The 109860-nt window shown below is 49.0% G+C and overlaps 2 protein-coding genes across 8 annotated transcripts; one reads left to right on the forward strand and one right to left on the reverse strand.

Moving 5' to 3' along the window:
• Window positions 1-10915: 10915 nt before the first annotated feature.
• On the reverse strand, window positions 10916-47447 carry MATN4 (matrilin 4). 7 transcript variants are annotated; one of them, XM_044986601.1, is made up of 12 exons: window positions 41677-41805; window positions 40829-40887; window positions 27217-27334; window positions 23596-24165; window positions 20704-20826; window positions 19742-19864; window positions 18939-19061; window positions 17989-18111; window positions 16194-16607; window positions 15500-15652; window positions 13806-13910; window positions 10916-13051 (listed from the first exon to the last, which is right to left on the reverse strand). In XM_044986601.1, exons 3-12 carry the CDS (start codon window positions 27290-27292, stop codon window positions 12993-12995), a joined length of 1869 nt encoding a protein of 622 aa, XP_044842536.1. In that variant the 5' UTR covers window positions 27293-27334; window positions 40829-40887; window positions 41677-41805; the 3' UTR covers window positions 10916-12992. The 7 variants fall into 7 exon arrangements, with proteins under 7 accessions (XP_044842536.1, XP_044842539.1, XP_044842534.1 ...); XM_044986604.1 differs by lacking the exons at window positions 40829-40887; window positions 41677-41805 and adding an exon at window positions 47167-47447; XM_044986599.1 differs by lacking the exons at window positions 40829-40887; window positions 41677-41805 and adding an exon at window positions 46800-47447.
• RBPJL (recombination signal binding protein for immunoglobulin kappa J region like) lies at window positions 31685-72988 on the forward strand. Its single transcript, XM_044986606.1, has 12 exons — window positions 31685-31947; window positions 41645-41759; window positions 52748-52873; window positions 55244-55314; window positions 57091-57206; window positions 64783-64957; window positions 66179-66316; window positions 67817-67926; window positions 69113-69253; window positions 69948-70103; window positions 70943-71046; window positions 71783-72988. The coding sequence occupies exons 1-12, from the start codon at window positions 31926-31928 to the stop codon at window positions 72054-72056; spliced, it is 1548 nt and encodes a 515-aa protein (XP_044842541.1). The 5' UTR covers window positions 31685-31925; the 3' UTR covers window positions 72057-72988.
• The last annotated feature ends 36872 nt before the right edge of the window (window positions 72989-109860 follow it).

The following is a 109860-nucleotide window of genomic DNA, read 5'->3' on the forward strand; positions in this document are numbered from 1 at the left end:
ATTCGTCTGAACCAACAGCAAATTTTCTTAGCATCCTTGTCGCGTGACACCTGTTATGCTGCCGCTGCCCCATTGCTCTCCCTGCACGTCAGCGGGGCTGACCTGGCTGAAGTGCCAGCCCTGCTGTGTAATGCTGCCTCCAGGCTCATTTCACTTAGCAGCATCCTAAAGGTTTCAAAACATCTTGGGAAGGCCAATCCCTGAAACTTGTTCTGGCCAGATCCTTCCCTCTGGCCTACACTCCACTCCGCTTGTCTGTCTAGGAGGCCAGGGGCTACATGGGCTGGGGAGATTAAGCCCTTCTTGCATCTGGAGGTGGCTCTTCGAGGTCGGGGCAAGGCATGTTGGCAGAGAAGTGTGGAGAAGCCTGCCAGGCCACTGCCCGTGCCTTGGAGAGAGGGCTGTGCTCTCCAGCACTGCAATGGCACATCCGCCCCTTGCTCACTGGCCTCGTGTTATTCTTTAAGGCAGCTCAGAGTCAGGCTCTCTGTTCTCATCTGGTATTTTTCTGGGCTATGGTCCAAATTGGCTTTAATTTACCTAATTTCTCTTCCTGCATAGAGGTGATGTGGCCATCCCCCTACTATCAGGGTACCAGCCCAGCGGGTCATGGATGGCTCTGAATTCCCCCTGAACAGCTGCATAAAGGGAAATTCCCAGGCAGACCTGGCTGAGGTAAATGATGTACCTCAGTTCACCCCCTGCCATCCTCCCTACCACATACACACCTCTGGCAGAGCCTCCCGCCCAGCAAGCCAAGCCCACATTCCCTTTGTGGCTAGCTCCATCTCTGAATAACCACCCCTTAGCAGCTCAACAAGCCGTCTGTACCCTCTCTCAAAGCCGCTCTCTCTGGGACAGGCCGCTTGCCCGGCACTTCAGAGATGCAGCATTTTCTAACCAACTCAGAGGAACATGAACACAGACTGTCTTTTTTGTTTGTTTGTATTCAACAGGGCACCTTTTGATTCTGCCTATAGAGGGGACAGGCCTGGGTGGAGGGTGTGTGGATGAAATCAGGGAGGTCTGGAGTCCTTGCCTTAATCCTGACCCATCAGGGGAGCAGTTGTCATAACCTGGGGAATGAATGGCCTATTTGGGATTGAGATACCTATGGGAGTTGGACTCTTCTATGCACCACCAAAGAGGAAAAATTAATGTTTGAATTTGGTGTCAGCTCAGAGATACACAGAGCTACTAATCTGCACAACTTTGCCTGTGGATTCCTGCTGTGCTGAGCAGTGTCCCCCTGCCCTGAGCCAGGCGGGCAGCTCAGTGTGTGGTAGGAGTCAGGCCCTTAATGGATTAACAGGGACTGTCTGCCTGAATGGGAGTCTTGCGTTTAATGCTCCATTCAGTGTTTGGCCTGTGAAAACAAGGATTGTTCTTAGGAGTGGGTAAAAGGTCGATACCTGGACTTCCTTGCAGAGGGCTGTCGCCTTTCACAGGCCCCCCATTCATCCGCACAGTCAAACAGCCCAATTGTTTAGTTCTTCTGTGCACTCAAGGAAGAAAAACTGGTTTTCTTTCCCCTTAGAAATTCCCTGGAGAAAATAGCAGGATGAATTTTGTGGCTGGTTTCTAGTTGCTGTCTGAGTGGCTTTGCTCACAGAGTTAGCTCTGTGTGCGTTTGCATGCGCAACACACACTTGCAGATCTGTTTGGAAGGTGCTGTTCGTTTTATCTGCTTAGCGTCAGCTGGCTCCCTGATTTCAGTGGTGGTCTTGGCTGTTGTTGGCATTAATCGTTTTAAGCATTTGAGCTGGGCAGATGCACTGGCCCTGATTCTTGGGTACAGCTGAGCTCTGTTCAGTGTGGAAGCAAAAGTGCCTATATGCCATCCTTCCTCTTCCTTGATCCCAGGGATGCTGGGGACTGGTTCAGCCCCTGACACAAGTGAGAGCCGCCTCAGAGCTGCCCTAATGAATGCTGGCTACAGCAACCCCCAAAGATCTGTTATGCCAGCCAGGGAGTCATCTGCACAGTCCTCTTTCCAGCTCCTTTGTGACACCCCGTAGGTGCCAAGGGGCCACAATGGGCCCAATTTGTCTTCCTTTCTAGTTTCTGTGCTTCAAGACACTAAGCAGATCTTAGCATTGCAAAACCACATTTAAACGCTTCAAGAGTAAATTACAAGGAGCTGTGTGTGTGTCAGATTTCCCAGCTGGCACGGAAGTGTCGGCAGGGTTCCTTCATCCATCATCAGGATCTTTATTGTTTTAGTTTTCTCCATCTCTAGTCTTATGTGAAAAGCTGCACCCTGAAATTCAGGTTACTCCCGCAACAAATGATCCCAAGAGTTCCACACCAGGAAAGACCACAATCCGTTCCTGTCATTAACACCTTCCTGGGCAAGTCCAAGGAGGGAGGGAAACTTTTCCGGTACATAAAATTTGTCTCCGAAAAGCCTGCCAGAGTTGCTTAAATCTGTGCAAGATTCCACAGTAACAAATCCTTCTTTTGTGCCCTGAGCAATCAGAAAGTCATCCATTGCCCTTGCTACCATAGCAGGGAAACCCAAACAGGGCTCCAAATGAAAAAGCCCTTCACTGTCTCACCACACAAATAAGTTTCATCTTTGGATTGATGTCTTTTAATTATCCTATTTTAGTTATCAAGTCTTCAGGGTACTGGGCAAGATTTTGAAAAATAGGTCCCTAAAGTTAGGCTCCCTGTAAATCCAGAGTTCGACACCTTAGTCAGTGGTCTGATTTTCAGAAGGGGCAGACAACGGGAGCTGCTGTGTACTCAGCATTTTTTAAAACCAGATCACTTACTTAGGTACCTGACTATAGGCTTATGATTCTAAGCAGACAAAGGATGGTCCAGTGATTAGAATATACACCTGTCTATGAGACCTGGTCTGCTACACAATTCCTGTGTGACCTTAGACACGTCACTTTGGACCGGATTTTTAAATGTATTTAGGTGCCTATCTTCCATAGACTTTAAAAAACTGGCTCTTTAGCTGGGCTGGATTAAGGTTATGAGGTGCCTAAAGCTAATGGGAGGAAAGGGCCTAAGTATGAATTACATGTTGCAAAAACAATTATGAAGTCATCAAACATTTCTCTGCATACATATTTACATAGCATTTATTTATGTAAAATTAACGTTTATTCTACTCTCACGACACTCCATTCTTCAAATAGATACTTCTGAGTAAGAAAGAGGTAGCACGAGGGATGCTATGCTGTCCTTCTCTTAGGCTTCCTTCCTCCTAGGTAGTGGGGGGCTCATCTGTATGAGGATGAACACTGCAACATTCCCCACCCTGCTCACCTCTTCCAACCTTGTCCTTCTACCCTCAGCTCTCCACATGGCACAGTGCAAAGCCAAGCCCTGCAGGTGTTTCCCCCACACTATGGACTCTACACCACATACCCTATCTCACTCTGACTGCAGTCTCGGAGGCAGCCAGCTTTTATTATGTAAAAGAAAACCACTCAGGTGTAAAATTCACTGAAGTAGAGGAAGTAGTAGTGGGGAAATTACATTGGGTGGCATTGTATTTTAGATTGTCTTGCTCTGAAAGCTGCCTCCCAGTGTTGCACTGTAATTATTTGTGGGATGATACCAAGATCGTGTAGTTAATCTCCATTGATTCACCACATCAGGCCATTCTGTCACCACGTTCTTCCACAAATAGAATAATAGAATAGAATCATAGGACCGGAAGGGACCTCAAGAAGTCATCTAGTCTGGTCCCCTGCACTCATGGCAGGACTAAGTATTATCTATTCTAGAATGTGTGATCAGCAGCTCTGACCTGAGGTTTTTTAAGCATGAGTTCTGTGTGTACCAGCCCCCTACGGTTTGCATTTGTTTGTTTGAAGGTTTCTGTAAGAAAAAGGTAACAGCTAGAAGCGACACAGATCTTTAGATGGTTGCCCAGCCAGTCATGATATTCTTACTATGTTAGCTCTTCAAAATCACTGTACAAACATTAAACAAACGTAATCTAAAGCTTTTCAGCTTTTGAATGACTAGGAGTTGACAAACCAGAGCTATTCCCTGTCAGGGCCGGCTCTGGCTTTTTTGCTACCCCAAGCAAAAAAAAAGGGGGGGGGGGCGGAGCGGCAAAGCAGGATGGGAAAAACCCAAAACAAAACCAAAAAACCTGCAGTGTAGCCAGAGCGGCAAAGAAAACAAAACAAAAAAACTTGTGGCGCGGCCGGAGCGGCAAAGCAGGAGGGGAAAAAAAACAAAACAAAAGAAAAATCTGTGGCGCGGCTGGAGCAGCAAAAATGTGGGGAGGGACCTGCAGCATGGCCGGAGTGGCAAAGCAGGGGAAAAAAAACCAAAAAGCGGCGCTGCCGGAGCGGCAAAGCAGGGGGAAAAAAACAACAAAAACCCCTGCCGGGCAGCCGGAGCCAGGGTGCAGGGGGACTCCCTATGCTGCAGACATGCAGTGGAGTGCGCACCCAGTCTAGCGGGGAGGAAGGGGAGGGAGCGGGAGAGAGAGAGAGCAGGGGGGCGGCCAGGGCCTCAGCGGGGCGCTTGTCCCGCGGTCCCGACCACTGTGCCGCCTGCCGGGAGGGCTCCGCGCCGCTCCAGTCAGCGGAGAGGGAAGAACAGGGGCTGCCCTGCCCAGTTTGCTGCAGGGTGCTCCCCTCCTCTGCACTGCCGCCCCCTACAGGGCGGCCGGAGCGGCAAACCAAAAAAACCCAAAACCAGCCGTGCTGCCCTAGGATTGGGCGGAATGCCGCCCCATAGAATATGCCGCCCCAAGCACCAGCTTGCTCAGCTGGTGCCTGGAGCCGGCCCTGTTCCCTGTTGTGTTCTCTGCCCCCCTGAACAAAAGACTTAATTGAAAATCAGCATCTTAAAAGAACCGTTAAGGGTCTTTCAAAAGTTCAGTCCAACCAAGGTTGCTGTAATGACACACTTGTTACATCAGGTCTGGTGTTGGTTTAAGGCTGGTGTAGAAAGAAGGGAGAGCTTCTTGTTTCATTTGCATGTGCAAATCAAGCAGACCTTGCTTATTTTTTTCCCTTAAAGTGCTCTGGGTTTAGGGGAGGAAAGTGAATGAGATTCTGCTTTTACTGAGGTGTGAAAAAGCAGAAGGGACCAAAAGCTATTCTTGCGCAAAAATCTGTTCTCCCTGAAGTCAATAAGGCGTCACAGGTGTAACTGTCAGCAGGAACTGGCCAGTGTTCTCATTCCCTTCTCAAATCACACTCATTCCAGGCTTGTCCAATATTTTCCACTTGGGAAAGAAGTTAGCTTGAGTTGGGGCAGAAAAATGAGGACTAACTCCAGGTTTATTTAGCTCCAAGTTTTTGGAATGAAACTCAAAGAAATCAAATGTGAGGTACTTTTATGATGGATTGAACGGCTAGAGAACCAGCAAATGGACAGAACCTGCCTTTAGCCTATTCAGCCAGTCTTTCTATCACAGCCTGCTAAGGAGTGGATTTAAAATCCTTGAGGGAGAAATCTACAACATTGTGTATTGACCTTCCTCCAGTGCTTTTGCAACCCCTTAAAAGCACAGAGATGTGTTGGCCTTTGGAACTGGGCTGAGTATAAGGAAAGAACTTGGTGGCCTGTGCATCCCAGTACAGAAAAATACATCAAAGAAAAAAAATTGATTTCTTTGATTTTTAATAGAGTTCAATAGAGTATTGAACACAGTGCATCAGACATCTGAAGCCCCTCAATGAAGGTTCTGTAAAAGTTCAAGTACTGGTATCCAGAATGGGATGTTTTGTTTTGTTTTTCCTAAAAATGTGTGGGAATTCGTTCCTTATACACGGGAGGGGCAGTCGTTCTGGCTGGAGCTGGATCGCGTGTGTGCAGGTTCTGTGCAAGTTTCCAACCCTACTGCTCTGGTACTGCCTCTTCCCCCCACTACCCCCTTGCCCTGCCCCCACTAGGCACTCACCAGTTGTCCAGAAATGGGAGCCAGCGCACATAGAAGATGATGGTGATGGGCACTAAGACCCAGGAGGCAGTATCCGGGAGCTGCCTGCCAGCCTCAGTGGAGGAGAGGGACAGAGGGAGCCTCTTCCCTCCCTGACAGCTAAGCAGAGCTCTGGAGCAATCGGTTTGGTAGCATTTGCTTCAGAGTATGCATATTTTGTAAGATTTCGCTTTGTCGCCTGCAAGGCGTCTTTGGTTTGGCTGATAGAATATCCGTGGTTTTCTTCTGAAAACCAAAGCCCTGTGCGGGTTTAAGCAGGGAACAGAATGGATGTGTCTCCTGAACTCAGAAACTCTTACTTACGGTGACAAGAGCCAGCTGCAGGAGTTCATGCTTCCCACAGATGACTCAGGAGCTAGGTGAGGTGCAAGGGGAAAGTGCAAAATGCATTTGGCTGGATTCTGAGTTGGAGCACAGTCTAGTGGGTAAAGCAGATCCTTGTTCTATTTTTGACACCTCCAGTGACCCACTGCATGACATTGAGAAGTCGTTTCCGCTCTCTGTGCCTCAGTTTTCTCATCTGTAAAATGGGGTAATGATACTGACCGCCTAGACAGTGGGCTTGTGAGAACAGATTCAATAATGACTGCAAAGTGCTTTGAGAGCCTAGGCAGCACGTTCCCATTTTGGGCAAAATAAAGATTTGAAAACTTTTCAATTCATCTCAAATTGGAGAAGTCTCCGCCTGGAAAAAAAATCTAAACTGCAGCCCATTAACAATGCTTGGAGCTCTGCCTCCTCCTCTAGATCTTGGCTGAGCAAAAAATAATTGCCCCCACCCCTTGTTTTGGGCCAGACTTGGCCACCCTTTCTCTCTAAGGGTATGTTGTCTGCACTGCAGTGGGAGGTGTGATTGCAGCTTGGGGAGGCATACCTGTGCTAGCTTTTGTTGCCAGTTGGCGGTGTCGGTGTGTGTTCTCTGCGTGTGCTGCATCAGCTCTGTGCAGGTAGCTGGCCCAGCAGACCTGGATAGAACTACCCAGGAAGACTACAGCCTCGGTTCAGGGCGAAGGCGCTCGGCCAGGTTTGTTGTCAGTGAAGGATGGATCCATGTCTACTGGTACACTCACACATGTATGCTCATTACAATGGACTCAGCTCAGTCAGCCGCGGGACTCTCTGCTGCCCCCTTGGCTGGACAAAGCTGCCCCTCCTATGCTTTGTCTTTTATACATTGATATGAACAAGTTACATAGGATACTTCTGCTCTGGTTAGTGACCGACCCTACCCCTTGTACCTGCTGGTTCGAACAAAACATCTCCCTGTCCTTCCATCCTTGTCCTGATTCAGGGTCGGCATGTTCCTGTACCATCTCCCAGAAATATGTTTACACGAACAGCCAGTACCTAGGACTTAGGAGTGCCTGTGGTTTACCAATGCTAGTGGTGTTTTTTGCCAAGTTCCTCTACCAGTCAGTGAACTTGTAAGCAAGCATCTGCTTTATGACAGGGCCTGCCTTTGGTTCATAGCATGGCTCTTGCTGACTTTGGTTCAGGCCTTGCACCAGGCCCAATGCTCCAGGCTCCCGCTCTACTACAGCTTTAATCTAGTAGCATGGCTAAAAAGAGCAGGGAAGACACAGTGACATAGATGTCAGCATAGGCTAGCAATATAAGGCCACACTAAGGGTCCTAAGCGGGTTTGTGAGGCCTGTGCCGAAGCCCGGGCTGCCATGTCTTCACTGCGCTTTTTAACCACACTCACTAGATGAACGCTAGCGCGGGTCTGCCTGCCCATGCTGCAATCACCCCGCGAATGGCAGTGTATCTTACACTGCTTCTGGAGTAAGGTACTGCTCGGCGTCAGCATATCCCAATCAGGCCCTTTACCAGTTACAGGCCATCACTGCTGATGAGCGGGGGCTAGATGCTGCCAGTCTTGCTCACTCAGACTTACTCCACAAGTTGTCCCTTTGATCTCGCTGCAGTAAGGAGCCACTAGCTCAGTCTGAGTCAGGGCAGCAGTGACACTCACCATTTATTTCTCCTGAGGAGCTCAAACTGCTGCAAGTCGCATTTATGGCCAAGGAAAGCTCCGTCTTCCCCTGTGCCCACGGGGGTGAGTCGATCAGCAGCGTTGTTATTGCTGGGGGAGAGGACCCCTGCCATGTACACATGTGCTTAACCGGAGTCACTGGCATTGCTGAGTCGAGTTCTCCCTCCCTGTTGTTTGTTACTCCACTGAGCTTGGCCTGGGTAAGATCTTCAGGGCAGGGTCTGTGTCCTTCAACTTGTTCCATAAAGTCACTAGCACAGTGCTGGGTGCAGCAGAAACATCCCCCATGAGTGCAGAGCACTGGTTATTATTTTAATACTAAGTAAGGCGACTTTGCACAGCTACAGCCTTCCTTCTGAGGCCTGGCTAGCGTCTGCACTAGGGACCCAGCTTTGATTCTTGTGTCCACTTCGTCCAGTGATGAGCTGCCAAAATCTTAACAACGGGTTCCCTATAAAAAGTTCTGATTTAAGGGATGTGCGACAGCATGTATTTTTGGTACCAATAGGGTTACCATACGTCCATATTTTCCCAGGAGGTGATTAAGAACCGAAAAGCCTGACATGTCCAGGAAAATACAGATGTATTTTAACCCTACCTAAAGTTCTTTTTTAAAAAGATGGGGCTGAACTAGAAATGAGCTCCGTTTCACATGTGTGGGTGGTGATCAGGGACAGTCTCAATTTTTGGGTCTTTTTCTTATATAGGCTCCTATTACCCCTCACCCCCATCCCGATTTTTCACACTTGCTGTCTGGTCACTCTAGGGTGTGCACATGTGTGGGTCCCAGCTGCTCCCTGCCCCCCCCCCCCTCATTAAAGCAGGTGTGCAGGGTTACTGCCCTGGGAACTGCAGGGCACCAGTGGATGTGGGGCTGGCTGCAGATAGGGGCGTGGGGCAGGGCTAGCTGGAGGCAGGGAGTGACACGGGCTGGCTGTGGGCAGGTGATGCAGACGGGCGGGCTGCGGGTGGCTGTGGGCAGGGGGTGGCTGTGGGTGGCTGTGGGCAGAGGCTGGCTGCAGGCAGGGGGTGGCTGTGGCAGGGGCTGCAGACAGAGGCTGGCTGCGGGCAGAGGGTGGCTGTGGCAAGGGCTGGCTGCGGGCAGAGGGCGGCTGTGGGCAGGGGTTGGCTGTGGGCAGGGGCTGGCTGCGGGTGGCTGTGGGCAGGGGGTGGGGCAGAGGGCAGCTGTGGGCAGGGGCTGGCTGCGGGTGGCTGTGGGCAGGGGGTGGGGCAGAGGGCAGCTGTGGGCAGGGGCTGGCTGCGGGTGGCTGTGGGCAGGGGGTGGGGCAGAGGGCAGCTGTGGGCAGGGGCTGGCTGCGGGTGGCTGTGGGCAGGGGGTGGCTGTGGCAGGGGCTGCAGGCAGAGGCTGGCTGGGGGCAGGGGCTGGCTGCGGGCAGGGAAGGCGGGGGAGGGGCGCAGATACTCACACAGGGGGGAGGAGCAGCTGGGAGCAGCAGGACGTAGCCAGGGACTCACCAGGCAGCAGCCCCAGGGACAGAGGTCCAAAGAGCAGGAGCAGCAACAGGGCCAGGATTCAGCTCACATGGCTCTCGCAGCACAGCGCAGCGCCCCCCGGCGGCCGGGAGGAGGAATTACAGGCTTCCCAGGCAGAGCCCATCAAAGCTTCCCTCGCAGGGAAGCTAGTTAACAAGCGGTTCTAAAACCGCTTCTAAATTTAACAACGGGTTCGTGCGAACCCGTGCGAACCGGCTCCAGCTCACCCCTGACTTCGTCCAGCTGGGGGGTCCCTGCAGGACTGGCTGGGAGGCAGGGCAGCATGTGGGCAGCTCACCCCATCACTGCCAGGGCTGTACCCTTCTGTAGGGAAACTCCCTGCCTGTTCGGCACATGAACTCCAGTCCCCTGGAAGTGCATATACTGCTGTGTCATGCACACCCTCTTCCCGAGCCAGTGCAGGGGCAGGCAAACTTTTTGGCCTGAGGGCTGCAGCCGGTTTCCAAAATTGTATGGAGGGGCAGTTAGGGGAGGCTGTGCCTCCCTAAACATCCAGGAGTGGCCCGGCCCCCCACCCCTATCTGACCCTCCCCCACTTCTTGCCCCCTGATGGCACCCCCGAGACTCCTGCCCCTTCCAACCTCCCCTGTTCCCTATCCCCTGACAGCCCTCAGACCCCCCTCGCCACCCCATCCAACCCCCCCTCCTTCCTGACTGCCCCCCCGGACCTCTGCCCGATCCAACCACCCCTTCTTCCTGTCCCCTGACCGCCTCTGGAACCCCTGCCCCCCACCGCCCCATCCAACCCCTTCTCTCCTTCCTGACTGCCCCCATTTAACCCCCATTCCCCACCCTCTCTCCACCCCAACCCCTATCCACACCCCTGCCCCTTGACCACCACCCTGAACAACCCTGCCCTCTATCCAACCCGCCCCACTTCCTGCCCCTTACCGCGCTGCCTGGAGCACCGGTGGCTGGCAGCACTACAGCTGCACTGCCCAGAGCAGCAGGACAGGCAGCCGCAACGTCCAGCTGGAGCCAGCCACGCCACCGTGCAGCACAGCGCACCGGGTCAGGCCGGGCTCTGCAGCTGCGCTGCCCCAGGAGCTCACAACCCCACTGCCCAGAGCATTGTGCCGGCAGTGGGGTGAGCTAAGGCTGCGGGGGAGGGGGGACAGCAGGAGAGGGGCCAAGGGGGAGCCTCACGGGGCAGGAGCTCAGGGGCCAGCAAGGAGGGTCCTGTGCTGTAGTTTGCCCACCTCTGCCCTAGTGAGTCAGCAGCACTGAGGGATGCTGCTAGCACAGCAGAACGCTCTCTCCCACGCACCGTGTCTGGAGCTGAGTACACATCAGGACAAAGTCTGCCATCTGGGGAGAAAGTGGCTGAAGGTTGGTGTCACGCTTTGTGCTGAGATTTGCACCCTGTGTTGCTCCACCTGTGCATTTAGTGTCAGATCATGGGGCCGACACTTGTAATAAAAGGATCATGAGACTAAGACAACATTCCCAAAGCCAGATGGTGTCTGGAAAATGTCTCTTTATTGATGGGATTCAATGCCAGGTAACAGTAGCCTCCGTAACAGATTCAGATCCTCTGAGGAAGAGGAGGCTTTGATGCACAACTTTGCACTCACTCTACAGAACAGATAACAGCACAGGTGCTCTGGGACCATAAGTGCCTTGGTATGTGGCAGTCATTTAAAAAAGGCTCAAATGGGAATGGGAGGGCTCAGGCCCATTTTCATGCATGGCACTCCACTGACAATACCCCACTGTTCGACTGGCAGAGCACACTCCCCAGATTATAGGGAAATACCCACCCCCCAGCAGTGCTGCTGTGCTGAAAGTGTGTGATAGGGCTAGGATTTGGGAGATCAGGGTCACACCCCTCGTCACACATAAATGTGGCTTTCATTGCATCACAATGGAGAGGGACTTATGAGGGACAGATTCTCCTCTCTGACCCCCATATAAAATTCAGCCTTCATTATACCACACTTCAAGCACAACAATCCCCAGCTGTCCCGGCAGTTGGAGATGGAAAAGACCTACTAGATCACCCATCTCATCACAAGGAGCCACTACAGGACAATCTAATAAGGAAGAAAACCTTTAATGCTGTTACATTTGTGGTGCATTCCTGCACACACTTTGCAGCAGCACTTTTCCACTGGGTCAGCTTGCAAGGCTGCACCCCAATTATTATTCATTGGGCCCAGAGTTAAGAGCCCATGGCCAAGGTTTGAGTGGGGGGATCAACTGGCATAGCTCCATTGACTTGGCTGATTTATACTAGCTAATTCCAGTGACATATAACACGGGTGATGAGCTGTCCTTGAGGGCCTGGATCCATTATGCAATATTAACGGACAGAGGAGTCCATTTCAAGGAGGGGACAGGCAGCAAAAAGAAAGAAGTCAGGGATAATGGCACTGTCACAATCCCATAGTGATTTCCCATCAAATAGAGCTGCCATCACTTGAGGTACTTTCTGCAACACATCACGTGTAACCTTTAAAGCAGAGATTTTACACCTGCCAGGTCTTTCTCCTGGGACAGGAGTAATAATGGCCCAATGACTGGTTGGCTAGAAGCCGGTTGTCCTGGCTTTGTGAAAGCTGGAGTCACATGAACTGAATGTGACTTGATGCAGAGATGCCTGTGTAGACTTCATTTTCCAAGGTTCCCAGTGAAGAGGAGAGAGAAATGTCATAAAAATCTTCAGCGTGTTTATTGTCAGGATATATATGTATAAAGGTGTTTAAAAATAGTACTATCCTGCTTTCAGAATTAAAGATATATACACATATATTTATAGATTTTTTTTCCTATTTGGTAAAAAAAACATTATGACAAATTCTGCAACAATTCTGCCAAAATCAGGGTGAAAGGGGGTTTGATGAGGAATGTCCCAGTTGTGTTTGATCCTCTTTTCTGTTTGATGATTTATTCTGGCCTTTTTTCCCCTCCCCCTCTATGTGAAATCAAATATTACATTTAAATTCTTGTGCAATTAAAGCAAAAAACTTCAGAGACAAAGAGGTTGCTGCAGGTGCTCTCATTTCACAGTCAGGATTAGCAGGGCAGCCGAGGGAGTTTCTCACATGGGGTCCGGGGTAGAAAGTATATTGGAAGTTGCCATAGTTCCTTCCCCAACCTACACAGAGTCTAGTTACAGCTGAGCAAGAGCTGAGCTACTTGTAGCATTCAGGATGGACTCGCCTGCTCCGCAAAGCATCTTGCTGCCTAATGGAAGCTCTCAGCTGTGCACATGGGCCTCATTGGAGAAACCGGTGGCCAGCTACTGTCAATTAATGGCAGGTGGGTTAGAAGATGCTGATTGTCCCAATGCCTATCTCCTTTCTGAAGGTCCAAACTGACCCCATTCGTCACACCTCGGCACGACCCCGTTAGTCCAGAGGAATGGAACAGCCTCGAAGGCTGACTCCACTCATTTTTGGAACAGGGCTTTTTTTACCCTCTGAGTCCCCGTCAGAATTTTGCAATATAAGAACAAACAACGACCCTTTACAATACTCTAGGAATAACAATGACGTGTAGCTATGGTACGTTTCCACCCCCCGAGTCCAAGTGCCACCTGGCCATCTGCAGGGATCATTTCTTGTTGGCGATCTGGTTTTCCAAGTCTTCGAGTCGGGCCGTCATCTGAGCGAGTGGTCGTGTTAAGGAAGCGGACGCAGAAACGAGACAGGGTGGCCTGCTGGTGAGAAGAGGGCTGGGGGGCTTAACATCAGGTTAAGAGGGCGTCAGCCCAACAACATACGGCTAATAACTAATTGCACAAACATTTCACCCACACTAAATGAGGAGAGTCCCCTTTGGGTCTGCTGGAGACACCGCTTTCTTGGGAGGCCTGCAGGCCGACACAGAGAGCTGTGATAGTCTTCCCCAGAACGGCTTTTGGACATCCACAGACATGAGCCTGCCCCCACTTGGCACTCTTTTCCCCCCTTCCTGTAGGCACCAAACAGACCCAAAGATCCCCTTTACTCTTCCGCTCACCCCATGTTGCAGTAACCTGTCCCTCCAGCAGGAGAAAGCTGGATACAGCTCTGGTAATCCCATTGACACACACAACTGCCATTTAGGGCAAGCATTTTGCACTTGTTACTATTCAATTGCTAAGGCACTTGGGAGCCCCTTGGTCTTCCAAAAGGTTACCAGGGAGCATAAATGAACTGGAACTCAGCTCTGCTAGCCGTCACTGCCTGGTCAACATCATAAACACCATGAGTCAACTCTTCCATGGCAGGCAGTGCAGCCCATGAAACCACACTGGCTGAATTACACAGAGGAAAAATCAAGGCAGACACTGTCCTTAGAGGAGCTGGAACAAACCCAGCTCCATTTGGATCCTGCACCGACTGTCGCTAAATGCAGGCCCCTGCTGGTGACCCAAAAGGATATGTTTCTCTGTCAGGTTTTCCAGGATGCCCACGGTGTTTGACTGGAACTGCACAAGGGCCTCACACTCACACGGGCTCCGGATCTCAATCTCCCCTTTGCCCTCCTCTGAAAAACAAGAGTTTAAACAGCATCAGGAACCCTCTATCTTTCTATGGCACCTTCTGAAAGTCCTTGATGAGCATTGCCCCCAGCTCTTCCGGGAGGCAGGCAGCTACTCTCCCCGTGTTATAGATCGGGGAGTTTGGGAGTGACTTGCCCAAAGATATGCAGGCGCTCAGCAACAGGGCCAGGAATAGGAGAGAAAATGTAGCAGAACCCAGGAGTCCTGGCTCTCAGCCGTATGCTTTACCCACTAAGCCAGGCTCAGACCAATCAGTTTGGATGGAATAGTCCATATCGGGAGAAAACACTAACCCCTGTGGGGGTGTTATTCTCGCGGATCCCCACGCACACCTCCCATACACGTTGATGGGGGCTACGCTGGCTCAGGGAAGGGAACAGGGCATGTTAACAATGGCTATGCACGTGCGGTGATGAGGGAATAGATCCCTTTGGTTTTGACATCACAGTTCACTCTTCTTTTAAAATGACCAGCAGAGCCCCTCACTGCCTTTTTGCCATGTGATTTTATCAGGTCACTCTCTTCAGTAAGCTCTGGAGCCAGGCATTTCTAAGTCCCAGGCTTTGGCTACACTTGCATTTCAAAGCGCTGCCGCGGCAGCGCTTTGAAGCGCTAAGTGTAATCAAAGCACCAGCGCTGGGAGAAAACTCTCCCAGCGCTGTCCGTACTCCACTTCCCTGTGGGGAATAACGGACAGCGCTGGGAGCGCGGCTCCCAGCGCTGGGGCTTTGACTACACTGGCGCTTTGTAGCGCCGCAATTTGCAGCGCTGCAGAGGGTGTGTTTTCACACCCTGCTGCAGCGCTGCAAATTTGTAAGTGTAGCCAAGCCCCCAGATTATTCTCCTAACACTGTATCTCTGCTTATCTAATAAAAACCCAACAGGCTTATCATGGGGAACATGTAACGTCAAACAGTCCTGGACAACACACTCCTATTTTCAGATTCCCCATATTTGCCAAGCAAGCTTCCGGGCAGAGCATCCACCGCAGATTAACATAAAAACGCACCGGCCGGGGCACATTGCTCTGTTGCTAACTAGGGAAGCCTTGGATCCTGAATGTCACAGACGCCATTGTTCTGCCTCTGAATTCCTGCCTGTAAGTGCTTTGCAATAAGGAGGACACCATATGCTACAGGCACCTTCATGCAGCCTCCCTAACTCAATCATCCACATATTTCGTTGCTTGGCTACAGAAAGGTCTGTACAGAATAAACTTAGTTGTTTCTCTTTATCCCGACTAGCCGTGGCAGAGGAGGAGTGTCTGAGCTCTTCTGCAATATAAATATTAAGTAATAATCAAGATCACATAGGAAATCAAGCCTGAAGGGCTTTGCCCACCTAGAGTTGCCACCTGTCTGGTTTTCACCCAGACAATCCAGGTTTCAGCTTGTGTTTCCAGGCGTCATTTGACAAGTCCTGATGTCCAGTTTTTTGACCTGCAGCCGAAGAGGCAGAACAGGGGCTGGGGCTGGGTTTCGAGGGAAGAAGTGGAGAAGGGGCGAGGCCTCGGGTTCCTGTTACCAGTCATTAGAAAGGTGACAACCACTACACAGGCTCTGCCAGCACCTACCTGGGCAGATGTTAACTTTGAGGTTGTCGACTATATGAGTCATGGTGCTAAAGTCCGCGGAGTACGAGAAATGCTGTTCCACCGGCGCAGAGGCAATTTCTCTCAGCTCCTCTTCAACAGCTTTTCCAACCCCAACCGCGAACATGGTGATCCCTGCACAATGGAGTGAAGGGTGGTTCTGTACAAGCTGAACATGCTCGACGGGCATCCTGGACTCGACTGCCCCAGAACATGCCCACAAGGCGGGACCCTCCTAGAATGACATCAGCTGGGCCAATGCTGCCACAATGCTAGTGACCGTAGTGCCCTGGGTGCTTCTGGGAGCATCCTTTGAATATGGCAGCCACATGGATGGGCCAGGTAGCTGGGGCTAAATGCAAGGGCTTGGTCAGGATGGCCAGCCCCTAACTTTCTCTGCCTCAGTTATAAGCTAAAATGTGTATTATCCTGTTGAGAGTCAGCAGGCTACACGTACCAGGGACTGGGAGGGTCAGTGTGCCAGACACCGAGAGGCCATGAGCGTCTCCATGCTGCAGGCACCCAGGGACCACCAGCTGTGTGCAGCGAGGGGCAAGCGTGGAAAATTTGCCTGGAATTCTGGGTGCATGAAGAGCATCCCGAGTCCCACCCACACAGAGCCCAATGAGCTGTGAAGCCGCTGGGGTTCGTCACCCCTTTCCCATTGCACCCTCACCTGATTCCTTTGCTTTCCTGGCCCATTCAGAGATATCGTCCTGCGAGCGCCCATCGGTGAAGACCAGCCCAATTCTGGGAATGTTCTGGGAGAGGGGCCTGGCACCTTCGGCCTCTGAGAAGCTGTGCTCTAGCATGTGCTTGAGGGCCAGACCGGTCATGGTGCCCTTCTCCATATACTCCACCTTCAACACCGCCTTCTTGATGTCTTCTGCCGTCTTGTACTGGTTGAGTGGGAACTCGGTGCGCACACGGCTGGAGTACTGGACCAGCCCCACCCGCGTGCCGTGGGGCGACACATCCAGGAAATCCACAATCTGGTTCACAAACTGCTTCACCAGCTCAAAGTTCTGAGGCCGGACACTCTTGGAGCCGTCAATCACCAGCACCAGGTCAACATGGCCGCTCTTGCACCCTGCACCAAAGGAAGAGGTGAAAGGTTAGACGGCACCAGCCCTGCCTCCCGCGCAGAGCTGGCTCCAGGCACCAGGGAAGGAAGCAGGTGCTTGGGGTGGCCAATGGAAAAGGGCGGCACGTCCGCGTCTTCGGCGGCAATTCAGCGGCGGGTCCCTCAACTGCGGCACAATTGAGCTGCCGTCAAAGTGCTGCCGATCAGCTTTATCTTGTTTGGGGTTTTTTCACTTCGCCGCTTGGAGTGGCAAAAAAGCTGGAGCCGGCCCTGCTCCCAAGGGCACAAAGGGAGAGCTTAGAGCGAGCAGATGCCAGGGGCGGGAGGAGCAGAGTCAATGGGCTCTGGGACTCAATAGGGATTCTTCCCCCTGGATTCACTGCTGAGCTACATATGCTGGCTGTAGCTGATGCAGGAAAGCAGGACACAGTACAACTGGAAAAAATGTGGCTACAATGTCACAGCCCCAAGAAACCACGTGAGTGAGGTGATATCTTTTATTGGACCAGCTTCTGTTGGTGAGAGAGGCAAGCTTCCGAGCTTAGAGAGAGCTCTCTTCAGGTCTGTGTTAGCTGGAAAGTTTGACTCTCTAACCAACAGAAGTTGGCCCAGTAAAAGATATCGCCTTGCCCCCCCTTGTCTCTCTAATATCCTGCGACAGCTACAACAACACTGCACACAGCCCAGAGAATTCCACTCTGACCCTCTGCCCTGACCCCAGAGATTCTTGGGCATCCTTCTCAAAGCCCCGCCAAATTCCCACCCCCAAGAACTCCCTGTGGGGGCCCTGTGCTTCCCTCTCACATCTCTTGCCAGTCTCACACACACACACACACACCTTGCACTGTTGCTTCCATCCCTCTGGCCAAGGAGGACCAGATGGTACCTTAACACTTCCACTCAGAGCCAGTCATCACCTCTCCTTAATCAGCCAGAGGCCGCTCTACCGAGTGCAGCAGGACTGCCTTCTCTCCCTCCAGGAGTCCACGTTAGCTTCCCCAGCACATTCACCCTCTTGTGCCTCACATCCCCCAGTCCTCTCCTGGTCCATGACCAATCCTGCCAGCCACAGGGCTGTGTTGTTACACAGCAGTTTACTTAGTGGTGATCCTCCTACTGTATTTTCTAACCAGAGAACCCCCTGGAATTCCTGTCTCTGTTTGGGTTTTGGATGTGTCCGTAGCCGAGATGGATCTGGAGCAAAATCCCAAGATCAGGCACTCCTGAACCTTAGGGTGGTTTGAAATTCCCACCTAGATCCAGACTTAATTTCACATCTCAAGCTGCCACCTCTCACTGGGAGCACCTTGAATCTAGGTGCCAGTTACTACAGACCAAAGTCCATAAATTAAGGGCACTATCCCTAGGCCTTGCCCCAGATACTCACTATTGCATGTCTTTCCATCCGCATGGAGCTGCTGTCCCTCTGGGCAAACGCAGTGGTAAGAGCCAGGGGTGCTGACACATTTAAACTCACAGCCGTGATCTATCCCATTGCAAATGTCACTGGCTAAAATACAAACCAAAAGGGACAAACACACCATGTTACAGGACATGGCATTTCCTTTGTGATTACCAAGGAAGTGACTTGCACAGAACATTTCTTTCTCACATGAGAACTCAGTGGAGCTGTAGAGATGAGGCTGTCATGCCGCGGGGGGTGCTCTGCTGCTCGCCGGTCCCGCGGCTCCAGCAGACCTTCCGCAGGCACGCCTGTGGGAGGTCCACTGGAGCCGCGGGACCAGAGGACCCTCCGCAGGCATGCCGCCGAAGGCACCCTGCCTGCCGCCCTCCCGGCGACCGGCAGAGCGCCCCCCGCGGCATGCCGCCCCAAGCATGCGCTTGGCGTGCTGGGGCCTGGAGCCGCCCCTGATCACCAATGGAAGATGCACGAGCAATCACTAACTTGCCGTGAGGTCTGTCCCTCTGCAGATCCTGGGCTGTTCAGCTGAATGGTCTTCACTGACAGCACTTGTTCATCTCAGTGGAACTCGGGTTTGTGCACCCCACACCTTGGGGTGTTCTGAAGTGGGACCCAAGTTTGCAGGAATAATCCCGCTTAGGGCTGTAAAGGAATCAAAAGTGCCACTAGCAACACGTCTATACCTCCTGGTGTGACCTCAGGGCACACCCTGGTAAACTCTCCCCAATTTTCCCAGTGCGCTCTGTAATGTGCTGGGTCCTGACATGCAAATGAGCACATCAACTGAAAGGACATCACTATGGTGAGACTTGCTTGGATTCTAAGGCCAGCAGCCAAACCCGGAGGCTGTGGCCTGCCTGTGCTCTCTGGAGTGATGGCGCCCTCTGCAGCAGAGACGCTGACGCAGCACTCACCCTGGCACGCCTTGCCATCAGCCTGCAGAGTGAAGCCGTCGTTACAGCGGCAATAGTATCCGTTCGGGATGCTCACGCACTTGTGCTGGCAGCTGTGGTTTCCAAAGCTGCAGTAATTAATCACTGGAAAGAGAAGGAGACACACAGGCGTGAGGGACATCAGCCATTCACAGCTCACCCATGACCCTCGCCAAGAGCTCGAGGGCTAATTGGCCAGCTGGGCCTGTTTCCGAGGTGGGCTTTTATCAGCTCTTTGCTGCCACTTGTCCTCAGGCCCTACAAGGCTCTGGAAATACGAGGCTCCCACAGATGGTTCGATGCCAAGGCCCTGCCTCAGGATGGTGAATTAGCTCAGAGCACAGTTGGGACAGGACAGGGGGTCTACTGATAGCACACAGGGGCCATGGAGCTCCCTGCTCATCACTAATGAGGCATCTGCTGGCCTTTCAATCTGGATAAAGCATATGTGGGCCACCACTCTGAGCTAAATCTCTCCTCGTGGACAGTGGCTGCTAGGAGCAGGTGGGCAATGTTGGGACTAGAGGCCTGTTCCAGGTTCCAGACTCTCTCCTGCCCATCTCCTGTCATGAAGGCGCCTAAGGGAGCAGAGTCCCGTGGGTCTGGGAGAAGTAAGAGATTGCAGATGCTGGAGAGACTGATGGCTGGGCTCTCCACAAGAGCCGAGGGCAGGGGGACACAGACAGAGGGCATGGTGAGAAGGAGGGGAATGTCTGGGGCGATGAGGGGCAAAAGACAGAGAATGAGAAACAAGAGGAGGCGGCACAGAGGAGACAGTCACGTACTGGTACAGGTCTTTTTGTCCTGGTTGAGATCGTAACCCGTCCGGCAGCGGCAGGTGTAGGACCCACGAGAGCTGACACACTGGTGCTCACAGCCATGCTTCCCATCAGCGCAAGCATCAATGGCTGCAGAGAAAAAGGAACCACTTTCTCACCCATTCCTTCACCACCTCGCTCCTCGGTGCCCCCAGAGCGGGGCCACCCTCTGCCCTCCTGGCCTCAGAAAGAAGACGCAGCACAGACCGGACATGTCTGAAATGAGGGCGGGGAAGCGTGTCGCACAAACACACTGACATAGGGACAGAAAGAGGGGACTTGATGGCCATTGTGGGCTCATGCAATTACAGCCCATTTCCAAAGCACAGAGCCTAGATATTTTGTCTTTTGCTCATTTGAAGGCACATCCCCCTGCCAGCACTCGGTCTGGTGACACTGTGAAGGAACCACGTACAGAGTTCAAGGGTATTTCTGACAAGGGCTGTGTCCCCATTTACTCTTGCTCTGCGTGGACCCCAAATGAAAAGATGCTGCAGCTGTGGGTGGTTATGTTTCAGAGGAGTCATTCCCATCTCAGCAACACAATTATCATTTCGCAATAGAACGAAGTCCGGCCTGCCGGCCGTTCCTATTGCTCTCTGCAAGGGTTCTTAACGCAGACCTAGGCCTATGGTCAAAAAGTACTAATAACTAATTAGCACTAGTACCTATGTCCAGCACAACACCAGCAAGTTAGTCAAAATGGGAGGCAGTGTGGCCTAGTGGGTAGAACATTAGACTGGGACTCAGGAGACCTGGATCCTATTCCCTGCTCTGCCCCTGGTCTGCAATGGTGAGCTTAGGCAAGTCTCTCTAACCCCGTGCCTCAGATTCCCCATTTGTAAAGCAGGGATAACGATACTAGTCTCCTTTCTAAAGCGCTTTGAGATCTAAGATATAAACGTAGATCAAATAAAATATGCTCTTACGGGAACATGTCTTTCCATCTGTGTTGAGCTTGTATCCAGGGTTACATTCACAATAGAAGGAGCCTGGGACACTGACACAGGTGTGCTGGCAGCCATGGTCCATCTCTGTGCACATATCCACACCTGAAAGACACAGTTGGCCATGTTGGGGATTCATTGACTCAGAGCATGTGTCAGGTGATCTATCTAAGTTCTTATATTGCCTCCATCACTGCAGTGTCTGCTGATGGTGTTCAAGTCACTGCTATTGGTTGTTATAACTTACATTCTCCAATGTTTGCATCCCCCAAAGCATCTCAGATTGACTTCCAACCTATGTACACACAGAGACCACTCACCCACCCAGGGGGAACATGATAGCTGCTGCTACCAGCACACTGCTGACACTCCTCTGGGTCCATAATAGCCCCACAAGTTAGTGATTATTTCTTGCCAGAGTTCTCCAGGTTACTGATGCTGCACAGTGCTAATTGTTTAGGACTTCTTCAGCTAAACATGGTCTTGGGTCTCTGGATCCTGCGACAAAGGATCTAAGAAATGTTCTAATCTCAGTTTCCATCCTGGAGCTGGGAAAACCCACAGACCTAGTATAATTCAGGGAAATTCACAGACCTAGTAAAATTCAGCTTAACTAACAGTGTGACTTTACAATGATATAGTTAAGCCAGTGCAAAAGTCTGGGTGAATGCCTTAATTTCGGTTTAAGAACATAAGAACAGCCATACTGAGTCAGACCAATGGTCCATCTAGCCCAGTATCTTGTCTTCCAACAATAGCCAATGCCAGATGCTTCAAAGGGAATGAACAAAACAGGGCAATCATCAAGTGATCCATCCCTTGTCATCCTGTCAATCGCAGCATCTGGCAGTCAGAGGCCTGGGGACACCCAGAGCTGGGGTTGCATCCCTGACTATCTTGGCTAATAGTCATCAATGGACCTATCTGCCATGAACATATCTAATTCTTTTCTGCATCCAGTAATAGTTTTGGCCTTCACAACATCCCCTGGCAATGAGTTCCACAGGTTGACTGTGCCTTGGGTCAAGAAGCACTTCCTTAAACCAGGCTTACTTTGGTTTAGGGAGGCAGTGTGGCCTAGCAGATAAAGCACCAGTGACTCAGAAGACTGGCTTCTATTCCTGACTCTGCCACTGGCCTGCTAGATGACCATGGGCAAGTCACCTTCTTTGTCAAGTGCTTTGAGATGTGCTGCTGGTAGGGCTGTGTAAGAGCTGGGTATTATTGGCAGTAGCGGTTTAAGCTGAGTAGATAATGGCTTCAGCTAACTGCAATATGCCACTCTTCATTCAAAATAAGTGTCGACATGAGCATTTGTCCTGGTTTAACTTAACCAGTGCATGGTAATGCATAGACAAGGCTTCAGATTTGGCCACGGATGAGACAGCAAGCTGTGAGCGCCAGACACTAGTTCACAGAGGCTTCAAGTTTCCCCACAAAGAAAAGCTGACTGTGTCCTTTTGTCCTTTCACTGAACAGTCACCTTAGAAGTTGCAACCAAGGTCACAGCAACTGGCTGCAACACAAGCTGCGGGGCAAAGTCCCCAAGGCTCAGTATTGTCTGTTGGCACAGGAGGGGCAACCAGGCACCAGCCTTTACAATTACTGAGTTGCCGCAGCGCAAAGCAGCTTGCGGTGGAAACAGGCCTCCCCTCTTCAGGCCAAGGCCAACAAGGTGGTTGCAAAGAAGTGATACCAGGCCAGGCTTTATTAAATACAGATGCACAGACAGTGGCATATGGCAAATGCTCAGAGTTACTGCACTGCACGTGCACACCGGGTAGCTGGACAGGAAATCTGCCCATCCAGAACAACATGAGGCAAGCAAGATTCCAAACCTTGCCAAAGGCCTCTCACATTTCTGAGTTCTATGACCCCGCCCATCCCTTCAATTTGGGGGAAGCCAGCTCCATGTTTCTGTGATCTCACGTCCATACTGTCACTTGTGCCACTTCCCCCCAGCCTCAGCAAACGCAGCTCAGAAATACTACATAGGGCAGATCTAGGTAAGCAAATGTTCTGGCTTATGAACTGTTTGGAAACAATTAGGGGAAAGGGCAAGAAAAAGGGAGGCTCCCCTTAAAGGGTCACTGTCAAGGAGTCTGGCATGAGTGTTATCTCCTCATTGTCTGTAGCAGCTTCCCAGGAGCGTCAGCATCATAACATTTCCCTTTCTGCACTACCCTTGGCAAATGTTGCTCCCCGACAGCTCAGTTCTTATACAGCAGAAGCTGACTTAGCAATGGGCTGGTTTTGTTCTCTTAGGGTATGGTTTGAAGGTCACTGAAACCAACAGAAGGAGCCCGGGATGCTGACACAGGTGTGCTAGCAGCCAGGGTCCAGCTCTGTGCACATATTCACACCTGAAAGACACGTCTTCACTCAAGCCTTTTTATGAACAGGTATCGTGCAGATGCGCTGTGAGCTTCCTGCGCACAGATCAGCCAATGCACCTCAGTCCTGACCCCGCATCAGTGCCTGCTCTTTCTGTCCTGTTCCCCTCAACTGCATGGCCAATGCACCTTAGTCCTGACACTGCAGCGCCTCCAGCTATTGCAATCCTAGGCACCAACACTCAGTTCTTTAACCCCACCCTTAGAGTTCTCTCTGCTCCTCCAGAAGTGGATTTCTCCTGAGCACAGAATAACAGCTGCTCTGAATTGTGCCCTCGTTTTGTGAGGCGGGGGAGGCACCCCAGGCTCACTGCATCCATGATCTCAGCAAGGCTCCAGAAGCAAAAGGCAGGAGCAGCTGCCACTCCCAACCACCACCCAGCTCATGTTTCATGCTGTCCCTCCACATCTGGGTGGCTAAACCCAGAGCCCGTCTGGTCCCACAGCAGGCTGTGGCTAGGGTTCTGTCCCCTTCACTCACCACACAGCTTGTCCTGGAACTGTTTGCCGAACTGCTGGATGAGATCGAAAGACTCCACCAGGAAGACGTGCTCCTCCAGGGGGTGGGAGGCCATGGCCCGCAAGGAGTTCATGTCTGCCCGCTGGACGCCCACGGCGTAGATCTCAATGCCAGCACTCCGTGCCTGTGCTGCCACCTCTGTCACGCGGTCCTGGGGCCGCCCATCCGTCACGATGACGGCCACACGGGGGATCTTCTTGTGCAGTGGGCGTGCTCCCTCCTGGACGGTGAAAGCCAGGTTCATGGTATACTGGATGGCTAGCCCCGTCATGGTGCCCTGGGCCAGTGGCACAATGCTGTTGATGGCCTTCTCCATGTCAGCCCGCTTGAAGAAGGTCTTGAGGGAGAAGATGTTCTGCACCTGGCTGGAGTACTGGATCACCCCCACCCGTGTGGCATTGGGCCCCACCTCCAGGTTCTGGATGATGTCGATCAGGAACCGCCGCATGGTCTCGAACTCGAAGGGGCGCACGCTGCGCGAGCTGTCGATCACAAACACAATGTCCAGGGGGCCAGTCTTACATTTCACCGCTGGAGGAGGAGAAAGCAAAGAGCTGGTTGAATCTCCCTGCCTTTCTGTGTTTGGGGGAGCGGGAGATAGAAAAAATCCTCTTCCCCCCACCTTTCTCCTTCAGGCAACTTTACGGTCCCCCCAACAGGGCCAAGCTGCATAGCAAGAGCCCCAGCAGATGTGATGAGGGGTGGGAGTGAAAGATCAGGCCTGGTGCAGCCCCTCTTATCTCTGGGTGGGGGTAACGGTTCCATGGAGATAGCAGGAGTCACAGAAGACCTGGATCAAAATACAGACCGAGTCTGGAGCTCCTCTGAGCTCCATTACCACAGAGCTGGGTGAGAGGGAACCTCGGCAGAGGCTGGAGATGGATGTGCCAGACTGGGAGAAAAAAAGAGGCCAAGACATGCCGTCAGTCCCATTATCTGTGGCCCTGGGAAGGTTAAAACTTGCCTTTGGCTCCCTGAGCCCCCCAGCCCAGGAATGACACAGAGTCCTCGACTGGCCCAATGCCATGGGGGGCCCTGAATGAGCTGGGAATGACGGATTCCCAGCAGCGGCTTTCTTGCTGCATTCTGAACAGAATGGACATTCAGGTGTTAACAGCTCATGACAGCATGGCGGGTGGGCGGGGACCACAATATTGGCTCATGCTTCAGAGACACCTGAAATCCTTCCGCTCAGTGTTTCACTCTCTCCTGATGCCGGGGGGTCTCCCAGTGCAGCCCTCTGAGACAGACCCTCATTTCTGAAGGACGCTCTAGGTTTTCCTGTCTGAGCTTGCAGAGAAGTTTCCGTCCTTTCGTCTGAGGCCCCAAACTCTCCTCCCAGCATTTGCAGCCAACAGCCTGAGGGCTGTGATTTGGGCTAGCGGAGGAATGTAAATGAGACAGGCCCGGCAGAGCCAACACAAGGGCGCAGGCCTGGGCAGCCCAGATGGACTGGCACCCATGGGACTCACACGTACAGAAGATGCTCACAGGCCCTCTCCTAAAACCCAAGACCTGCCTATTCCAGAGATAGCCAGAAACAGGGAGACCAATCTGCAGCCACTAGGGTCCCTGTGGGTCGCACAGAACTCGCCTCCTCCTCCCCCCAGCTGAGTCCTCTGGGCCTGCTGCTTTCCCCTTTAGGGCGGTGCTGCCAGAACAGCAATGCAGTGAGGATTAACAGTCTCTGTTTTTTTTATTATCCCTGGGCAAATGCCAATGGAGGAATGTTTGGCTGATTCAAGCCCTGTTAATGCTCCTCAGCAAATCAGCTTTAACAACATGCCTGACAGATCTCTCAGGCGGCACTGGAGCTGCACCGGGGGAGCCTCAGGCAGGCAGAGCCGCACAGCAGCTTTGGTGATGGTGATTCCGACTACATGAAAGTGGCCTTCTTAGTCCTGGCAGCCGAATTCCACCAGAACTCCTCCAATCCCCATTCTGCCACTCACACACTTTAAGCTCAACCCTCCGGTGCACCCGGGCTGCTCGAACCTACGCCTGGCTGGTACAGCCTCCAGAGACCTTCCACAGCTGGGCTTTGCTGGAGCACAGCGGGATCCAGACACACCCCTTTCTGCCCTCAGCTCCCAGTGCCTGTGGCTGTGAGGGGTGGGAGGTGTCACAGGGCAGGCTACCCTGGGCTTTATGCCACCCAGGGATTCCCCCACCACTGGGGATTCCCTACCTGACAGTTTAACCAGCTAGACAGCCCCTTGGTGCCACCAGAGTGGCACAGGGGGTCAGAGCAAGGCTCAGGATTGGGCCTTTCCTCTCCAAACTCACCAGTAAGCATTCCAAGCAAGAGCCCTTCCTCCCTGTCAACTTCAAGTAGAAGGTAGCCTGACAGCTGGGGCAGTGAGCAAAGGGTTATCAGTCATTAACCCTATTCTGTTCCAAGGAGGCTATAATTTGGCTTCAGACTCTCCTGTCTATCTATCTATCTGCTTGTGCCAAAGCATTTTATAATATTTGGGGGGGGAATCAGACCAATCCAGTCTTTCCTGACTCCCTGCTGTGAAAGGTCATATTAGGGAGAGGCCCTGAGATCTCTGCACCAGCTCCTGGAGTCATGGTATATAAAAGTATATTACGACACTTGTCTATCTGTGCTTTCGCAACGGATGAGGCATCACAACCCTCTACAAGGGCGCCGCCTCTGAGCAGTTCATGTGCGTGTATAAGATGGCCTTGCCCTTTTGCAGCTGTAGTTTACATACATAAAAGGCTCCACAAGCAGGCTTCATGGTTCCTTCTAGAGCAAACATTAAATAATAGCATTAAATAATACCACTGTGGGTAATTCTTTTATTCCCCTCTAAGTCCAACACTGCCTGGATTTTTATCATGTTTTGCAGGCTCCTGTTTTTCAGGCATAAAATGAGACAGACTTCTTAAGAAGAAGCCCACAATGGAGGAGCCATGTCAAATGGTTCCAAGTCCCCTTCTGCACCTAATTTGTGCATGCAAACATGAGCAGGGTGTTTTGCACATACAACGGCATGTGTTGTTTGATTTGCCTGTTACATGAGCCTTGGAGAATGTGACCCTAAATATTAAACAAACACATGAAGTCCCCATGTCTGCTGCCCAGAATCAACAGCGCAATCTTTAAGTGCCTGGACATCTTTGATATGTGCCCATCTGTTTTCTCCATTTGGAGTCTCTGCTGCTCCTAACACTGGAACTAATTTAGCAACCTCGGCCTACTGAGAGCTCAGGTTGGAGTTTTCGCACCTCGGGCACATGCTGCAGTGGGACTGGCAAGGAGTTCAGCACTCGCCTATGCCTTGCTCTTGGAGTTTGCTTGTCTCCTTTAAAAACTGCTACTCTAGTAGGAAATGTGGTGTCAAAGACTGAGGAATCAAAGAGTTCTTCATGGTTTTTCTCCTAGTGCTCAGCTCATTTATAGAGTCAGATTCTGTTGGCTGATGGGTTTGGAAGCAAAAGCGAACGATTTATGGCAACCGTAGACTCTAGCTCACTGTAGGGGGTATCTATTACTCTGACTTACACACTTGCACATCAGCCAGGGCTTTGGCTCCTTGCTTATAATCTGCACAGCTTTGGCCAGCTGCTCACCTGCAGGCTTTGGTCTGGCTTCTAAGGCCGTTAAGATGAGCGGGAGGAGAGGAACGGCAAGTAGCAGCTTCATCATTCAGCTCCAAGAGAATGCAGCCTCTGGAGGTTAGAAGGTTCACTGCAAGGAGAAGACAGGAAATCACAATGCTATTCTGGGATGTTTATAAGGCAAATATGAACATATCCCGGGAACCAAAAAGTCAGCAATAGTCACTGTCCTGGTCCAGGGTGAATGATCCAAAATACTAACCCACAGGAGTCTAAATAGATGCACCAGCATTTCAAAAAGATCTCTGAATGGTAATTATGAGAGAAGGTGGGAATTCAAGCCAGTGACAGGAGTAAGGAAGGGAAAGCCAGCCAAAGACCAACAACAAAAGTTAAGGATGAGATTTCCAAAGATAATATTTTTCATTGCAGTTAAATTTCATTACAGTTGGTGATGACGCATCAAACAGAAAGAGCTCAGTTTGATTTGCAAACAGTGGGCCGAGCTGGCAGTCAGACAAGCCTTATTGTATAAACAGGGCAGATCTGATTTATAGCCAAACACTCTCATAACTGGATGCATCACAGCCACCTTTAGCCCACAGAGGAGCAGGTTGTCTGTATCAGGGAAAGTCAGACAGTAGTTATCCAGTCACCTTCTCTTGCCATATATCATCAGACTGGACTGAGGGACACTGGCTGTGTACTGGGTACTCATGAATGAAATGCTAGCCCAGCCAGGACAGGGCCCCATGTGCTAGGTGCTGTACAAACACAGAGTAAATCACACTCCCTGCCTTGAAGAGCAACGGCCATTAGTTTGTGCCTGCACTCCTTCCCCACAGAATCCAGCGACCTGTCTGCAGAGAGATGTTACCTTATTGAACCTCCAGTGTTTTGCAGCTGTTTCTTCCCGGGATAATTCCTTGGTTGCATCCTCTGTGCTCCAATATTTATTTTATTTGTCTGATGCAGACAGCTGCGTGTTTGGGCTCTTAAGGGGAAAGACATTTAGTTTGTTTTTTCAAAACCTCAGGATGTCACGTCCACCTCCACTTCTCCCCTCCCCGGTTATGAGTTCTTCACTGCATTTGCCTGTCTCCTTTTGGGGATACTTATTTATTTGTTTGCTTTTATTAATGCACCAACCAATGATTAGACAACAATCATGGTGCAGTATGAGTAAAATAAATGAATACTACTAATGGCCGCCGCCAAACAATAGAGCTTTATGCTGGGTGAAAGCTAAATAGGGAACAATTATATAGATATCCTCAGAATAACTTGATTCTCCCCCTCCCCCTTTATGCATTTGCACAGTGAAACTCAAACTCTGCTCTAGCCCTGAATCTTTAAATGCACAATGGAGCTCTTTGTGCTGAGGTCTCTGCGGGCAGGACATTCCATCCAAGAGGAGGCGAGGAGACCCCACATTCCCAAAGACACAGGTCAATATGGGAGAGCAGCTCATATCCCAGACGTGTACACAGGAGTGCTGCAAATGGCCATTAAAATGCAAATTGCAGCACAACCCAAAGCAAGGAATGTAGCCAGAGAAAAGCAACGGGAGGGAGAAAGGTACCACAGCAAAGGGTCTGGACAGTGCCAGGTCTGGTGCGGTTTGTTTGCATGTTATCTGATTCGGAGCCAGGGAAAGGAAATAACAGGCACGTCTCCGGAAATATCACCTTAAGGAGATAAAATAGAGGTCTTAAGGCACCATCTCTTTGGAATACAAACAAATTGATTGTGTAAGTCACTTCAGCCCCTGAAGTTGAACGAGCGGTCTCTCTGTCTTTTGCTCAGATTTGGGATAAATCCTTATTATGCGATTGCTTTAGAGAGAGCAAGGTCGGTCAGAATAAGTTTTAAAGATCATTTAGACCTGTAATTCGTTGCCAGCAGAGGCAGATATTTCACTGGCATTGCCTGGAGCTACAGCCAGGGCACCAGAGGAGAACACTCCATGACTGGAGTCATCTGGATTCACAGAATGTTGAACTACAACATGATATTGAACTAGGGCACTTCAGAAATGACAGGTTCCCAAAGCCATGGACCATGCCAAAGGTGGTGTTGGTCTGGGTCAATCTGTAAATCAGGCAATGAAGCCGTTATCTGGAAGATGATCTCCCTGCCTTATGATTAAAGGAAAACTTCATTACGGTGTGGGTGAGATTCTATTCTCTTCATCTAATTACCAAGAAAACAAAATCACTATAAAAATATTTAGGGCCTAGATTTTCAGGAATGCCGGCATACTTTCAAGTATGCAAAACAGGTGTGTATTTGCATGCCTAATTTCTGCAGACATTTACCTGGATCATAACTGCAGTTGCAATAACTGGCCATGCAAATATTCTTAGAGTCAACCTGTGAAGAGTAGGACTGAGAGAGATCTCTTTCCCTTTAGAGCCCTCATGGTTCCTATACCAGTCCATACCTCCAGGACAAAAAACCACCACAAACTTCCTGCAGCTAAGAAGATTCTTCCTACTTATGTTACTTCATAATTCTTGTTTACGAGGACACCTTTTTACTGTTTTATACATTCCTCTGAATCATCTGGCCTCTGTTGGAAACAGGGTATCAGAATAGATGGTCCATTGATTTCATTCTGTAGGGCAGTTCCTATTCTCCTACAGCTTGGAAATCAGTCTCTTCAAATTGTTGTGGGGCAAGTTAGATTTATGGCCCCAAGCTGGAAAATATCGTTAATAAGCTATCTCCCTGTGAGAGAGGCAGCACCATTTACGGAGCTTAAAAAAGCAATTTTTTCAGTAAGTCATTTTAAGAATAATCATCTGTAAATATTTATTTAGTGCTCTACGGTTGCAGTCATAACTAATCACTTGAATGTTCGTTTAACCGCCAACTAGAAATATACAAGCCCTGAATCAATCTTTTGTAAGGAAGCAGGTCCAGTTAGTAGGTTTCAAGCTGTATCCTTAACACTGTCTCCAATGCTGGTGTCCACACTTCAGAAAGGATGTTGAAAAACTGGAAAGGACTGAAAGTCAGAAAAGAGCTACAAGAATGATTTGAGATCTGGAAAATATAGCAGGCACTTTAATCTAGCCAAAAGGTCACAATGAGATCCAATGGTTGGAAGCTGAAGCTAGACAAATTCAGACTAGAAACAAGGCCCAAGTTTTTAGCAGTGAGCATAATTAAGCGCTCAAACAACACACCTAGGGATGTAGCGGATTCTCCACCACTTGAAGTCTCTAAATCAAGATTAGATCCTTTCTAAAAGAGATGCTATAGATCAACCAGAAGTTATGGGCTTGGTGGAGGAGTTACTTGGTGAGGTTCTCTGGCTTGCTTTATGCAAGACATAAGATTAGAAGATCATAACGTTCCCTCCTGCCCTTAAAATCTATGATGTGATGAATCTTTCTGAGCAATGCAAGTTTGCTTGCAGCTTGGAATGCATATTCCTGAAATGTGCAGTATGAAGGTATTAAATTATCACATTATGCTAGTCACCCGCCTTCTTTGACACAGGCAGACACCGTTTAGTGGCACTTGCTCTGATACAGCTAAACATCTTCAAGTGAAATAGTCTGCAGGAAACACTTGGTCCCCAACGAAATCTGTTTCATTTCACTCCTTTTTAACAGATTTTTTTCCCCAGAGGTATTTTTCTGGGAAAAAGCAGTTGCTAACCAGAAAACATTTCTAGGCAGCTGTGCCATGCATAACATTTCTGTAGGTTTCTAGAGTCCACGCCTTACTCCAGTGGCAGGCTGGCATGGAGCCTAGGTTTGTCGGTATCCAGGTAACTTCAAAGCCAGCACAGACAGAAGAATGAACTGTAAGGGAGAGAAACAAACAAGAAAAAAACAGCTGGGGATTTTTTTTTATATCCTCTTAATTCTTTAATCATTCTTCAAGTTCCAGTGGGCTGGAAGAGGTTAATGTCTACCTGGGGTGGGTCTGTGTAATAATAATGCATGCCGCATCCCAGTCATGACATCAGGCATTACCGCATACTGGCCCTGCAGCACAGCTTATACTGCCTGATGCCATGATTAGGATAGCAGCATCAGCTCAGCTCTGTCCCAGCTGTTGACATGCCATGCCATGCCATGCTGCACCCATGACAGCCCACAGGGTGACCCCAGTCATTTCTTCATTCCTCCCTCCCATGGGAGAGGTGGGATTTGCCCGCTGGGCTATGCCTGTTTGACTCTCTCTCCCTTCTCTGCTTTGCCCCGTCTCCCTCTGCCACCACTGCTGTTTGCCTGGCAGAGGCGGGAGACGTGTGGGAAGCACACAGCTGGGAAACAGGTGCTGAAAGGAAGAGCAAATACTGGGCAGGACTGAAAAATTAGGAAATAATCAGGAGACCTTGGAGATAACAACCCAGCTATAAAGTGAAAGAGATACAGTCAGGGTGCGATTGCTCAAGGTAAAGGCTGCTGGGAGCTGTTCCAGCACCACTGGGTGATAGGGACCTCGGCTCAGGCTAAGGAGACAAAAATGTTTCCAAAACAAGAGGGGTGCCAAGATAGAAGTTCTTTGACTTTCAGAGCTGCACAAGGACATAAATAATCACCTGCTTTGCACTGGGCAGAAGGATGCCTAAACCTGGTGGTTGATACGTGAGCAAAAGAGGTCAGCACAGGAAAAGTACGCAACAGAAGGGTAGATGGTGGCTCCAGACTCCTCTCAACTCACAGAGCGATCACTGGCTGGGAAGCCTCCCCCACTTCACGATGGATCCCCCAGGGCAAACAGGTATGTCAGCTCAACACCCTGTGCGTGCTGCTGCTTCCACACACGCTGGCACATCTGAGCACAGTGCCAACTCTCTTGCATTGCTCTCTGCTCAGATTGCCTCTGTCTGTCTGGATTATCTGCCAAATCCTGACTCTCAGGGAAAACAGCAGCTTCAGATTTCAGTGTGGCTCCTTGGCGATTTGTTTCCTAGCTACAGGTTAATAGAAACATTTGGAATATTCCACTTCTGACCCATAATCACAGGTCAGGGATCTGAAAGCCCTGGGGATGCAGATCAGCTCTGTATTCCAGTGGCTATCATAGGCTGGGAGGGTTTTGCCTATTGGATTCTATGTGAGAGTGAGTGGGTGGATGAGAGAGGGGATGAAAGTCGCAGGGGGCTGAAGCACTTTCGCAGACAGAAAAATCTCTGACCCCAGTGTTTTAGGCAGAGAAATGGATTCTGGATTAGACCCCAGAAATCACAGCCATTTCACTTGGACTTGCCATGGTGTTCCTGTGACTCACACAGTTTGTCTGCATTTCTGGGATTTCTGCTGCTTTACTCAACAACCCCAGGAGCAAACAAGTCTCAGACTCAGAACGGCATGTTCCACCTGCTAAAATGGCAATAGCAAAAATGGCCAGATTGAGATCAAGGACCAGAGGAGAGTGGGGCATTTCCCCAAGAGTCTGTGATTGGGTGCCAGTCATTCTTAAAGTACACATGAGAAAGACTTTTGGAAAAGTTGGTGGAGGACAAGCAAGGACAATAGCCAGAAAGTTTCATGAGCTGCTCCAGTACCACCTGGTATGTACACAGGGGACAAGAATAATAATTAGAGCTGATTGGAAAAATTCTAACTAAACATTGTTTTGTCAGAATTTGCCCATTTGGAGAAACAGAAATGTGCTGCAGAGACAGTCGGAGTTTGCCGAAGTTCTGATGGAACCCAGACAGGGTTCCAATGGAGGCCTGGCTGCCAGGCAGGTTTTGAAGGCAGGTTTTGCTGGAGAGCTCAAGCTTCTAAGGGCCGCAGCTCTGGGGCAGCCAGCTTTGTGGACTGTCCCAGACTGTTTACTGGGGAGGGTCTCCTGGGGTCCATAGCAATCCACCAAGTGGACTGCCCCAGAGCTGGGACTCCATTCCCTTCGTGAAGAATTTTGAAATATTTGGCTTTCGTTCCTAATCAGAACAAAATCAACTTGTGGCCTATCTAAATCCTGCGTGCGAGGGAACTGCCTGTCTGCACTCAGCTCTAGTAGACATAATAATACTGTGGTCTTTTACAAAGCATTGTATCCACAGATCTGAAAGCAGGGTGGGTCGGTATCATTCCCCCCATTGCACAGAGAGGGAAGCTACGCCACAGAGGTGATTTGCCAAGGTCACACAGCAGGTCCTCGGCAAAGCCTGGAAGCCAGGTCTCCTGGTTCCCACAAAGCAACCTCTAGCTGAGCCATCATTAGATCAGTCAGGCTGCAGAGCCGGGGTGGGCAGACTACTCGGCTGATTTTTGACTCATGCCAGGCTGGGCTTTGTATCCATACTCCTCCCTGGTTGGCTACATTATGCCCACACTTAGCAACACTAACAGCACACTGAGCACAGAAGCTGGCGTAGGGACCAACCAAAACAAGTCACAAGCATCTTCATTCTCCAGTGGCTCTCAGGTGTGTTCATTGCACAAAGGAAATGGAAAACCAAACAGTCACACAGCACCTTTCCCACATGGAAAACCCTGTACTCCCTGGGTGCAGGCACCTGGCCTTTCTCAAGCAGTTTCTCCTTCTGCTTTGCAAGAAGCTGTTCTTATAGAGTTCCCTGCCTCTCCCCCTCTACCCCCAAGTCTGATGGAGCCATTTCTCCCCAGCCCTACTTCATCACTTCCCCGAGCCCCTGTGTGAGTGTGAGCAAAGGGTTAATCCCTCTCTTACTGGAAATTAGGGCTCTGGCCCCCAAAACACACACTATTATTCAGCTATTTCCTTCCCACTCTGGCCTAATAACCCTATACACAAATACGTGCCATGTGCGAAACTAAAAAGAGGCAGCTCCTCCGTACCTGAGGATCCTGGGAGAAGGCAGGGGAGAGGCAATTTAAGCAGCTGGCTGAGAGGTGAACAGTCTCATGACAAGAGATCAGTTACGCAATGGGTAGAGCTGCTGGGCAGGATGAGCACAGCACCATTGTACTGTGCCTTTGGCAATGCTAACTCCCCACGAATGCGCTGGGATTGTAGACTCCTCGGGGCAGTGACTTTTTTGTTCTGTGTTTGTACAGCACCTAGCATAATGGGACCCTGGTCTGTGACTCGGGCCGCTAGATGCTACCATAATACAATAATAATGGGCCAGTCCTGGTTTAATGGAGGGGTGATGCTTTTCTATGTTGCATTAAATTCCAGTTCTTTTCACTAGTGGGGAAGCAAATCCCAGTTCTTTCTAATGTTTTGGGAGTCATTTTTATCCTCCAAGACCCAAATTCTACACACACACGCATCTTATGTGTAACAGTAACACACAGCTTTGCAGGACTCCTTTTCAGTAGCATGGTAAAAGAGGCGGGGGTTTAACGCTGCCTTCCCCACCAGCTGTGCTTAGTTCACACAACTGGAGACTTATGTAAACCAAGAGAAGGAAAAAGACAGAATAGTAGCTACAGCAGGTGTCTGCTCTCAGATACCCATAGCACAACAGAGAGAAGCAAAGATGAGATCAGCAAATGGTTCTCATTAGGTCGGTGATTATTCTTCCATATCCTCTGGCTGGACACCCCATCCCAAACCAGACAAGTCTCTCCAAAGAACTCTTTATAGTAAGAAGTGCTGCCAGGCATTCCAGGTATAGCTATAGAGATGCATTTGCCCTGTTGCCAGACATTCCAGGTACTTCCTGACATTCTACTGGCATGTAAAGAGGACGACCAGCCACCAGAGGGTTGGACGCTTCCTGTTTGTACACACAGAAGCGCCTGCCCTGCAGTGCAACATTCGCAGCTTCCCCTGGTACCTTCAGACAAGGAAGAAACTGAACACTAGAGCTGGCTGGAGAAGGGAATTTCTGTCCTGCAGGAAATTCCAACATTTCAAAAGCTGTTTTCATTCCGAATTAGGAACAAAATGGCAAAATTCTGAATTTAGCACAGAACTGAAATTCTGAAACATATCAGTCTGGAAACATCAAAATGTTTCATTTCAATCATGTTAAATCATTTCATTCTGATGATGTCAAAATAGTGTAATATAATATTAAATATAATGTTAAATGTAATATATCATATTAACATTCAAATAATCTGCTTCTGTTTTGCTGGGTTATTAATTTCCATTTTTTGGGTTTATTTTTTAGCAATTTTTGCATTTTATGTAGATATCCAAAAATTGGGAGTTTCAAGGCTCTCTTTGTAAATACTGTAATGAATAATGTATATAACATACATTACTCAGTATGGTAGTATATAACGTAATGCATAATCTCTTTGCAATGCTCCCTAGAGCGCTTCAATGTAGTACTCTTTCAAACAACACACTTGGGAACCTTTAGTGCACACCAGCAGGACCTATATGGACCAATTTATGTGCAACACCTTAGTGCACTTTAGAAACCACACTCCTGTAGCCTGCATTACTGCTCCATCTAACTAGAACGTGTTTGTCTACTCAAGCTGTGAAGCATACTCCCAGCTGTAGGGTAGATGTGCCCACAGAAGCACATAATGGAAACACTCAGCAGATGTCTCTACAATTCCACAAAGCAGGATTTAGATCCCTGCTGAGAAGCATTTGACTTGAACCTCAGACGAATCTGAAATCAGCCCTGGTTTGACTCTGATCTGCATGTGTGAACCAGCTGTAATTTGTGCTAACTCGGCTTGTGTTCACAAAGTTCTCATCAGAGCTGCATGCAAACTTTTCTGCTGCATCTGGGGATCCAGGAATATTCTGAGGCTGCTCCTCATGTTCTCCAGAGAGTTTTGACACAAAACTGGGTTCTCCAGGAAAAAATCACATAGTAATTCCAATATAGCCACACGTCCTCTATCTGGTTTGTGCAAACTTGAACCTCTCCTCTTACCGTACAATTGGGAAAAGGGTTCTCTTGAGCCAAAGCCTTTCCAAATAACAGGACTTGCAAATCTACGTGAAATGCTTCTGCCATACAAAATGGCATCTTGACTTGTGCTAAAGAGCTCATTGGAAAATGACCAAGGTTCCTAACATGTCCAGGTGTGAGACCCAGCAGAACTGAACAAAACAGTTCACATGAGCATCTAGGGAAGTATGTGAAGTTTGGGTCTGAAAGATGCAGTTACCTCCCACCTGAGACACCAGTTTCTCTGCAACTCAGTGGGACAATCTTGGAGCTCCACCACATCCCACCTTTAGGAACAGCAACCCTTCCATGAACTGTAGCTCCTGTATCACCAGTCAACCACTTACACCTCACCCTGCCTTCAGTCTCCTGAAGGTACAAACTAGTCTTCTCCTCCAAGTCCTTATTTCTAAATGCAAAAACATGAAAAATGGCCTCATGCTTTTAAATAGTGAATTTGAAGTATATACGCACTTGGATGTTTTATACTGATCATGTACAGTGTTTAAGAGACTATCCTCTTGAAAAGATAGGTCACTATGGTCAAAAAAAGAGAAAGAAGCTTAGATATTAAGATTTTAGGCGCCTTACGATATGATAGATAGATTCTACAAATTTATTCTGCATGGGGAAGAAAGCCCAACATACTGCACTAATGGATTTAGACAGTTCATCAAGCACACCAAAATCCCACCACTGAAGAGGGGAAAGATAGTCCTATGGTAGTCCAGTGATAGTCCAGTAGTAGCCGGAGTCTTGGAAGACCAGCATTCAATTCCCTGCTCTGTCACAGACTTCCCATGTGAGCTTGGGCAAGTGACTTAGCATCTCCATGCCTCAGTTTACCATCTGTAATTTGGCGTAATAGCACTTCTCCATTTTGCGAGAGGTATTACAAGGTTAAAAGCATTCAAGATTATAAGCTGCTTAAATTTATTGTGGAAAGAGTGGTCCATGTAAGTATCTACATATAGGGGCATTTTAGCAATTTTCTCCCATCACACACACACACCTCTGCTTGACAGAAGAGGCTCACCAGACCCCAGCGAAATAGAAACCCAAGAACAGAAGCATGATTTTTGCCTGCTCCTACAATATTGCATTTAGAGATGCAATACAATATTTTGTCATTTTACTGTGAGCTTATTGAAGTTCAAACTGAAACAAGACGCTCTACAATTTTATCCTGACCAAAAAACCTCCAAAAATCCTGAACATGTAGCCTGTGTAGCATATTCTATGCACATTTCTATACCATTCCCTGTTTTAACTGGGCTATTTTTAGAACCTTATCTTGCCAAGACTGGAAAGGGAAAAGAACCCTTCTAACCGCTAAAAACGTTACATGACACTGAAAGCTATGTCTGTGTTGCAAATATCTACAGAGGACCAATTCTTCCAGCCCCAGCAGCAGGTAACAAAGAAGTGTGCATGCTGGGTTTCAGTGACTGACCTCTGAATGAAATCCTTATGCCAGCTCTGATTAAAATCTGGGGGAGTTCACATTAAGTGGATTGATCCCAGATGTTCCAGCTGCTACCATATGGCCAGAGGTGGAGATAAAGTTATTACATTAGATAATTACTACTGCCAACAAGTCAAATGGGCAGCTCAGCCCTGTACCATTCCCAGGTGATGCTTGTGTTTGACTTTTGGTATAAAGAGGTTAGTCAGTTTCTTTGGAAACAGCAGATTTCCAAGAAGTTTCTCTAAAAACACAAGTGAATTATTTTCACAAACATTTTTTCCCCTCTTAATTACTCAGACTAGCATCTGGCCATCATTCACTCACACACGCACTACATTGCACCCCATCCTTCATATGCTTCAGCCCTGTTCATTCAAACATTTGTAAATTTCATTTTATGATTTTTCCGGGTTTTAACAAGGGAGAGGCATTGTTCAGAAATCTAACAAAGGGGCCCCTATTGGAAACTTTTAAACGATTTAAGCAAAGATTTCCCTTGAAAACCTTCAACCCCTGCTGGAAACCTCCAGGGAAATACTGTATTAAGAGCAATCACAGCACTAGGCCCCTCAAGGACCACAAACTGCCTGCAAGTGTACCCTAGTTAGCACCAACGAAAGCATCTTTAAAGGCAACTCCCAAGCTCCAGCCTGTCTAATCTAATTAAATGTATTTTAATTCTTCCTTTTCGTGGAATTTATGAAAGTGTTTGAATAACATTTCCAGCTGAATGCAGTAATGGCCTGTCTGCTTAGACACAAAGTGTCATTTTACCAAAATTACCAAACTCTTCTGCATGCCTTCCAGATACAGAAGATCCATTCACTTCACTGAGCCATGCTCTGAGAGAAGAAAATCAAAGTTGAGAGTTACCAGGTAGATCTGAGAGCAGGATTTTGCTCTGGGTTTTTGCACAAATCAAAAGGCAAATCTAATGACATCCCAGAATGGACCTGCTTCTGAAACTCAATTTGTAATGGTAGTTCTGAACTACATGTTCAGTGCCTATTATTAATTCTTATTATTATTACAAAATCTGCTGTTCATTATCAAAGGCTCCTCTATAAGGTAAGGAGAAGCTTCTGCAGGGATAGGGTGACCAGATGTCCTGAATTTATAGGGACAGTCCCGATTTTTGGGTCTTTTTCTTATATAGGTTCCTATTACCCCCACTCCCATCCCCTGTCCCGATTTTTCACATTTGCTGTCTGGTCACCTATGCAGGGAACTTTAATGTAACAACTTTAGCCCACATGCAATTGGGGCTCAAATGAGGCAGAAGTCCCACTGGCTTTCTTAGTGCGTGAATAGATCCTACATTCTCAATCTTAAACTGATACATTTCCTGGCAGCTGTGGTCCAAGTAAACCTGTATTAGTCCCAGGAGCTCGTCCCCCATGTCACTTTATATATGTGGTAGGCTCCTTTCAAATTACAGTGTTCCTTTGCACGCTAGCCTCCTGATGACTCCCCAATGATTCTCTGCACCATCACAAATGCTGCCCTGGCTCCATGCTGCACAATGGGAAAAAGCAAATAACTTCATGTTCTACGTCTGCTTAATTTGGTTTAGTTCAGATTATTGCATATTAGCACAGATACTACGAATGTATAACAGTCTAATTTTCCAAACGAATTAGCTGCATAATTGCTCTTGTGAAATGTACACATAACTGAATACCTAATTCTCCTGCATAATTATCATGATTCCATGCTTATGCAAATATATATAATTACCATCTGCCTATGCAATTATCCTGTTTGCATGTATGAGTGCAGTAACAGTGTGAACAAATTAAGAGCACAGTTATGTGCATATCTTGTTAGACAATCCAGACATTCTAATGCTTGGTATGCTACATCACGACATGTATATGAGTTTGTATACCTCATTGTCAAATCAGATTCTGGATAGTATCTGCAGGAACCTTCCTAATACAGGCAGATGGTGAACATGCAGTGTAAAATCAGTTACCCACACAATTGGGAACATCTTACTGAAGCATAATCGCCAATGTGAATATAAAGAGAGCTGAAAAGTATTCCAGAGACAGAGTAGGTCCCCCGCATTATTCCTAAATTGCAACATACAGATTTTTGAGCATGCTCAGTTATTCCCAGCACCACATCGCCCGCGAAGAGCACTCCACATGGGAAGGAAAGAGTGGGGAGCCCTGGATTGCTGCAGTTTAGATCTGAACCTGGGTGGAGAGCATAGGGTGGGAAGGCAGAGAAGAAAGTTGATTCTTGGCATACCAAGGTCTCAGGGGAAACGGGCAAAAGCTGTGCAGGGCATGTCCCTTCCTTCCTTCCTTCTCTCTGGTTTTCCTTCACACTGTATTCCCACTGACCAGGTACTTCATTCTTCAGATCTTTGCATCCTTTCTTTCTTCTCACTCAGGCAGTTTTTAATGCAGGAGAGATGCTGAGACTCTGCTCCTTCTGAGCTCTGGGCCCAGGACTTTGCTCCTGGGAACTCACCTCTCACCTCTTCTCAGTGATGCCTCCAGACCTGGCCCTTGGGAGCGCCTGCTCCCTTTGACCATGGTGTTAGATCTCAGATCCCATGAGCTCCTGCTACCTCTGAACACCATGTCAGGTCTTTGCTCCTGGGAGCACCAGCTTCCTATGAGCCTCTCCTTGAGCTTGGCTCCCAGGGGCTCCTGCACCCTCCAAGTGACATGCCAGGTCTCAGCCCCTGTGAGCTCCCACTCTCTCTGAGCACCATGCCCAGTCTCAGCTGTCTGCGAGCACCATTCCATGTCTTAGCTCCTGAGAGCGTCTGCTCCTCCAAGCGTCATTCTGGGGCTCAGCTCCCCTGAGAATTAAGTTGGACTAACTCTTTATAAACTTCCCAGCTTTCCTGGATGTCAGACTGAGCAGAGAGGTTGCAATGGCTAGGTTCTCTGATCAGGCAGACAGCAGCTCCTACATTTTGCAGGCACGTGGGGGAATGGAGAGGACTGAGCTAAAAGGGAATTTTCTTCCTAAGACATACACCTCTATCACCTCCCCCATACCATTCCCCTGACACCATGAACACTATGCACAAGTGCCCACTATGCTGCTGGTGCTATACAAACAACTCATCATCACACCATCCTCTCTGTGTCCGGCCTGATTCTTAGCCCAGTTCATTATATCCAACACCTACCAACAAGACAAAGACATGGACAGCTCCTGTACCCTGACAAGCAGGGAGCTGGGAAGTGGGGTAGTAGGGAACATGCTGGATGGTAGCGCCTACGAGTCCCTGACATGGAACAGGACCCCCTTTGTGCTAGGTGCTGTACCAACACAGAACAAAAAGACAGTTGCTGCCCCAAAGAACTCACAGTCTAGTTGTTCCCTTCTGGCTGCAGCAGGAGGCAGGGCCACTTGGAGTGGGCAGCTCCTAGGGGGCAAGAAGGGTTTTGCACTGGAAGGGGCCAAAGGCGTGGGGACCTTTGGGCGCAGGGAGCCCCTAGCAGGATTGCTCCCCTCTGGCTGGCAAGGGGCATTGGGGTGGGGAGCTCCTAGGGGTTCAGGATCATTCAGGGGACACTGTGTTGGAGAGATGCAGGGGTTGGGGCATCATTCCCCTGTCTGGTATGGGGCACTGGGATGGGAACCCCCAGGGGGTTCGCTCCCCTCTGGCTGGCGGGGGTCACTGGGGTGGGGAGCCCCGAGGGGGTTCGCTCCCCTCTGGCTGGCGGGGGTCACTGGGATGGGGAGCCCCCAGGGGGTTCGCTCCCCTCTGGCTGGCGGGGGTCACTGGGATGGGGAGCCCCCAGGGGGTTCGCTCCCCTCTGACAGGCGGGGGGCACTGGGGTGGGGAGCCCCCAGGGGGTTCGCTCCCCTCTGACAGGCGGGGGGCACTGGGGTGGGGAGCCTCCAGGGGGTTCGCTCCCCTCTGGCTGGCGGGGGGCACTGGGGTGGGGAGCCCCCAGGGGGTTCGCTCCCCTCTGGCTGGCGGGGGGCACTGGGGTGGGGAGCCCCCAGGGGGAACCGGGGATCGCCCCCTACTCTCCGCTGGGGCACAGAGCAAACGACACGGGGGTGCCCCTCCGGTCGGTTACGGGGGGTGTCACCGCCCCGCGGGGATGGGGTTCGCGGGTCTGGCGAGGGGCAGCCCCGCGCCCCTGCGCCCACCGCTGCGCATTGCCCTGCAGGTGCCCTGCTGCCCCCGGAGCCCCTCACTCACCTCGGCCGGCTGGAGAGCGCGGAGGGGCGGCTGCGGAGCCGAGCGGAAGGCGGGCGGAGGACACCCCCGTGCTGCTGGTACAGGTGGGTGCTGCGCCCGGGGACCCCGCTCCAGCCACTGGCCTGTCCTGGACTGAGTGGGGCTGGGGCAGCGGCCGCTGCATTTAACCCGGCATCGCGGGCGCGGGGCCCGCGGGAAGGAGCCGACCCCTCCCCCTTTGACACTGCAGCGAGCGGGGCTGCGGCGGGGAGAGGGGCCGGGCGGCGCCCCACCCACCCCCAGGGGCCGGCGCAGGGCGGGGGGCAGCTCACACCCCCACGGGCATCGGGCTCCTCAGCGGCTTTCTAGGGGGCCGGGCGCTGTCTGAGACAGAGCGTGACTCGAAAGAGATGCCCAGATCCACCCGCGCACCTGCCAGAGTCCACATGAACGAGAGCGTCAGAGGCTGCAGAGAAGCGGGAACTGCCCTGGGTGCCCATCGAGCACTGACTGAAAACACTCTCACCCCTGCTGCCTAGACAAACGGGGGTTTGCTTCCCCTGGTCTCCTACACAGCGCTCCAGAGTGCAGCGTCTAACTCTGCCACACGCCGGGATTTGGAGCTAACACTCACAGAACACACACCCAGCGCACGTGCAGGTCTAAACACAGAGACACCAATGCACATCTCTGCTTGCACCCACATGTGGGGAACCTACTGTTATGTATTATTAGCCCATGGATAGTTCAGATTTAGAATTATTTCTTGTCTTCGGAGCATTGATTTATTTCTGTGGGAAATGTACAAAATATTAATAAGATTTCTTTGGATTTTAATTGTAGTTGTAATTTCAAAGATAAAATATATTGCATACAATTAACCATCCAGTAGTGTGACACATATTTATATTCTCTGTATTTGTAAATAGACACCAAGCCTCAGCCGGTATAAATACCACAACTCTAATGTGCTGAGTGTGCCTGTTTAAATTTGTGGCATTCAGGTCCATATCAACAGGCCCTCTGGCCCCCACTCTCATTTACATCAGTTATACAGTAACTGAATGGCATTACTCCTCATCTACACTAGCATGGATGAGAGGAGAATCAGGTCCAAATCTGGCCCACCAACTGTAAATGGCTATAACTCCATTGGTTTAAAGAGTTACTCCTGATTTACAACAGCATAGCTACATTGAATTAATTTAGACTATCACAGGATCTGGCCCAGATTTGAGTCTGACTTCCTTCTTACACATGCTGAGGTAAACCAGGAGTGACTCCACTGAAGTTAATGACGTTACATGAGTATAAACAAGACGGGATTCAGGCCCAGAGCATGTTGAAGTACAAATGATTCCTACAAATCTAAACAGGAATAAACTTGGCACAAGTTAAAGTGTAAGGTTCTGAGAGTACTTTGTTGCCCGGTACGTGAACTGGACTTTAATAGCTATAGAGTTTCACTACTTTATGTAGTGATGTGGTTAATTGTATGGAATTTCCTTGACAGATCATAATATATCCATTTGATTTGTCTTGAGTTTTTCATGTTCATGCATGTACAGAATAGGGTGGCAAGCAAAGGTGTGTGCTAGTGGAAATTTCAATCATAAAAAATGTCCATCATATTCAAACTTTATATAAATGAAAAATTATTCACACCTGTTCAGCCTCTATCTGGACTCAGCTTAAACAGTGTGGGAGTGGTTTTGTTTTTCTTCCGTATTCCATCATTGGCATGTGTTTGGAAAACCTTGTAATAGTGAAGGTCCCAAAGGAGAATGAGTGAGTGTGCCTGTCCAAATATACAAATTGCATTGATGTGGCGATTTGGGGAATCCTTGTAGGCAATGTTTGTGGATTAGAGAGTGTTTTGGAGGTCATAGATTCATAGATTTTAAGGACAGAATTGATCATTACAAACATCTGGCCTGACCTTCTGCATAACACAGCCCAGGTCAATTCACATACAATATTGTGACATCTGGCTATGGAGAAATTCGGCATTGACCAGTAAAACAGATTGGGCCAGATTCTCCATTGCGTTGCACCTTATGCAGTTATTTACACCAGTGCAAAGGCGGTGTGAACCATTACCATTCCGATTTAGCTGCATTTTATACACACTTTGAACTGCTATAAATAACTGCCTGAGGTGCAGGACGGAGGAGAATCTAGCCTAATTCACTAGATCAGTTCCTCCCTCCACTGCTCAGGGAAACAGGTTAATAATGTATTACAGTAGATTTTCATGAGCCCCTCAGCACTGGGCAGGTGATATATGACTTAAATAACTGGCTACATTCTATGTTGGGTAATTAACCTCCTGGGTGACCTAAGTTCCCTGGTGAATTTCAAGCGGCCACATTTTTTTCACTCCCTATTCTTAACTGCTGTGTAATGTTGGTGCTGCTGTACCTGGGCAGCACGTTCCTCAACCTCAGAAAAGGCTGTAATTTTATCTGTGGGTGAAGCAACCAAAATATATCATTTATAAATACACATGCACACAAAACACATCAAGGTCTGGTTCTTCTGGATTAAAAGAGGTATTGAAAAGTTAGGGCTCCCAGTTACTGTAGGTTTCCCATCGACGTGATTTCTAATAACTTTTCCGTTCACACAAAATATAGCATTGATGCCATACAAAGGAGCAATGCAGTCAGCAGCTATTGCAAACACTCAGTAAAAGGCGTAACACAGACATGTAAAATGGGTTTCTTTTTACTGAGTCGTTCAGTTTCCATAACTGTATGAAACTATAATAACTCACTGTAACAGTGACTCCCAGGCAAGCTGCAATGCAGCTGGATTCAGAAGGCAGAGAGGCAAAACAATCAATTCCTTCAACTGGGAGAAAGTGAAAATATAATATAAGGACCCAGTCCTGCAAATCTTTCTCACAAGTAGTTCTTGTTCATGAGAGGTGTATTCACATGAGTAAAGTATTACATGACTAAAGATTTGAAGGATCATGCCCTAAACGTGTGGAACATTTTTTGATCTTCATAGACTTCTACTTTAGTTACAGAGAGACCAGAATAGCTGGATCATTACCTTTGCAGAAATGAGTGAATGTTAAATCTGCTAATGTGCATAGACAGCACATATAAACATTACTGCTATGGTTACAGACATAGAATAGCAATTTCTAAGACCCAGAAAGTACAATTTGTGCCTGTAAAACTGCACCCATATTTTTCTGCACCTGCCATCAATTGTGGGCACAAATATGAGTTGTAGGACAGATACCTGATTTGCCCCCACAAATGGAAGGGTAGGCTGGGGTACAGCTGAAACGCATTCCTGACGGGAATGCTTATTAAACAATAAATTGCAATTCTTGCTGAATCACTAGGGAGCATGTGATTAAATGGCAGGGAAGGCTTGGCACCAGGAGTGACATCTGAGCTGAATGTGCACCTTTGTTTTGTTTAATTAAAAAAACAGCCACCTTTATTTGCACAATATAAACCGAGGAGTCATGTCTGTGATAGGAGCAGCCAGCACAAGAATCCGCTTGCGTGTAAGAATAAAATGGAAGGTGAGCTTCAAGGCAGCATGTGCATGGCAAACATATGGTGTGTCACCTTATCTAGTGGGGAGAGGTGGGAGAAGGAAAGGAAGAAAAGGCCATTTGAACTGTGGAACGAATATAAAGTATTGAATGATGATACGGTCTCATGGAGCAGATCGTTAGTTACCCGATAGTTTATTGCTACCTATAAACTTCAGTTCCTAGTAGGGTTGCCAACCGTCCCTTATTTTTCATCTCTGTACAAGAAGATCAGGAGTTGCTGAGTGCTGCAAAAAGCAGCAAGAAATACCTCTAGTGAATGTAGGTGAGTGCTGTGTATTATTAATTATTATTAATAATGATATCAGGAGATGGGGTAAGGCAGGGATTCTAAGAAAACAGACCCTTATTTTTGAAATACAGTGTTGACAACTCTAGTTCCTTGTCACAGCTCAAACCACACTATAATTTAACCCTTTCCTGAGTCATTTTGAAAAAGATGGTATCTATTTCAAGAGGCAAGCAGTGCTAGCCTGAGTACAGTACATGCTATATTTGGGAGGAGGGGGTTACAAAAATCAGCCAACCAGAAAAAGGTCTTTGGGAGAGAAATCCTCAACATTATTTTGCTTCCAAACAATACTTCACTCTGTGCAAAGACATTTGATTCCCAGCTAGAAATTCAGGCACCGAAAAGGGGATTTTAGAAAGAGCTCCAAGAACCCAGTTCTTGCAGCACTGCAAATATGATGCTGTAATAACACAATACTGTAACCAAGGCATTTTAAGAAGTCCATATAATACATGTCATACAGTGTGAATAATTCCCTATAACCCATAACAGTTAGTAGGTGCCAGAAAACTGCAGAGCAGGTCAGTTAAGCTCCTCTAGCAAAGGCCCTTTAGCTTTCACGAGGTAAATTTAAACCAGATGATGAACTCTGGGTGGTCGCCTCACCATTCAGAATGGTGAACACTATTTAAAAGTGCATCACTGAAACAATTTAGTTCAAATATTTAGACAGCAATGGCTGCAGAGAAAGGGCAGGGGGACAGCACCTCAATTTCCCAAGTGCTCATTGTAGCTGATTCTCAGACTCCATTGTCAGATATCACAGCTGCACAGTTGGAAAAAGTCTGCTTGTCTGTATCTGGGATGTAACTGCTTTGCCAGTCCTACGCAGTAAATAACCACACATGGACAGTTATCCCACTATGCACTTCAATAAGCCCTGTGCAATCACCCGCATACCCGTGGTTCTATTTGCAAAATGTTAAATAACATCACATTCAATAGCCCACTGAATGCACATTAATATCCCTATGCAAAAATATCCTCACATGAAAACCTGTGCAGCACGAGTCATTCAATGATGATCCGCTCAACAGGTCTAACTGCAAACCTTGTGGTTAATTCCACCTAAACAGTACTCCCTGCTGCTGCCTCCTACTCATCTTGTAGCTGTTCCCTATTCTGTAATTGCCTTGGTTATTTTTACAGTTAGCAGTTGGCCTTGGTCACAGACTTCCTTTCTGCCTCCACCTGCCATTGGCATTTCAGGAACTCTCCCAAAGCAGAATCCACCTTTACAAAGGGTTTACAGACATCACCCCAGTTCCTTACCTCCCAACAAGCTCTGGCAATGATTCAGTTTCACAGTGCTGGGGAATCTCAAATCTGGAGGTATCTGATCCCCATGCAGGTGAATGAGAACTGTATGAAAATAGAATCCAGCAGCTCTGGAGGGGAGGGGATGGCTGATGGGAGCTTTGCCTCTTCTGCGGCTTAAGTGTTTTGAGACAGAAGAGTAAAAAGGGCTAAGCAGAAATCAGAGCAGCATGTTTTTCCCCACTGATTTATGCTGCACAAATCTAGCCTTTGTCTCTGAAGCAGCTCCTTCCTCTTAAATCAAGATAGCTCCAGAAAATAATACTCCTCTTTGTTGTTGTTTCTTCAGCATTTGACTCCATGTCCAGATAATCCTTTTTACCTTCATCAAGGAGGAATGTGTATCTCTGAAGTTGGTCTCTGATCAAAGCTTATTAGGCAGACACAGAACCACGTGGCTAGAAAACTTGAAGAGCTTCAATGCTGGTGGCCCAACACTAGAGCTGGCTGAACCCATCAGCAGAGTCCTTCATCTGGGGCTAGACTGTCTGTGAATGAACCATGCACGTTGTCAGTCACAGCTGAGAGTTGAACTGGGATTCGCAATTTTGCACCTACAGTACTGAAGGCCAGGCTGAGACTCTAAAAAAAAAAAGATCAGAGCCTTCGGGCCTAATTCTCCTTGTGTTTTTATTTGCACCAGTGTAAATTGAGCATATAATGCTCTCAAATGGAAATAGCAATGATTTCACTCATTTGCACTGGCCTAAATGAATATACAAGGTGCAGGGCAATGGGGAATCAGTCATGCTTGTACCATAATTAATTAGGTGCTTCCCAGCCTGAGGTGGTGGAACTAAGAAGGATCAGGTGATAGCTTCATGGACGCCTGTACCTTATAGAAAGTCAGTGAGAGATCAGTCTGAATGGAATTGCAGAGAATGGTCAGACTCCTCTGGAAGGCCCTGAGTGTTATGTCCTAGGGGCAGCCGGTGTAGGAAGCAATCACTTGAGGCCAGAGAGCAGACAGCTAACCAAAACCTCCATTTTATTTACAGAAACAGAGAGCTCACTCAGCCGGTTGAAACCGGCTGAGCTATCCCTTAATAGTCTAACTCAGTTGCCATAGTAACAAAACCCATGACAACCAAATACACAACACTGAGCCAGGGTTTGTAGGAGACTGGGGGCTCCAGGGGAACCAGCCTGGGAGCCAAGTGCTTATCCCAGAGCCAGAAAGATTCTGAAAGGTAGCCAAAAAAGGGGTGGGAACAAGGCCCACAGGGTGGGCCAGAGAGAAGCCCATGAAAAGTAGAAGAACCTTTTTAGTTTGTGTTTGTGCCACTCAAGGAGGGTAGAAGTTTTGTTTTCAACTTAGCCAGAGAGCTAAGATGCATCTCCAGCACAGTGTATGGAGAGCTGAGGAGACCCACCTTGAGAAAAGAAACAGAGTCAGGAAGTGCTGTCAGCACCATGTTTGGCCAGCAAGAGGCACTACAGGGTGGTCATGCCCTATGACAGTGGTTCTGAACTAGGGATACACGTACCCTTGGAGGTACGCAGAGGTCTTCCAAGGGGTACATCAACTCATCTAGATATTTGCCTAGTTTTACATAAAAAGCACTAGAGCAGTCAGTGCAAACTAAACTTTCATACAGACAATGACATCTTTATACTGCTCTATATACTATACATGAAATGTAAGTACGATATTTGTATTCCAATTGATTTATTTTATAATTTATGATTTTATGATTTATTTTATTATATATGTGAAAGTCAGCAATTTTTCAACACTTTTGTATTTTTATGTCTGATTCTGTAAACGAGTAGTTTTTAAGTGAGGTGAAACTTGGGGGTATGCAAGAGAAATCAGACTCCTGAAAGGGTACAGTAGTCCAGAAAGGTGGCGAGCCACTGCCCTATGATACAGACCCTCGGCGTGCAGGACATTTCAAGATGTTTCCTATCCATAACTGGGTGCAGTTCTCTCCCAGGGCAAAGATAGGCCTGCCCCCGGTGCAGGGTTAAATGAGGACAAAACTTGCAAAGGCAAATTGAAGCTCAAACTGCACATTGCAGTATGGTTTTTCAGCATTACATATGAGGCATATGATGACATGGAATGGATGCCAATGTTATGTCAATCGCTAGCTCACTTCCATATTAGTTAGCTTTGGCCAGGCCTGGGTATAAACCATTAAATAGATATAGAAGATTGAATTAAGTCATGTGCCAGGATTAAATAGCTAATATTAGTGTAATGGAGTGTGTTGATTGGTAGCCAGGGACAAAGTTGTGGACAAAGTTCTACAACTGGATCAGAAGCAAACATCTGTAAAAGTTTTGAAGAACATCTGATGAGTAGTACTGGCACTGGGCTCTGGCAAAAAAGCTAATAGGCAACTGACAGTAAATAATGAAGTGAAGTTGTCTGCAGAGAACTGTCACTGTGATTACAAAATAAAGCCTCTGCGCTAACAACTGCAGCCCATGTATCGGTCTCATCAGTAAAAACAACACATCTGGTTGCCAGTGAATATCAGTTACAGTTCGTGCTCGGCAGTTATGAATAAACTCAGCAGACATAACCCCCTCACTTCTCAGATACAAAGCAGCAGCTAATGTTATCAGGTGACCCAAGGCCAGATCATCAGCTCTATAAATCAGCATCGCCATATTGACTTCAATGGAGCTGTGCCAATTTACACCAGCTGAGGATGTGAGTCACACATTGGAGAGCTTAGTGTCTGTACGGAAGACACTGGAAACAAGGAGAGCAGGGGATCAAGAGCATCCATCTGAAAACCAGGGAAAACAGTGGTGGAAAAGATTGTGCAGTGAAAATGCAGCCAGAGATTTTGGGAGGACAGCTGCAGATAAAGAAGATTCCAGATTGTTACGTTCTTGTGCTGGACACGTCTGCTATGTCAACGCCATTGCCTGTTCTGGTCTCCAGGATACTCTGAAGACGGAGCCATCAGCAACGTAGTACCAGACAATGAATCTTTGTACGAGGGGCCCCAAGCTTGAGGAGCTGTCGCGTAGGATTGTTACTAGAAGCTGTAAAGGATTCTACTCTTTTCCAGCAGGTTTTCACTGTACTGGAAAGTGAAGCGTTAGCCAGTGAAACATCTTAAAGGGTTCCTCAGGTTGTAACTGAGGTAAAGATTATTTGCTGCTGTTTCTCTTTCAGCTTTTCTAAGAAGTCCAGGTGCCACGTTATTTTGAGTCCATCAGGAGATCAGTATAAGCTGGCTGGGAATCCTGGGACGGTATCAGATTTGTAGTTGCTCTCAAACCTTTGGTATTTTATGTTCTTTGCTACTTGTAGTTTCTGGCTAGTGTGATGTGTATTTGAAAGCTGGGATGATTATTTTTTCAATTAAAACTCAGTTGAGTCTATGGGTAGGTCTATACTACCCGCCGGATCAGCGGGTAGCGATCCATCTATCCAGGATCTATTTATCGCGTGTAGTTTAGACGTGATAAATCGATCCCCGATCGCTCTCCTGTCGACTGCTGAATTCTAGCAGTGCGAGAGGCGGAAGCAAAGTCGATGGGAGAGCCACGGCCGTCGATCCAGCGCCATGAAGATGCAAAGTAAATGATTCTAAGTCGATCTAAGATACATCGACTTCAGCTACGCTATTCTCGTAGCTGAAGTTGCGTGTCTTAGATCGATTCCCCCCACACACTCGCCGCAGTGTAAACCAGGCCTATGTTGCAGGATTCTCCCTGTGCTGTAGCAGATGCAGCCCTGTCTCCAATAGCCAGCTTGTCCTTTGAGCAATCACCAAGGGCTGCCCATGTCCTGGCATTGGCTTACCAGTGGTACAGCACTGTGTATGCAGCTGCGATTTGGGACTTCTAGCTTCCGCTTATCCTTTTTACATCTAAGGTTCTTTTGGGTTTTTAAATGCAAACTTCCCCATTTTTCACAGCTGTGCGGCTTGAAAGTTTGAGCAGTGAGAAGAAGCTCTTTGCGCTAGGAAGCCACTGGGGATATGTATCTGAAACCAATGTTTTTAATCACAGCTGGTAGTTCTGAGCCTCCATCATGAGGCCACCATTTCTCTGAGGGAACTAACATCATGCATGACCCCAGCAGTGAAGGGGGGAGCCCCATGCCAGAGGCTGGAAACCAATTTCCATCCAGTTTTCATATGGGTTTATCAATCATGAGCAAGCCAAAGATGTCCAGGTTGTGCCTGGCCCTGTGTGTATGAACACCCTCCATGTGTGTGTGTCACTGGACATGGAACCAAGAAACAAGTGAGCTCGGTTTAAGTGAAGTCCTTGCCGTATTTGGCTAGTGTGGCCCTAAGCTGATGAGTACATTTTCATTGGCTTCACTGAACTGCCCTACACCAAGGAAGTGTCTTCCCTAAGTGTGGGAATGAGCAGAGGCCTGTCCAAACAGCTCCTACTTCCTCCCTCTCAGGTTTCCCTCCATTAAGGAAGTAGCACATTGCCCTATTGAAGCACAAGGCCCATGCACCCACATACACCACACTTTGATGGTTTTGTGGAACGTTTTGCAGGCGCTGTGCTAGTGCTCTGCACAGGGTGAATTTCACTTCCTGTAAAGGTGAGACAGCAGTACAGTACATCTCCACCATTCCAGCTTCTCTATGCCCGACTTCTCTTTAAAACAAGCATCTTGAGTTCAAAGACCCTGTGTGATTTAGACTGGGCTTATCTGCCTACAATCAGTGGAAAAATAACCTACCACGTTAACAAAGTCTAAGGGCCAGATCCTCAGCTTGGGTAATTCCACTGAAATCAATGGAGCTATGCCAATTTCCACCAGCTCAGAATCTGGCCCTTGTTTTTTTAGTTCGCAGTGAAGCAAAATGGGGACATTTCCACGGAACAATCACCGGCAGTAACAAAATAACAGCTCCCGATCCCAAGAATAATAGCTCCCCAGCCACGCTCATTATTACCTTCCATAAACATTCATAATGTACCAAGGGGAGATATAAAAATGAATCCATGTTAAACAGAACACATGTAAAGCTATCCCATTAGATGGTGGAAAACTCCAGTACAGTATAAATGAGACTGTAATTATTATCGTCAGTTACAAGGAGGAGGGGCTCAGTAATGATAACATTACCTGATTTCCCATTTTCCAGCACCATGTGCATTCATTCACACCAGTGCACGGAGAATGAAGACTGGGTGTAAAATGCCATCACTCCAATTTGGTAGCATGTGGCTGCATAAGATGCAGGGCACCTGAGAAGCTGGCCCAGGTGTTTTTAAGGGCCATGTATACTAGAAAAGAACATCATGAACAATCCGAATGTCACTATCTTCATAACCTGGGTCTGAGCGGAGGAGTGGAAGGATGCACTTTCCCATTAGGAAGCAATGGGAATGTTTCCAAGCTAAGCTTTCCCTACCTGTCTTTTACCGAAGGCTGGAGAAAGTAGCGGGTAAACTAACCAAACAATTTTAATGGTAGCACTTGTCTTACAGCAGCTTTGAAACGTTCCCATTCCCAATGCGTTCCAACAGGATTCCTCTTGTCCTAGTTTGCATCATTAAACTGGGCCCCTTGCTGGGAAGTATTATTAAAACAGTAGCTCTTACGGAGAGAGACACCGGATGCCTCGATTGCAGATACTGATGCAGGGAAGAGGAGTATCTCAAAACGATGACTGTTCCCGGTGTTGTTATATGCAATATCATACCAGTGCACTGAGCAGAGTGGGGTTTGCAGCACCTGGCTATAATTAGTTCTATTGTCAAGGTCTAGTGCATAGCAGGCACATTAGAGTGCAGGGGAATGAGGGACAGAAGGATATCACCTACAGGTAAGGTGCCTGTGCTGGCTATCTCCATGTTAAATATCCCTCAGGGTGGCTCCGGGGCAGTATCAAGCAGTAGGGGGATGGTAGGAAGCTAAGCGTTGTGTCCCCTTTGCTAGGGTACTACTCAGGACTCTCTTTTAGATCCAATCCAGATCAACTTGACCATCTCCGGGATGGAGTGCGTAGATATCTGCAGCTCCCAGCTGACCAGACTGTGCTTATACTGCATGCAAAAGTCGCACAGAAATCATACGGCAGTGAAAAAAGGTAGGAGATTTGCCTGGCTTCTTATACAGCCCTGCCTTTAGATATCATCTTCCAAAAACCAGACTCTTACAACTCCCTTTCAAACTCCCCAGGGTTTTGTTATCTTGTCTGATGAAGCAGATGAGCTAACATAACCCCATTGTATTCACCTTTCAGCCTTCACACAGCCTTAGAATAATACAGTCATTCATGATTATTATGATAGTAGTACCTAAGTGTCCCGATCAGGGCCCCCTGTGCAGTCCCTGCCCCAAACACTCTATCCTGGGTTAATTAAATGGTGGGAAGGGCTGAACACTGACCCCTATGGGACACCACTGGCCATTTCACCTCCCCCACGCAGATGGCTGGAGTGCCCTCGGCAATCAGTCTTTGCTGCAGCCCGTCCTCACTCTGTTTAACAGTCATTGTCCTTAGATTTCTTCCTTCTTCCCCCTTTGCCATTCTCTCCTTTCCTCTGCTCTTCTCTCTCATGCTTTTCTCTCTCTCTAGTCATCTCTTTCTCCATTGGAGGTTGAGAGAGGCCCTATTGTACTGAGGGTGGGGTTTGGGTTTTTTACTTCCTATGCCTTCACTGGATCAATGGAAGATACTTTTCACAGAGTTGGGCCCTGGCTGTAGAGTTGAGATCCAACCTTCCCCAGAGGACGGCTGTGAGCTCTGAGTTTGATCCACTGTAGAGATTGCGGCCAGCTGCAAAATGCAGATCCAGATCCAGCCTTCGCTAGAGTTTACCAGTGTTTGGATCTAGGATTTTGGTTCAGGCCCATTTCAAACAGCCCTGAGATTGTTCTCCTCTTGGGGTGCTGAGCCAGCGAGTGGAGCTGCTGCGTCACTGGGGCTGACCAAAGACATAGCCCTGGCGCACCCTGGTTGAGGCGTGGTGCAAAGGATGCTGGGAAGCAGATTTTGTGGGTTTGGCAAGAAAAACAGAAGTGAAATCTAAAAAGTGATTACGAGCTGGCACAGCGCTTCTAGGTTAAAGTTTAAATAAGCTAGTGCTATTTTTCCTGGATATGGGGATTCAGGGTCCTACACTGTTGCTAACTTGTTTAAATAAACACACATCGAAGGAGATTAGGACCCAGAAATATGGAACCAGCCCAGACTGGTGTTTTCACTGCTAACATTTTACACAGTATCAATATGGGATGAATCCGCACCATTCACATGAATGCAAAGACAGTGGAAACCCAAATAAAACACAGGAAAATGTGTTTCCAAAACTTTGGCTATAGATTTGTTTGCACTGGTCTCAGGAGCTGGCTGTGAATACAAACTGTGTTCTCAACCTGCTGAAACTTCCACATTCCAAGCTGAAAAAGTCTCTGTGACAAATTCTCCCTTGACTCAAGGAGGGAAGATCTGAAGTAAGCTTTCCCTATACACCCTCTCAGCCATCTGCCCTTGGGTAGGGGTGGCATGTTCCACTAACAGAGCATCTGATAGATGTGGCTGCGCACGCGGGCATCTGGGGTAGGGGGATGGACATTGCGGCAAGAGGCAGTCTCATCTCTCCAGTGCTGCAGAGGGCACTGGATGTGGTTGGTTTGTCATGCAAGGGGGAGAAGGTAAAAGAGCTGCCTCAGCATGACCTACTCATGCTGACCCCTTGCTAATGGCACTCTACATGGTTGAACAGCTGCTGCCTTTGCATCCTCCTCAGGTGCTTCAAGTTAGGGACATGCTTTGGGTCATCACACACAGAGACATGTAAAGCCATTACAGCCTGATAGGTCTGCATGTCACCAGAGTCTTAAAGCCAGAAACAGGTTAAATTGTGCAACCACATCCATCCCCTGCTGGAGGAACCCAGGGGAGGCTCGCACAAGAACAGATGGGGAGATGTTCACAACATAGCAGACTGTTTAGGCCAAAGAGAGATGGGAACAATGAGTGCACTGAGCTCCCTCCCATCGTGGCCTCAACACTTGTCCAGGATGTTCTAGGTATATGTCATCCTGCTTTGGTGCTGGGAAATGGACAGGGGACCTCTTGAGGCACCTTCCAGCCCTACATTTTTATGATTCTGTGCCTGCAAAGACCCACCATTGGTCATGCAGATGGCATGACTGTGCACTCGGCACATGCAAATACGGGTGTGGTGCGGGCATCCATAGTTTTGTGGGTGCATCTCCTGTGAAAACCAGTGGTGGCTCCAGGCACCAGCGCTCCAAGTGCATGTCTGGGGTGGCAAGCCAAGTGTATGCTGGCATTAGTGACCCCAAAGCAAGTCATGTCTAAGCATCTCTCACTTGATTAAGCAATGAAGAAGACTCTGGATTCACAATCCTACAAAGAAACAACCCTTCTTGGTGAAGTCCCTTACCCTAGTGTTCACTTAACAAAGATGCTGTTTTGTTTTGTTAGGTTTTTCTGCCCCCCACCTTGTGTTTATCTGACTGGACCAGGTTGGAAACTGAAGCAGGAACAGATAAAAGGTAAGAGCAGAAGAAAGCCACTTATGCCTGGAGAGCAAAAGTCCTGCCTCTCAGCCACTCCTGATAAGCAGAACTGAGCACAATGGGAAAAGCTGTCTGCAAATATTCATTCAGACATGAAAGTGACTTTCGGTTTGAGTGTATATTTGACCTGTTAGTGTTCGAGTTCTTGAGCTTTAACAGAGCGAATACCCATGACAAATGAATGCATAGTTCATGTACTCAAACAGATCGCAAGGTTAAATTAATCCAATTATATATTTGTTCAGCTCTATTAGCAAGTTCACAGGAAAGGGCAGAGTGGGGATGATGAAAAGCAGTGAAGGAAGCAATGGAACTAGGCTTGAGCTGATGAGAAGAAGCAGCGCATGTTCCATCTGCAGGACTGATACATTGGATAGAATCTAAAAAGAGGCCATTAAAAATGCCAAAGCTCAGAGGGGACTTCCTCTAAGGAGAGTCTGAAGGCACCACATGTGAACTGCTGAGGAAAATGGGGACAAGACCTGGGGATCAGGACCTGAGGGGAGGGGATTATGCAGGGAGGCAAAGAGGATTGGGACCATGAGCTGGTCTAAAATTTTTCATGAAAATCAGTGAAAAACGGCTTTTCTATAAAATGGAAATTTTCATGAAAAAAATTCCATTTTCCTCAAAATGTACAGGTTTTCAGCCACAATAACAAAAAGTTCAAAAACTGCATTTTTAACAAATTATTTATTTTGTTTTCCACAACCAAAAACTTGACATTTTTCAGTTTTCAGCAAAAACTTGAAAAATTCAAAAGAAAACTTTTGATGAAAATGAAAAATGTTCAGTCACATGAAAAAAATTTGTGTGTGGAGGGGGGGAGGGGAACCATTTCCTGACCAGCTCCAACCAGGAGCGAGGACTGAAGATAGAAAAGAGAGAGTGAGACTAGCTTTTGGAGGAAAAGTCTTGACCATGAGACCATTTAGGGTATGTCTACACTGCAATGAAAAACCCACGTCTCAGAGCCCAGGTCAACTGAATTGGGCTCCGGATGAGGAGCTAAAAATAGCAGTGTAGACATTCCCACCCACCTGAATGGGAATGTCTACACTGCTACTTTTAGCCCCACTGCCTGAGCCCAAGTCAATTGAACTGAGCTCTGAGACTCGCTGCTGCAGGTTTTTATTTGCAGTGTAGATATACCTGTTAGCAATGGGTATGCTCATATAATGGTGGCTTCACAGCACTGGGGAGGGGAGCATGCAGCCCAGGTAGGGGAGGATACGGGAAGGTAAAAGGTTGGAGGGGTGGAGAGACAGGGACGTGGGAGAAGGGAAGCAGGAAGATCAGAGCCAGGAGGAACAGAAGGGGGATGGAGACGGGGATCGGGGGAGAGGGGCTGGTGAAGCAGGGCAGTCGGGAGAAGCTGCCGAGCCTGTTGTCGAAGGTGTCTAGGGGTGCAGGATAAGGAGGGTGAGATGCAGGAAAGCAGCATCTCACATCAGTGCGGCTGGAGACCAGAAGTGTCCAAGTGTCCCAAAGATGCTACTGGGAGGTTCACCTGCCTGTGCCTTCTCGGGGGGGGGGGGGGGGGCAAAAGCTACCCAGTCCCCTCTTCCTCTCTCTAGTGAAGGCATGGGGAGTGACAACAGCTCAGCCCCTCCTCTCTCTCCATTGCCACCAGCAGTCTGGGCAGCAGCAGCCCCGACCCTCTCACTTCAGGCTCCATGATCCCAGCTCCATTGGTTTCAGCTGGTGTCCAGGTTTCTGTGTCTGGGAAATGTTTCTCCTTCTCTTTTCCAGCGAGGGATGTGGGAGAGGCTGGTTTCAGGGTGTGCGGGTACATGGGGCTGGACAGCATGGGCAGCAGCCACATGGAGACCCAGAAACTCAACTTTGAGGAGCAGCCGGACTCCAAGGTAAGCTGAGTAAAATGACTCCCCTGACACGCACTCACACAACACCTCTCTAGGCTCTCCTGCCCCCTAGTCACATATGACCAGGCATCTCCCTGCAGCATTCCTAGTGCTCTTCACTCACGGTTTGCCAGGAATCCGAGCTTTCTTTGTCACCATCTTTTCAACTTCCTGGCCCTTGCGGCTGGAGGATGGCCAGGGATTACGCAGTTTCCCCAGCCCATCGTATTCTCCTGACAAATGGCAATGCCACTCATCACAAAATGAGAGTGCAGTCTTTCATTTACAGATAAACTGCTAGCGAAAACACCGACCTGTCACAAAGGTTGTGGGCTGGAGCTATAACTTGGCATCTTCCTATAGGGAAAGAAATCTATCAAGTATTATCTTGGGGCTCTGAAGAATGTGGGGTCTGGGGTTGGCCAGAAATATAACAAAAAGGACCTTTGTGTCTGCAGTGCTTCCCTTACAGCATATCAGTGCAGCCGAAGCGCCAAGGTGACTGGGAAACTGTAAACTTAGGGAGATTTCTTGTGTTATGTTGGGTAAATCACATGTGAACATTAATTTCTATTTGGAATTCTCTAGCCCCAGTGTAAATAAAGCCTCTGCCATTCCTCAGCTCCTCACTCCACCTGAAATAACATCTCTAATCATTTCCCCCTTTAAATGAACCTATAGCTCCTCTGAATGGACCCCATCATCTCCTAGTGGGAGCTGCTTTGTCCTGCAGTGCATTTTCTTGGGTGTACTGAGTGAAGTGATGGTGGCTCTGGTGAAGGGGGAGTGGGTCTTGTCTTCTGGGCCCTTCACGGGGTGGTGCTTAAGAATCATCATTAATCCACACAGCACAGTGCAAGGTGGGCAGTTTCCCTTCTGAAAACCCAAAGCACATAAGGAAGGACAGAGAACATAAGAACATAAGAAAGGCCGTACCGGGTCAGACCAAAGGTCCATCTAGCCCAGTATCTGTCTACCAACAGTGGCCAATGCCAGGTGCCCCTGAGGGAGTGAACCTAACAGGCAATGATCAAGTGATCTCTCTCCTGCCATCCATCTCCATCCTCTGACGAACAGAGGCTAGGGACACCATTCTTACCCATCCTGGCTAATAGCCATTTATGGACTTAGCCACCATGAATTTATCCAGTCCCCTTTTAAACATTGTTATAGTCCTAGCCTTCACAACCTCCTCAGGTAAGGAGTTCCACAAGTTGACTGTGCGCTGCGTGAAGAAGAACTTCCTTTTATTTGTTTTAAACCTGCTGCCTATTAATTTCATTTGGTGACCCCTAGTTCTTGTATTATGGGAATAAGTAAATAACTTTTCCTTATCCACTTTCTCAACATCACTCATGATTTTATATACCTCTATCATGTCCCCCCTTAGTCTTCTCTTTTCCAAACTGAAGAGTCCTAGCCTCTTTAATCTTTCCTCATATGGGACCCTCTCTAAACCCCTAATCATTTTAGTTGCTCTTTTCTGAACCTTTTCTAGTGCTAGAATATCTTTTTTGAGGTGAGGAGACCACATCTGTACACAGTATTCGAGATGTGGGCGTACCATGGATTTATATAAGGGCAATAATATATTCTCAGTCTTATTCTCTATCCCCTTTTTAATGATTCCTAACATCCTGTTTGCTTTTTTGACCACCTCTGCACACTGCGTGGACATCTTCAGAGAACTATCCACGATAACTCCAAGATCTTTTTCCTGACTCGTTGTAGCTAAATTAGCCCCCATCATGTTGTATGTATAGTTGGGGTTATTTTTTCCAATGTGCATTACTTTACATTTATCCACATTAAATTTCATTTGCCATTTTGTTGCCCAACCACTTAGTTTTGTGAGATCTTTTTGAAGTTCTTCACAATCTGCTTTGGTCTTAACTATCTTGAGTAGTTTAGTATCATCTGCAAACTTTGCCACCTCACTGTTTACCCCTTTCTCCAGATCATTTATGAATAAATTGAATAGGATTGGTCCTAGGACTGACCCTTGGGGAACACCACTAGTTACCCCTCTCCATTCTGAGAATTTACCATTAATTCCTACCCTTTGTTCCCTGTCCATTAACCAGTTCTCAATCCATGAAAGGACCTTTCATTTTATCCCATGACAGCTTAATTTACATAAGAGCCTTTGGTGAGGGACCTTGTCAAAGGCTTTCTGGAAATCTAAGTACACTATGTCCACCGGATCCCCCTTGTCCACATGTTTGTTGACCCCTTCAAAGAACTCTAATAGATTAGTAAGACACGATTTCCCTTTACAGAAACCATGTTGACTATTGCTCAAGAGTTTATGTTTTTCTATGTGTCTGACAATTTTATTCTTTACTATTGTTTCAACTAATTTGCCCGGTACCGACGTTAGACTTACCGGTCTGTAATTGCCGGGATCACCCCTAGAGCCCTTTTTAAATATTGGCGTTACATTAGCTAACTTCCAGTCATTGGGTACCGAAGCCGATTTAAAGGACAGGTTACAAACCTTAGTTAATAGTTCCGCAACTTCACATTTGAGTTCTTTCAGAACTCTTGGGTGAATGCCATCTGGTCCTGGTGACTTGTTAATGTTGAGTTTATCAATTAATTCCAAAACCTCCTCTAGTGACACTTCAATCTGTGACAGTTCCTCAGATTTGTCACCTACAAAAGCCAGCTCAGGTTTGGGAATCTCCCTAACATCCTCAGCCGTGAAGACTGAAGCAAAGAATCCATTTAGTTTCTCCGCAATGACTTTATCATCTTTAAGCGCTCCTTTTGAATTTTGATCATCAAGGGGCCCCACTGGTTGTTTAGCAGGCTTCCTGCTTCTGATGTACTTAAAAAACATTTTGTTATTACCTTTGGAGTTTTTGGCTAGCCGTTCTTCAAACTCCTCTTTGGCTTTTCTTATTACACTCTTGCACTTAAGTTGGCAGTGTTTGTGCTCCTTTCTATTTGCCTCACTAGGATTTGACTTCCACTTTTTAAAGGAAGTCTTTTTATCTCTCACTGCTTCTTTTACATGGTTGTTAAGCCACGGTGGCTCTTTTTTAGTTCTTTTACTGTTTTTCTTAATTTGGGGTATACATTGAAGTTGGGCCTCTATTATGGTGTCTTTAAAAAGGGCCCACGCAACTTGCAGGGATTTCACTTTAGTCACTGTACCTTTTAACTTTTGTCTAACTAACCCCCTCATTTTTGTATAGTTCCCCCTTTTGAAATTAAAGGCCACAGTGTTGGGCAGTTGAGATGTTCTTCCCATCACAGGGATGTTGAATGCTATTGTATTATGGTCACTATTTCCAAGCGGTCCTGCTATAGTTACCTCTTGGACCAGCTCCTGCGCTCCACTCAGGATTAAATCTAGAGTCGCCTCTCCCCTTGTGGGTTCCCGTACCAGCTGCTCCATGAAGCAGTCATTTAAAGTATCGAGAAATTTTATCTCTGCATTTCGTCCTGAAGTGAAATGTTCCCAGTCAATATGGGGATAATTGAAATCCCCCACTATTATTGGGTTCTTAATTTTGATAGCCTCTCTAATTTCCCTTAGCATTTCATCATCACTATTACTGTCCTGGTCAGGTGGTCGATAATAGATCCCTACTGTTATATTTTTACTAGAGCATGAAATTTCTATCCATAGAGACTCTATGGAACCTGTGGATTCGCTTAAGATTTTTACTTCATTTGAATCTACACTTTCTTTAACATATAGTGCCACTCCTCCCCCTGCACGGCCTGTTCTGTCCTTCCGATATATTTTGTACCCCGGAATGATTGTGTCCCATTGATTGCTCTCAGTCCACCAGGTTTCTGTGATGCCTATTATATCTATATCCTCCTTTATCACAAGACACTCTAGTTCACCCATCTTATTATTTAGACTTCTGGCATTTGTGTACAAGCACTTTAAAAACTTGTCCCTGTTTATTAGCCTACCTTTTTCTGATGTGCCAGATTCTTTTTTATGTGACTGTTTATCATCTGATCCGGCCCTTACATTATACTTCTCATTCCTCTGCTCCTGACTATAACCTGGAGATTCTCTATCATCAGACTCTCCCCTAAGAGAAGTCTGTGTCCGATCCACACGCTCCTCTGCAGCAGTCGGCTTTCCCCCATCTCCTAGTTTAAAAACTGCTCTACAACCTTTTTAATGTTTAGTGCCAGCAGTCTGGTTCCACTTTGGTTTAGGTGGAGCCCATCTCTCCTGTATAGGCTCCTCCCATCCCAGAAGTTTCCCCAGTTCCTAATGAACGTGAACCCCTCCTCTCTACACCATCGTCTCATCCACGCATTGAGACTCTGAAGCTCTGCCTGCCTACCTGGCCCTGCGCGTGGAACTGGGAGCATTTCTGAAAATGTCACCATAGAGGTCCTGGATTTCAGTCTCTTCCCTAGCAGCCTAAATTTGGCTTCCAGGACATCTCTCCTACCCTTCCCTATGTCATTGGTACCTACATGTACCACGACCACCGGCTCCTCCCCAGCACTACACATAAGTCTATCTAGATGCCTCGAGAGATCCGCAACCTTCGCACCAGGCAGGCAAGTCACCATACGGTTCTCCCGGTCATCACAGACCCAGCTATCTACATTTCTAATAATCGAATCTCCCATTACTAACACCTGCCTTTTCCTAGAAACTGGAGTTCCCTCCCCCGGAGAGGCAACCTCAGTGCGAGAGGTAACCCCAGCACCATCTGGAAGGAGGGTCCCAACTACGGGAAGGTTTCCCTCTGCTCCCATTGACTGCTCTACTTCCCTGGGCCCTTCTTCCTCCTCAACAGCACAGGGGCTGTCTAAGCCGAGGTGGGACAATTCTACAGTGTCCCGGAAAGCCTCATCAACATACCTCTCTGCCTCTCTCAGCTCCTCCAGTTCCGCCACCCTGGCCTCCAAAGTCCGTACATGGTCTCTGAGGGCCAGGAGCTCCTTGCACCGACTGCACACATACGCCACCCGCCCACAGGGCAGGTAATCATACATGCGACAGTCAGTGCAATAAACTGGATAGCCCCCACTCTGCTGCTGGGCTTCTGCCTGCATTGTCTCCTAGTTAGTGAAAGGGTGGTTTACGGAAAGTAGTTTTAGAATGTAGTTTGGTATATAAGTTTTAGGATTTTAGGGGGGGGGCACGGGGAAGGGGTTAGGTCTGGCGAGGGGCTCCCACTCCCTTCTCACTCCCCTTCTAAACTCCCTTGCGAAACTCCCTGTTAGCAGCCCCTGGTCGCTTGTGCGCGAACAGCCATCAGGCTCCTGCAGCCCCCTTGCAGGTCTCCCATCCCCACACCAGCATGAAGGGCATCTTTTCACTGAAGTCTTTGTTGTTATAAGGTGGACACTGAAACTATTTAGAGTGAAGATTGTTGAAGATACCCCTTCTAGGGGAGGCCCTGGCATCGTGGTTTGGAGAGCTGTATGTTCAGCCATATGACTAACAGGAGCCGGTTGGTAGCACCATGCTGTGCACTGATGGTGCAGTGATTCACTTCTGCACATGTCATCGTGCTCAGGTTGGGCAGAAATCCAGCGCAGGTTGAGTTGCTGGGTTAATTGATTGTCTTACACCCTTGCCTAGTGTCACAAATGAAAGGGAGCCTTGTTGTTGCTCTCTCCCTCTCTGTATTACTGTTTATCATGGACTCATAGGACTGGAAGGGACCTTGCAAGGTCATCTAGTCCAGTCCCCTGCACCCCAGGCAGGACTAAGTATTAGCTAGACCATCCCTGACAGGTGTTTGTCTAACCTGCTCTTAAAAATCCCCAATGATGGAGATTCCACAACCTCCCTAGGCAATTTATTCCAGTGCTTAACCACCCTGACAGCTAGGAAGTTTTTCCCAATGTCCAACCTAAACCTCCCTTGCTGCAATTTAAACCCATTGCTTCTTGTCCTATCCTCAGAGGTTAAGAACAATTTTTCTCCCTCCTCCTTGTAACAACCTTTTATGTACTTGAAAACTGTTATGTCCCCTCTCAGTCTTCCTTCTCCAGACTAAACAAACCCAGTTTTTTCAATCTTCCCTCTTAGGTCATGTTTTCTAGACCTTTAATCATTTTTGTTGCTTTTCTCTGGACATTTTCCAATTTGCCCACATCTTTCCTGACATGTGGCATCCAGAATTGGACACAATACTGCAGCTGAGGCCTAATCAGCGCAGAGTAGAGTGGAAGAATGACTTCTCCTGTCTTGCTTACAACACTCCTGCTAATACATCCCAGAATGATGTTCGCTTTTTTGCAACAGTGTTACCCTGTTGACTCATATTTAGCTTGTGGTTCACTATGATCCCCAGATCCCTTTCTGCAGGACTCCTTATGATAGTACTCCGAGGGTCCAGCCAGGATCAGGGCCTCCTTGGACTGGGTACGTTGCAAACACATATGAAGATATAGTTCTTGCCCCAAAGAGCTTCCAGTCTAAGGTCCCACCCTACTAACCTGGCCATGCTCATTTACACTGAGTCAAGCGGGACCAATCATGTGTAGAGTTCAGCATGTGAGTAAGCGTTTTCAGGATCAAGGCCTATGCTAACCATCTCCGATAGGTGGGTAGATAGAAACAGACACACATGGAAAAGTGTCTGTCAGCTCTCAGTCTCTCTCTTCCCACGCAGGAAGAGTTTCAAAAATAGCCACTTCCACTTTCCAGCACTCCCGCTTCAGTGGAAGTTTCATGAGGACATTGATTTCCAGGTTTTCCTACGACATTTTGTGGACCCAAAATGTCACATCATCAACATTTCAAGGAAAAGCAAAAAATTCCAGGAAACAAAATTAGTTTGTAACAAAAGAATGAAAATTTTCATGCAAAATTCAGCAGTGATTTTTTTCCCCCTTTTTCACACATACACTAGTTTAAAAGTTCTTTTGCCTAAAATACCTGACCAACTAATTAGGCAAAACTTGATATGGTAGAAGGGCTGGTGGGGCCATGGTCCCAGCCTCTAAGGGCTCCTGGCTTCTTGTTATTTACTCTTTCATGCAATCTAAACTAAAAGGCAAGCTCCTTTGGCCTGTGTCTTTTGTTTGGTGTCTGGAAAGCACCATAACCATCTTTACACCAACTGTAAGCATCTGGGGGCAGGGGTTGTCTTTTTGGTCTGTCTTTGTACAGAGTTGGTGCAAAGGGGTCCTGGTCCCTGATTGGGACTCCTAGGTCCTCCCACAATACAAATAATAAACACTGGCAACAGTAGTGCCCCATCATTGTGATAGTTAGGAGTTCCCCACTCTCCATGGCCATTTGTCCCTTTAACCAAACCCTGCGATGCTTATCACTCTCTGCTCAGTCAAGTCTCCTGCCTAGAGACAACAGCGTATCAGCAGAGGTGAGTTTATCAGGGGACCTTGCCTGCAGTCAGCGATCATTAACCAATGCTGCTGGCCAGCCTCTCACTCTCACAGCAGATAAAGCCCCCCAGCTGCAAAGGAGATGAAGAACTGAGCAGGTATCTCTCTAGGTATCTAGGTAGGCAGATATCTATGTACCCCCCCTCACTGGAGTATCTTCAGTGAAGATGCACCCAAAGACTCCAGACACAATCTCCAGCCTATGACAATAGCCCCTTGTTACTTACAGGAGTTCAGCTGTGCCAAAGCACTCTACATCTCAGACACGGAGAAGAGGAAGCATTTTCGGCTGGTTCTGAAGCTCTTCTTCAGCAATGGGCAGGAGATCGGCACTTTCTACAGCAAGCTGATCAAAGTGATTTCCAAACCCTCACAGAAGAAGCAGTCCCTGAAGAACACAGACTGTAAGTAGCAGGGGAGCCAGCCTCGTCAATGGGAGCCGAGCGCTGCAGGGTTTTTAACAGCAATCTCTGCAATACTCTGTTCTCCGTTGCTTCAGTAGCATACACCATTTCAGCTGTCTGAGTAGCTAATACCTGAACAGGTTACTCAGATGCTTTATCAGAATGGGGCACTGATATAAAGCAAACAAGAAACTATCACAGATAGCAGATTGAATATCCGCCAAGTCCTTAGACATGACAGGTTTATGCGCTATAGGCTGCCTGATCCAAAGCCCGGTGAAGTCAATAGAAGGAAGAATAGATCAGGGCATATTTATGTCCACTTTCTCGAAAATGTATCCTACCAAGCTGTGTAAAGATCTAATGCAGAACCTTTGTCAGGATTTCTGTTCAAAGATCTCCACATACAGACAAAGGCATAACTCACCCTTCATAAAAGGCCATCTCAGCTGGTACTCCGCTAAAGGGAAAGCCAGCCAGAAAGGGCTAGTGTTCATTCTGCTGTATACACCAGCCTAGCCCTGGGGAGCCTGAGAAGGGCAGAGCAGTGCTTTCAAACCACACGCTGATATGGAAACGAGAACACATGGAGCATTAGCTAATGACCTGCAGAGCAGGGGAAAGCAACCCCGGACTGCACAAGATACGACTTAATAGGTCTTTTCAGTCACAGATTTTGAAAATGTTATGAAGTGTTGGCAGCGCAGAAGAATCGTTACTCACCTCACAGTCACAGGTTCTTTGAGGTGTTTTGTCTGCTTGGAGCCCACTCACACACCTGTGGATGTATGCACACTACCCATGGGCTCCAAGTTGGGGGGAGGGCTAGCTCAGTGGTTTGAGCATTGGCCTGCTAAACCCAGCATTGTGAGCTCAATCCTTGAGGGGACCATTTAGGGATCTGGGACAAAAATAAACAATGTCAGCAACTTGGTCCTGCTAGTAAAGGCAGGGGACTGGACTGGACTTAATGACCTTTCAAGGTCCCTTCCAGTTCTAGGAGATAGGCATATCTCCCTATAGATCATTATAAAGACTCAGAAGAACAAGATTTTGTAACATGATGGCTCACTGCATTCTTTATCCTAACTCTATGCAAAGCAATAACTGGCCTCTGCAGCTATCAAATCACTCAGCCATGCTCCGGTATTCAGGCAAGCTGATACTGATAACAGTGAGTTTCCATCAGTGCTAATGCCGGCATCTGTCTGTCTTTTGCAGTGTGCATCTCATCTGGGTCCAAGGTTTCCCTCTTTAACCGCCTCCGCTCCCAGACGGTCAGCACCCGTTATCTGTCCGTAGAGGGTGGCACCTTCATCGCTAGCGCAAGGCAATGGGCAGCATTCACATTGCACCTGGGTGAGGACCTTACATGTTCAGCAAACTCCAGCAGTCCACACAGGGCCAAAGTCACCGCTGGTACCCCGCTGGGGAAGTCAGTGGAGCTGTGTCCATTAACGGCAGGGGTAGGTTTGGCCACCCCAGCATACCAATAGTGAAAGACAAACAGGGCGGTCAAATCCAATCTGAACAATGGTGCTTACTGATTTTAACGAGTCATAATCACAGGTCAACAGAAGTATCTTTCTAAAAAAATGTCAGGAACCCCTGAGGCCAGCTTCCAGCAGGAGGCCTGTGTCTCTTTGCAGCACATTGCTCCTCCCTGCCTGCAGACAGAGCTCTGAGGGGGGAGGAAGGATGGTCCATTGATTAGGCAGTTAATCTGGGATTTCAGATACCTGGATTCAATTCTCTACTCCAGTGCTGGCTTCCTACGTGACCTTCAGTAAGTCACTTAGGCCCAGATGCTCAGATGTCAATGGAAGTTAGAAGCCTACGTACATTGAGGGTCTGGGCCTCAGCCCCGATCAGTACTTGCCCTGCCCTGCCTCCCAGGGGTGTTGTGAGAATAACTACATTAAAGACCAGCGGGCGTTCTGATACTACAAGGATGGGGCCATATAGGTCCCAAGAATAGATAGGAGATGGTACCTATTTTGACCACACTGCTTTCTTTGATACCTGCTCCCAGCACCCCCAGGCAGTATGAAATTATCCTCCCTGTGAATGTCCCTCCCGCCCTCCCCCCACTCCGCCTCACCCCCTTTGGTCTCCGGAGTCCTTTAGTCTCCTACCTACCTTAACTTCCCTTTGCCACCACATTTGCCTCCTGGAGTCCCAGGGTGTTGCCCAGACTCAGTAACAATCTGATTCCCTTCTCCTGCGCTGGTGTCGTTCTCCAGGAAGGAGACGGCAGGGGAAAGGGCTGGGAGCAGTCTAAATTCATCCCTGATTCCCAACACCCTTTCCTCACTGAGAGCCTGATCCAGTGCCCTTTGAAATCAGTGGAAAGACTTCCATTGACTGCAGCAGGTTTTGGATCAGGCCCTAAAAGCCTGCTGGTCTTAAACAAGGGCAGCTCAGGCTGTGCCCGTCCCAGGGCCACGTTAGCATGCCTGGCCTGATGGCCAGGCGCGCTTTGTATGAAATGTAAGAGATCTCAGCTGCCTCCCTCCCTGTTGTGAACCTGGAGGTGTCACCTGCAGAGCTTACAGATCCCCGGGTGCCGGCCTGCCTGCTCCAATCGCAGTGGAGAACTGCCTGCGGGGAGCACTGCCCTCTGCAGGCTGCATTTACCCTGCATCTTGAAGATGCACAAATTGGAGCGAGCTTCAGCCTAAGAAAGGCACCAGTTGCCCGGAGAGTGTCCAGGGAGCCCCTTATCTACCGTGCTGCCAGGCTCCGTGATGAGAGAGAGTTCTCCTCTACCCTGGTCCTTCAGCTAGAGCCAGAGGGAGCTGTTCCCTCCTTCATACTCCAGGTTGGTAACTCTCCATCTCTTTTCCTCTCCATGGGAAGCGGATGAGCACTGCACCCGGGGTGAGTTCCCACTGCGGGAAGGGTACATTCGCTACGGCGCCGTAGTCCAGCTCATCTGCACAGCCACCGGCGTTACCCTGCCGCCCCTGGTAAGGCTCCCGGGAAACTCGGACACCAGATAGGATGGGGAATGCTTCCGGCTTCAGCTCCATGTAGGGTTGCCAGCCGTCTGGTTTTCACTCAGTCAAACGGGGACCCTGGCAGCTCTGGTCAGCACAGCTGACCCGGCCACTAAAAGTCCAGTTGGCCGCAGGGCAGGCAGGCTCCATGCCTGGCTCCACGCAGCTCCCGGGAAGCAGCCAGTATGTCCCTCCGGCTCCTAGGCTGGCTCCGCAGCTCCTATTGGAGCCAATGGGAGCTGCAGGGGCAGTGCCTGGAGGCAGAGCCTGAAGCACACGGAGCCCTCTGGCCGCCCCCTTCCCCCACCTAGGAGCTGGAGGGACATGTCCCTGCTTCCCGGGAGCCACCTGAGGTCAGCACCGCCTGCAGCCAGTGCCCCAACCCTCTGTTCCAGCTCAGAACCCCCTCCCGCACGCAAACTTCCTCCCGGAGCCCGTACCCCACAGCCCCTCCCATACCCCAACCCCCTTCCCCAGTCCTGAGCTCCCTCCTGCACCCCAAACCCCTTATCCCTGGCCCCACCCCAGAGCCTGCACCCCCCGCTGGAGCCCACACCTCCTCCTGCCCCAACCTGGTGAAAACGAGCAAGTGAGCGAGGGTGAGGGAGAGCAAGCGACAGAGGGAGAGGGGATGAAGTGAACAGGGGGCGGGGCCTCCGAGAAGGGGCGGGGCAAGGGTGTTTGGTTTTCTGCAGTTAGCAACTTGGCAGCCCTAGCTCCATGCCCCAACTTTGCTCAGCCAGCAGCTGGCAGCAGTGGCGTAACATGGAGCCGGTTGCAGCCATCCTGACCTTTATTAACGAAGTGTGGCCTGTAGAGACAACAGCTCCCAGCATGCAATGTGACCTGGTGACTCAGGTCAGGAGGATGGAGCGCTGTCTGCTGGGAAATGATCCAGCTCTGCAAGCCGTGCGGGTGTAGCGAATGGGAGGGCAGTGGCAGGAGACAGGCTAGAATGATGTGGGCTGATTTTGTTCCATGTCAGACAAGGGGGAGGGAGCAGGGAATTCCCACAACCAGTCCCAGAGGAGGTTTCGGGCTGAGAAAATCTTTGAAGGATAAAAATGCTGAACTTTCTGGAGCTGACAGTTCCCTCCAGCCACTGAGCTGCTCCCCTCCGCAGCCGGTCAGCCCGCCTGTGTGTCCTTCCCCACAGATCATTCGGAAAGTCACCAAGCAGTACGCCATGCTGGATGTGGATGAGCCCATCTCCCAGCTCCACAAGTGCGCTTTCCAGTTCCAGGGCAGCGACGGGATGTACCTGTGTCTCTCGACCGAGAAAGTGATCCAGTTCCAGGTAACGCAGCACGAACTGGGAAGCTGTCCAGATGCTAGCGAGAGCAAACTCCCTCCAGCTCCTCCCTCCTGTTACTTGCTGCTGAGTCCATCACTTGAGTGATCTTTACCTTCAAGCCCCCCGCAATCCCCAAATGAAATTCAGTCCTTTATGTGATGTGGGAATAGGGAGAGAACCCGTGCATGGAGACACACATCCCCACGCCAACCTCACCTACCCATGCTGGGCCTTGCTCTAATTTTTCCTGTCACCCCACAGCAACACAGACCTCTCTCCCTCCCCACTTGGCCCTGCCCCTCTGGCCGCCTCCCACAGCATCATATAGCCAAGCTTCCATGTGATTTTTGTTAAGCCAGAAGCATTTGAGGATGAAGTCACTGATCCTGACCGCTCCTTCAGGTCAGCATAGACATATCCCTATCCCTGAACATGGAGCTGCAGCAGCTGGCTAATAATAATAGCAATGTGCTGGTCCATCACCTTCCATTCAGGGCTCTCAGATCCTTTTACAAAGGTCGAGAGATATTATTATCCCCCTCTGACGGTGAGACAGCGGCACAGAGAGCTGGAGTGACTTGCCAAAAGCCAAGCAGACCATGGCAGAGTCAGGAATAGAACCCAGGAGTCCTGGCTATCAGTCCCCGGCTTGCACCACTATGGCATGTGGCCTCCATGACACTAAAATTCCATGCAGGCGACTCCGTGCCCAAAGGAAGCGAACCGTGAGCTGCTGAACGATGGCTCCTGCTGGACGATAATTGGAACGGAGACTGTGGAGTACACGTTCAGTGACAGCCTGGCCTGTATTCAGGATCCCGTGAGCCCAGTCCCACTTATAGCCATGCTGGAGGTACGGCGGGCTTTCCATCTTGTTATCCTGTGCGCGGCTTTTGTTAACCTAGCTCAGGGGTGGCCAAGCTGTGCTCTGGAGCCACATGCGGCTCTTCAGAAGTTAATATGCTGCTCCTTGTATAGGCACCGACTCTGGGGCTGGAGCTACAGGTGCCATCTTTCCAGTGCTCCCTGCTCAACCCCTGGCTCTGCCACAGGCCCTGCCCCCACTCCACCCCTTCCCACCCCTTCCTGAGCCTGCCATGCCCTCACTCCTCCCCTTCCCCCCCAGAGCTTTCTGCACGCCACGAAACTGCTGTTCAGGAGGTGCAGGGAGGCAGGGGGAGGTGCTGATCGGCGAGGCTGCAGACATATGACTGTGGCTCTTTGGCAATGTACATTGGTACATTCTGGCTCCTTCTCAGGCTCAGGTTGGCCACCCCGACCTAGCTTATTGAAGCACAAGAGGCTGCAAATCCCTTCTCCTAGCTCTGCATGTGCCTCTGAATCACCTTCCCCCCCTCCCCAACCCCCAGCCTCTTGCCACACGCTGCCCTCTGTGTACATGACAAGGCAGATTTTTCACAGATGATTTGAGGAATCAGTAAGTTTTGATCTTTTCCCCTCTGCTCCATAATGGTCCTAATGTCTCCTCAGTTCCCTCTCCTTGTGCCCACCCACAGCTCAGGGCCCTGCTCTCCTCCCCTGGGGTAGGGCACTGTCGACTGCCCACTCTTCTGCAGGGAGGACAGCAAGCCCTCCAGCTGGGAACGTCGCTGCCCGCAGGACCATGTTGGGGCAGCAGCACGTCATGGTGCAAGGTGTATAACCCCCTCCCATGTGCTCTGGTTGTGACAGCTGACTGGCGGAGGGGACGTGGCGATGCTGGAGGTGCAGGGCGAGTATTTCCATGCAGATCTGAAAGTCTGGTTTGGAGATGTGGAAGCTGAGACTATGTACAGGTAAAGCAGCGAACCAGTCTGATGAGCTGGTGTTTAGACACAGGCGGAGATGGAGGTGGTGGTGGGTGGCATAAATGGCACCGACCCTAAAGGCTACATCTGGCAGGCCTTTTTGGTCATTATTGTGGTCCCAAGGACTGGGAGCTTTGCTTTAGGTGGGAGTTTTGTGCAGGGTATCCCACAAGACAAAGCAAGAGAAGTCTGGAAGTAACTCACACATACACAAGCTTTGTAATTAGAGATGAAAAAGGCTTCCTAGGACATCTGATCCATGCCCACACCAGCTCGGGATTGCGCTCGAGGGACATTGACTAATACGCCAGCATTTACGGCAAGGGGTCTCAGGCTGGGAGAATGGGTCCTCCGTGAGGCCACTTCAGGAGGGACGTGGCTGCTCCATCTGCAGCATGGGCATGAGACAAAAATAAAACAGGGTGAGAGTCTGGGCCTAAAAAGGACCAAACCTTGGAACGGGAACCCCACCAAAACAGAGGGGAGAGGGAGAAAGAGACAAAAGAGAGAAGGAAGGAGACTGGACAAATCAGGAGCTGCCATTAATCCCAAGACTAAATGACTGCCACCAAGTGGCAAAATGGAATTTGCTTTATTCAAAGGCACTGTGGGAGAAAGGCCGCATTAGGGTTGTGAGTAGGACAGGGCGGAGTCTCCTCTCTGGAAAGGCTACAGTAATATATATGGTTTCTTTTGTGTGTGTGTGTGTGCGCACTGTTCCCAGGACCCCCAAGTCCTTAGTGTGTGTTGTCCCTGACGTCTCGGCATTTGGCAGCGACTGGCGATGGCTGAGATACCCCATCACCGTCCCACTCTCGCTCATAAGGAACGATGGGCTGATCTACTCCAGCTCGTTCACATTTACGTACACCCCAGAGCAGAGCTTCCTCCCTGCCCTGCAGGTCCTTCCAGAGCTGACACAGGACTCCGATACCTTACTCAACAGCATCCATCAGGAATTCACTAGGACCAATTTTCACCTCTTCATGCAGAGCTAGCAAGCCTGGAATGGTGGAAGATCTTCATAGAAACAGGACTTGGAACAAGATCTGTCAGCATCCCTGAAACTGACATTAACACTGAGAGATGGGTACAAACATCCCTGTGGTCTGTAGGATCTGGGGTTAGCCCCCTCCCAAGTGCTCTACTGTGCATAAATACCCCATCTATTCTTTTTAGGTTTGTTGAGAATTGTTTCAGAAGGAAGCATCACCCTGTGAAATTTACTAACAAAATGAACAATACATCCATGCCTCAAGGAGTGTTTAACTGGTTCAAATGATCTTTTTACTAGACATTTTGCAGATGTCACGGTTTGGCTCTTTAGCTGGTGTAAAGTGGTGCCATTGGTTTCATGGCTTCATAGATCTTAAGGCCAGGAAGGTCTATTGTGATCACCTAGTCTGACCTCCAAGAGCTTTTCACCCAGTAATTCCTGCACTGAGGCCATTGATTTCAGTGGAGTGATATTGATTTATGGCAGCTGAGAAGCTGAGCCCAAACGTGCTTTTATTTGCAGCCCCTACTGGGGTTATTTCTTTAAAAGTAGCACAGTCTGAGGTGCCCTTACTAGCCCTGTCATCTCACGCACACTTCAATCTCTGCCTCAGTAGCAAGTTGCTGAGTTAAAGTTGCCTTAAGGAGAATCCATGTTTCATGGAACTGGAGCTCTGAGTGCTACACACAAGTGGGCTTTGAAGCTCTATTTAGAGTCTTCAGATCACCACGGCATCAAAAGGCCTATGGTATATTTTGAAACACGCTGTTTTGGCAGTTGCGGCTGATTTAGAAGTGACTTAATTGCCAAAGCCACACTGGCTTTTAACCTACACTGAACTCTGGAAGGTTTACCAGGAGGCCTGGAAGAAGCATGCTGCTGTCTCGTGAGCTACAGAATCCTGGGCGGGCTTTGCAACAGATGGCTCTTTCTTTCGCTCGTCTAATTGCGGCGCTGCTGCTGGAGGATCCTCCCGTTTACGCCTGTGTTTTGCGGGCACGTGCAGTCTTGTGGCTGGCATGTTTTGGATTATGCTACACAGGTTACTTTATGTCCAGTGGTTTGGAGATGGATTTTCATGTTTCTCAAGATCCAAGTTCCAGGCCTGTCTAAGGGCAGCTCTTTTTTTTTTTTTCCTCCAAGATGCTGGACCAAATCCTGCTCTTGTCCAGACCTGCACAACCCCTGCTAACTCCACAGGAGCCCCTGCTCCATGCTTTGGTTCTGTAGCCCATCCTCGCCTCGTGCAGCAGAGCTCATCCCGACACCATGCAGCAAACACACTGGAGACCTTTGCCCTGTTGATGTACGCTATAGTCATAATCACTGAAAGACTTGCTTGGCCTGGCATAGTTTTTGCCCCACCTCTGGGCAAATCTGTGATCGTGGCATCCAGGCAGTGTGCCATGGGGTGATAGAACCCCGGATCCAGCTTCTCTGCACCCCTCTGCTGGAACTGGCTCAAACTAGCCTGCTGGGGAAGAGGGAGGAAGGACACTCTTTGTCCCATCTCCATCACTATCACCAGTACATCTCGTTCTCCTGTGCCTAGAAATGGCTCTGATGAGATGACAAGCAGGGAAGAGGTTGGGTCCGCAGCAGCAAGAATCATTTAGGGCCAGCTTTTTAAATCCATTTAGGTGCCTAAAGAGGCAGGTTGGCACCTAGTGGGAGTCCCATTGAAATCAATTGGAGTTAGGTTCTTCGGTGCTCTTGAAAATCCTACTAGGTGCCTACCTGCGTCTTTAGGTGCCTAAATTCCTTTAAAAAACTGTCCCTTAGGGACTTCAGCACTAGTGTTGCCTAGAGATCAGAGCAAGGCTTGAGAGGCAGGGCTAGCTGGGTTCTATTCACAGCTCACTGCATGGACAAGTTGCAACCTCTCTGGGCCTCAGTTGCAACCTCTCTGGGCCTCCACTGTTTAAATGGAGTGAGTCATGGAATTGTAGTAATGCAGGGTTGGGAGGGACCTTCAGGGAGCAAGTCCAGCCCCCTGCACTGAGGAAGGACCAAGTAAACCTAGATGATCCCTGACAGGTGTTGATCCACCCTGTTCTTAAAAACCCCCAGTGACGGGGATTCCACAACCTCCTTTGGAAGCCTATTCCAGAGATTAACTACCCTTATAGTAAGAAAGTTTTTCCTAATATCTAACCTAAATCTCCTGTGCTGCAGATTAAGCCCCTTACTTCTTGTCCTATCTTCTGTGGACGTGGAGAACAATTGATCACCATCCTCTTTATAACAGCTCTTAACATATTTGAAGACTTTCGTCAGGTTCCCATCCCCTTAGGCCTGGTCTACCCTGGGGGAGGCGGGGTTGATGTAAGATACGAAACTTCAGCTACGGGAATACCGTAGTTGAAGTCGACATATCTTATTTCGACTTACCTGCTGCGGCTCCCCCATCGACTCCGATACTGCCGCTCGCTCTGGTGGAGTTCCGGAGTCGACGGGGAGCACGTTCGGGGATCAATATATTGTGTCTAGATGAGACGCGATATATCGATCCCCGATAAATTGATCACTACCCGCCGATCTGGTGGGTAGTCTGGACGTACCCTCGGTCTTCTTTTCTCAAGAGTAAACATGCCCAGTTTTTTTCAACCTTTCCTCATAGGTCAGGTTTTCTAAACCTGTTATAATTTGTGTTGCTCTCCTCTGAACCCTCTGTCCAGTTTGTCCACATCTTACCTAAAGTGTGGTGCCCAGAGTTGGACACAGTGCTCCAGCTGAGGCCTCATCAGGGCCGAGTAGAGCCTGACAATTACCTCCCGTGTCTTACATATGACACTCCTGTTAACACATCCCAGATTGATATTAGCCTTTTTCGCAACTGCGTCACATTGTTGACTCATTCAATTTGTGAGCCACTCTAACCCCCAGATCCTTTTCATCAGTAGCACCGTGTGGCCAGTTATTCCCCATTTTTTAGTTGTGCATTTGATTTTTCTTTCCCAAGTGTAGTACTTTGCACTTGTCGTTACTGAATTTAATCTTGTTGATTTCAGACCAATTCTCTAATTTGTCAGGGTTGGTATGAATTTCAATCCTGTCCTCCAAAGTGCTACCAACCGCTCCCGGCTTGGTGTCATCTGCAACATTTATAAACAAACATACTCTCCACTCCATTATCCAAGTCATTAAGGAAAATATTGAATAGTATTGGACCCCAGATTGATCCCTGCAAGACCCCACTAAATACTTCCTACCAGTTTGATGATGAATCATTGAAAACTACTCTTTGAATACGGTTTTTCAACTTGTTATGTACCCACCCTGTAGTCATTTCATCTAGACCATATTTCCCTAGTTTGCTTATGAGAATGTCATGTGGGATTGTGTCAAAAGCCTTACTAAAATCAATATATACCAACATCTGCTGCTTTCATTCTCTCTCTACACGCGTGCACACACACACACTAGGCCAGTGACCCTGTCAAAGAAGGAAGTTAAGTTGGTTTGATATAATTTGTTCTTGTCAAATCCATGCTGACTAGTCCTTAAAATCCTATTATCATCTAGGTGCTTACAAATTGATCACTTAATAATTTGTTCCAGGTTTGGAAGCTAGGCTGACTGGTCTGTAATTCCCCAGGTCCTCTTTGTTCCCATTTTTAAAGATAGCTACTATGTTTGCCTTTCTCCAGTCCTCTGGGACCCATACGAGTTCTCAAAGATAATTGCTAACAGTTCCAAGATTGTTTCAGCTAGTTCCTTAAGTACCCAACAATGATTTTCATCAGGCCCTGCCAATTTGAATACATTTCCCTTATCTCAATATTCTTTAACCTGTTCTTTCCCTATTTTGGCTTGCCTTCCTTCCTCCTTGTTATTAATATTAATTGTGTTGAGTATCTGGTCATCATCTTTTTAGTGAAGACTGAAGCAAAATAAGCATTAAACACCTCGGCCTTCTTGATGTCATCAGTTATTAGCTCTCCTTACCTGCTGAGCAGAAGATGTAACTTTTCTTCATCTTTCGCTTGTTCCTACTGTATTTAAAAAACCTCTTCTTACTGCCTTTGATGTCCCCTGCTAGGTGTAACTCACTGTGTGCCTTAGCCTTTCTGCTTTTGTTCCCGAGAACTGGTAGGTAAGGTGCCCTGGGAAGAAAATCTAATGGATAAAGGAGTTCAGAAGAGCTGGCTGTTTCTTAAGGAGAGAATGTTATAGGCACAACTGCCAGCTATCCCAATGGCCTCCTCTTATTCTTCCTTCACATCAGGCTAGTTTGCAGTTGTGCCTTTAATAACATGGGACCTTACCACCAGTTCTCTGGGTTTGTTACAATCTGCTTGTTTGAAGTTCATTGTCCTTATGCTGCAACTCTCACTCCTTCCTTTCCTTAGAATCCTGAAATGAATGATTCTGACTTGCCTACTGGCTCATGCGGAATTCATTACAGTTTGCAAAGCACCTGGAGAAGGGGGAAGGTGGCTAAGGAAGGGCAGAAGGCTATTAAACCCCCTACTTAGTGACACTGTCCTGCCGTTCCACCCTGGCTGGCCCCCTGCCTCTAGTGTCCAGCGGATAGATCAGAAGAGAGCAGCGTCTGTGGTCCCAGCAGGGCATGAGTCAAGAGCCTGCTCCCCAGGGTATCGTTTCCTGTATTCTGCTCAGCTAGTCAGTTAATTCTAATTTTAGCACATAAAGAAAAAAAGAACCATTCTATTTACAAGACGGCAACTCGCCATCGATTCACCAGAGCTCGCTGTTGACTGGGGGCAGATTATTGCACAGTGGAACTCCAGGCAGCTCTGGCAGCGTCGCGGTCCCCAGGGCATTAGGCATGAATGGCGCAATGTGTAGCCCTAGATCATTCCAGCAAGAGTGGTGAGAAGAAAAATGCGTTTGATTGGCTCTGCTGGTTCCAGTTGCCGGCAGGTGAGGCCAACAGCCGTGCTGAACTGACTTGGGGCCGAGTCAGTTTCTACTTCATGGAGCCTGGTTCTGCGCTGGCAGCGCGGCAGGAATTGGTTTTTACAGGCAGGGCAGAGCAATGCACAGAGGCTAAAAATACATCCCAGGGCTAGCTGCAGAAGGAAATATATATAACCTGTGTTTTTAATGCAATAATACAGAGGCAGATCCTCAACTGGTGTAGCTCGCGTAGCACCAATGTGTGAATGGTGGGAATTGCCCTTCCTTAGCACCCTCCAATGGTGCTACAACCATTTATACCAGCTGAGAATCTTTTCCACAGTGTCTGCACCCGGTGGTGTGGCAGGGGCATCCATAAACAATATGGGAAAGGTTTTTGGCGAGAGAGGCAGTAATGGTAAAGTTTCCCAGGGTTCCAGGAAGCGCCAAGTTAAAAGAGAAGCTTCAGAGATAAACTCTAATGCCAAAGAGAGCTAAAGAAATATTTACAACATTTGAATATATATTAGCACTTTCACTTGCACTGCCAGTGGTGTGGCAGCTGGTGGAAAAGCCCTAGCCAGTATCATAGAAAATGATGCTTCCCTGTAGATGTTTTGGAACCATCCTATAGACTTTAATAGATAATAATACCCCTGTTGAGGGATTGTACAGGATGATTTGACCAGTGATACTCAGACCGAAGCTGGAGAGCTGCAAGTGGCTCTTTTATGTGATTTAATTATTAACCAATCGGGATGCTTTTACTGTGTTATTAACCAATCAATCAGTCTCCAACACACACAAGAGTGCCTTTGAACTGCTGTCTCCAGCATAGAGCCCAACTTCATAGCGCTGGTTTCAGAGGAGTGCACAGGAACAGCCACACAGGTAAGGATCATCATTTGAAGTTTGGATAACATGTGATTCTGAATAAGCATTAAGAGTTCTGTCACTACAATTGTGGTTGATCAAATAATAACACTTATTATCCATATACTAAATATTTCCCCTGCCATACTGTTTGAATATGAATAGTACTAGAGTAAATGACAATACATTCACACTACTGTGGCTCTTTTGGGTAATGTTGATTGCTAATTTGGCTCCTGAACCACTGAGGTCTGAGTGCCACTGGTTTAGAGAAAGAAAACGTCTGTAGAAAGAGAAATGAGAGTCTCCTTAATTTCTTTAGGTGTTTAATGTAACTGTGGTGGAACCTGGTTACATTTCCATAGAGCCCTATTCCTTTAATCCCCTGTAAATTATGTAGGGCTTTTCCATATGGGTACTGGACCTATTCTTCAGAGGATATCAGAGCCAGATTCTCAGCTGGTGTAAACCAGCAGAGCTTCACTGATATTAGAGTTCTATTTATACCCACTTTAAGGGTGCTTTACAGAGCACCAGTGTGGTGAAAAAGGGCCTTAGTGTAAACAGGCATCAGGCCCAAGATACCCCCTTAAATTGATGACCATGTGACAAAGTCCCTGCTTTAAGGATCCTCCCTGTAGCCCCCTCCTGAAACTATTTCCTACCCAGATCTGCTCTGAGAAGAGCTGGAATTGCATGAAAGGACAGGAGATTCTTTTAAGTTGATGTCTTAATTCTCCAGTTCTATCAGTGGGACAGATGGAATAAACAATCTGCTGGAGCCACTTCCCCCTTCCCTTTGAAGCTTCCCGACAGAATGCTGTGCCATTCAGATTTTGTGAATGGAAAGAGCCCGCCACTATATTTAGCAGTATTTTGTGTTCTGTAGGGAAGAAGTGATACTTTTTACTAGACATCAAGGGATTTCAACAATAGAGAGTTTTGTTTAGTTTTGTTTACTGCAAAGCACTTTGCTGGAGCAGTCAGAAAAGTAGCAAATGGCACATTCTTAAACTTTAATGGATAAAGCAAACAGCTGCAGTAATTTAATCACATAGCGAAATGGAAAACTCAGCAGTTCCTTTGGGTTGGAAGGAACCTAGAGTGGGTTGCCCAGCCTGTCCTCCTGCATCGTGGCAGGATCGATTTCATCCTCCCTCAAACCAGCCAACAGCCTGGGTGCATTTTTGCCCTCTGCTTTTCCCACCAAGCCCTGCAATCAGTCTGTAAACAGAAGTCCACCACTCTTAAAAGGGCAGTTCCTTCCCTACCCCTGAAGGGACTGTGTGCTCGGCCTGTCAGCGGAGGCACTGGCAGGGCTGTGTGCGCTGTTTATGTGCATACCCGCTGATGAACACAGACGGTTCTGGTGGATGCCTGCCCTTGAGTCATAAAGACTCACTCCCAAACTGTAAATCAGCAGCCCCCTGTTTCCTGCTGGAATATAACATAAAGCTGCAAGTGTTAGGCAGCATGAGCACAGAGTGTGCCCGTCTGGCTTCCCTAGGTCTCAGCCTACCCCCTCTCTGCAGCCCTCAGGACTCCTGCCTCTGAAGCTGAAGCCAGCACTGTACGTTCTGCAGTGGGGTGGGGGGTGGGAAATAATCCCATGGCAGGCATTGAAAGCTCAAAGCAAACTCCTCTTCTCAGGCCTGCACTGCGGATACCTATGGCCTATCTTGCACATGCTGCCCCCAGTATTGCCAGCCCCATACATTCATAAAGAATCACACCTCAGGCTTCAAAAATCATCTGACTGGCTTAACAATCATGAGGGGTTTTTTAAAACTAAGAAACCTGCTGAGGCTCCTTGTATTCATCTTGGTGTGTCTGAGCCATTGTGTCGCACCCAGGATGTATTTTTAAGCTTTTCTTCACAACAGCGAAGGCTAAAAACTCACTTTTATTAAAAATGAAAGCTGGGTGCCTCACCTAATCATATGACTCCAGGAGCTGGAGCTTAAAAGTAATCAGCTACCACGAGACTCATGATAAAAATCATGAGAGTCAGCAAATGCTGCCACCTGGCTGTCCAGTGATGAGGATTTTACACAAAGGAAAATGGCCAGGTTGTTAGGCTATCATTAAGGCAATGCTGGGCCACCTGGGGGAGCTGAGTTTGTCCTAACCAACCTGGACAGGCAGCACCAGGACTTCCCCCCACACCCTGCTTCCTCCTGATGAGCCAGGAATGGTGTTGATGGGCACAGCAGCATCTATCCTGGCTTGAGTAGTGCAGGTCCCATCCACCCTGAACTTACAAAGCTAGCAGCTGAGAGTCACTAGAGTTTTCCCCATTGTCTTTAGTGAAGTCTTGTTAAATCCCCTTGTATGTCTGGGCAGTCAGTTCCCTGGGATCCCCAAGCATTCCTGAACATCCCATCCCATGAGATGGGTGACTATGGGCAGGATACCCCCATAGAATCCATGTGGAAACCCAATGCCCTGGTTTCCACATGGATTCTATGGGGGTATCCTGCCCATAATCACCTGTTTCACACTCAGGCCTGGTCTACACCTAAAACTTAGGTTGACGTAGCTATGAGAGTCACAGTTAAGCCAACCTAAGCCCTGCTATAGACACAGCTAGGAGAATGGAAGAATTCTTCTGTTGATCTAGGTACCACCTCTCAAGGGGGTGGATGTCTAAAAGTGATGGGAAAAAAAATCTTCTGTGGCTGTAGCAAGTATCTACAGCAGGTAGTTGCAGCACTGTAGCGCTTGTAGTGTAGATGTAGCCTCAGCAAATTGGCTAATATGCCTCACCTGCCTCTGAAAAGGAGGCCCTGAGGGTTTGAGGTAAAAGAATAAACAGGAGGAGGGGTGCGAGGCTGGCAGCTGCTCTTCCCAGCCGTGCAGGTACCTGAGAGGCTTCACATATCTGTCACATTGTGACAGCAGCAGCAAACTCAGCCCAGCCTCAGCTCAACACTTCTCGATCACCTTTTAACTCCTTTTATATTGGGGGGCCTGATTCTGCTCTGACTTACACTGGCTGTAAATCAGGAGTGAGTCCATTGAAGTCAGTAGAGTTTACATTGGGGTAAGAGTGAAAATGCTGACTCCTGAGACAAGTCCTTAGATTTAGTAAGAACATTATAAGGAGCTAGATGGGGGTTGAAGTTAATTTGATCTCAGACAGTACATGTGGGAAGAGGTTGTGGCCTCTGAAATTCCCAAATCCTGTATTATGGGCCCAGCTATTGGCCTGTGAGCTTGGGCTGTGACTTTGGCCAGCATGGATTTTCAGGCTGAGAGTAACAATGTATTGCAAGAAGGCTGAGCTCTGAGTGGCCAGCTGCAACCTTCTTAGCTGGCAACCTTTAAACTTCCAGGGCTTAGAGATTTCAAGGCCAGAAGGGGCAACTGGGGTCATCTAGTCTAACAAAGGCCATAGAACTTCCCACAAAATAATTCCCAGAACAGAGCTTTTAGGAAAGCTTGATTTCTGATCTTGATTTAAAAATTGTCAGTAACAGAGAATCCACCACAACCCTGGTAAATTGTTCCAATGGTTAATTACTCTCACCGTTAAAAATGTACATCTTATTTCCAGCCAGAATTTGTATAGCTTCAACTTCCAGCCATTGGATCACATTAGACCTTTTCTGCTAGAATGAAGAGCCCATTATTAAATATTTGTTCCACATGTATGTACTTACAGACTAATCAAATCACCCCTTAGCCTTCTCTTTGTTAAGCTAAATAGATTGAGCTCCTTGAGTCTCTCATTATTGGGCAGGTTTTCTAATCTTTTAATAAGTCTTGTGGCTCTTCTCTGAACCTTCGCCAATTTATCAACATATTTGTATGGTGGACACTAGAACTGGACCCAGGATTCCAGCAGTGGTCACACCCGTGCCAAATACAAAGGTAAAACAACCTTTCTATTCCTACCTGAGACTCCCCTCTTGATGCATCTAATGATTTCTCTGGTCCTTTTGGCCACAGCACCACACCAGGAGCTCATATTCAGCTGATTATCCACATGACCCCCCTCCCCCCAAATCCTTTTCAGAGTCATGGCTTCCCCGAATAGCATTCCCCCCCACACTGTCAGTATGGCCAACATTCTTTGCTCCTACACGTATACATTTACATTGAGCCGTATTTAAATGCATAGTGTTTGTTTGCAGCCAACCTACCAAGTGAGCTGCAGGTACCATCCCTCCACAGCTCATGCCTACTTCTGCAGATCCAGCACCCCTTTACCACGAATACTAAAAAAACCCCTGTTTAGTTGAATGGGGTGGGGGGAATCCTGCTACTGGGCAGCATCCCCCATTCCATCATGGAGGACAGCGCAGCCCCACCACACTACTTTCTTTTGTCTCCAGTACATATGGGCAGTGAGAAATCCCCTCAGCCCAGCACTACTGTTGTACCAGCCCATGTGCCTGGGTCCCAGATTCCTTTCAGTGGCTGAGTTCTGGCAATGCTCAGCCTCCAGTTTATTTGTGTAAACAGCTGCTGCCATCTAGTGCACAAGAACATGTACAGCAGCGTCTCCTCATAACCAGTTATCACTGCCCGGGCATTGCACACCTATGCTGTTGGGTTTGTTCCTGACAGGATCAGATTGAAGTTGGGGTGGGGCTTGGGGTGCTTCCTGGAGCTTGTGATGAGCAAACTGCCACCCAAATGTGACCCTGAGCAGGGCCAGCTGCAGCTTTTTTGCCACCCCAAGCAGCGAAGCAAAAAAAAAAAAGATAAAGCCAATCGGCGGCACTTCTGAGGCACTTTGGCGGCAGCTCAATCGCACCACTTCATTCTTCTGCAGCAATTTGGTGGCGGGTCCTTCTCTCCCTTTCTTCCTCTTTAGCAGCAACTCAAAGAGGAAGAGAGGGACTGAGAGACCCGCCACCGAATTGCTGCCGAAGACCCGGACGTGCCACCCCTTTCCATTGGTCACCCCAAGCACCTGCTTCCTTTGCTGGTGCCTGGATCGAGCCCTGACCCTGAGCCAGTTCTTCCCAGCCCAAGGGCTGTTTTTTGTCCTTATCCCATCGTGTGTTGGTGTGTCACAAGATGGTTCATCCTGTCTGTCTTGCTGAGAGCTCGTCAGCCATTCAGTTACTCTGACCTTCCTTTTAGCAGGATTTTTAGTGAGGTCATTTACTATTTTTTAGATAATCTGTGAACTGATTTGATTCTTTAGACAATAGTTGAATGCAGTGATTAAAGTGCATCTGGAGAGATCGTCATGTAGTTTGGGGACCAGGTAGTGGCGGAGAATTTATTGCATGAACTGACATTCTATCCAGATGCCTAAACAGAAACCAGAAACAGCCCTCATGCCCCAGTGTATTCCAGAACCCCTGGACAGCTCCCAAACTTTGCTCCAGTCCAGAAATCCCCAAACACAGCCTGGGACCTCCCTGAGTCCAGAAACACCCCTGCACAGTCCAGGTTATCACTGTGCAGTCCAAGCGCACATGCTGGTCACATTCCAGACTCCCCGTGCTGTGCCCACACAAGGACCATGCTGCCCCTTCACTCCTTGTTCATTAGGCAAAGTAATTTCTGCACATCAATAGGAAACTCTCAGTGTTATCCAAGTGCAAGAAGAACCCTTAAAAATCCAACCTGGGGAGCTTGTTCTCCAGTCCAAATGGCCAACAGGGGTTAGTTTGTTTAAATGAGGCTACTGGGTTTTTTTCATAGATTTTAAGGCCAGAACAGACCACTGTGATCATTTAGTCTGACCACCTGTATAACACAGGCCATAAACTTCCCTGAGTTAATTTCTCTTTAAACTAGTGCAGATCTTTTAGGAAAACCTCCAATCTCGATTTTAAAATTGCCGGTGATAAGAGAATCCACTGTGATCCTTGGTATATTGTTCCAATGGTTAATTACCCTCACTGTTAAAAATTGGTACCTTTAGAGTCTGAATTTGTCTAGATTCAACTTCCAACTGTTAGATCTTGTTATACCTTTGCATGCTCAGTTGAAGAGTCCTCAATTATCACATTTATTTTCCCTGTTTAGGCATTTATAGACTGATCTAGTAACCCCTTAACCGTCTCTTCGTTAAGCTACATGTATTTAGCACCTTGAGTCTGTCACTATAAGGCAGGTTTTCCAATTGTTTAGTTGTTCTCATAGCTCTCCTCTGAACCCTCTCCAATTTTTCAACATCCTTCTTGACTTGTGGACACCAGAATTGGACCCAGTATTTTTAATCCCAACATACAGAAACGCCTGAAAAAAGAACAGGAGTACTTGTGGCACCTTAGTCTCTAAGGTGCCACAAGTACTCCTGTTCTTTTTGCGGATACAGACTAACATGGCTGCTACTCAGAAACTCCTGAGAAATTCCAAACTGAAGGGAACTTTTGCAAGTGAGCTCCAAGCCATGAAAAGGCTGGAGGGAGGTGTTTGCATGGTGATTGGGAAGAAGTATGGGAGGTTGATGGTGAAGTGTAACAGAAACTTAACTCTGCAGGGGAAAGGGCCTCTCCTCATCTGCAGCTTGGCACAGACAGGCCTCGCCATGGGGCTGGTCTCCTGTCCATGATCTGGCTTCCCAGCTTTACTCTAATTGTTTATGCATTGGCAAGAGGAGCCTGGGACAGCTGCCTGAAGTTGTGCATTGGCTGAGAGCCCTCCCAAAGACCTACTATCAAATCAAAGCAGTTGCTTGGGTGGCAGGGATCACAGGGGCACAGCTCGCTGCTGGGGACTGAAAAAGGCACTTGACAAGGGCAGCCGAGCCTTGAGGCTTCTCCCAGACACTGGGGTGGAAATCTCCATGTCCGACCACAGCCCACGTAAGACACAGCAGCAGGCAAGCAAGAGTCGGAACAGGAACTCACACACAGTGACGGTGATAGATGAACCCCCATAATGGATGTGGAGATGCTTATGATGCTTCCTAGGTTCAACCCAACAGTCATGCAGGCCACCATAAACTAGGTCTTGGAAAAGGGAACTTTGATTTAAAGGAGGCAGTCAGTCTCAGTGCGTCTGACCTCTTTCTAGTGCCAATAACTACTAGCCCATAGAGATCACTGACTCTGAACCCTGGGCCCCAGTCTGACAGGAATGATCCTGGGAATGATCCTCCATGCTAATGTATTAGACAGTTCTATGCTGGAGCCCCCACAGCCTGCTACCCCAGGATTCTGTGTTGAAGCCATGAGGGTGGGAGATGACTACTCTGCAAGCCAAGTGTGGGGTGAATTAGGAAAGAAAATGCACCACTTTCCTGAAAAGCCTCCCCTGGACTACACAGCAGGCCCCAACTCACCTCAAATGGAATGTCCTGCTCAGCTTGGCTGAGCATTTGTTTGAGGTCTCCTCACCTCAGCTACTCTCCCCTGACCCTGTATGCACTGCAGTAGTGTTGGGTAGCAGCAGAGCCCATAAAATATCTGCTGACTTTCTGTTTTTCTGTCAGGACTATAAATGTGCTGCCTGGGGCAGCGGGGATGCAAAACGGTCCATTGGCCAAACCCAAGCTGAATTTGGTTGCTTAGGAATTTCAATTACTTGCTCAAAGGACTCCCAGAACAGCCTATGCATATGTGCGTGCTGACCAGAATCAAACATAACGAGCATTAAACATAGAGTGGGTCAGACACCAGCCAGGACTAAAATTACACCAGATAGCTCAAGTCACCAGACTCTGGTATTATTGGCTACTGTCCCAAAGCCAGAGATCCACACTGCTCTGACTGCAGGGCATATCCCTGCTGCTCCCTCCCCAGTGCATGAGCCATGAGATCCAGCAAGTCCTTCCTGACCACCCAGAAAGCTTTTGCAGAAATCCATCCAGAGGATCCCAGCCCAGCCAGCCTCCGCCTGTTTGCTTTCATTCATACTGGTACTTTCCTAGGACCCTGGGGGCACCTCATTTCTGTCTGCGTGGCAGCAATGGGCTGCCTGGACTAGGAGCCCTCACTAAGGGCCATGAGACTCCTCCAACTATCCTATTAACCCCAAAGCAGGCCTGTGTTCGGGGACAGAGAAAATCACCTCTCACTTTGTATCCATCCCTACTGCCCTCTGATGGCTGCTGAGCTGAACACACAGCAGGGCAGCCAGACCATCCAGTGAGTCCACTCAGTCTCGCTTGGCCACTGTTTGCTGCTAACTTCCTCCGCTTACTGGACGGTTCAGTGCCACTGAAACTGGCTGAAGTTCTCTCTCTGTTACATCACATAACCTGCCTTAGCCACCTCAGTTATACCCTCCGATTAGTCCAAGTGAGATTGTAGATTTCCTGCCACAAGCAGCCAGTATATGGGATGAAACAACCACAGACAAGTGAATCAGGATTTGCTTGTAATGGTGAGGCCCTGCTCCTTTAAGGGCTGGAGACCTGGAGCTGCCCAGCCCCATCCAATTAGTTCCCAGCCACACCTTTATTAGAACAAGTTGCCCATGGATGAGCTGGTTCCCCTATAAAGAGCAGCAGGAAGCTGCAGAGCTGGTGATAGTTGGGGAGACAGGCAACCAGAGTGAAGGGGGGGAAGATGATAGGGACTGCTGGGAGTGAGGTGGCTCCAGCAGGGACCCTGAGTCTTTGGGGAGAGGGTGTCAGGCAGAGGGTTTCTAGCAGGAGACACTGGGTATATGGGGATTTTGAGAACATTATTTTGTGATTGATTTTGTTATTTTAATAAATCCAGTGCCAAAGAGTGGTGTGTCTGAGCCAGGAAGAGTTTGTCTGGGCAGTTTGATTTTTGGAGTGCTGAGGTAAAGAAGAGGGAAATTGAGGCAGGGAGCCTGCAGAGCCACCTCAAGCCATGAATAGGCACTCAGGAGGTGGCTGGTCCCTTTACATTGCTAAATAACTGTGCCCTAAAGGGACAATTAGTCAGTGAGAGTCTCCTGCGATGTAACGCTTCTGTCTTGTGTTTCATTGGTGGAGTGTGTTGTCACACTAGCCTGATGTTCTATTTGCAGCACTGAGGCAAGTAGGTCTAGGCCTTCCCAAAACTATTTAGGGGGAGGAACCACTAAGCCCAGGCTGTAATTGATTACTGGGACAACAAATGGGAAAAACAGGAAAGAGAATGAGATCAAGGCAAGGGTTGAAAATGAGGGATCCAGAGTGGGGACAGCAACAGAGAGTCCTGTAGCACCTTAAAGACTAACAGATGTATTGGAGCATAAGCTTTTGTGGGTGAATAATACCCACTTCGTCAGAGGGGGGACACTGATCAGAGAACCTCTGACAGTGCCCACTTCTCAAAGGCATTTGGGAAGTCAATGGACACTGCCCAGAGGAACTCTGCCTGGAGACATGAGGGGATAAGGGACCAGAAATAGGCTCCACACTCACAGAATACTCCTCCTCACCACCTCCCCAGCTTCCTCCTCCTTGACAAGGTGATCTTGTGACTGTGGGGCCATGGATGCAGTGTGCATAGAGGAGGCGGCGTAGGAAGAATTGGAGTGAGAAGCTCAGTAGGAGGAGCTGGAAGAGGGGCTGCAGTCTGCCACACTTACATAGAGGTGGGGCAGGGTCGTCTTCTCACCACAAAAGGAACCACTGTCAGGGGAGTTTGGGAGCTGCTCCAGGTACGTGGCTATGCTCACGGCCCCATGGAGGAACTGCCAACTAATATCCTCCATGGGCCATAGAACCAGAGTGGAGTAGAGGCTGGCCCCCCGGGGCTCCTCACCCTCATAGGCAGCAACAGGTCTCACCACTTGGTGTTGGGGTGGGACACAAGGGTAAGGAAGTGGATGCCATGAAGCATGAGCCCGTACAGATGCTCTCTGGGTGCGGTTCAGAGGCAGACTGGCTGGGTATTGTGGCATGTTGGGGGCAGCCAGGGAGGCTCATGGGACAGGGGCCCAATAATAAGTTCCAGAGGGACAGGGGTGCATGGTGGGTGGGGAGCACCCTCTTGCAGGACCTGCTTGAGAAATTAAGAGAAGCAGAAGGCAAGGCTGCCCTCATCTCCTGGAGCACCTGGCTGGGGATGCACAGGGTGGACAGCCCCATGCACTGGCCGGGTGCCATGGTGTCAACCCAGTCCTGATCATAATCCAGGAGGTCTCTGAGCCTGGTAGTACTAGCCAGGCACCATCCTCCACCTGCACACTCAGGTGTGGATTGTGTAGCAGGGGTTCTGCTAGGAGGTCCTCCCCATCAGCGGCCACTGCAGACCTGGTCATTCATACTAGCCTGTTGTGTGGTTGGAGTTCTGGACTAGAAGGAATGTTCCTTCTTCCCCGCTTGAGCAGTGGAGTGTCTCTCTCTCTCTCTCTCTCTCTCAATAAAAGTCTCCATTTTCCTAACTGGGCTTGGATTTAACACACTTGCTCCAAAAACAGTCAGCGATCAGAGCCCTGATTCTGCACTATTAAATTCAACGGCAGCTTTTCCTGCATCAAGCCCCAAATGCACAACATCCAGAAAGGAGGTGTGAACGCTAACCCCGTTGGTGTCCAAGCTGACACCTAGCAAGGACTTTATGGTGGTTCCATGTTGAGAGGGCTGCCTTTCCAAATCTGCTCTTTTCCCACCTCCACCCCAACTTGCTGTGTGTGCTGGTGAGAGTCAATTCTGCTCTTTGTGCTTCTGTGTCCCCATCTGTAAAATGAGGATAATGACACTGACCCATCTTTGCTATGTGTTTTGGGATCCGTGGCTGATAAATGGGACTGAGAATTGATTGTGGTAAGTGCCCAGATACCAGGGTGATGACATTGTTACTAAACCCTTCAAGAGAAATGGAATCAAATTTGGTGCTATTAAAATTCAGATGGCCATAAACATCCAGTCCTTAGCTCATTTCGGAGTCTGGATAAGGGGCAGACAGACAGCCCTTCATTAGATTTCATGAAGCCAAGTGGTATTTGCAATTTTTAATAGTGAGAACAAAGCCCAAGGTAAATTAAAACTATTAAAGAGCCACCAACACATTCCAGTGGCTTAAAATAAAATACTAGAACCCCTTCAGTCCTCTGTCACTGCTTCTCATTGCCTCTCTGGTAGTGCTGCTTACACAAAGGTTTGAATGTTAAGGAAACTTCCCCTTTTCTAGCCAGCCTGCTCCTCCTGACAGATTCATTGTAACGTGCTTACAGGCCTACGTGAGAGCCGTCCTAATTCCTCATCAGCAACGTGGCTGTGGTGTCATGCCCATGAGCTTGTGACCTCACTAGATGAATCAGGCAGGAGGAAGCACGTTGGAAGAAAGGGAAGAATCTGGGTTTTGTTTTTTTTTACACACACAACATCCTCAGTTATCGTCAACTGCAATAAGGAAGGAAGCCTAGAGGAGACACGGAAGCCCAGTGTTCTTAACACTGCCCAGCCCTGCAGGAGGCTGGGTTCAATTTAAAAACAAAGGGCTTGTCTACACTTACAGCTTTAGTGTGCAGTGAAGACACTACCTACAACAGTGGGAGAGCTTCTCTCCTTAGCATACCGGAGAAGCCCTCCCATCAACACAGCACTGTTTACACCTGGAGTTTGGTCAGTATCACCGCATTGCGCTGGGGTGTGGATTTTCCACACCCATGAACGACGTAATTATACAAGTTTTGTAATGTGCACCAGGGCAAAGTCTGAACAAATAAAACTCTTCTCTCCAGAGGAACGAACGTCACTTTAAAGAGAAAGCTGTACGCTACACATACACACTGGCTCACATGAATATACACACACACACACACACGGAGCCTTGTATAAATTGTATCTGAGCCAAAACACTTAAGACGTTAAAATAAGCCACATTAGAAAGTGCACAGTCCAGCTGGATGAATATGAAGCAGTGAGATCTATGAAACAACTGCCTCAGAATAGTGTTAGCCAAGGTAAACAAGACAGGGTTCTGGCTAACTGGTCCCCACCCCAAATCCTGGCTTCCATGGGGGGTGGGATTATAAACCCAACTGTTTAGGGAATAAAGTAGCCCTAATTGCATCTTGTTTAATTTGACCGATTAAACAGCAGCCAACCCTGCTCTAATGTGGCTTCCTTGCCACGTGACCTGGTTTGGATGGAGTTATTTATTCCACTTCCAAGATAAATGCCTGAGTCCCATTTTGGGGCTTATTCCAGGTTTTGAGGAGGTGCTTGAGGTAGCAGCTCCCTGGTGTAGCTCATCTGATTTCAGTAATTACACTGGAAGGAATTTGCCCTATTGTGTCATCATGGAGAACAGAAAAAGTCTTTGTAGCAGTTCAGCAGGGTGGGGGAAGGAGGAGTTTTGATTCCACCCATAGAAAAGGTGGTTGCAGCAGCTACTATTGTTAAAGAAATATTGAGAGATCTCTGGGTTCAGAAAGGCTAAATCTGTTTGACAGGAGGACATGCATATGTCTGTCTGTTGTGCGAGTGTCCTGGGGCAGGAGAACACAACTATGTTACATGTTAAACAATTCATTCTCGAGCACCTGTCATCCAAGGATTTCAAAGCGCTTTACAAGCATCTGTACCTTAAGCCTCACAATAGGCCTGTGAGGTAGGCATTATCTCCATTTACCAGATTAGGAAACTGAGGCATAGTTCCCCAAAGATCATCACGGAACTACCATAGGAATAGAACCCAGGAATCCTGATTGTTAGCCGTCTTGTGCTAGCCCATATACTACACTCCTCAAAGATCAGAACAGAACCCAGGAGTCTGACTCCTGTCCCTGCCTCCCTCCCATCCCTAATACACACACCCTCACAGAACCGAGAAGAGAACCCAAGAACCCTCCCTACTTTAACTACTAGACCAGCGGTCGGCAACCTTTGGCACGCAGCTCGCCAGGGTAAGCACCCTGGTGGGCCAGGCCGGTTCGTTTACCTACCATGTCCACAGGTTCGGCCAATCGCAGCTCCCACTGGCCGCGGTTCGCCACTCCAAGCCAATGGGGGTGGCGGGAAGTGGCGGCCAGCACATCCCTCATCCCGCGCTGCTTCCCACCGCCCCCATTGGCCTGGGACGGCGAATCGCGGCCAATGAGAGCCGCGATCGGCTGAACCTGCAGACGCGGCAGATAAACAAACCAGCCCAGCCTGCCAGGGTGCTTACCCTGGTAAGCCGCGTGCCAAAAGTTGCCGATCCCTGTACTAGACCCTACTCCCTCCCCTCCCCCAGCAGTGATTAGAGAGAAGAAAGGGAACATCTGAAATCACCGGGACACACACAAACTAATGCAGTATGGGCTTGATTTTCAGAGAAGCCAAACATTGCCAATTCCCGTGGACCTCCCCTAATGTTTTGGGTGCCTAGCTGGTGCCTTGTGACTCTGCGAACCAGAGTGAGTGAGTCTGTGGCATTTGGCAGTTCTGGGAACTTCAGGGCATGGCTGACAGGGAAATTGATAAGAAAACCCCTAGACTCTGACATGTGGGCAGAGTTCAATCAAATGCAAATATGTGAGTTTGGCCCTGAGGGCCCCTGGGGGGCATTAGGCCAGGAGCAGAGTACACGGCTGTATGATCCTGGGGTACACGGCCAGCAGAGTGTACCATAGGTCTGGCTCAGCACCGAGCTCCTTTTCAGAGCCCTTGTCCTGTTTCCTGATGTGCATGTTTTACACGTTGGCTCTTGGGGCCTGTTCTGGTCCATCCCTGAGCCCTTCCAAAATGGATCCCTGAGGAGGAGGGCTCCCTCCTGGGCCTGGCTAACAAGAGCCCAGTGTGGACGGGAAAGGAATAAGATGCTTGGCTTGCTCAGGGGAACCAGCTCCAGGAAGAGAGGTGCTAACGGCAGCTCCCATTCCCAGAAATTGCCCTTTCCAGTGCTTCACTCGCTGGGGGTGTCTCTGTGTTGAAGTCACTGCAGCGGCACAAGCCCCAGTGAGAGAAAAGGAGAAGTGGTCAGGAAACGTATGATCCTTCGGGCAGTACAAGTCCAGAGAGGGACATAGGCCAGGTGTGGCCAGGGCCAGAGACGCACCAAAGGGGTTAATGGAGTCACTGTGGAGCGAGGGCTTTGGTGACAATAATTGTGAGTCAGAGTCAGTTCTCCCTGCAGAAGGGCAGTGCCGGGAGCCCCCATTCAGCAGCATGCAAACTAGAACCAGCCCTGTGAGAATCCAGGGCAAACCTGTCTTTGGAGCAGGGTTAGAGGAGAGCTGGACAAACAGGGCTGCTAGCACTCCCTGGCCCGAGCACTTGGCTTTCTCCTGCCACGGCAGCATACACCACTGCCCAAAGGTTTCCATAGCTTCACTCCTGCGTTTCCTCCCCAAACATAGACAGAGACTCGCCACCTAGCTCAGAATCTGTGCCATTATTTTTGAGCCACTCCTGTGTGGTGAGTCACGTGACTCCAGCTGATGCTGGGCCCAAGAGCCTTCCTCCTTCTCATGCTGGATGCTGGCAGCATCTTTCAGGACACAGCAAATGACCATGCATCCACCAGCAACACCCCAGGCCAAAGGCTGCTGTGAAATCACAGGGAGCAAACAAGCATTGTGAACAGTCTGCACTGAGCATCCCACCTTCCTTCGGGGTGCCAGTACCCAGCACTGGCACAGCAGGGAGCAGTGATGTTCCCCAGCCCTGGGCCAGGATTATGCTTCCTGCTGCCCCAGCCTGGAGCTGTAGGTGTTACAGATACCACATGTGCCATTGTCCCCAGAGAGCTTTAAGGGCCTGCATATTCAGTGAGAGGAAAGTGGAGAGGTTGTGAATTCCAATCATGTCGACAGCCACCATGCAAAATGCTAATGACTTCATATAGCTGTAAATCAGGAATGACACTGCAAAGTCAGTGGAGTTACACTGGGGCAAAACTGGTCTAAGTCAGAAACAAGATAAAAACCTTAAACCGAATGGGACCATCAGCTTTCTTGTTTAAAGGAGACCTGCGCTGTTGTCTGAGACGCCCGGATGGACAGACCCACCGGTGGGCAAACACGTCGAGGGCCCATTTGCACTTCACCCAGTGCAGCAGTGAGTGGGGAATACAGAATGGCACTGGCAGCCAGAGAATGCTCCAGAGGAGAAACAAAGCGCTGCAGGACGGCAGAGGGTGATGCACTCATGTTTATAAATGCACCGTCTGTGTTAGGGCCAGACCCTGGGGCCTGCAGGGCAGATCTGCAGAACAGGTCAGGTTTCCGAGCGGCAGCTCCCATGAACGAACCTGAGGCCATTTTCAAAGGTGTGTGGCACATCAGGCACCGAACGCTTTTGAAAGCCTGGTCCAAAACACTGCTCCTGGCACAGGCCTAAGGAGTGACTCAGGACATTACGTCATAGAGGCCCCTGCTGTGCTTGGCCAAACTTTCTCCTGTTGCTGCACGGACTGCCAGTGGCTGCTCCCTCCTGCCCAGGGGTGAGGCATGTCTCTAGTTAAGTCAGCTGGGAGGAGAGGAAAGTGTCCTTGTGTCCTTCCTGCTTCTGGGGCTAATGCTCCTGCGCACAGAGGCAAGTGCCCTGCCCAGGAGCGCAGCCCCTGTCGCCCAAAGGGCAGTACCGTCCAGTCTGGGTGGTATGTGGCAGGGAGAAGGGGTTGGATTTATTAGGTGTCAGGTTATTCTCCAAGGGTAGCACGTGGGTGCCAGTCTGGAGCAGAATCAGAAATGTAATCAGCTAACCTTGGAGAGAAGATCCTGACCTGGTTGCAGCTGGACCCCGCAGCCTACACCTTCCTTGTCCCTCACGACCACAGCTCCTACTATCATCATTTTCAATGGACAGTCCCTGGTGCTCTGTACTGCACCCCCCTCCTCCCCTCTCCCCTGAGCTCATCTGTGCTGAATGGTAATTTCTTCTTCCCTTAGCTCCCTGGGCACTGACTAGCTAGTACATAGATGGCCCTGTGCACAGGGGCTGCCAGGAGCTAACTGCCTGAACGGTAGTGAACAGAGTGAGTTCTGTAGACATACACTGAGCTCTGTGGAGGAGAGCTGAAAGCATTCCCCAGTCAGAGGTAGGGAGTGGCCAGAGGCTCCCAGCCATAAAATGAGCCACCCCAGGGGCAGTAGAAAAGGTGCTTGATTAAGCCAGCTCCCGTTAACAACTGGATTAACAAAAAGAAGAATCGACACCCAGGAGCAGGAAGGCATTTGATCTTCCTGCCTCACCTGCTGCAGAAATGGGAACTTGGCCACAGGACAAAGCTCCCAGCCAACATGCTGCTGCAGACAGAGCTGGGGAGGGACTGAAGGGCGAGGAACTCATCCCAACAGGCCGATGCCAGAGCAGCTGATGCAGCTTCCAGTGCAGATGGATGCAATGTCACGCCATGTCACAGCCCTGAAGCAGCAGTTATGGGCCCTGACTGAGCCACTTGGTTGGGAGGCTGCTGGTCAGAAGCTGTCAAGCCAGGCCAGGCAAGAAATCACTGTCAGACTGACTAAGACAATAGCTGCTGAGCAGAGGTTGTAATGCTGGCAGACCAGGTGCCAGCTCATGCCAAGTACCCCACGTCTCAACCGAACACTGACAAACACATAGCTGGAACCAGTCTGGCTCATCTGTGCAGTAGTATTGTTAAATAGGTCTTAGTGTTATAAAAATGTGCTTAGTGTTTAGACTTTACTGAATGCTTGTAAGTTGCCACTTTTAGCGTATGTCTACACTACCCGCCGGATCAGTCCAGCAGGGGTCAATTTATCACGTCTAGTCTAGATGCAATAAATCAACCCCCCCCCCCCCGAGTGCTCTCCTGTCGACGCCTGTACTCCACTGCCGCGAGACGCACAGGCAGAGTTGACAGGGGAGTGGCAGCAGTCGACTCACCATAATGAAGACACTGCAGTGAGTAGGTTTAAGTACGTTGACAGCTACGTTATTCACATAGCTGCAGTTGCGTAACTTGGATCGATTCCCCCCATCCCCCCCAGCGTAGACCAGGCCATAGCATCTGTATGCCATCTCAGAAGGTAACATATGAGTGTTTGCATTGTAAGCCTCTGTAACTGTAAATCAGCAGGCAAGAGAGAAGCATTAACTACTGTGAAATACTAATCTCCAACAGAAGGGGTTATCTCCTGCCTGACAAAGAAGGGCCATCAATACCAGACAAACTATTGTGGAACATAAGATGACAAAAGACTTTGTTGATTGCTCCTCCCATCCTACCCCCACCCCGAGTTGGAGACATGCAAGTGAATTCCTCCCATCAGTTGAGTTGGCAGTTCAAAGAGGAGGAAAGGGAATCAAAATCCCTGTGACAAGGAGAAACAGTATCTCAAAGAAAAACAACAGGGAGTCTGGTGGCACCTTAAAGACTAACAGATTTATTTGGGCATAACCTTTTGTGGGTAAAAACCCCACTTCTTCGGTACCTCTAAGCTGCTCAGACTCTTGAGAGTAAGATTTTCTAAGCATAAGCAAGAGATCTCTGGTGTTTAGCCTAGGTAGCCCTAAGGGACATATAGAACTTGTTCATTATAGATGCTTCCATTACCTCTGAAACGTGAAACTGTAACTTTTGTGTGTGCATGTTTACCTGCTTTAACCTTGTAAATAACTATTTCGTTTTCCCAGTTCATAAATCTTTAGCTAGTTTATTATGGGATTTGTTACAAATGTTGGCTTTGGTGTGAGAGCGAAACGCAATTGCCCTGGGGTAACTGTATGCTCCTTTGGGAATATTGGGGCCTTTTAATCTGTACTTTGACCCATCAACCTTTTACCCTCAATCGGGGATATTGCAGATTATGTATTCCTTATGCCACCCGATCTTAAACCAAACTTTGCACCCTCGATAATCTGTACGTTATTCCCTGATAACCAGAAACTTCTATGCTCAAACTCTGTTCACCTTTTTTTTTAACATCATCTTAATAAAAAATTTTAATTTGTTGTGACGTTTGGTGTAAGGGCCCATCTATCACAAAGGCAAGCTTGCTGAGGTGACAAGATAGAAGAGTTCCCTCTGACTCCATGATCAGGCTGTTATAGTGCCTGAGGAATTCACACTTGATAGGTGAAATCTAAGCGTGGAACTCACCACCCACTTGGGGTTTGTGCCCAGCCAGTTTAACAGTCTGCCCTGAGGCTGATACTCATGTTCTTGAGCCGCTTCAGGGCAGCTTGACTGATACGGCCATGTTTTTCTGGATCCTTTTGCACCAGCAGCTTCCTGTGCAGAGTGGGCTGGTACTAGGGTGGCCAACATTGTATTTCAAAAATAGGGAACCATTTTCTTAGCACCCCCGCCATCCCTCCTCCCAATATTATATTATCATTATTAATATTAATAATAATTAATAATAAATAAGCAGTGCTCTCCTACATTCGTCAGGGGTATTTCTTGCCGCTTTTTGTAGCATTCAGGAACTCCTGCTCTTGTTGTAGGGAGCTCAAAAAGTAAGGGATGTCCCTTGTAATAAGGGACTGTTGGCAACCCTAGGTGGTACCCGTCTGGAACCGAGGCAGGCTGCATCTCCTGCTGTTAGCTCAGCCAGTGCAGTGCAGCTCCTGTCCAATAGGGGGCGTGTGCACACACACACACACACACACACACACACAGTGCAGAATGTGACGGTCAGACCCATACGCAATAAAAGGGGTTGAAAGGAACAGGTGATAAATGCAGCTAATCCCTTATTAAGTGACCACTCCAGGGACTGACAAAAGGGTGCAGCAGAACTGTAGCCAAGGGGCCGAGTGGTGTAAATCAGTGTTATAGTTTCTGACTTTGACACCACTCCCTACAGTGAGTTACACCCGCTGAGGATCACATCCACTCTCCATGGGACTCTCTAGGGTCTAGGGCACTCTGAAGATGACAGGCAGCCTTATAAAGGGGCTGGGGGGAGAGCGGGAGTGCCCCAAGTGTGGGTTTTCTGCACACCCTGACTTCTCCCTGCAACACAATATTCAGGGTCTAAGAAGTGATTTTTTTCCCTTTATTAACTGTAAAGGTGCTGCACTTGCCCAATGGGTTCCATTCACCGTTCGCTATAATCTATTGGGTACAACTAACACTGCAGCACTAACCAGTACAGCAGCCATCCACTCGCCCCACACTCAGCCATCACCCTGCACTCCATCACCCCCACCGCCCGACCCCTGGCAGGAATTCCTTGGCCCCCCATTCCAGCTCTGCCAGAAGGAAGCTGGCGCTCGGCAGTGGGTTTGAAGGGCTCTTTGTTATCCTGTGTAATTTTACCTGAGTGATGGAATAGAAATGTGCTGAAAACTCCTCACTGGAGGCTTTCAAAAGGAATAACACAGTTCAAACAAACAGAGAGCCCCATTGTTCCCAGCAGCGCCAGGCTGTTGGGGGCTCATGCTCCGCACTCCCCATTTCATATGTTAGCCTGGGATAATCAGCCGGTGATAAAACGGGCCTTTCACTTAGCTAAAGTCAATATTGGGCAGAGAGCACCTTGAAAGTTTCTCCTTCATCCAGCAGCACTTACGCTCCTGGGAGCCAGACCCACTGGGGAATGGCTAGCCCAGTAAGGAGTGAGGTGGAACATAACAGGGGGTTATAAAAAGTGGGAAGATGGAGGTTGAACCAAGTTTGGGAATGAGGAGGAATTTTGGCCCCAAGACTGGTGATCTGGGCTCTTAGCTCAGCCACTGCCCATAAACATCCCATGGGGAATATCCACCATGGTCCTTTATTATGCGCAGTGTTCAGATACAAACAATCCTGCATATGATGAGCTCCCCATCCCAGGCCTGATGCCCCTGCCACACCACTGAACAGCCCTGTGCACCCAGATGGGGAGGGAGCAGGGAGATGATTGATTCATTCCCTGTGAATCTGGGTCTAAACATTCAATCCTAAGAGACTTTTTGACGCTGGCCTTGATTTTCCAGAGAGAACAGCTTCCACCTGGGTACCAAAGCACACGGCCAGGTTTTCAGGAGGTGTCTATGGTGGGCGCTGAGCTCTTTTGGAACTCTGGCCCATGAAGATTTGAACTCGTGTTCGTAAGTGTCTAGCCTGTACTATAGCATATTTGGCTATATATATAATCAAACCAATAGGCCAGCCTAGGACTGTGTCGATCCCAAAGAACCCAGCTCAAGGCGAATCATAGTCATATAGTCTCTTCTGCTAGGTTACGTGGAGAGGAATTGGACCCTGCTATGCTTTACAGAGGGAATGACTTCCTCTCTCACTGTGCCATGTGTTTCAGTGACTGTAAACACTGGGCAAACGGCTCCCTGATCAATGGCAGACCTGAGAACCTCTGCAAACTATACGGCCTGTTGGTTCTTAGGTATGAACTGGTGTTTGCCAGCATGAATATCTGGCCATGCAGCCTTTTGCTCACTGCTGGCCTCTCCCTGGTTCATTTACTGCTGCTGACCAAGCCCATCCCCCAAGTATAGTGGTTCTTAACACATACTCTAATGGCGGGAGAGGGGGGAGAGTAAAGCAATTCCCTGAGCAAACATGGCTGTCTCTGCAGGAGGTCTTTGCCTCCAAATGGAGCCAATCACCACTGTGTAAATGCAGCTCTGCTGCATTGTAAAGTAAAATCAGCCCCTCCAGCTAGCATGTCCCCTCTGCAAAGCACTTTGTAAACACACATCCCTGAGGCAGGGAACCTCCCAGAGATCTAGCCACTGGCACTCTGTTTTCACACCATGCTCCTCCTGTAGTGTCTGATACAAGGAGCATCAGACTGTGAACACAGCACAACAGTGAGGAAATGACACAGTGCTGGGGGAAGGTTTAAAGCAGAGCAGAATTAGACCTCAGTGCCCTGGGAGCCCAGTTCATGCAAAACAATTGCTCCTCCCTGCTGCCAGGCTGGATTTCTGGATTCTCCCAGCTTCTGAGAACTGCTGGTCTTTCCAGAAGCCTCAACACGAGCCAGAATCTCTTTGGTGCAGAGGCATCACATGCTGAGCCCTACAAATCCACAGATACCCACGGACCGTTTTTGGAGATTGCGGATCGGATGCAGATACAAATGTTGTATCCGCGCAGGGCTCTAAGCACAAGGACAAATCTCGCCTGACACTCTTCTTTCTTTCTTAGCTCTTTGGCCCCTTGGCCAAGGTATAACCACGAAGCAGTCATTGCAAGCTAGTATTTATGAGACTGCCACATTTCGTTCCCTCCTCTGCTGTCTAGACCCAAAACCTCAGTGAGGTTTGCAGGGTAAACATTTCAAGCAGCTTTCAAAGAGCCCTGACCAGTGACAGGAGACTCGAGAGAAAGGGAGAGGTGCCAGAAGCAATAGTGAAAGCATGAATGAGGGGCACAGAGCCATAGGGAGGGCATGGGCAAGATGAAAGGGGGAGACGGAGACATGCATGTGCGCACACACCTTCTCCCACGGCAGGGATCTGGGCAGTCTCTTCCAATCTTCCCCGAGGACTGTGGAGATCTAGGAGCAGCCAGTACAGAATTCCACTCACTATCAGGCAGGAACTCCCCTTGGAAACTGGAAACATTGGGCAGAGGTGGGAACTGCCTTCTGGGAAGCCTACAGTCCAAATCTCCCCACAGTGCTGCCATGCCTGCAAAATGTTATTTCCTTTCCGTGGACTGACCAACGGTAATGACACCCTATTTCAGAAGGGCAGCCGTGTTAGTCTGTATCAGCAAAAACAACGAGGAGTCCCTGGGGCACCTTAGAGACTAACAAATTCTAGCCCATGAAAGCTTATGCTCAGATAAATGTGCTAGTCTCTAATGTGCCACAAGGACGCCTCGTTGTTTTTCCTATTTCAGAAGAGTAAGTCCACAGGAAGACTGAGCTTTGGGAAGTACCAGGAGCAACCTGCTCAAGAGTAGCCACAAGGCATCTCTCTGAAGATCCCCGTCAGGATTTGGCCCGAGTCACATCAGTTAAGAACTGTGGCGTACTGAGGACTGTGTTGGAATTGCAAGCTATCACTTTAAGAGTGGAGGGTATTCTGGTAGGCTAGGAGCCCCAGTAGGGAAGTATGTTAGCAGCAGCCAGCCAGCCTACAGTAAAGTAGAGTTGTGCTTCTCTGTTTTAGGGAGCAGCCTGCTTTGTTTCTCTCTGTTTTGGGGTTCTTACATGTTCTGAATTCTAAGTAGTGTTATATTGCAGCCTCCCAGCCAGTGTATTTATTTTTTCATCCAGTTTTTTTTTTGTACGTATGCCATGAAACATAACTAGAACAAGCTTGTGTCCAGTCAAATCAAGGCTTTGCCTAAAATGCTCAGGGCCTAACCCCAACCATTCGCCACGATCACAGGGCTAGAACCAAGGGTGACGATGTCATGGCAGATGAGGCAGGATCGGAAGAGGGGCAGGGGAGCTGCTGCTGCACACTGTGGCTATGGATTTTGTTAACTTCAGCATCCCCATTGACCAGGACTCTGGCTGGGCCATTGCCAGGCATCTTTGCTGCTGAGCACTGGAACGGGCTGCCTAGAGGGCTCAGAGAAGCTGCTACAGAAAGGACCGGAAGAGACTTGGCTCAGGATTCTTCTGTTCAGGCTCCTCTTCTCCCTGGGGAAGGCGAGTAGCTGCTGCTTGGGGCTGGGTTTGCCAGGACAAGGGTGGCTCGGTCACCACCATTATTTAGGTAGCACCAGGGTGGCACAGGGCACTTAATGAAATGGACCAGACTGGGTTGTGTTAATACAGTGTCCTTACCCCAGAGAGCCCTCTATTGACCTGGGGCCCAACGAGGCCGTCATGATAGAACAGGATTTCTTAGATTGCTTTAAAAATCTGCTCTGGTCCATAAAACACCCTCCCACTCCTGCCCCCAGGCTCACACCAGACCCAGCCCTGGAGCCTGTCACTGTTTAGTGTAGCCCAGACACACCCCTGCTGCTGTGTTTACCTGCGTGGGTGCAGGTCTGTGCTCCTGCCGCGTCCGATTGATTAAGTTGTGTACAAGGCGGCTCTGCAAGGCGGGCTGGCGGCAGGCCGGCTGGCAGCTGCAGGGAGTGTGGAAGGGCCTGAGAGAGAGGGGAAGGGGAAAAGCAAACGTCTGCCCTTGAGCAGGCAGAGATGGGCCCTGGTGGCTCAGCAGGACGAAGGGGCAGGAGGCTAGAGACCAGTCCTATTCGTGTGGGGGGACGGGTCCCTCCTAATTTGGAAAAAGGTGAAAAGGGGCCATCTTGAGAGTCCCGTAGGCTAAAAGGTCCAGTTTAATCCACGGAGCAGGGACAACACAGAGAGTGGCAGACCAGCCTCTGCCAGGTCGCTCAGCCCCACCTGCCAAGGGCAAGGCCCATTCAATCCTTCCCCGAGCAGAACCCCCCAGCAATGGGTCCACTAGGTGCAGGTTGTGGTGGCAGGCTGTTTCTGAGACGTGTCCACCTGGAACTGGACTGAGACCCACCAGCTCATCCCACATATGGAGACCAATTGTCAGTGGGACAATCTCCTGAGCGAAGGGGCTTTCCGGGTCCCACTGGACACGAGAGACGCTCTCATTGATTTAAACAGAGGTTCTCATGCCCTCTCCAAAGGCAGGTACTCAATCCTTCTGGATCAGACAAAGGCCAGCAGTGGGGTGGAGGGAGGACACCAGGACCCTCCAGAGCCAATGAACAATGAACAGGGCTCAGGAGTCAGATTTGTGACACGTGCGATTCACTGGCCTAGCTGCTGCATCCCTGAGCTGGGGACACCAGGTATCTCAACTGAAAGCTGGGCTGGGTGAAAGTGAGCAAGAAAATGGCCTCCTTGTTTGAATAAGGAGCCCAGGGACTGGCTGGGCTTTCTAGCCTTAGTATAAGACAAATGCTCTGGTTTCCTGGGTTAAACCCTCTGGAGGCTTCCGGAGAGCTGGCTGGCACTAAAAAAGCCACCTCACTACAGACAGGAAATCCACAGACTGGATGCACTACGAGGGCCTGGTGGAGGCGAAAAGGCCCAAACTAGTCCCAGGCACCTGCTTCCAGAATTTGGGCTGCCCTTTATACATGATTGGTGCCATCTTTGTATGCAGTGTAGCTGTAGCCATGTTGGTCCCAGGATATTAGAGAGACAAGGTGGGCGAGGTAACATCTTTTATTGGACCAACTTCTGTTGGTGAGAGAGACAAGCTTTTGAGCCACACAGAGCTCCCCTTAAGGCTGGGAAAGGTGCTCCCAGCATCACAGGGAAAGGCAAGGCGGAACAGCCTTCTTTAACAAACAAACATTTTTCTCCAGTTCACACCACGGAGCCCAGCAGCAGCCCTGCAATAAACTGCCTCCAAGAGCGTGGGATCCTCCGGGCAGGGTCTGGCTTTGTTCATGTCTCCTACTGCACCAAGAACATCCTCAGTGCTTGTCATCAGTAACAAGCCAGAGCATGCACACAGCTCACAAATGGCTCCACGCTTGAGAGCAACCCTATAATAACAAAGCAGGGTGCAGCCCCAGTACTCAGGATTGATCTTCAGTGACAAACCAGTGTGTGCCGCCCAGGGCTCAGCAGTAACCCTTCAATAACAAACCAGAGAATGTATGCACAGTCTAGGGAAATATATTGCAGCTCAAAGTCACGTTGCAGTACCACGCTATTATAAAGAATGAACTGTTTTTTGGGAGTTTTTAAAAACTTTTTTATTTGATCATCATTAATATCTATGGACTTTCCACAGGAGTAGGAACAAATCTTTTTCATAACCTGTACTTTTACCTTTAAAAGACACATTTGTCTGTGGTCACCCACTTCTCATTATTTGCGCACTGATTTTGGTAATCATATATTATAAAACTGACTTGTTCCTGGTATAAGTCTATCATCTTTGCCCATGTGAAACACTTCCCATACTCTATTTCTCCATGTCACTAATATTTAACTGTAACTCTCCCAGTTAATATTTCAGTGCACAAAGCATCAAATCATAGAAATGTAGGGCTGGAACAGACTTCAAGAGCTCAACCGGTCCATCCCCCTGTGCAGAGGCAGAAGCATGCTAACCTTCAAATGTTCTGTCATTTGCAGAGCAACTCAGCAGCAGCAGATCCTCACAGAGGGGCTTTTCAAAGTGATTTCTCGATGCACAAAGTGACTTTTATAACACGTTGATTACTTTTTTTACAACTAATACCCAGTCGCTCAATCAGATACAGTTTAACTTCTTCCAGGCCTGGGCCTAACTGGCATCAGCCAATTGATGCTTCCTTTCATAAGACCTGCGTAATGGTTTTTGCAAACACATGGCACCTCACGGAACTATTGTGCCACATTTGGTTCCATAGCAATGGTTGGAATGCTCCATTTTGAAAGGGACGCTGTGGGAACAAATGATGTGGCTTTAAAATGCAGTTCCCTCCCCCGAGTTACTGCCGCCAGAGGTTACTAAAACCGAGACATTTTTGAAAATCGAATGTGGGCTTCTGTCTATTTCTGCTGTTTGTTCTCTTTTTGCCTTTCACTCAGCTAGAAGGAGGAAAAAGACCAGGCCACGCCCCTTTGTGGTCTTAGATATTAGCACAACATTGGAAGGTTTGGTTGCACTCAGGGCAGGATACGTTTGAATTCAAGCAAAATACACCTCAATCAATAGGCATCTGCTTAAGTTGAATTATTCCTAAACTCCCTGGCTTTGGCCTCTAAGGTCATCCTGGGAGGGAACAGCCCTTTCCATTTCAATTTATCCATCATCTCATTCACACGTGAGACTGTAAGCCCTTCAGGACACGGCTCTGTGAAGTGCCCAATGTGTTTTTGGGTGCTGTAAAAGTCATAAGATCATAATTTGGGAGCGTACAGGTTTTTTTATTTCCTACACCCTTGCTGAGCATCCACAGACAGGAAACGTGTAGTCTCCTCCACTCTCTAGGCATCGGCATCAGGAAGAAGAGAGAATTCCCTGCTTTACTGATGGCCTCCTCCTTTCGGAGGTTGGTGGAGGCAGGGAATTGTCCTTTTCACAGCAGAATCTCTCCCTGGGAAGTAACCCCACCTTTTTTGACCAATCACAGCCAACAAGGGCTCATTCCCCATAAAACAGCGACTCTGGCTTGTCAGAGAACGAGCCTGGATTCTCGACCCTGCTCCATCTGGTTACTGGGCTGTGGAATTTGGAGGCTAAATCTTGGGAGCTGCTCCACCCCCGGATCAAACGCAGATCAGGATAGGCCCTGCATTCACTCCAGCTCACTGCTATGGAAAGCATCCATTTAGCAAGTCTAGAACATGAATCTTGAAATATTCTTGAGCATTATCTGAACATGAGGTCATCTCTGGGAGGATCCTATGCCTCCCCACTCCACAGGCACCACACAGGCTCCTTTAATTCCTTTCTGTAGTGGGATGTTCTTTGTACCTCCTTTCCAGGATCCCTTAAAATCCCCCTCCCTCTTCAATCGTCCTGTCCACTGGCCTGTTTTGCTGGCTGAAGTTTAGCCTCCTGGTTCTACTGAGTGTTGTTCATCTTCTCTGGAGTCTTTTCACTGTGAAAATTATCTGGGTTACTAGGGCTGCTAAAAATTTGGATTTTGGTAGCCCCCTGCACTTCCACACCACAAATCTCCTCTCCCCCGCCCCTTCCCAGTGCCTCTAGATTAGGGTTTATTACAGCACCCATCACTGCACAGGCAATGCATGGGGGGCGGGGGGCACACAGGGTCACGTCCCCCCCCCAGTTTCTGTCAGGGTGGGAGTCAGGCTGAGTGTTACTAAGAGGGACGTGCCTGGGAAAGGCATTGGCACCTACCGCCCCCACTGAACCCTGCTAGGAGACACCGGGAGGCAGGGAAGAGACATGGGGCTGGCTGCACTGCTCTGCCGGGGGGGGGCATGAGGAAGCCCGCTGAGTCCCGACCCTTCCTCGCCCACAGCTGCAGTTACCTGCTCAGCAGTAGGTGTCCGGAGCCTGCTCTGGCCTGCAGGGTCCCCGCAGCAGGGAGGCGATGTAAGTGGGGAAGAAGCTGTGAGGGGGGTGGTAGCAAGGTGGTGCCGGCTTGGAGCAGGTGTGGGAGGCACAGAGGGAGTGGGAAAGGGGCCAGAGGCAACACGTGGGGCGGTCACATACCCCACCACCCCTGAATCTTTAAATTGCGACACCCCCCCCACCCACCAACACCATCAAGAGTTACGGATTGTCTCTGCACCACTGTGCTGTTGCATCTAAGAACTGAGGCTCTTTAAAATTCCATTTGCCAGCTGGTCATTGATTAGTGGCACTATGTACCTGCCAAATAGTTAGACTGCCAAGTCTTGGTAACACCACCACTTCCACTGCTCTCTGCTGATGCAAGAGGAAGCCACATTGAATGACATGAGATTATCACCCGCTGCGGGTACGCGGGGCTTTACTGAGAATATACATGAGAAGGAATAACATGCCCTGCGGCATATAATGCTGCTAATCCCAAGAACAGCCCTCGGTCCTGCCCCTGAGTGGCCATGTCTGGGACAGTCTCCAGCACCCATCCTTGTTCAGGCAAGGTGTTGTGGCCTACCTGGAGCATGATCTGTGCAGACACAAAGCTTGCCGAGACTGGGGATTTGCTCTGACTCCCACACATGTAAACCCATAGTGTAGCCAGGCAAGCCCCCTCATTTGCACTGGCAGAGCTTACCCTGGTTTCAAAGATGGACACCGATGGCTGCAATGAGGGCAAATCCTTTGCCTAGACAAGGCCCCTGGCTCCCTTATGGAACTGCAGCTTTTGATGAAGAGGTGGTACCAGAAGCGATTAGGGGGTGCCCTGGGCTCAGCACACAAACAGCTGGGGTCAAGTGAAGCAGTGAGATGAAAGGAGAGAGGAGAGTGAGAGCGGCTGGGGGGTGGGTGTCTGTTCAGCAGCTGATTCTATTGCCACCCAGTGAACTGCTCACCGTCTAGAGGAGTAGCCCCTTTGCCAAGGCGAGCTGAGCTGGTGAGCTGCAGGCGTGTGGAAACTACTCCCCTTCCGCCTGCCCTTTTCCATTTTACCCAGGGTGGAAAATCAGCACCATTGACTTGCAAAGCACGCAGAAGTGAGCGCTCTGAATGTAGCAGCAGGCGTAGGCCGCACACCGAGTGCTTATCTCGCCCCATCACGCACACTCCAGGGTCAATGGGGTGTGCCCGGGTCCACAGCTGGAAAAAGCTCCCTGCTGACTTCCGTTTCACCCTGACATCACGGACATGGAACGAAACCGTTCCCAGAGCAGCTTGGGGCACTTGGTGGCTTGAGGGCCCAGGGACGCAGGGAGTGGGTTAGCCCAGCAGATGGCAGTAGACTACAAAACGAGTGGGGAGTTATTTGTGTACTGGGGATTTTAAATATTATCCTCGGTTCAGGCGTTTAGCTAGGTGCACGCAGCAATTCATAGTCCACATTTTACTGACACTTCACCCATGTTAACGTGCTGCAACTGGAGCCGTGGCTTGTCCCTCCCTCAGGAGAATGGCTAGTCCCTCTGCCCTCTTTTCCATTCTGGATTTGCAAACTCACTACATTCCCAGCCTTTCCGAGCTCACTGTGCTTTCCTTCTGACTGGGTCTCGTCACCTTTCCTCCTAGGTCCCCTCTTATAAGGGTACTATAGTCAGGCCTAAGCCAGAAAACCAGATCCAAATCCCAGACTTTAGAATCCAGGTCCAAATTTCATGTCTCAGGCCCAGCTCCATCAAGAACAGAGACATCACTGCTTTCAAACAGCTCAGCAGTCCATCTGTCGGACAAGGACCTGTACAGAGATTTAAACTTCCATAATGCACTTATTTGTGCAACACTCACATGGCATGGGGGAAGGGGGTATTCTTACCAACACTCCTCCCCCGCTGCTGATCAACTACTGACCTAAGCAGGAAACTCTAGAGCCCTTATGCCAGTGAGTCACTGCAGATGTGATTTAGACATAGTAAGAGCTGCTCCCTTTTTAAATCCTACTATTCTAGGTGTTTAAATATGATATTTTATCATGCAACAGCAAGTTCCACAGGTTAATTATGGTTCTACTAACAGCACTCTCCCTCTCTCTTGGTGTCTTGGACTCTGTTTTAAATTTGGAGCAGTTAATAGCCCTGAATGCCAATGTGTCTGTAATGGTCCCAAACCTTGTCTCCTTTTGGTCCCTCTTCTTTGAATGCTCCAGTTTGTCTCTGGCTTTTTATTTTCAACAGCGCAATGACCGACACCTCCCCTGTGCCAAGTAGAGCAGAATAACTCCCTGGTGTGGTGTACACATGATGCTCCTCTTAATACGGCTCAATAGAGCATTTGCCCTTCTGGCAACAGCCTCCCGTTGATTCACATTCAATTCACCATCTGCAAAGAGGCGGCAGGTGTCCAGGGCGGTTCAGAGAGGCGCAACTCAAAAGGACGGGTTCCAAATGGGCAGAGGGAAGTTTTTAGGCTGGATTCCAGGAAAAAAAAATTCTGACAAGAGGGGCCACGAGCGCCCTGGGAGAACACCAAGAACAAAGGCTTTTAATTGATGGCTGCCTCATGCCCAAAGGCAACCTGCCTGATTTCCTCCCTCAGAGCCCTAGGACTCGCCTAATCCCCATCATTACAGATGCCCAGCGCTCAGGCTAGCCACCAGCTAACAGGGATAAGGAAGCCAGCCCTGCTGTGATACTGGGGAGTGGTCTGCATGGCCTAGGGCAGGCTCCCGCTGACCCAAAGCACTGTGGGGTGAATGCTCCAGATATAAACAGACTGGCCTAATCTCCAGCTCCACTTCCTGTTAGCCAAGCTGCCCACAGGCAGGTCCCTGCGCCCCTCCAAGTGCCCAGTCCCTTCTGATGATATACCCTGAATGTGCTGACATCGCTCTTATACTGGGAGGGCCCAGGAGTACATGCAGGGTTCCTGGCATGGTCCGAGCAGGGCGGCTGCTGCCCATCCCAGAGCTCAGCGCATCGGTTATCATTTGTATTATGGTAGCATGGCGAGGCCCCGGAAGAGCTCACGGTCCCCTTGTGCTAGGCGTGGTACAAACAGTGAGAGATGGTCCCTGTTCCAAGGAGCTTACCATCAAAATAGGCAAGACAGATCCAGGGTGGGAGGAGAAATGGGCACAGAGAGAAGCAAGTGACTTGCTCAAGGTTACCCAGCAGGCCAGTGACAGCCCCAAGTATCCTGAGTCCCCAGTTCAGTGCCTTACCATATTGCGCTCCTCTCCCTACCTCCAGAGATGCGTGATCACCCACGGGGCATGGCCAAGGGCTCTTGAGAATCCCTTTGCTTGCTGCTTCCCTTATCCCTTGCCTTCCCAGCCCTGCCTGCCTGCAATTAGAAAGCTAGATGCATGAGCCTCCCCTCCTGCCACCCACCTCCTGCCACCTCAGGGCCGGCCCCCTCTGCTGTTTGTGGGGGAAGTGCTGACAGGAAATAACATTGTTTCTCAATTCAGGAAAATACCATTCCCTCCCTCCAGCGGACTGTGGGATTGCAGGACGGATGCAGTGCCCCCACAAGGCCCGACTCTGCTCCTCTCATGCCCCTGTGCCTCCCCCCGCTGAGATGCTGTGGCCAGAGTGTAGCCAAAAGTCCTGAGACTGTGGAGGCCATTCCCCTCACACCAGGACCGGCTCTAGGCACCAGCAAACCAAGCACGTGCTTGAGGCAGCACAATTTCAGGGGAGGCATTCCGGGCACTCCTGGAGGGCTTTTTTTTGCTTCTGCAGTTGCGCTCTCAGAGGTTTTGTTTGTTTGTTTGTTTTTTGCTTAGGCCGGTAAAAAAATCTAGAGTGGCGCCTGCCTCGCATCCTATCCCCAAAGCCAGGCAGCTGTTGGTGCATGTATGGGGTCTCTTTCCTGCTATAGAATTACAGGCCTTGATAAGGAAGAGATCAGTAGCTCGGTGCTTTAGCCAGCCTGGGCGGAGGGTTGTTTCTGAGCTGTGGAGGAGGAAGATGTGTATTGGGTTGGCTGGTGTGACCCTAGTTTGCAAAGCCCCCGGCTGGCACTGAGGCTGAGCACATGGGAACTGTGTTAGCAGTGGTAGCAGTCAGAGATCCCCAGCGGGGGCATTCAGGACAGGCCCTTCAGCTGCATAGCCAGTGCCATGGTGACATCTACACTAAAGCCCTGGAAGGTTAGAGTCCCACTGGCCTTGGGGCTGTTCAGAGGTCACATATTTAGCCTCCAGCACCTCCTCCCTCTTTGCCAGCTGAGTCCATCTACACTTACTGTGGCATGTACAGACACTGTATGCCCAGCTAACATGGGTATAAACAGCAGTGCAAATGGTGAGGCATGGCTATGGGGAGTTTATATACTCCACAGGGCTCTCCAAATGCCCAAGCAGTGCCTCCCACAGCTACTCTGCTCTCTTTAGAAGCACAGTGGCCCGCTCCCCCCCCCCGCTGCAAGGAGCCTGTCCCCGCTACAGCGAAAGGCTCCAGCAGTGGGAAAGACTCTGGCCTCTCCCTGCTGTTGGAGCCCTTCCCCATGGCTGAAGCTTTCCGAGGCAATGTATAGCTACACATCAAAGTGCCAAGTGTGGACACAGGCGACAGTCCCTGCGGTGTTTAGCTATACATGTAGTGCCTATACTCTACGTGCTGCCGAAGTGTAGACATAGCTGCTACCTTCCTTCTCTGGCGGGGAGAGCCCAGCCTGGGTTCTCTTTGGGCCCAGGGACAGGGCTAACTCACTGCTCCTCTCTTGAGCACTGAGATCTCTGTTAGCAGGGCCCTGGTAAATCTGCCTGGAGCAGAAATCCTCTCTCTGCTGTGATCAGCAGCACATCCCTGGAGTCTCCCTGCCAGGTTTTCTTTTGACTGGTAGGGGCTTTTTGTTTTCACTTGAACTTTGCTACAAAAAGTCTCCTAGCTCCTCTTTGGGCCTGGTCAAGCAATCTGTCTCCTCCCTCTGTGGAATGTCCCTGCAGCTCCCTGAGGGAGTGGCTCCCTCCCAGGGCCAGAGTGCACTCCCTTAAGGTAGAAGGGCAGCCAGTTTCATCTGTCTCCCAGGGGTGGCTCTGGCTTCCCACCCCAACCTTTTCAGATTTCATCTGAAAAACTGCTCAGCCCAAGAGAAGGGACTGGCAGAGTGCAGTGACTGTACTGCAGCTCATCCACTCATGGAAGTGGCAATTGGGAGCAAAAAGACAGTTCTGCTGAGGGTCTCACATAACTCTGCCAATATCTATCCACCTAGTTTTGTCTACACAGGGTCTTCAGTCCTGTTAGCTACACTGCTCTGGAGTGTGGATTTTTCACACTGATGAAGTTAAACTGACCTAATTTTTTAGCATAGATCAGGCTTCAGTACGGAAGCTTACACAGAGCTTAGCCAACCCATCATTAAAAATCATGAGTCAGATACCCCACCCCCCAAAATCATGATGGACATAAAGTTAGATTTT

Source organism: Mauremys mutica, chromosome 13 (assembly GCF_020497125.1).
Source record: "Mauremys mutica isolate MM-2020 ecotype Southern chromosome 13, ASM2049712v1, whole genome shotgun sequence".
Lineage (NCBI taxonomy): Eukaryota > Metazoa > Chordata > Testudines > Geoemydidae > Mauremys > Mauremys mutica.

Coding starts and splice junctions, on each gene's coding strand:
- MATN4 (XM_044986604.1), bottom strand. CDS start 27,292: ATGATGAAGCTGCTACTTGCCGTTCCTCTCCTCCCGCTCATCTTAACG. Junction 19,865..20,703: donor AGATGGAAAGACATGTTCCC/GTAAGAGCATAT, acceptor TTTTCTCTGCAG/CCATTGATGCTTGCGCTGAT. Junction 18,112..18,938: donor TGATGGCAAGGCGTGCCAGG/GTGAGTGCTGCG, acceptor TTTGTATTTTAG/CCAGTGACATTTGCAATGGG.
- RBPJL (XM_044986606.1), top strand. CDS start 31,926: ATGGATCCCCCAGGGCAAACAG. Junction 66,317..67,816: donor AGCATTCACATTGCACCTGG/GTGAGGACCTTA, acceptor CTCCATGGGAAG/CGGATGAGCACTGCACCCGG. Junction 67,927..69,112: donor GCGTTACCCTGCCGCCCCTG/GTAAGGCTCCCG, acceptor CCTTCCCCACAG/ATCATTCGGAAAGTCACCAA.